A 110,426-nucleotide genomic window follows, 5' to 3' on the forward strand; every position below is an offset into this window, starting at 1 on the left:
GATGAAAAGCAAGTACTTGCAACAGAGATTACCCAGCAAAGCTATCATTTAGAATTGAAGGACAGATAAAGAGCCTCAGATAAAGAAGGACAGATAAAGAAAAAGCTAAAATAAGTTATCACCACCAAACAAGTATTACAAGGAATGTTAGAGGGACTTATTTAAGATGGAAAAAAGAGATAAAATTATGAATAATAAAATGGCAATAGGTACATATCTATCAATAATTACTTTCAATGTAAATGGATTAAGTGCTCCACTCAAAAGATATAGGAGGGCTGAATGGATAAGAAAACAAAACCATTACATATGCTGCCTACAAGAGAATCACTTCAGGTTGAAAGACACACACAGACAGAAAGTAAAGAGATAAAAAAAAAATACTCCATGAAAATGGAAACAAACAAAAACAAAAAAACCAAACAAATCTGGAGTAGCAATACTTATATCAGACAAAATAAACTTTAAAACAAAGGCTATAACGAGACAAAGAAGGACCCAATAACCCCACGCCAGGGTATTCATCTGAAGAAACCCATTGCTACTTTGAGGGGATGTGTGCACCCATATGTTCATTGCAGCGTTGTTTACAATGGCCAAGATGTGGAAGCAGCCTGGGTGTCCATCGATGGAAGCATGGATAAAGAGGAGGTGGTACATAGATACAATGGAATATTGCTCGGGTATGGAAGATTGGAATGGGTTCTTTCCATCTGTGGTGGCATGGATGGGCCTAGAGGGTACAGTGCTGAGTGGAGTGTCAGGCAGAGAAAGACAGATGCAATGTGATTTCGCTTATATGTGGATTCTAAATAACAAAATAAACAAAACAGAAATAAATTCACACATACAGAGAACATATTGATGGTTGCCAGATAGCAGGGAGTTGGGAGTGATTAAAAGGCGGGGGAAGGGATTAAAAAGTACTAATTGGTTGTTACACAGTAATCATGGGGATGTAGGGTATAGCATAAGGAATATAGTCAATAATATTGTAATAACTATGTATGGTGTCAGATGGGTACTAGATTTGTTGGGGTGATAGATGGGAGGGGGTTGGGGCAGGGTGAAAAAGAGAAGGGATTAAGAAGTACAAACTGGTAGTTTAAAAATAGTCATGGGGATGTAAAGTAAAGCATAGGGAATATAGTCAATGATATGGTAATAACTACGCATAGTGTCAGGTGGGTACTAGACTAGTCAGGGGGATCACTTCTTAAATTATATAAATGTCTAACTACTCTGCTGTACATCTGAAATTAATATAAAATAATATTGAATGTCAATTGTAATTGATAAATTTTGAAAAGGGGGAAAGGGGAAAGGGAATAAGAGGTCCAAATTTTTAAGTATAAAACAAATTAGTCATGGGAATGTAATGTACAGCATGGAGAGTACAGTCAATAATATTATGATGACAGCATAGTACCGTGTTAGATGGTTGCTGGACTTATCATAGTGATCACTTCTTTAGGTTTATAAATGTTGGATAACTATGGTTATCTAACCCCTGAAACTAATATAATATTGTATGTTAGCTGTATTTTTAATAAAAATCTTTTTTAAAAAAAGAATAAATTGTGTCTACATTTAAATTAACCAAAATGAGAGACAGTAGTAAATCTAAATTCCAAAGGTATTTTTAATGCCAGAAAAAAAATTTCGATAACAAACGCCGATGAAATAATTTCACTGAAAAATCCTATGTGAAATAGCTTCCTTTATTTATATTCAACAAGTATTTATTGAGCACCTTTTACCTAGCAGACACTAGGGTTTAACCTTCATGGAGCTTACAGTCTGCAGGGAAAGACTGTTGTTAGATAAGCAGATACATTAAAGCACAAGGTGTGTGAAGACAGGGAGACTAGAGGGCATCAAAGGGACACAACTGGGGGCCTAAAATGGTGTGTGTGTAGGGCGGGGGAGGGTTCCCTGAGGAAACAATGTTTGATCTGACATCCATCCTTGAGGAATAATATTGTCTTGTACAAATAATTAATAGCTTGTTTTTATTGACATAATTGTGGTTTCATGAATGTTACAGAACCCACTTGAACCTTTGCTCATTATACCGGGCTAGCCAAAAACATGTATACACGTGACTTGTATTCATCTTTTGTTATCTGTATATATTGAGTATTACAATTTTAATACATTTTTTTCCTTTCTTAAATGTGTATACTCTCTGTATATACCCACCCGGGGGTGATATCAAAATATCCCATCATCAGTAACACAGGACACACAGCAGTTAGAATAGAAGCTAACCACTGTTCTAGGGTAGCATCCTGGAAGCTGCCTAGTGTGCTGTTTATTAATTGCTAGATCTTGGGGAGGTCTGGGGGTCCTGTAGGAGGGACTACAGTGGAGGAGAATGACTCGGGACCACAGCCATTTACCAACTCTATAGCTCACTGGTAAATATTGATTGCATATCTGTCCTGTGTATACTGAGCTACTCTATTGAAATAATCTAGATTAGAATTCAAATTTGACAGCGAAAAAAATCCCTTATTGTTTCAGACAATCTTATTGCACACATCCAATAACTAAGAAAAACAAAATATTTTACATGAGAATGCGAAATTGCTAGTTTTACAAAGCATTGGTTTTAATGAGTGTTGAGAACTAGCACTTTTCTATATAGTGCTAAACATAAAGTGTGACAACATTACGCTTGCCTGATTTATTTTTCTTAAGGACAGAAATACAATAACACTATTTTTAAAATTTCAATAATTTCTAAATTAAGGCAGTTTAAGAATATACTGAATTTTTGGAATATGATTTCATGTGATAAGTAAAGTTCAAATACCTCTTTCAATGTAAGAAAAAGGAAGATATTTTACAATAAGGTTAAATGTATTATGAATTCACAAAGAATCAGCAATTGGCTAGTACAAAAGAATTATGTTATTGCTTAAAAGGCAAACATAAATTTATCTCCAGAAGAAAACAATTATATTAATGGAGCTTGGAGGTACTGTTGTATTGTCAAGTATAATAATCTTTTTAAATAAGGCCTTCATTTTAATCTGGTGAAATATGATGATGAGGCTGACTTCCTGGTATAAATTCAAGCTTCACAAAATCCAAACATGTAATACTTAGGAAATGCAAATCTAGTACTGTATTTACTATATACTGAACTCTTACAGCCAAGGCAGAAATGCTTACGTGAATAGCTGATCTGGACTGAACACTGTAAATTCATGAATTTGTTTTACCCTGATATAAATATTAATGGACTTTCAGTCAATTCTAGCGGAAGTTTGTTTAGTTCTCCCTGGCTCTCTTCATTTCAACATGTCAAATAGCTACAAATATTTATATGCTAACCTATTATAATTGCATCAAATACAATCACTCTAAGAAACAGGGAAAGGGAAAATTGTTTTTCTTTGACTTTCATCCCAAATTATGACACCAAGTTTGTGCTAAAAGGTGACCTCTGAATCTCTTATATCCTCATGTTTTTCACCTAAAAAAAAACAAAAACAGGTTTTTTTTCTTTATTATTTGATAAGAGCACTATTAAAGTTGTATTTTCAGATTCATTTATGAGCATTGCTCTGGTAACAGTTAATTAAGAGATGTTTGCCACAGATATTCGCATCTGAGCTCATTTATCAAGGGTCAAAAACTAGTTTAAAGCAAAGAGAACTCACACCGCACTTCCAAGTGACCTTGCCCTTTCTGAAACGCAGGAGGAAATGCCAAGTATTGGGATGAGCCAGGCCCAAGAGTTACTTCCAAGGCCTTGCAAGAGCTTTTTTGGCAACCTGAATATATTGATAGAGAAGTTGTTGGTTCCCATATTTTTTCAGTAAGCTTCCATTTGGCAGGCAGAGTTTAATTAAGTAAATTCTAAATTTAACCTGCGTGCTGCAACAACGATCCCAACTCTAACAGATTTGCAGGTCTGGTCTTGGTATATTTGTAGTTTTTCCCCCCACTTACTAACAGGGAGGCAAAAATCCTTTGGAAGTAGAATCTTATATTTGTTAGAGGCTATTGAGGCAGCATTGTGGAGGAACCAACAGGGGCTGTGGAATCTGATAGACGGACGTGTGGATTCCTGCCCCACCATCTACCAGTTGGATGATCTGAATAAACTAACCTCTCAGAGTTTCCTTACCTATATATGTAATCGGGAAAATTACAGTTCCTTGTAAGTTGTTGGGAGAATTAGGAATGATATATGTACACTGCTGGTGCATACTGCTGGGCATATAGTAATAGCTACAATAAATAGTAGCTCTTCATTTTGTTTGTGTTGCTTTTGTAGTAGTTTTGGTGATGGCGGTTGTTTTGCTGGTGCTTCACCAGCAGGATCTCCCCAAACACCAGTGCTGTGGTAACCTAGACCCTTTCTCATGGCCTACACCAGGAGTTCTCCACAGTGGATGATTCTGCCCCCGAGGGGACATTTGACACTCTCTGGAGACAAATCTGGTTGTCACAACTGAGGCAGGAGAAGGGAAGGGGCTCCCGATAGGAAGGACCAGGAATGCTGCTAAACATCCTACTATGTACAGAACAGCCCTCCCTCCCCCAACAAAGAATAATCCAGCCTGAAGTGGTAGTAACACTGAGTTTAAGAAACCCTGGTCAATACAATAAGCGTAATAAATTCTAGAGGCAAGGAAACCATAGCAACAGTCAGAAAAGGCATCATACATTTCAAACTCTCCATGAGGGAATGAAGGACAGTCTTAGAAATAAGCATAAAATAAGTAAATAACCATTGAACAGGCTGCCTAGTAGGTGGATGTGGGTGGGTGTGTTTGTGGTTTATTTTGAGTTTGTCTTGTCTTTTTTCTTAACAGTATACCCATTCTTGCTTCAGATATATTTAGTGTGATGAAGTCAGTGTTCTGTAGCACCAATCTGGAATAAATGATAACTTGCCATGTGCAAAGAGGGCTTTCAGTAACACCATAAATCTTCAATCCCATGAATTAAAAATCTTGATATGGGTGTGTACACACCTAAAACCTGATCAGACTGGACACTTAAAATCAGTACACTTCATACTTTAGTGTGTAAGAAGGTTTAAAATTAAAAGGTTTAACATACAAAAAGGTTTACTATATATACTTCACTGTATAAAATGTTTATTAAAAAATAAAAGAGAAAGCATCTGTGACATAATCCAAACAGGAACTGGATGAAAGGCTATACAAACTAACAATATCACTTTAGAGTTTTATGGGCCCTTTTGAAATAATGATGGACATTAAAAGCAACCAAACTGCTATTTCAAATTACACTTATTCAAGCTGGTCCTCCCACCTCAATGACTTTTATTAGTGTACAATGTGTTTTAAAATAAAAACCTCATTTGTATTTTAAAAAATCACTACTAATTTAGAATGTCTTGTTTCTTTTGAACCCAAGTTAGTGAGATCATCTAACTCTAATATATTTTGATTTCTCACTTGAAGAATGGTATTTTCAAAGCATTGCAAGAAACAAAAAGCCAACCCAGGGAATATCTGGGGTAGAAGTAGATAAAAAATGGAGAAAAGGAATAAAGCTTAGTGTAATCAGTATTCTATTCCCTCCCCAGATTTCTTGAACAAACATGTATGCATGTTTTCCTGCTCTCTCAAGATTTAAAAAGTATAAGAAAATACACCTAACTTATAATAAGGTAATAATTTGGTTTATTGCTATACTATTTAATTAATTTATTTAAAATAGGATATTTGAAAACCATTTGTAGGGGTAGATGTCTAATCTGATAAATAGAAATGATAGAGATCATTTGAACTATTGAGAACCTGCATTTTCTGCTTAATTTTTTTAAAAAGTGAAAAGGATGAGTACTACTGAAACACGTGTAACTATATCCCAGGAAAAAGACAAACTCTGGCCCTCAAGACACAGGCTTCTAACAAATGCCAACTGGCAATAAAGAAAAACTCACTTAATCTTTGAGATAATGTATGTTTTTTTAAAAAAAGATTTGACAACATCGGCAAGTTTGTGGTTAAGAAATCAAGTTGGAAGTCAGAAGAGTCAATGGTAAAGACACCTAAATTCTTTTTTGTGCTTAGTTTCAGAGGAAAAGAGGAGATTTAAGGCTGCATATGAAAAGCATGCTTAGCTCCAGTTCTTGATAGTCTAGTCTTTAAATTCAATGACAGAATTTGGTGTGTCTGAGTTCCCAGATACTAGAATCAGTGGTTTTTGTAAAACCATGGCATGGCCTCAGCAAAGGCTGAGAAGGAATGATTGAAATATGCAAAATATAAAGAACGTCATTGACAAGGGGAACAGGAAAACTGCGCAAGAGGTGAGTTCAAGTCGAATGAGAGGTCCTATTTTAAACAGTAGGCTACAAAAAACAAGAATCTCAACAACCCAGTAAAAATGGAAAATTTATGTAATTACTTTTCCATGTTGGTGAATTCATGGGTTATAGATACACAATAAATTTTAGGGAAAACTGAGGTAAGTGGAGGATGATCTTCCAAGGTAAAGTGAAGGAGGAGGACAAGCATCCCCACTCTGTCAGAGGCTAAGAAGCAAAGAGCCTGGGTCTGGGCACACAGAGGCTGACCCCTGTAGCACTCCTGTGTCCGTCCCCTCAACAAGTGTTAACTGTGCCCCTACCATGTGGCAGGCACCAGGCTACACGCACTACAAAGACAATAACAATCCCCACCTCAAGCACGTAACAGGCTAGTGGGAGGCTGGACAAGGAAACCCATAATTCGAATCATGGACATATTCCATTCTGCAAATATTTCCTTGAGTTCTTAATGAGGTCCTGCAACCTAGCTCCATCTTGTATTCACCCAGCTCAGAGTATAACAGCTACTTGCATTGAAAATGTCTTTCTTCAGGAACAGTTGAGGTTTAGATAAATCTTTGTAACTGTGAAAAAGTCTGAAATCCTTTAGTTCTAACTCTTTGAGGAGGCTGTACCAAAACCGCACAACACTGCTGTCGCTGCCACTGACCTCGAACCCGGGCCAGTGGAGATGGATCTCAAAGACGAGCTGTCCAATCTGTTCCAGGACATCTTCTAGAATAAGATTTTCCAAAACTTTCCATTCTGCGCTCTCCAGATCTGCTTTGAGAACATCAATCTGTAACACAATGATGAAAGGAGATGAGCAGATTCAATAAACATAGTTTAAAATGCCATCTTGATATCAAGAGTATCACTGTATAACTAACTACCTCCTAAGAAAGCAGGATTTTTCAAATTATTTTTTTTTTAATTTTTCAAATTTTAGATTGAGAGGTCTTTTTCAAATGGCCACTTAGGAATTTCTAACCTCACTCCACACCACATATTAATATACAAATAATAAAATGCCAGTCAGAAATCATAATGGACCCTCTTAGTTTCTGCCCAAGGGGAACAGATGCCCCAGGAGATGCTGGAGTGTGTGTATCATGGAGCTCTGCGCCCACAGCCTCTCCCAGCAACCTATACACTGCTCGGAGGAACCCAGCCATGTCCTGACAGAATGGTGGCCTGCAGGGAGAAACGGACAGAGGGCCACTGCCTGCAGGGACTGCCTCACAAAACTTACCTCCCTCCCGTCAGGACTGGAAGTCAGGGAAAGAGTTCTCAGGTATCTGAATATTAGACTTGTAAAAAAATTATTATTCCATGATTTCTTTAAAATGTATATACCAGTCCAGCATTCTAAAACAAAACAAAACCAAAAAAACCCAAAATACCATTTTTTGTTCATTTAATGAATACAAGTCAGATTCCAGGTGAGATGGAGTATAGGAAGAAGAGCAGTATGGGAGAGATTTTGCAGTAAAAGTTATGAGAATCAGCTCCTTTTTGCTGGCTTTGCACAAATCCATTAGAATAATAAAACCTCAAATTTTCCCAGAAAGCAATCAAAGCTAATTACTTACCGAGTGCTTATATGTACCTGGCACTTGCAATATCCATTTACTCCTCTCAACCATTCTCTTAGTTTCCCCAGGTAGAGTTTAGGAAACCAGACTCAGAGTAACTCACCCTCAGTCGCACAGTTGCAGAGGCAATGGTGACGTATGAACTGAGTCTGCCTACCTGGCCCATGCTCTTTACCATTACACGATGTTGACTCCCCATAAACCATGAAAGGAAAAAAACGGTAACTCAAGAGTCCCTGGCCTTTCGGTTTGGGAAATAAGATGCTATTGGAGAGTGAATAAGAGTGAGTGAGTAGCAGTATTCTTACCAGCATCACCATTATACATTTGCAGAGCACTTTCCGACTTAAAGAATTACTTTCTTCATGCATAATCTCAGTAAAACAGCCTTACCGGCAGACAAGGATTTATTAGGTAAAGGTGACCTTCTGCTGCCAAGAAATGGAGGGGACATGGAAGGGGATAATTAGACCACACAGAGGAAAGCTGACAGCACTCAGACACAAACCGGAATAATGAAGATGGAGAGAATCATTGCAATCACTGCAAAGGCTATTGTCCCAAGAAGTGACAGCACAACCCTCAACAGTTCTTCAGGAAGCTGCCAACTGAAGTCACCAATATCCTGCCCATGAAAATGACGTATCTTTGCCTGTTTAGAATGATGGACAAGGACCAAGACCAACCCTGCCCCAGCCTCTCTTCTCTCTCAGCGCAGGTCTGTCTGTAAGTTTCTCAGGTGCGGCTGAGACATGAAGTCCTCAGTGCAACAGTAACATTCCCTGTGTGATTTCAGAGTTGGGTGGAGGAGAATAAACATAGAATGTAGACATAATTTCTCCAAGCAAATGGTCTTTGCCTAGCATCCTGAGACCTTGCAGGAGATGCTTTCACTCTCTTGCCTTGGATAGTACTTCCTGGTCCACCAGGCCCAGAGTGATGATGGTAAAAACCCCAAGAATACCAAGAGGCCTTAGAAAAGGCTAGATGTCTATTGGTCCAACAGTTCCAAAATCAAAGAGAAAGAGTTTTTTTAAAAAAAATCTTTTCTGAAAGGAACTGAGCAAAGGCAGGTTCCACATGAACACACACAAGGCTAAAATAATTCTTGTGAATTGGACACAATAGAATTAATTCACTCTTTTTTTCATCTCTGCTGCCCTGGCACTTCCTAGGCTTTGTTTAATCTTTGAAGTTTTAAACAGAATATCTCTGAATTAGGGTAATTAAGCTACCAAAAGAAAAATTTAATCAAAACTACAAAATTTTCTAGTTGGTACAGAAAATATCCAAAACTCAAAATCAACATTTGTCGTGTCAATTCACATAGTCAAGAATTACTATGTTCCTTATAGATGTATTTTGCTTTCCCATCGTTTTCTGTGAATTTGCATATGTTGAAAACAATCAATAAATCAAAGTATCAAAGGGACAGGGTAATATAATCAGCCTAAAATTGACCTACAGACTATAATGGTGAAGTATGGAGGAATATACATATTTTTTTTAATAAGGTGTTAATCAGAAGTTATGAGCAACTGAAAAAATAACCAAATTATTAGGCTACATCATAACAAATATATGCTTTCTTTGGAAATCCAATTTTCAATTACAAAACGCTAACCCATTCTAAAGAGCAAAAAGTGAATTCAAAAAATGACAACACCCCCTCCGTCTTTTGACTCCAGTAACTGAAAATTCTCCACTCCAATCAGAATTCATAGGTTGATCTAACTCATGCAACCCAGGTGTGGCGTGGCACTGAGGGACACATGAGTTCTTCCCTGTCTTCTGGCCTGAGAGCACAAACAGCCAAAGTGCTGTGAATAAAACATGGTTTTCTCTTCCAGTGTGCCTTTTCTATTTCTTGCATTTCAGAATGTTCTATTTTTGCAAATGTAATTTCCACTGTTACTGCATAATGCACTCAATATTATTGTTATTATAAGGCACTAAACATCTCTGAATAAGGTATGCCAACTTTAAGGTTCTAATATCAGCTTTCAACAATTACAGTACTAAAAATCATGCAAATGGTCATATCAGAATAATCAAGTGCCAATCCTAATACAGTTAGGTTAAATCGGGTTTCTAGAAAAAAACTAAGTGTTAACTCTCGATAAACTCGGGAATAACTGAAGACGTATTCTTGGGTGGAAGGGTCTCAAAAAAGGTGGAAGCAACAACCTGTTTGGTGTAATTTCAGAGGGGTCCTCCTATCAAAAATTATCTTTTTCCTTGTGCCTGAAATATACAATAAGTCACCTTTCATAGAACATTTTGAGGAGAAGAGAATTTTAGCTGGATTAAGATATGAGGCCATCTAGTAGCTTCCTCATCACGGGGACAAGTTTATCCCTGTGTTCACTCACCAAGAACTGCCACGATGACAAGAAACGGGGGAAGTGGCCTCAACATTTATATTAGTTTGCTAGGACTGCTGTAACAAAGAACTACAAACTGTGTGACTTCAACAACAGAAATGTATTGTCTCACAGTTCTGGAGACCAGACAGCTGAAATCAGGTATCCAACAGTGTGGGTTTGTTCTGAGGGCTATAAGGGGCCACATGGGTCGTGCCTCTCTCCTAGCTCCTAGTGGTTTGCTGGCAATCTTTGGTGTTCCTTGGCTTCTGCGTGACTGTGATCTCTGTCTTCATCTTCACATTGTGTTATCGCTGTGTGCTACATTCAAATTTCCCCTTTATAAGAACACCGGCCATATTGGATTAGGGGCCCACCCTACACCTCATTGGCAATGATCCTATTTTCAATTAACGTCACATTCTGAGGTACTAAGAGTTAGGACTTCAACACATGAATTGTGGTGGGGGACACAATGCAACCCACACAGTGTCTGAAATAGCTATCACTATGGAGCATCTTGGGCAAGGCAGTATGTGTTCAGGAGCTAATTCCCCAAGCCAATGCCTAGGGAAAGTGTCCTGTGCCAGAGATCCAAGGGCCAGAACCATCTGAGGCAATTATGGACGTCGTCCTGCCAGTCCTTACATCAGCCAACACCGACAGCTCCAACCTCACTAAGTGTCAAACACAGGGCAGGTCAATAAGCCTTCAAGGCCAATTAAAACCACCCTCATGAAACCCCTGTGCTTCATTCCCTGGTTCCTTCTCAGCCACACTACCAGGCCCGGTGGGTGCAGGTTGTTTTGGCACCCTCCCATTCCCTGGCCACATCCTTCTCCCACCTTCTGAAACTCCTTCAGGCACTCCACATCCTCACGCTTGCAGCTCCCCCGCTCCCCAGCCTTTTCCCCTTCCAGGGGGCTCTCCAGCAGGATAGGGAGATTTCATTACATGCCGGCTGGCTCTTACGAGGGCAAAAAGGAAAGCTGCAACACCTTTCAAGGCCTAGGGCTGGGATTCACCAGCATCACTTCCACTGTATTCTGTTGGTTAAAGCAAATCACAATGCCAGCCCAGATTCAAGGGGAGGTGAAATCAATTCCAGCCCTTGAAGGGAGGAGTGGCATATACAGAACAGATGAGACAAATTGTTCATGGTCATGTTCGCCGATAATCGACCCCAGTGATTCAAAGTAATATTACTTTATATACGAATCCATGAATGAACTTCGGTATTACGGTAGCCATGAACCTTTACTAAACATAAGCAACACTCTAGAAAAAATGACTAATAAAGCCTTTATTCATCCAAATATTATTAATAAAGGGACATTAGTTAAAACATGGCATTTGCTGTTAGGTCTGGCTTTCCTTGGAAGTTGACAGAGAACCTAGGATATCCAATGGATTAAGGATGAGTAATAAAACAACATACTGAAAAGGACAAGTAAAGTAAATATGTATAAGTCTTAGATAGGGTATTAGCTTCCTAGGGCTGCTATAACAGATGCCATAGGCTTTAACCACAGAAATTCATTTTCTCACAGCTCTGGAGCCTGGAAGTCCAAGGTCAAGGTGTCAGCAGGTTGGTTTCTCCTGAGGTCTCTCTCCGTGGCCTTCCCCTATGTGTGAGCACTCCTGGTGTCTCTTCCTCTTCTTATAAGGACACCTCAGACTAGAGCCCCACTTTGATGGCTTCCATTAACCTTAATTACCTCCTGAAAGCCTTGTCACCAAATACAGTCACACTGGGGGTTAGTGCTTCAACCTATTAATTTGGGGGCACACAATTCCATCCATATCAGATCCAAAACAGGTATTTGCTATACTCTATTTAGAGGCAATCTCTCAAAAAATGTATCTCTTCACAGAGACTTTTAAAACACATCCCTATTGTGGTGACGGCAGCCTGGCTGCTGCAGAGCCAGTAGTTCCTCCTGGGTACTTAAAGGCTAACTTCAGTTCTGGGTGGTGAAAATGTGAGCCACCTAATTTAGTAAAGGTGAGTCGTAGACTGTGGCAGACTTTATTTTCCAAAGATGTTCTCACCATTCACTTCCCCTTCACATGCTTTTGTACAATGTGGCCTTGACCCTCCTCCCTTCCAGAGACGAGGTTGGTGCTCCCTCACCAGGGATGGCTTAATGGGGTACAGCCTACACAGTGACACCAGACGCCACACAGAGAAGAGCACTTGGTGAACACTCTGGTATACTTGGCCTAAATTCTTCATAAGTTTGGAACAAGGGCCCCTGCATTTGCATTATGCACTGGGCCCCACAAATTGCGTATCCTGTCTTGTTACCTTCCCCTTGAGTTTTGATGGGCTGGTGACTGCTGACTAATAGAGTATGTAGAAGTGACTCTATTTGACACCCAAGCCTGAGCTATAAAAGGTGATGCGGCTTCTATTTTGTTCATTGGTACAATCACCCTTGAAAACTTCAGCCATCATGCTGTGAGAAAGTCCAAACTAGCCTTTGCAGAGAGACCACATGAAAAGGCCCTAAATCAATATGGAGAGAGAGATGCCTGGCCAACCCCAGCTGCTCTAGCCGTCAGCTGACTACAACTGCGTGACAGAATCTACGCCAGGACTGCCCAGCAAAGCCCATTCCAAACATGGAACCCCAGAAACTGAGAGAGATAATAAAATGATCAATTGTTCTTATTTTAAGAAACTTAAGTTTTGGGGAATGACTCATTTTGTAGCAGTAGATAACTAGAACAGAGACCAAATACTGTTTATGCAAATCTTTTTAAAAGTTATTTGTAAAGCGTAAAACACTATATATTCCAAAGCTGTGATTTCTAAAAATTAATATATATTTAACCAAAATATTTTCTTATAAAAAAAACAATACATGATCATTATTTAAATGGAGGTAGGGAAAAGATAGAAGAGGAGAATAGAGATCAAATATATGGTGACTGAAGGAGATCTGATTTTGGGTGGTGAATACACAATGCTGTATACAGATGATATATTATAGAAATGTACACTTGAAACTACATGTTGTCTTTTTATAACATTTTATCTAAAAAGTTTTAATAAAAAATGCTTTATCTATTGATCTATATTAAATCTTTAAAAGAATATAGACTTTTTTACACCCAAGAAATGTGTATTAAAGCTTAAAACTTGCTCTTACCACCAATTATAAAGCTAATTGACCATTAATCAAAATCTCTGGCTAAGAGCCAAAGATACATAAGTAACACCAATAGAATGTCAATATTAACCACCCAGTTTATCAATCCACTAACACAGAACAAGGGCGTTCCAATTTAGGCCACAATTGGCTTGCCTCCGTATCAGTTGTCGGATTTTGGGGCCCAACTCATACACTTTATGACATTTACAGATACATCTCACATTTTGTAAAAGATAAATTCCTGAAAAAGAGTGTGGAAATTGAATTTTGTAATTGGGCTCATATTTTTGAAATTATTATTTATTTAACCACTCATCTAGTTATTTATGAACATTTTTAAAATTGGATTATCATCAATTTCCTACCACCTCAATAAATCAAGTTATGTTCATTTTCCATATTCATTACAGTTTGGGTCAATATTCAATCATAATTTTAAAATAATTGTATCAACACAACTTCTTCCTGCTTTTTGGTTTAGTTATGAAAAGGTATTTTGAATGATGAAAGTAAATTTAGGCTTTTATATATATCAAGTCTACTTAAAACAAGATACATATAGCTGCAACTAAGAAACTAAAAGCTGAACACATTAGAAAGAGGATCATGCTTTTGTAGAAAAATAGGAGAAGTTAATCTGTCTTAAATGAACAAGAGGATTAAAAGTCTCTTTAAGAGCCTTAGGCGTTAAACACACTAAATCAAGCTCAATTATCACTGTGGGTTGGCAGAAATGTAACATTACAAGATTTCTGCTACCACCAGGAAACGAGAGATAAGGCCTGTCCCGCACATTACGAGAAATATTAAGGGTCACTCTAAGCTAATGTAGAACAAATTCTGAACTAATAATAAAAGAAAATAAGTTTTATGTAGTAATCAGCTCACAGAAATTACCTCTGCAGGAAGCAACACTCAGATGAATTAAAAGAAAAACATTTACAAAGACTTTTTTCCCAGATCTCCAGTCTATTCTAAAGAATTCAACCTGAGGCCGCTGAGCAAGAATCTTCTGGAATGGGTGAGGTGAGGTAAAATGCAACCTCAGAAACCCAGGTCAGGGATAGGTAGTGGGTGCACTGGTGACAAGTCAAGAAGTCAGAAGTCAGCAGGGCTGTTGGTGACATGCAACAGCAAGGCACCCAGCAGAGCACAGGCAGGGCTGAGGAGGCTGCAAGGACAGGGGCAGGAGGGAGGGCAGGGGCAGGACCAAGGACAGCGCCAGACAGCGGCTTTATTTCTACCCCACTTCCTTGGGCCGCTGAAAACAACACGCCTGTCTCTGACCTTAGATCAGAACCCTGGGCCTTAAAGCTACATCACCTGCTTAATTTAGTCTTTTGGCCTAATCATATTTATGCAAACATTTTCAACTATTTCCAGAAAGAGATGGGACATAAAACATCGATCTGTATAAACTAGTCCTAAATGAACAGATGTACAAATAAATACCCAACAAAATGTTCTTCAGCCAGACATGTTCTTGAGGTTCAATAGGAGGCTTTAGACATGGGACTGAGTCAATCTCAGAGCATGATGAGATCAGCCATGTGATCGAGGCTACAGGAAACAGCACAAAGGCAAAAAAGCACGCACTAATTTTACGGGGACACAAAATACACTCATTGGGTTATTCAGTTATTTTTTTAATATATTGAAATATGAGTAAAACATTGACACTGTTCTGGGGGTGAAATTAATGAAAGGATCAGCAGTGAGTGAAGTCAAGTGTTAGAAGCCAGAAACGAGAGATGAGGAAACAATAAGAGGTCTCAGGGTGTGTGCTCAGGGCTCACTTTGATGTCCTGCATTTCTGGACCCTGTATTGACTTCTAAGGAAATACAGAGGGTGCCGGAAAAAATGTAAACACATTTTAACAAAGAAAAAAACTATTAATATTGTAATACGCAATATACGCCGATAACAAAAGATGAATACAAGTCACGTGTGACTTCTGCGATTACAAGAGGTGCTCAAAGTGGTTACCATCAGTGTCCAGACATTTCTGATTACGGTGAACTACTGCTTGAGAAATGTGGACCAAAGTGTCCACTTGTATACATTTTTTGGCATCCCCAGTATATAGCGTGGTTTCCACTCATTTGTTGACACATCTGATTCCCTTCCCTTACTTGAGCTGTAAGTTCCTTCAGGGCAGAACCTAATTCCTCTTTGGGTATCACGTTTCTATGAGAGTTCCTGATAGGCGGTCAGTGTAATATCCTATCAGATAACAAGTCCTGTCCGTTCTGCCTCTGTAATACCTTATACCTGGTCCCTCTTTTCTATCCCTCCACATTCAGCACCGTGATCATTTTGCTTAAGTAGCCACTAATTGAAAGAGAGGAGAAAGGAGTCATCAGTTGGAAGTTAGAAATGAGGGCAGCTCTGTCCATCATCCCACTCTGCACAAATGGTGTCAGAGTCTTGATTGTTAACGCTTTATGACCCTACACTTTAGCCAAATGCAATTCTTTGCTCTTCCTTAAAATGCCATGAAGTTTCCCGCCTCTGTTCCTTTATTCATGTCACTTCTGTGTGGGACACCAAAAATTTCTGCTGATCACCACCTGTCCCCTCCACCAACCTACAGAACACCAAAAGTGTCCTTCAAGTACACGCTGAATTTCATTTTCTTTAAGAAATTTGCATTGTTGGGCTAATTCAAAACTCCTTATCCTCAGAATCTAAAGAAGAGACCACTATCTAAGGAGCAATTTACCATAATGCTGACAAGACTTGGAAATATATACACAAACTGTTTTTCTCTTATGGAATTTTTCACTGGAGTTAACCTGCAAGACTCCCACCCCAAACATTTCCTAGTTAAATGATAGCAACACTGGAATAAGCATCAAGGTAACATCAAGATATAATTCTATATATGACATTGTTTTTTGTTTTGTTTTGCAGTGTCTAATTGTGGTGAAGAGTTCATATGTAAAAGCACAGGAATGTTTAGGAATATGGAGCTGAGCTGTGGTATCCTATATGATATCCACATGTGGCCATTTAAATGTTAATTAATTCACTAAAATCAAATCTAAAATTTTACATCCTCTGTCACATTTCAAGTGCTCAAGTGGCTACCATAATGGACAGTGCAGCTACAAGATATTTCCATCGTCACACAAAGCTCTGCTGGACAGTGCTGCTCAGAGTGTCACATGCAAATCAGCCGGACGGCTTGTGAACACACAGCTTCTCATTCAGCACATCTGGAGCGAGGCCTGAATATTTGCATTTCTACCAGGAGCCCCGCTGATGGTGATGCTGCTGGTCCCAGGACCACACTTTGAGACGCTCTGGACTTGGCTGATGACACTGGGTGAGCTTTTGATGGTGTGTGTGCACAGGAGTCTCGGGCTCAGCACTGGCAGGGGTCCCCCCTTCTCTTAAGCAAAAGATGCAGAAAAGTATCTAAACACTGGTAATCTTTGGGAAGGTGTATGGTGGTTTTCTAACACCAGCTGTTTTCTTAACGAGCGTACGGTTAGGTCAGAGTTTCCTAAACACATCACCAAGGTGTCAGTGAGGCTTGAACTCCCTGGAACTGTGCAGAAATGTGAGTTTCTGCCCATGAGCACTCTTCTAAGACCACTGTGGTCTCTGGGACCGTGGCTCTGGGGCCGAATGCCTCACCACACGGGGCTGGGGCAGGTTGTTTAGCCTTTCAGTGACTACTATTTTCACCAGTTCTCAGTGAGGTCCACAAATACCACCCACACATACAGATAAGATTACCTTGTTTACACTGATATTGAAATGTGCCTTCTCTGTACCACAGCAGCTATGTTTTGGGTGATGACTCAGGGGAACAGTTAAAATTTGGTACAAAAAAAATGGAGTATTTCAAACATAATAGCCAAGAACTGTCTCTTTACAGAACATGGGCAGGTGAAATGGAAAACAGAGTTTCTTCCACTGCATTTCCATCTGACAAGAGGCATGAGAGGTATGAGAGGCCTGAGAGGCCTGTGCCCTAGGCCGGACTGCAAGCTGTATGAAGGATAATAGGTTACTTATTTTGTGATGGCTGGAGCTGAGTGGCAATAATGGACCATGAGAAGAAGGATTATACCCTAGGGATAGGAGAGAGGAGAGCTACATGTAGCGTGGATCCCTGATGTCTATGGAGTCTATATACAAGACTTGTACCACCTATCTATTTCTAGGCTCCTTTTCTGGGAAAGAAAGAAAATTTTTCTATTGTTTAAGCCACTGCATATTTTTTTCACATGTAATTCAACCTTATTTTAAATACATTCAACATATTCTAGTAGTTTTAGCTACTTATAAAGAGTGGTGTCCTTATTGAAAAAGGGGGACTCCCTATTCAGAGTTGAAGCCTTCTGTGAAGAAGTGGTTAGTGCCAGTGCAACAGACCAGCAACGCATGCCTATTGGAAGTTAAAGTCCCTACTTATAAGTTTACGGTTCTTATTCAGCACTTTCTGAAATGGTAAGCACCTCTCTAATTCTAGGACTGCTACCCTCCCTCTAGATTCCCTACATATTTCCTTCTTGCAGCCTCCTCCTTTGTTCCAGACCATGGCAACTCTTCTCCTGCCAGAATCCTCATGACCATCACACTGTACTCTCCCTTCCTCTCTTAGCCCAGAAATTTACATTGCATTCACAAAATGCGGCTGCAAAATCACATTCATGTTAATGAAGCTGTTAGCTCTTTTCTTAGTCTATTCTATACATTTGAAATTCTAGTATGTACTTAAGCAGCCAGATACTGACATTTTTACCATGCAATGAATTCTACATTTCTGTATATTTTTACTGAAAGCACAGATGCTTTTTCTTGAAGCAAAGCAAAATTCAGTCAGGCCTCAAGTGGAACAAGAAAATAAAGATCTTTAGTCTCATAATGCTCCCATAATAACAATCACTTCAAACAACTTTTAGTTGAATGGGTCACGTCTTTCACCTGAAAAACAAACGGAATGTAATTGGGGCAGATCCTGGCTTTGTGGAGATTGAAGCTTATTTAATTCAAAGACCCTCTTTAAGAAGAATACAAAATTATAAAATACAAAATTAGGTAAAATCATTTCTGCTTATAATCAAGACATATGCACAAGTCTCAACCCAAGAGAAAAGGATTAACTGCAAGCAAACTATCAACAGATGTATGGCTAAAAGCCAAAAAAATAAGAAAAGATAAATAAAAAGCATTTAAAAAAAAATACCTGCAAGAAAAAAATATAGGCAGTACCGGTTTTCAATCTCTGGTTAAATTTACGTAGCAATTACGAGAAGAGAAAAAAACTTTATACACAAAAAGAGCAGTACTGACTACCACATATAGCTATCACCCACACATTACTCTAAGGAATGTGCTAGATATTCAGACATATATCTAAAAACCTCATCTTAGGGAATATATTCAGACAATAACTTGTAGAAATAACCATTCATTGGCTCTCAAAGGATATTGCTTAAAAACCCCTAACATTTGCTTTAGATGCTCCATCCTTCAGTACAAAATAGCTTTTTAAAAAATCTTGTATCTACCATGTTTCCCAAAAATAAGACCTAGCCGGACAATCATCTCTAATGCGCCTTTTGGAGCAAAAATTAATATAAGACCCCGTCTTATTTTACTATAAGACGGGGTATAATATAATATAATATAATATAATATAATATAATATAATACCGGGTCTTATATTAATTTTTGCTCCAAAAGATCCATTAGAGCTGATTGTCTGGCTAGGTCTTATTTTCAGGGAAACACAGTACTGGTAATAAAAAAACTAATAGCCAACTTTAATTAAGTACTTGCTGTGTGCCCAGCCAAGCAGCATGCTAAGCACTTGCAAGTGATGCCCCAATTCACGCCCCAACAAAGGGAATAAGTGTTCTATTATCCTGTTAGGAAAAACTGATGCCTAGGTAGGGCACACAGCTGTGAGAGGTGAAGCGAAAACCAAATCCAAGCAGTTTCCATAGAAACCTGAGCTTCAGAGAAGTCAACCAACCAACCCAGGTCACACAGCTATTAAGTGATAGAATCAAGATTCTAACTAGTTGTAACTTCAAAACAGGAGTTCCTAACACCATGTTCTTATACTCTGACAATGTTTAGGGATCCAAGCACAAAATATGACATTGTCGAAGGTTTCTAGTTCCTTTTGCAAAAATAACAGACAGGAGAAAAGTAAATACGGAGTATTTATTAATTTAATAAGTCTTTGTTGAGCTCCTAGTATGTGCATAGCTCACTTGCTGCCATTCTTGGGGGTGAAAGGCAGCCATCCAGTCTGCCTTCAGATAAGGCACACACATTTTATTTTAGCAGTTGTACCATGAGAACTCTTCTCTTTTACCATGAGAACTAGTGCCTTCTTCCCTTTGTTCCATGTACTTTTTTTAGAATAACATTGTTATTTATATTCGTTTCATAGCTTTCTTATGACCAAAGGCATCATTTGGGGACATTTTCTTCACCACTTCATGTGTTTCAAAGTTTCATACAAATGAAAAAGAATACATTAATAAGAAGAAAACTATCATTTGCACCTGTGGAGACTGGAATAGCAGCCCCAAGACCCCTTCCCCTGCCAAAGAGGGGTTTCCTCCCACTAATCCATCCCCTCCACACCAAAAATGAATTATGCATTCCTTTTCATTCCTAATTTCAGGATCAGGTCCAACTGGAAGGAACCAGGTCTGCAGCCAACACCATATCACTTGGTAACTTGTCAAAAAGAAAAAATTATTTGAGACCTAACATACCAAGAAACAAACATCTGACATCCCACCCCACACAGGCCTGCCTCTCCATGCCCTATTTGGGATGCTGTTTGTTTCTGTTTATAAAAATAAGACATGGAATTGTTAAAAATTGGGAAAGTACAAAAAAATATAGAGAGAAGAAAAAAAATCCAAAATCCCAGTCCCAAGAGAAAATAACTATTAACATTTTGGCTATATTTCCTGCAGTATTTTATCTACCTTAGAAAACAATTAAGATCAAACAGTATGTATAATTCTGAAATCTATTACTAGTGGATGTTTTTGTTAGTTTTTTTTTTTTTTCCTGCTTTAAACGTCCATCTGCTTAATATGCATATACAGCTCCTTTATTTTTCAGGCAAAGATCAGTTCAACATCTTGACTTGAGCATTCTAAAGACGGCTGCAAACAGCCCAGGTGTTTCTTAAGTGTAATTCAGTAGGTTGTCCTGACACCTTTTGATTGAGTGAAGATGCACCCACTCAATTTACCCTCATACAGCTACATGAAAAGATGAGAGCTGCACTTCCTGAAACATACGCATTGCCACTGTATTTTCATGCTAATATGAATTGAGTGAGAAGTTTGTACTTTTTTTTTTCATGTTTCACAACATGAGTTATACCTGGCAAATCTCTGAATTGCACAAGTAGAAAAAATGGCAAACCCAGAAGAAAGGAAAGGATACAGGACATATGGAGGAATCATTGAAATATTTATCAAGATAAAAAAGTGTAAGAGCCTCATTCGTTCGACAAAGAGGCGGTGAGAGAAGAGGATGTGAAGCAGGAGAGGAGACTCAGCTTGTCCTCTTTGGTGTGCAGCTTGTAGAGGACTTCTGATTGAGATTTCTCTTCTCCGACTACCCTAAAGCCTTTCTTACTACTCAGTCCAAAAAGAACAGTAGAATGGCTGCCCAACGTTAGAGAGAGAAGATATCTTTACTACTTTATGATACGACTTGACATGTAGGAGATTTGGCAGATGATTATCTTTTGAAAATCATCCAAATCCATGTACTTCTAACTGAATCAAAGAGATCAACACATATAATGGACATTTTCTGAAGCCTGTGTGTTGGCCCAGAACAGAGAGAGTAGAGGTAATCATGAAAGTTTTATGGGTTGTCAACCAGGGATTTCATCATCATGCTTGATTTCAGTGGTGGCTGCTTTTATGATTTTTAAATTGAGATTCCCAGCATTCTATATTTTCTTATTCATCTTTCTTCTTTAAAAGAATTGCTGATACCTGAGAGGCTTCAGCCATGAGGCAATGCAGTTTTATCAGAGCTGGAGGACTTTTCCAGATGGCATTTTTTTCAATAGAAATAATGGGTAGGATGCAGTTTCCCCAACATGCATACACCACTTATGGAGCTTGGTGGCCAGTCCTTTGTTAACCTGTCGCCATAAACACCTTCCCTAAAATGGGTGTTCTATATTTCAGGGTGTGGGTGGTTTCGGGCAGACATTTTTCAGGCACCAAGGATTGTTTTCAATCATGATAAATAGAATGAGAATCGTTATCTCACAGCATACGGGTTTCTTCCCTGGATAATATAATAACATTTGAACTTCCAGGAAAGTCAAATCTCTTAAAGACACGCTGCTAGCAAGTTTAAGTTCTATCAGTTACTAATGATCCTCATATTGGCATTTTCCATGAATGTGTAAACAGGGACAAATGTGTTGCCTTATTTCTCACGACGGGAAGAAAGGTAGCAGCATCTTGGTTCTGAAATGAGTTGCCAAATTAAGTTGAGTTCCTTAGTAATTGGATATTCAACTAATGAATTCATGCTCATGCTAAAAGCAGCTTCTTGATATTTTCAGTTAAGAGCATACGTTTCAAATTGTTTCTAAAAACTGAGTGTGGTGAACTAAACGATTTCAATTGTGAGCTTCTTGATTTATGTGCTGGAAACTGTCACCCAGACACACATTTGAACTTGAAAAAACAGTTTACAGGGAAGGATCAACAAAAGAGAGTCCATAGCCCATTTAATATATATATATTAAAGAGAGAGAGAGAGAGAGTCTATATTTTTTTTAAAGTCAATTCTCAGTTATCTGTGGTATAATTTCCAAACTCACATTCAAAAGCAAACATAAGTACTCAGCTCATAGCTAAATATCAAATATTTATTTTGAGTTATCTACAATTTGGATTAATTAGATCCCTGGAAGAAAGTAATAAATTGCTGATAGTGCAAAAACAGCTTTCATTGTTTGTAGAAAATGTGACATGTTTCTGTTTTCTTCATAGACAAAAACCTAGTTCAAATTTGTTTATAGCAGGCCCCAGAGGAACTTTAAAAGGTTTTGGTAATAAAAATTTCCTTTTAAAATGAATTATTAAATAGAGCTTTAAAATGTTTTCTGCTATAGGTTTAATTTTATTCCACTAGGATTTGACTTTTTTTCAAAAATAAATTTGTGTTGTTAAAAAGCTGATTGTGAAAATGCACCTGAGAAATGTCTACAACAAAAAGTAGAAGTCCCCATTTCTGCCCACTTTTTAAATTTTGGTAGAGCTTTATAGATATAACTATTGCTAAAATGCCAAGGCTGACTAACGTTACCTTCACCAACACTGGCTCTTATCAATCTTTTTAACGTTTGCTCGCCCAATAGTTTGTAATGAACTATGCCCACTCTCAAGAGATCTTATCCTTGAATTGCCCACCTTCCACAGTATTGCCAGAATTATCTACCTAATTTCAAACCTAATTAGTTAATCCCTTTTGTTTCAGCACCTCAGCTGGCTCCCTGCAGCTATGAAATGACATCCAAACTCCTTTACAGAGCTCACCAGGTTCCTCACAGCTTGGGCTCCACCTCCCTTTTCTGCCTCATATCCACAAATCTGTGCCAGCCACACTGAATTTTTTACCTTTTCTTTTGGAATTTGCGATTCTTTTTCTTACATCTACACCCTTGCATTCACTATTTCCTCTCCCTTCTATCTCTGATAAACTCCCATTCAACTTCCAAGAGCCAGATGAAATATCATCTCTGTACCAACTCCCTGACCACCACCCTGCCCCAAGAAAAACCTAGCTACTCCTCTTCTGTATCTCTTATGGGAGCACTTAATACATTGCTATGTAATTTTTATACAAATGTCGGTTTCCCCCTATAGACCGTGATGTCTTTGAGGGCAAGGATCCACATCATTGCTTCCTTATTTTTGGTTAAGTTCTTGTTTTATAGGAGGCCCTCAAAAAGGATTTACTGAATACCTAAAGAGTATTCAATAGCATACAGCAAAAGTAAACAGCTACAAAAACCCAGCCTCCCTGCTTCATCTATAGCATGGATTATGAAATACTTGAGAGTAGTTAGTGCATAACAAGCATTAACAACCTATGGCCGACCCGTCCAAGGAAAGCATGCCACGAGACTCTGTGGGTGGGCACCTCCACAGCCCAAATAGCAAAGATGATAAACTACACCTAAGTGTTTCTCCTTCCCACCTTCCTTCTGCTTTCCTCTCTCACCTTCTGTGACCGTACACCCACAGCATTCACTGTCAGATGCCCTCTGGCTGGCCAAGACTCCTTACTGTAGAACGTACACTGAGCCATACACAAAAACTGTCCCCTTTTCCACCTCAGCCAACTTCCACTCCCACAGCCAAGTATCATGAGACATCTGCTCAAGAAGCAAATAAGGTTATATGACTTAAGCAGGTGATGCTCAGGCAAGAATAACCTCACTCTTCCAGAGAAATTTGTACCTTTTTAAAAGATTAGCTAATTAACTCAAGTGAATCTAACCAGCAGGATATACCGAAGAGATATTTTTATTAGAAGGACTTCCAGTAGTCCCTGGAACTTTCTGGGTCAGTATACACCACCAGCCCCATGATGGAAGAGATGGTGTCAGCAACCAGATCCCGCATTTCTGCAATACCGCCCCCACCTGGCACATCTGCTGGAATTCCCCATTGTGCCTTCCTTAGGGGGGCAGTGCCCAGAATATCAGAATCACTCAGGGCCTAGGGGAAGGAAATCACTGAAAAAGAAAGAGAATCGGGGCAAGAAGAGCAAGGAGAAAAAGATTTGAGAGATGTGTCAATATTGGGGAAACCACCAAGGAGATACAATCCCTAAATAGATGGTACTGGGCACTCACACAAAAATCCTACTGAAAGAATCAGAAATGCACCCATCCTAGCATTTTTTTTTTTCTATTTAAAATGCTCTTCCCCTAAAGAAGCTGAGTGTCTTATATTAGCTTTAAAAAAATACAAAAGCTTGAGTGAGTCAGAAAACCCCACCTTTCTTCCTAAAATTGTGAAAGCCTACTGAATAGCTGAAAATGTCTCTGCTCTACCCTCGCTGCTCATGATATTAGTTTCTATCCCCAATTTGATCTTATTTCCAGGGCAGCCATTCCTCTTTTAGCCACACATGCTGAGATCAAAGGATGGAGAGGCTGTTACATACAAGACTAATATTACAGAGAGAAGAGTTGGAAAGGGCTCAAACTTCATTACATAAAAAAAAATAATAATAATTTCAAGGGATAAAAACCATTTTCAGAGGAAGCCAAAACCAAAAATAGTAGCAACTTTAAACTTCATTTCAGGAGCTTGAGGGATGTTATGCCCCTCCATGTGGTTGCCTAGGGAACAGGATTCCTTTATCCTTTGCTATCCAATAATTTTTTGGAAATTGCTACTCTATGTTATAACTATGATTGTTAAATTCTCTAAATGGGGGTCTTTTTGCCCCCCAAAAATGCAGTTTAAGTTATAGTTTTGGGATCTTTGTCAGGAAAATGTTATAGAAAATATCAGGAAAATTATAGAAAGCTAAAGCTCCTTTCATATCTTCTTGCTGTCCCAACACATTAACATTCTTCTACTTGAACAGATGTTCTTATCCATAATATTGTTCTTCATTTTGATTACTGAATGTGGAGTCTTCTTATAAATGAGTGAATTTGTCTTCATGAAACACACTTATCTTAGTATGTCAAAAAATATAAATAGGACTAGTCTAGTCTGAATTAAGCCCTGCAAAATTATTCTGACTTTCACCTAAGCATTAATAAAAGAATATCCTTGATAACGGAATGTATAAGCACAAAGATATTTGGCTTTCTGTACATGGTAAATTTTCTTCCACTTTTGCCTGTTACAAGCCCAACCTTGAGGGAGAAAAGTTAGGATAACCGTCATGAGGAGAATTATTGAAAGTGCCATCAATGATATTAGCACATGTTTGTTTTATATAAAAACAACACTGCTGGCCAAATCCCTATCCTTTATACTTCCTGTAATTCTATCCAGCCAAGGTAATTATTGCAGTGAATGCTGAGTCTTTCATTTCTGGTTCCCTTGTGTTGTTAAATGAATAAAGGGTATTCTGAGAGCTGACTCTCCAGTGGGTCGAATACTCCTTCTGTTTATGTTCCTTGCTAATGCTTTTGGCTTCTCTACACATTATCACTTTTTACAAGGAAGTTAGACGAGGCTAAACTTCATCTCTTCACTTTCTTCTGTGAAACAGCGTGTGTTAAAATCTAGATCAGGAAAAGAAACTGAGACCGATGGCTAACGAGGGGGCTAATATGTGATTTGCTGAGTTCAATTTTCTATGAAATTTTAAGATCCTGGCTATCCTGTGCCTGAGACCAGAGACTTTGTACACATAGCCTGTAATGAGAGCCACCCACTGAGTGACAAAATCTCAATTTACCAGAATTTAATCACAGGAGAAATATCCCTACTTGTCATAAAGCACTGTCTTGAGTACCGTGGGGCTTAAAAATATGCCAAAATAATTTTTCCGCAGATCAACTTTAAGGGAGTTGAATGATAAGAGATTCATGTAAGAAATCTTTTTTTTTTTTTAATGGAAACATTGCCAGGGCAAGTCTCCAAATAAGTTCACACCCAGTTCTGTCTTGTACAACTACTTATTGCACAATAAGAGTGAAGCTCTGAGTGACTTTACAGAACTGCCAAAGACCTCACTTTCCCACTCTCTTTATTGACTAGGGCCTGTTGATGACTGTTTTAGGCTCCTATGGAACCATGGATGGCGGTTTTGAAGTACTGACGTGGATTAATGGTGAACACAAAATTAATCAACACAATCTTATTAATTTTAGGTTTTAAATTAGTAATGTGCATTTGTTTTATTGGAGAATATTCAGTGCTGCTACAGAAATGAGAAATCAAATGAGATCGGTGAAACTTGTAAGAGGTGTTAAGTGTGGATAAGTGACTTATGAAACATTAGGCATAAATAAGTAGTACATGCATGTGCTGAACATAGAAAGGGATAGCAACACGGAGGAAACACTAAAATTGTCACTAGACATTAAGTATACATGAGGAATACGAGTCACTCGATATTTATGAGGTCTTAAATTGGCCACCCACTGGTTACACCCATTCTGGCCACACAGACACTCCGCCATATAAAACCCATAGCTGCTCATTGGCCAACTGGTGAGGTTACAATTCTGGCCAGACATACGTGTCCCTGTGTCTCTCCAACTGAGCCTCCTTGCTCCAAACCTCAACTCTTTTTCTCTTAACCACTCCATAAACAGGGAGGACAGGGGAGAAGTAGGGGGAGGAAGAAGTGGAAAGAGGGGAGAAGGGGATGGAGACTGACCAGACTCATGTACCATGGTCCTCCTACCTTGCTTATACCCAGTCCTAAGTACATAAACCTTCTCCATCTCTTTCCTGTTACTTCTCACTGTGTGTTTTAAATTGATTCAATAAACCATGTAAGTCAAGCATCTTCACTTGTGATCCATAACCCATGGGATAGCTTGCTTGATAGTATATATTTGGAGAGAGGCAACATTGCATCAAGGTAATTTCCTACGTGACAAAATTCATCAGTGTTTCTTAAGCCTTCATATGGTCTACTAATTGTCTGCCACCAACGACCAATAGAAGAAAAATAAATGAAAAGTGACAACCAATTATTAATGGGGAAACCTAAAGCAGTCAATCCTGCTTAGTCCTTACACGTGACCTATGTTTTGACTTTATATTACCTACACATGAATGGTCGTGTTTTCTCCTGGTGAACGTATCCCTGAGTCGAATCATTAAATTACAAATATTGATACTTCATGGCGTTCCACAAAGAGTATAGTGATCTATACAGAGGGCGATGATCCCAGGATGCTCAGTCAGCTGAAAAAAGTTCAGTACCATCATTTTAGAAAGATGCGCACTAACAGTGTGAAACTAACTCATTTCACTACACCTATATTTATTTTACATATTTCACATGGGCCAGGCACTATGCTGTGTGCTGCAGTGGAGAAAAGTTGAATATGATAAAGTCATCATCTCAGGAATTTCAGAGAGATATATAGGGTATTACAAAGGTACACGAGGGACTAACCAATTAGCTCAGTTGATTAGAGCGTGGTGCTGATAACACCAAGGTTGCCGGTTCAATCCCCTCATGGGCCACTGTGAGCTGTGCCCTCCTTAAGAAAAAGAAAACAAACAAACAAAAAAAACAAAAAACACTAAGTACTCAGGTAATTATGACACAAGAAACTAGCTACATTCCATAAAGACATGCACACAAACCTTTATGGAAGTTCAAAGAAGTAAGCAATCACATTCACTCAAAGAATCCCAGTAAAGTAAAATGATACAGACTCTCTTGACGGTGATTTAACAATGTGTATGAAAAAAATTTAAGACTGCACAGTTTATGGTAGTTAAAAATTATAGATCTAATATTTTGGGAGTGGTTAAATAAACTATGATACATCCATTCACTAGACTATATGCAGCTCTTAAAAATTACATTGCAGATAGGTATTTCATAAGATGTTATGGGAAAAGTAAGAAATACACATGGTAAAAAAAAAAAAAAAAAGACAATGAAATGTCTTTCTCCCATCCCAGAATCCCCCTCAGTACCTTTATCTGAAAATACCACCATTTTAAAGTACACACACAAACATATTTTGTATGTACACGTTTTTATTTTTATTCGAATAGTGGGTGTCATACTATATCCACTGTTGGCACTTTGTTTGGGGTCTGTAACCATTTGTCTTGGTGATCTTTCCCTATCAGCAAACTACAGATCTATCGCATCTTCTTTTATAGTCACAGAGTATGCAATTGTATGGGTTTGAAATATTTTTCACTTATTCAGTCCCCTATTAAAGGGAAATTAATATTGTTTCCTGAATTTTGCCATTAAAAACAATGCTGCAATATATATAGATGAAATGTTTAATAATATGTAAAAATGTTCAAGGTATTTTAAATTTTAAAAAGGGCAGATGAACAAACGTCTGGTTTTCAGTTCCACATGTAAGGAGCTTAGAAGTCGCTACTCCATCCTAATGACTAGTAAAAAGCTAAACAGACTGAAAAATCAACAACTTGTCTTGGATTCGTAAGAGAGGAGAGGACAGAGGGCAAACTGTTGGCCCCAAGACTGGAGAAACAGGAAGCAGAGGAAGGACACAGGGAGTCTTGTCTTCCTGGAGCAGACTCAGGAGTGGAAGCCAAGGCAGAAACTAGTGTTGAGGCAGGAAAACCTGAATTGTAATTGACAAATTGAGGGAGGCACAGTGTGGACAAGTCTGAGAGTTAAAAACTCCAGAGGGACCAGTCATAAGTCGTTCCCCACAATACTGTGAGATTTACCTCTAGGAATTCAAAACATTCCCATAGTAAATATCAGCAGAAATCCCCTCAGACTTCCAGCAGGGGGAATGGAAAAGGAACTATTTCGAGATATGTCAGAGTACTCTGTTTTTCCTAACAAGGCCTGCTCTGGGAGAAACTAGTTAACCAGGGCCTAACCTGCTGTGGTATTCTTAGAGCCTAATTGATCTGAGGGAAGGAAAGTAGCCAACTCCAGTCCACTCTAGCCATCCTGTTCCACCTAAGGGGAAAGAAAAAGACTGAAAAACTTTTGTGGAGTTCGCAGTCCAGAGGCACAGACTCACTAAACAACTGAGAACCAATCATAGGACTACAGAACACCTCCCCACCCCCACCACTTTACTAAAGGACTCTTTACAGCAGTTCCTTTTACGTGGTACTTCATGTCCAGCTATTAAGAAAAATCACAAGGCAAAACAAAAGGTAAAAAAACACCATTTGAAGAGACAGACCAAGCATCAGAAACAGAAATGGCAGGGAGGTTGGAATTATCAGGCTGGGAATTTAAAACAACTATGATTAATATGCTAAGGGCTCTAATGTATAAACAGCATCCAAGAACAGATGGGCAATTTAAGCAGAGAGATGGAAATCCTAAGAAAGAACCAAAAAGAAATGATAGAGATCAAAAACACTGAAACAGAAACAAAGACTGCCTTTGATGGGCTCAGTAGTAGCCTAGACACCTTAGGGGAAAGAATCTCTGAGCGTGAGGATACTTCAATAGACACTTCCAAAACTAAAAAACAAAGAGAACAAAGGCTGGCGGAGAAAAACAGAATCGAATATCCAAGAACTGTAGAACAACCACAAGAGGTATAACACACACATAACGGGAATACCAGGAGAAGGAAGAGAAAGGAACAGAAGAAATATTTGAAACAATCATGACTTAGAATTTTCCCCAAATTAACGTTAGACACCAAAACACAGATACAGGAAGTCAGAGAACACCACACAGTATAAATAATACATACATACATACATACATACATACATACATACATAACGTTACACCTAGGCATGTCGTTTTCAAATTATAGAAAAAAAATCCTGAAGAAGCCAGAGGAAAAACCACCTTCACTATAGAGAAAGAAACATAAAAACCGCATCCTACCTCTCTTTAGAAGCCATACAAGGAAGAAGAGAGTAGAGTGAAATATTTAAAGTGTTGAGAAATAATGACCACTGACTTGAATTCTACACCCTACAAAATTTTCCTTCAACAGTGAAGGAGAAATGAAACTTTTTCAGACAAATGAAAATTGAGGGAATTTGTTGCCAGTATACCTGCCTTACAAGAATGTTAAAAGAAGTTCCTTGGAGAGAACAAAAATAATATAGGTCAGAAACTTGGCTCTACATAAAATAAATAAGAGCATCGAAGAAGGAATAAGTGAAGGTAAAATAAAATCTCATTTTTCTTATTTTTAATTAATCTAACAGATAACAGTTTGTTCAAGATAATATCAACACTCTATTTGCTTACATACGCTTATGGATAGCACATATATTATATATAACCAAGTTAACATGGACTTGCAGTGACGATGATGGGTCAGTGTAGGTTCATCAATTGTAACAAATGCATCAATCTGGGAGGGCATGTGGGTAGTGGGGTGGGGTATGCAGGTGTGGGGGCAGGATGTTTATGGGAAATCTCTGTATCTTCCCTTCAATTTTGCTATGAACCTAAAACTGCTCCAAAATAATAAAGTCAATAATGAAAGAGCAGATTATAAAATAACATAAACATTATGATCTTATTTTAATTTAGTTAAAATATATTTACCATGGGGAGAAAAAGTCTGAAAGGAGAAACTATATTAATAGTAGTTATCTTAGTAGTAGAATTACAGGCGATTTTCATTTTCATCCTTTTACTTTCTGTGCTCTCTATTATCTAAATTTTCTAGAGTGAACATATCGCTTTTATATAACCAAAAAAATATTAAAATAAATTGTTTTAAGAACAGCTTTGTGGATGAGACAGTCGTATTTAAAATAGGACTTGAAAGATGGCTGAAATTTTGACTTGTTCAGATACAGAGAAAATAGCAAAAAAAGGTACTGTGGCTGAAGCTACATGGGGTGAAACAGTTTAGGCAAGCTGGAAGTAAAACTGTCTAGTTAGGTTAGAGCATAGAATATCTGTCAGAAAGTACTAGAAAAAAAAAGAGGTTAGAAAACTGAATTGAGACCTTGCACATCAGATGAGGTGTTTATACTTAACACAGTAGGTAACACAGAAGAGGAACATAAAGACAGAGGTAGGCAATGGCACCTCTTTCACTTTTGTCAGAAAATTTAGTTATCCAGAATATTCCTGAACACTTAGTTCAGCCAACAGTTGGTATTGTACTGGATATGTCTCAAAAAAGGAGTCAAAATTATCTGACAGACTATTTCAGAGAGAGAAAGAGAGACATCAACCTAGAGGAAATGCAATGTCGTAAGGCAAATGTGAAAAGTATTGAAGAATTATTGCTATATAAAATACCTTCAAAGATATCAGTGCTCACCACTCATATGATTTCACAATAATACACTCACTGTGGGTCTGTAAGCACTTATGCCCCAAAGATGATTGAATTATAAGATTTCACCAATGCCATGAAGCAGTTACACTATATGAAATGAACACTGATTTTATTTATGACTGTCACTGAAGAAAGACTGATTCCAAGGACATTGAAGAGGGGCTAGACATAGAGACCTTTTTGTCTTTAATCGCCACAGTCTTGCACAGAAAGTATTATCATCCCCATTTTCCAGAAAAATAAAATGTGGTTCAGAAGGCTTCATTCACCTGTGCTATTCACAGAGCTAACAGGAGATAAAGTTGGTTTCAGGGTCATTTTGGCTGAGAGCCGGGGACTCTTCCACTGGGCAACATGGCCCAATACTTGCCACCTGTCCCCAAAACAGCATTCTGAAAATGTCATCATCATTTTCCTGGGCCAATGCCATGATCAGAGCAACTGTGAGAAATCCTCAGGACTCATTTCAGACAGAAATGAGCCTCTCTCCAGCTTATCAGAACAATAATCCCATGGCAAACAGCAAAACCAAGAAAGTTTCTAAGGAAAGAGCTGTGCCAAATAGTTTTGTGTCCAGCCTCTTTATTTGCCTCAATTGCTAGCAAAATAAAAAATTGGACAGAATAATAACTATGTCTTTCATTGGCTTGGGGGATCAGATAAACAGATTCCTTTTTATAAAACCAGGACAAGAAGTTGAAGTCTCCAAATATAATGCTTACACATTTTAAATATCTGAAATTCCCTTTAAGAATCTCAAGAATGAAATTTCAATTTAAAACGTCTATAAATAGTATGGAATTGAACAAAATGTTATTGATTTGAGCCAAATGAGAAAATGAGCAAGAGGCCGTTTCGCTATCTTTATAGAGCAAAATTCTTTAGGGAATAAAGGCAGTGTTCTAAGAATAGAAAGAACGTTTTCTCCCCAAATACCCACCACTTCCCAACATCTCTACACTTTCATCTTACATCCGCAGGCAGCTTTCTTTTTTCTCCCCCAAAGAAAAGACATGGCTATATCTGGTGGAAATAGCTCGACATTTCTAAATATTAGATGATATGCAGAATTAGAAAAAGAAAATTACTGGAAAAATGTTTTCCATAATCTCACCAGAGATCAATAGAGGCAACCAAGGAACAAATAGTAATCTATTAACGAATGCTCTCACTGCTCTCAGGGCCATCCCTGGAGAATGAAGGGCAGCTGAATAGCAGGAAGGAAACAAAGGAAAGGGGTCTAATCGTCAAGGGCTGAATGGCTCACTCACCCCCACCATCCCCACCAAACACTTATGAGTCCTTACTATGGACTGGGCATCATGAATAAATGGTATAGTAGGTTGAATTTCTCTACTAAACTCTCCCATAGTACATGGTACTTCTTTGTAGCACTCATTACAGGATCACATTTCTGTCTTTTTTAGCGACATGTTAAATCTTAAGAGACTTGTTTATGGGAATGTAAAATGGTGCAGCCACTATGAAAAATTATATGGCAGTTTCTCAAAATAAAATAATAAAAATAGAATTATCATAAGATCCAGCAATTTCACGTCTGGATCTATCTCCAAAAGAACTAAAAGCAGGGTCTTGAAAAGATATTTGTGTACCCATACTAGCAGCAGCATTACTCACAATAGGCAAGAAGTGGAAGCAACCCAATTGTCCATTGACAGATGAATGAATAAACAAAATGTGGTCTATACATACAAGGGAGTATTATTCAGCCTTAAAAAAGAAGGAATCCTATCACATGCTACAACCTGGATGAAGCTTCAGGAAATAATACTGAGTGAAATAAGCCAGTCACAGAAAGATAAATACCGTATGGTTCCACTTATATGAGGAACCTACAATAGTCAAATTCACTGAAACAGAAAGAGAATGGAGGTTGCCAAGGGCTGAGGGAAGAGAGGAATAAGTGTTTAACGTGTACAGAGTTTCAGTTTTGCAAGATGGAACTATTCGAGAGATTAGATGCACAACAGTGTGAATACACTTAACATTACTGAACTGCACACTTAAAAAAGTTAAGATTTTATGTATATTTCACCACAATTAAATTTTTTTTAATTAAAAAGAGACTTGTTTATCCCTGTATCTTTATTATTTAAGCGCAGGTCCTTGCATATAGAAGATGCTTAATGAATATTTTTTAGATGGATTAATGGATAGAGGAATGGGTGGATGGATGGGTAGATCGGACAAACTGATGGGGATATGAACAAAAGTGCAACACATAAACCAATAATTACTATGCCCTGTGAACATAAAAATAAGCCTGTGAATATGAAGAAGTGAAGAGTTTTTGTTATGGTTGACTTTGACACAATATTTATTGTATAGAATTACTTTGTTTTATCCACAAACACCACAAAAATTTTCAATATAGATTTAGTTCTATCTATTGTCTAATAAGAATAATTCTTATTTTTTCTCTTATTTCTCTTCACGAGAGTATAATCTGTCTTCTGACCTAGATGATTTTATAAGAGAAAAATCCACTTTCTGTCACCTTTCCTCCTTCCAGCGCCCCTCTTAATTCAAAAGGGTAATGTGAAATAAAGCTTACACTCAACACTGCAGAAGATGAAAGCAGGTGATAAATTGCTTGCTCATAGATTATTAATCAGCTGTCCTCTGGGACGTAGTATTAGGAAGCTGTGTCATGTAATAAACAGCAGGCAAAAAGAATAATCTCCATTTTCTGACTCTTAAGTGCAGGCATGTTCTATAAAACTAAATTGACATCTGTTAGCAGGCTTGTCACATGGATGGTTTTTTCCTGCAAAATCTGGAATAAATTAAATCTTAAAATAAAACTTGGAACAGAGAGGCTGCTTTACATAATTCCCTCTAATGGTGTTCTGTGAACCCATCACACTGATTTTAAAGAGAAATTCTTACAAGAAATGTTTCATTATCATTTTAATTGCAAAACTGTTGAATGCTACTCCATGCTAGGAAATTTGTGTTTTTTAAAAGGTCCTTATGTGTTTAACTAGAAAGTGGCAAATGAAACCTTCCTTTCTTGATATTTTCATTGGCTGGAAAATAAATCAGACTTTACCTCCAAATGAAAATATGACCACCTTTTCCCCCAGCCCCTGGAGCCTGTTTCATGGGCGGTTTGTTATGCTTGGGCATCTCAGAGAACTGGCACAGCTGACTGAGCTCCCCAGGCAGAAATGGCCCAGCCCCGGGGTGACCTCACAGGATTCACTCAAGAATACACTCCCTCTCTCGGAGGATTCACTAATATGACAGCAAGTTCTGGGGGCCCTTACTGTCAAAAAGCATTCAGCATTTTTTGACACACATAAAGGAACTTGCAGAGCCGCGTGACCCTGAGAACCAAGCTGCACCGCACTGAATACGACATTCCCCTATCTGTCCACAGGCTCCTTTAGGAAAGGAAGTCACACAAAGGGAAAGTTACGGGCACCTCTGCTCCCTCAGAATTCACTTGGCTATTATTCCTAAAACTTTGTCAAAATGGCAAGAAAAACAAATGCCAGTTCCCTAGAGGCTAATTTCCTCCATATGTGAAATCTTCCTCTTTTGTGATAATATTGAGCCCCTTTGAAAATCTCAAAGAGGCAACTTTTGTGGTAATGCTTTCTTTTATATAAAAATCACAGTTCTGATCTCATGACAATTTCTTCATTTCTCTCACAGACATGAGTTTATTTGCCTGCCCAACCTTTTAAAATGGCCGTGGGGTAGGGGTCTGGGGGGTGGTATGCACCTTATAACATTGACCTGGTAAGGAGACAGGGAGGGAGGCTGAAGAAGTGCACTGCCAGACTCTGGACCACCTTCTTGTTTGAAGGGTTTTATGCACAGCAGGGGATTGGATATTTGCAAATGGAAGGCTGAGCCACTAAAGTCTTATCAACAGGAGGAGCCTCCTCAAAGGTGATCTTCACATCACCTGGGTTAGAATTGAGTGGGGTGAGTTACAAATGCAGGTTCCTGGGCTCCATGTCAGACCAGCTAAATCAGAATCTCTGAGGTTGGTCCTAGGTTTGACACTTGAATCAAGTTCCCTAGGTGATTGGATTCTTTGCTTGTGGCATGTTGCTGTTGTTTTTTGGTTTGTTTTCTGATGTTCCCAACTCTAACAGTGAAATCTGAGAGCCACTCGGTTGTGCAGGTGGGAGTGGATTTCCAGATTCCAGATTCGTTCACGTACAACCTTGCCAGTCATGGCTTCTGCACCAAGGAAAACAGAGGGGAGAACACATCAAAGAAAACACAAACCACCGCTAAATCCTAGTATACCTAGTTCCTTCTTCAAGTGGGCTTTATAATCTGTTGTACCTACATGCTAGCTAAAAAGTGAATGTTTTGAAAGTCATTAAGAAGAGCCCAGCCATTTTGCTTCACAGCAAATCTCACCATTAGAGGAGAGTAAAAATGGTACAAAGCCAAAACTCATTTCCTAAATGGTGAGAGCGGAAGTTCTCAACTTACTTTCTCAAGATGGCTTGTCCTTAGGGTCCATTGCAGATTGATGGAGACCAAAAGATGTGTCTGCATTTCAAATTGCAATTCAAGACCGTGAATGACTCATTACTCCTAAATTGCCACTGGCTTATTTCACAGAAACACAGAATCATCATGATTAAACAGCAATTCTACAAGATGAAGTTGCCTTCGAATACACAGAAAGATACTCACCTCTCTTTGAAATAAGGAACAAAAACAAATCTAAATAGAAGATTTCACTGGGACCTAAAAGAATCACCTGGACTTCTACCTTCACCACAGCATATACTGTTTCCATGGAATTTTCCACCCAAATGTTTTTCTGAAACATCAGTGACTGAGATCTCTGGATGCACCAGCTGCTGCTTATTAATTCTGAAGTAAGTTGTATAAAAGATAAAGTATTCAAACTTTGAAACCCTGCACATTTTATTTAGGAAGGTACTACGGAGAAAGTCATGCTGACAAGTATCATATATATTTCCTGAGCATTTCACTAGGTAGTTGGGATGACATTCCATACAATAAAGGGTCTCTGGCCTTGAGCCACACAAAGCTTAGCCAGGAACACATTATCTGAGAAGCAGGGGTCCAGCCTAAACCATTAATCATCTAGGACTCAGGTATGTCTGGGCCTTGAATTGGTGTGGCTGACAACCAGGGGACATTTTTTATAAAGAAGCTTCCCTCCTGAGAAAAAAAACTTGTCCCAGGAAAATAGCACATCTAGTACAAAAATCTGGTGCAATAAGTTGGCACAGGAATGGGAATGGAAAAATGATCTGGAGCACAGCATCTGTGGCTCATACCAGCCTTGGCAGGGACTCAGGCTGAGGGGGAAGGCCATCAGCAGAGTACAAAGTGACCTGGTGTGGGGCGTCTGGGGGAATTCCACCCGGGTTCAAGTCCCAGCGTTGCCAAGCGCTGTTAAATATCCTTTGCTCCTATGTTTCTCAGACTGGTACAGGTCTTGCTACTGGATGTACGGTCCCCCAACCAGCACCATCAGCACCACCTGGAAGTTGGCTAGAAATGCACAATTTTAGGCCCTACCCTGATCTCTTGAATCAACGTCTGCATTTTAATGAGATTCCCCAGGAGCTTCACAAACACATCAGATATGAGCAATCTTAGTATAGAATATGATTTGGGGCAATATAAATAAGCATTTCAAAGTCTTTCATTTGTTAGGTATTTTTAATATGTATTAGAAAGCATAACTAGGACAGTTGACTCATGAATCCACAGATATTATTTCCCCAGATACTTCTAAGTAGGAAAGGTACATCAATTTAAAGTTGACTTAAAGCAAAGTATGAAGGCAAGACATGCCCCCTGCCCATGCCAAACACAAAGAAAAAAGAGAGAATTATAAGAGAGAGAGGACAAAAAGGGCAAAGCAGGGTTCAAAAACAAGATGAACGTCTCTGTGGACAAGAACCTAGAGCGGTGAACAGGACTGAAGCCGGGGCACGCTGGTCTCCTGCCCTAAAGCAGGAGGCAGTGGTCCTGGGTCGGGGGGTGTGGGGCAGGGAGGTGTATGTCCTTCAGGGAACAGGAACTGAAAGGGCCCCATGAGAGATCAGCCAAGCCACATTCATTGATTAAAGCCAAGGACGGACTGGAGTGGAGTTCCCTGGGTCAGAAAGGAGCCTGAAATAACTGGCAGGTAACCACTGGCTGGGCTGGGGGCTTAAAACCAGCCACGGCCTAGGAAGATGAGAGGAGAGAGACACACCCTAGCAAATAGCAAATGAGCCAGACCCCAGATGGTTCAGTGACTGAATATTCCAGACCTCACAGGAAGGAGCAGGAGCCCCTGAATGCTTATGTAAGTAAGACAAGGCCCAGAAGGCTACTGTAAGGGCAGGGAAGGATGAACCAACAAGGAAAGATAGAAGCAAAACCGAACCAAAACCCCCTGCTGAAAAGGAGCCAGCAAACAAAAATTCCAAAATACACACAGAAAACAACTGATGAGAAACATCCAACCAAAGCAATAACTGGAACATTACTTCATTCTGAGATTAATTTAAAATAAGCATGTTTCAGATGCTCAAAGCAATCAATAAGAATAATATCTACTTTCACAAACATGCAAGCAGTAGCAATACATTTTGGAATAAGAATATGTAAAACTAAAAAGGAACAACAGATGGACAAGAAAAAATACCAATTCAAAATCTTGGAAATAAAAAATATGGTCATTGTAATGTTTTTAAATATTAACTCTAGACTGGACATAATTAAAAAGGAAATTAAAGAATCGGAAGCTAATACTGAGGAATTCACTCAAAAGTAGGACAGTGATTGACATTTTAAAATATGAAAAAGCAAGTAAGAGACAAGGAGGATAAAGTGAGTGGTTCCAAAATACATCTAAAATAAACTCCGGGAGTAGAGAATAAAGGAAATGGAAAAGAGCTATTGAAAATATTTTAATTTTTAAAATATTAACAAAGTACAAAATTCAAAAGACACAGCCATCCAGTTCTCCCTATAGTCAACTGGTATCACCATTTTCTTGTGGATACTTTCAGAGAGATTCTATACATATAAAAACAATTATGTGAATTGTAGAATGGTAGAAATCTAAACACATTCTTCTGCAATTCACTTTTATTGAGGTATAATTTATGTACAATAAACTTTATACATTTTGAGTATACAAGTTTATGACTTTTGACATATGTATACACTCATATAACCACCAACACCCCCAAAATTTCCCTTGTGACCACTTCAGTAAATCTTCTACACCATTCCCCCACCACATGCTTTAACCCCACTGATCTGATTTCTATCATTATAGAATAGTTTTGCCTCTTCACATAAGTAGAGAATCATATAACACGAGTTCTGACAATTAAGTTCCCAAACTCATCCTAGAAAAAGTGCTACATACCTCATTGCTGAATATCACTACTGTCACCTTCGAAGTACTCCCCTTGGGAAGCTATGTACTGACGCCAGCGCCTAGTCCACCCTTCAAAGCAATTTTGGAACTCTTTTTCTGGAATGGCCATCAGAGCTGTCATCATATTGCCCTTGATGTCCTGAATGTCATCAAAATGTCTTCCTTTCAATATTTCCTTTATCTTTGGGTAAAGAAAGAAGTCATTGGGGGCCAGATCAGGTGAGTAGGGAGGGTGTTCCAACACAGTTATTTGTGTACTGGCTAACAACTCCCTCACAGACAGTGCCATGTGAGCTGGTACATTGTCGTGATGCAAGAGCCATGAATTGTTGGCGAAAAGTTCAGGTCGTCTAACTTTTTCACGTGGCCTTTTCAGCATTTCCAAATACTAGTAAACTTGGTTAACTGTCCAGTTGGTACAAATTCATAATGAATAATCCCTCTGATATCAAAAAAGGTTAGCAACATCATTGCAACAAGTTTGCGAACTTAATTGTCAGACTTCTTATGTAGTCTTTTGTGTCTGGCTTCCTTCATTCAATATGAAGTCTGTGAGATTCCTTCATATATGTATCCTTTTTATTGCTGAGTGGTAGTCTAGCATGTATGTATGGAATGGTACATTGCATATGGTATATTCATACCATAACTTCTTTACCCATTAACCTGTTGTTGGACATTAGGGTAGTTTTCGTTTGGGGCTATTATGAATAAAGCCACTGTGAACATTTAAGTACAAGTCTTTATGTGGACATATGTTTTTAGATTTCTTCGGTAAATACTTAGGAGTAGGTTTGCTGTTTTACTCTTTGGTAAATGTACTTTTAACTTAATAAGAAGTTGCCAAACTCTTGTCCAAAGATATTGCCTTCTCACCAGAAATGTTTGAGAGTTCCGGTTACTCCACATACTCATTGCTTAGTATCATCAGTGCTTTCAATTTAACCATTTTGGCATTTGTGAAGTGGTATTGCATTGTGGCTTTAATTTTCATTTCCCTAATGATTAACAATATTGAGTATATTTGCATGTGTGCTTTGTCATCTGTATATCTTCTTTGGTGAAGTGTTTGTTCAAAATTTTTGCCCATTTTTTAATTGAATTGTCTGTCTCATTTTTGGTTGTAAGAGTTCTTTATACATTCTGGATACAAGTCCTTTGTCTGATACATTTGTGGTAAATATTTTCTCCCACTTTTTATGTTCTTAACAATGTCTTTTAATGAGCTGAAAGTTTTAATTTTGAAGTCCAATTTATCTTTTTATTTTTATGGTTTACAATTTTGTAACTAAGAACTCTTTGCCTAATTCAAGTTTCTGAAGATTTTCTCTGATGTTTTCTTCAAGTTCTATAATTTTGGATTTTATGTTTAGGTCTACGTTGCATTTTAAGTTAATTTTCGTGATGATGTGAGACAGAAGTCAAGATTCATTTTTTTCGATACATATATCCAGTTGCTCCAGCACCATTTGTTGAAAGACTATTATTTCTCCTTTTGAATTATTTTGGTAACTTTGTGAAATAAATCAATTAATCATATACATGTGTCTATTTCCAAATTCTCTTGGTGTTCCATTGAGCTGTATGTCTACATTTATATTAATACAACACTCTCCTGATGGCTATCACTTATTTTAAGTCTTGAAATCAAGTAGTATAAGTCTTCTTTGTTCTTCTTTTTCAAAATTATTTAGCAATTGCTTTATATTATAAGTTCCTTTCCTTAAAATATCTCTCCGAAATGGTTTCATATCATATATAAAGATTTGCTTTTTCCTTTTTAACATGGGACATTGTAAGTAATCCATGAAAAGATGTACAATAATGTATTTAAACACTTTTACAATGCTCGATATGTAGATTATTTCTTATCCTTTGCTATTACAAACAAGGAGGCAAAAAATAACCTCATTCACATATCAGTTCACATAGATGAGACTATGGCCATATGCCAAATTCATAGAAGTAGAATTGATGGATCAAAGGGTATTTGCATTTGCAATGTAATAGATATTGTCAATCTGCCTTGCATAAAGATTGTACCAATTTACATTCATGCCACTTTTTATCTTTGATAATCTGATGGGTGAAAATGTATCTAAGTGTAGTTTCATTTGCATTTCTCTTACTATGAGCAAGTTAGAATACTTTTTTATATGAGCCATCTGTATTTCTTTTTCTGTGAATTGTTTTTTTCACCTTTATACAATTTCCTATTAAATTGCTAATCTGTCCCGTACTGATTTGTTGAAGCCCTTTATATACCAGTGAAATTATATATATATATATATATATATATATATATATATATATATATATATATATATATATATATATCTTTTTAATTTATTGGGGTGACAATTGTTAGTAAAATTACAGATTTCAGGTGTGCAATTCTGTATCATATCATCTATAAATTACATTGTGTGTTCACCACCCAGAGTCAGTTCTCCTTCCATCACCATATATTTGATCCCCCTTACCCTCATCTCCCACCCCCCAACCCCCCTACCCTCTGGTAACCACTAAATTACGTTCCCCAGATTAATTTTCAAACCCCGTGGCCATCTTGTGGCTACTGATTGTTTTCTAATCCCCTCAACTTCCCCCTTACCCCCACCCCCCCCGCCCATCTAGCAACCCTCAGTTTTTCCTCTTTGTCTCCAAAACTGTTTCTGATTAGTTCATTCACTTATTCTTTTCTTTAGATTCCGCAAATAAGTGAGATCATATGGTACTTATCTTTCTCTGTCTGACTTATTTCACTTAACATAATGTTCTCTAGGTCCATCCATGTTGTTGCAAATGGTAAGATTTCTTTCTTCTTTATGGCTGCGTAGTACTCCATTGTATAAATGTACCACCGTTTCTTAATCCAGTCATCTACCGATTATACCAGTGAAATTAGCTCTCTGCTTATGAAATGAGTTGTAAATATTTTTCCAGTTTGTCATTTATCTTTTAATTTTGCTTTTGGTATATTTACTAGGCAGAAATTTTATATTTTATATGTAATCAAATTAATCATTCCTTCTTTTATGACTTCCTTACTCAAGGATTATTTAATTCCTCATAGTTTTTCTAATAGTTTCATAGCATGAGTCTTAAAAAACACTTATGATTTGATTGGTTTGGATTTTTTTTTGGTAGGAGGCATCAAAAATCAATCAAAATTAATTTTTTATTTTTACAAATGCCTACCCAGTTGTCTACATAACTTTTATTGAACTATCCATCTTTCCCACTGATTTGAGATGAAGCCTTTATCATATATCAAATATACACGTATTTGGATCTATTTCTGGATTTTTTATTCTGTCCATTAATCTGTTTGTCTATTAGCATAAATGTCCCATTTTCTTTCATTATTATAGATTTATAAGAAGTGTTACTATCTCATAGGTCTATCAATTTCCTTAATTACTCTTCTTTGCCAAAATTTGATTGGCTATTTTTGGTTGTTAATTTAATATGAACTCTATAATCAGCTTATCTAGTTCTACAAAAAACAAAAAACAAAAAACCTACTTCTCATTTTACTGGGATCATGTTAAATGAATAGAGTAACATAACAAAGATTAAATCATTATGATGATAAGTCCTTCTATCCAAGAACATGTTATGTTTTTTAATTTGTTCCAGTCTTCTTTTAAATTCTTGAATAGTTAACATTTTATTCTTGTAGATTTTGCATGCCTTAAGTTTATTTGTATCTCTTTTTGTTGCTTTTGTAAATGGTATCTTCTCTTTCTTTGTGTATTCTAACTGGTTATTCATAAAAGTACAGGTTTTAAATTTTTGTATACTAATTCAGACAATTCATGAAATTCTTTTATTGCTTGATAGTTTTCATTAGATTCTCTTGAGTTTTCCAGTATGCAATCATATTATCCGCCAATGAGTGCTCCAATAATAAAAAAAACCACATATGTCTATAATAAAGTTTTACCTCCTTCTTCCTAAATTTTACCTAAATGCTCTTTCTCTTTTCTAATTGTGTTAGCTATTATCTTAATAACTGTGTTAAATAACAATGGTAATTACACACTCTACGACTCCATTTATATAACATTCTTGAAATGACAAAATTATAGAAATGGAAAACAGATGAGCGATTACCAGGGGCTAGGGAAAGAGGTGGGGGAGGAAGGTAGAAATAGTTATAAAAAGACAACACGACCCTTATGCTGCTGGAAATGTTCTGTATCTAGATTGTATCATGTCAATACGCTGGTTGTGATGTCATACTGTTTGCTGTTGGGGGAAGCTGGGAAAGGGTACATGGAATCTCTGTCTTATTTCTTACAACTGCATGTGCATCTATAATTATCATAAAATATGTTTATTTATTTTAAAAAAGAGCTCTAATCCAATTTTTTAAAATAATAATGGCAGACATCCTTATTTTTCCTTGACTTTAATAAGGGTATTTCCATTGTTTTTACATTAATCATAATGCCAGCTCTTGGCTTGTCATATACCAAAGTAAGAAGCAATTAATCCAAAAATATCAGCAATCAGATACAAATGAATTAAACTTACATATATAGATAGAAATATTATGGAAGTACCCATGCATTCCTTTCCATTGAGTTTTTTTTTAATTTACAGAGACAATAATTGAATATAGATATACTAGATATAGATACATAGATATAAATATATAGACATAAATGATATAGGTATATAAAACAGAGACTGGACAAACATGGCAAATAATAACATCTGGGGAATCTCAGTCAGGAATATAAGAGAGTTCATTGTATTATTCTTATTCTTGTAACTTGCAACTTTTGTGTTTGAAATTTTTTCAAAAGAAAATGTAAAAAAAAAAAAAAGATAAGAATCCAGAAAATAACAATGTGAGAGCGCATGTTCAAAAGACAGTTAACTTGCTATGATCCTTATTGTATTTAGGAGGAATATAAAAATACTCATCATTTTACATGTTGTTTTAACATTTTATAGTTAATTATATACATTTAAAATTTAAGGGTAGCCATGAAGAATTAAAAAAAACAAGCTTCAGCAAGAAGAGAATAAAAAAGTGCAGAAAACCAAAAAAGCCCAGTCAAAAAGAGTAAAAATTCGCCCAAACATGCCAGTACTCATAATAATTATGAACATAGCCTGTTTAAAAACAGAGATTATCAGATTGGATTTAAAAACACAATACAGGCATATACTGAATACGTCACTCTTACACACATAAACTAAAACTATATTTTAAAATAAAAATAAAGGAATCTAGAATGGCATGTCATAAAAATGCTTATCCAAAAAAACAAAACAAGCTGGAATGACAGAACTAATAGCAGACAAAATAGAATTTTAGGCAAAGAAGATTTCTAGGAATAAAAACTGACATCACATAAACACATGGTGGAATTTTTTCCCTGAAAGAGCCTATCATTTTCCATTTCCAGCAGCAAAGCATGAGTATTATTCCCAAAAAGCATTCCAATGTAGGGCAGTATGAGTATCTTGTTTATATTTGCCAACTTGGTAAACAAAAAGAAAAAGAAACCTTTCTGTAGCTCAATTTCAAAGCCCACGTTTTCTCAAACACAGCAGGGACCACACAACAGAACTGATGTTTTCTGATCAATGGCGAGCTCTATGCCCAGCGAAGCAGAAACCACCTCTCCTATAAGTGTCCACACGGACACTCAGCCACTGGGGCAGCTAAGCAGTGAACAAAGTCCGGCTCCACCCAGGTCGTCCCTCCTCAATCTACATCTGCTCTGTATTAATTCTCAGCAGCTTATTTAATTTCTATACAGCACAGTATGTACTTTCTATACAATTGCAGCAACATTGTTCAGTGCCCGGGGGCAGCAAAGAATAACAGTTCTCTATGACCATGTCTGAAGGACCCATTGCCCTTCAGTTTCACACAAAGCTTTCATTAACAAGTCTTGATTGAAATTAGGTACAGTTAGCAATTTCCAGAGAAATCTCTAATATACTTTCCCTGAAAACAAAGAAAGAAAAGGTTTTCTATGAAATTTAGTGAAAATTTCCTGAAATTGTTAATAAATCAAATGACTAATTCATGCCAGGCACTCTGCTGGAGCCTTTAACACTGATCTAATTCTCAAAAACAATCCACTTAGGTAGTATCATTGTCCTAATTTCACTGACAATCAAACTGAGCAGAGTCATTTAAGACTTGCCCAATGCCAAAAACGAACAAGAGGACCTATGCCTCCAATCTAGATTAATGAGTTTAGAGCTTACAGAAGTAAGCTCTAAACAGTCAGAAGTAAGCTCTAAACAGTCCTGTGATGCAGATTACCAACAGCATGGTTAAGACTGAAAAGAACAATAATTTCTCATTAACCAGCCTGGATCATTTAGGATACTCTGTGTAATAAAGACCTTAGAGAAAAAGCACACATTATGATTAATATGAGCAGAAATTTCACATTCAATATTTCTAGTCATATTCTGGAAAAATTCTAATACGTAGTTACAGCAACAAGCACTTCAGCAAAAACAGTTAATCATTTCAAATAATACTGAATTCAGTTGATATTATTCTGTGACAGTCTGGGCTTCTGGTTCATGTGTTTTTGCTGATGGAGCTGCTTTCGCCTGATGCTTTAGAAAGGTTTTTTGATTTATAGTTTGAAGTAAAAATTCCAAAGAGTTTAAAAAACATTACAAAAGCCATATGCATCTCTTTCTGTCACCATCTCAGAATACTGTCTTCCATTTTGCCTATATTTTTGCCAGAGTGGCTGGAATCGAGGAATGATAAGGAGAAGAAAAATAACAGCTTACCATGGAAAACATCACCAAACTATGCGAGATGTTTTAAAGTCATGAAGTGAAAACAAAACAACTAAAACCCCTTTGGTTTCTATCGTCACTTTCAGAAAAAAATAAGTGAAGAAGGCAAGACAAAAAAGCCCTGCCATTTTTTCAGGGGTTTTTTTGTGTGTGTTTTTTCTTTTTTTTTTCTTTCTTTTTTTTTTTTTTTTTTTTTTTTTTGCTTTCCCTGCAGAGTCACGTCCCATTCACCAGTGTCTATGCACATGCAGAAAAATGAAAACAGACCTTGCTTGCTACAGGCCAGAAACGAGGTTTCCTTTTCCTGGCACCACACAGCTCCTAGAAGCATGCTCCTAACGGGAACAGTCACTCATCGATGGATTTAGTTGGGTTTTGTTTTAAAGCATTCACCAAAAATAATCTCTAAGAAAGAATAGCAGTCTCTTTTAAATTCTTCAACAAGGGATTTTTTTTTTTTTTAAAGTAGCAAAAACCTACCTGGCAGTTCTAAGCCAGATCACTTTCATTAATACTGGGGTTTTTTTCCTATTGCTTTACTGAGGTAAAAATACAAATAAAATCATCTTAACTATTTTTAAGTGATATTATTAATGTTTTTAATAAACATAAGTAGCCTTAGGAATATAAGACATTTTCTAAAACCTTTCTCCTTTCTAGGTATCAGTATAATAAATGTTTCTGCTGTCTCAGGAGCAGTTTTGTAAAAGCTTCATGCTTCATCTTCAGCATAAAGGTTTGCCTACTTCAGCGTCCATGAAGTGGAACAAGCACAGTGGAGGTACAAACCTGGTTGTCTGAAAACACATTTTCCACAGGCAACGTGGCCTAGATAAATTACATTCACAGATCATTTTTCAAAGTCTTATTTTATCCTCATATTTATCAAATCTTTTGCTAAAATATCATAAAAAAAAAAGTAAAATGGCTTTAGCTTTCACCTCTTTACTCAGTCTTTTCTTTGAAGAGTGAGGGTGATAGGGCCAGGATGTAAAAAGTATTAAGGAGGAGCAGCAAAATGTCTAAATGAACACAGAGAATCAGTACTTAGCTCTTTGAATAATCTTGAGTTGACATATTAGAGAATCAAGCCTGTAATTTTCAGCTGCAAAAAAAAAAAAAAACCAGGTCTATGAAGGCAAAAACAAAGTTATGGAAAATGCTCTCACTTCTTTGGGCTCTGTTCAGAGATTTTACCCCAACAACCCTATGTATTTTTCATTGAGGTCCCTAACTATTAAATGCTCGTTACTCTCAATGGCAAAGCAAACTACAAATCAATAATCACATGTTAAAAGAATAGCAAATTCTTTGAAGTTGTTATTGAAGAAGCTCCTGCTGTCCAATTAAAGGGACTTGGGTTGTTTTTGCTTTGTTTTCGGAGGAGAAGGAAGAAGAATGCAGAAGAAAAGCCCTCTTATTAAAGATCAAGGAGCAAACTCAAGTTGAAAATTGAGTTCCATGTATACTGATTTTTAGAAATACCCATTCTGGCATGTTCTAAATTACATGCCATCACTGGCTGGGAATAATAGGCCAGGATAGGCCAAATCCAAGAAGGACTGGCAATCAAACATAAGCCAACTACACTCAGGAGACTTTCTTTGGTATCTGCCTACAGCTCTATACTAAAAATTGTTTTTAAGGAACACAGTTCAAAGTTTCGGTCTCTTGTTTGCTACCCATTCACAATAAAGTATTTGTAGAGATCTGATACCCTTTGATATAATTATACCAGTTGCAACATACATAATGTCCACTCCATTTTACAAAGTACATTTTAATCAAAATTACATATATTAATATTTTCTGACTTTTAAGAGCCTGGAGATTCAAAATAGTTGTTACAACAGTGAAGAACATGATACAGAAGCAATCTGTTATCGAACATGAACCTGGCCCTGCTTACTTTTGGTATTTGAGGCTGACATAAGTAGTTTCCTTTGTCTGGAAATTTTAAATCAATTGCAAAATGGAAATGGTACTCTGGAGTCAATGCCAGAAGTAGTTTTCTTAGTGTCCTGGCCCAGTCTTAGCCAAAACCTTACTTAGCACCGCTCAACAGCGACTACAATTTTCAAATCCATTTAAATACCTCTATCCTTGCCAAAACTTTATGTCTACAGAGCTAACTCTATAACTAATGATGGGTGATCAGTAAGGTTAAAACTGGACCTTCAACTATCCAATCCTTGGTTTGCAATAAAAAAAAAAGTTCATAAGTTTGTTTACTTTATTTAATTATTAAATCAAATGAAAAAACTCTGACCTTGTGATGCCCAAATTCATTCAAAATGGTTCCCAGTTTTCTGGTGTTGCTATGTGGTTTTTGGGCAGCAACAGCTGGATGGGGGTCCCGCCAGTCAATGGACAACCGGTGATACCAAAGGCGCTGACTCTCCAGAATGTGAGCTGATTTAACACTAGGATCAAAACGATGGACTTCACATCCATTGTTGGCCATGCTAACCTCAAAATGGGTGTCATCACTTCCCAGCCTGTAAAGAAGGAGGATGGAAATCAGTAACAAAACATGGAATGAAGCAAAAAGTATTGGATTGACAAAATGACATTTCCAAAGCCAATTTTCTTAGTTATATCAAGCCTTCTCCTATTTTAACACATGGCTAACTATACACATTCAATAAATCTTCTTTCACAAAAAGAAAAAAAAATACTTTTTTCACATACAAAGCACAGATACATAAACAGACATACAGTATATTTACGGTATTAAAATTTCATAGGTAGGGTGATTAGGAAACAAATGGTCTCAAAAGGGTCCTTGGCTCTGTTGATTTTCTGATTCCTCATTCATGTACAGTATGAGCTCCTGCTGTGCTACTTAAACGATTAGATGACAATTTTTGGATCTGGAGCTCATTCGTTCCTCTTGAACTGCTCACAGCAACCAGAAGTCCCAGATTTTCTGTATAAAATATTGGCTCTTATTGCCTAACCGTGTGTCAACTATCAAATATTCTTCTGTCTTATGCTGAGAATTTATGTCTTGAAACCAAATGGTGCAAGCCCCCAACCCCCAGAGAACTTAAGAAGAGATGAAAACTATTTGCCTATGTATTATCCCTTCTCAAGTTTTCTCTTCTGCTTTCACTCCTACCTCTGAAATATAATCTTTCACATGAAGGATGAAATAACTGATTTTTCCCCCCACTTCACTTTAACTCCCTCCCTCATCCCCCACCCTCCCCACTATCTCCCAATCAACCCTCCACTACACACACAGGAAGCCTTGCAGGCCAGGCCCCATCTGAAGTTACGAATAATATCATCTAAATCCACAGCCCCTCCTTTTTCTCTTCCCTGGCCCTTTCTCCAAAACATAACCTTCCTTTTCAGTGCCTTTCCTATCTTAATTGGTCTATTCTACCGCATTTCAAAACTGAAAAGTATCTGATTTTAATTTTTAACTGAACTTTACACAGAATGCATTTTCCCAGAGAAATGTCTTTTACATTAACTGTGAAATAAAAAGCTTTGACTCCTAGTAAAAAAATTTCAGACATCAGAGAGAAAGTGCAGGTGATACCTGCTCTAGTACGCGGCGGTGGAAGGAAGGTAAGAAACAGATCAGAAGGCAGGGCAATCAGCCTTTGTCCTCTGATCCTTATGTCCTCAGATCCCTTCCTTCCTCTCACTCCAGGAAGGCTACCGCCCGTGGCAGCTGCATCCATCATCCTCGGTTAGGATGGAAATGACTGGGCACAGAGTGGCATGGTCTTGCTGCTGCCACAGGCCTGGGGTTTGGAGCATGTACTGCCTGGATGAAGGAGCCACATGATCCATCCCCACCTGCCTCCCCACCTTACTCACAACTACCCAACACTCCCAAATGCTAGGAACCAGGGCCCACATTTCCTGTTCTTGTGCCTCATTTCAGGAGCACCACTTCTGCCCTGGGTTTCTTTCTTCCGTCAGTATCAATTGAGATGCTGTCAGCCAGCTATTTACCTGCCCCCCAGAGAAGCAATTCACTTAGAAAAGGGGATGCTTGTCTGGACTCTCAGTGCTGGGTAACAGTGCAATCAACCATAATCCAAAGAATCCTTTTTTAGGGCATAAGAAATATTTTCTTCAGCTTCCAGTTTTCAATTAAGCATTTTCAGGTTTTCAATCAAATGTTGGCCCTCATCATCTATTCATTTCTTTTCCCAGTGCAATCCAACTGTTCTCATATGCTCTTTACAATGTTAATTTTGAATAGTGAACATTTAAATGAAAATAAGAAACTACCTTTTTGAATGTAATAATCTGAACTCTTGCAGCAGAACTATCTTATCTAATCGCTCTGAAGTATAAAAAAAGCAAAAGGGAATTTAAAAATTTTCTCCAAAAACAGCTTTCCCAATTTCACTTTACTCAGTTACATGCTTTAAATGAAATTATTCCAGGGCGTAAAATATTAAGCAAAATATGAATGCAGTTTGGAGCAAGAAAATAGGACCAAGCTGAGATCTCCAATTTGTATGTGGTACTATGCAATTATTTTATGACCTACTTTCATACATTTTTAATATGATATAAAATAAACTCTACTGTCACAACTTCCCATTCTTCCTACAATCTTACAGCATAGCTGGTGGGCTCCCAGAAAAAGAGCTCTGTTCTAATCAACTGGCTGAGCAATTTACTTCCTAATCCCCAAGCCTCCAAATTTAAATCACAGCACAACCAGCTTAGTCTCTTTACCTCAAGCAATCACTCATGTAGCAAATGTATACTGAACGCCTACTGCTTACCAAGCTCCACTGATATATGCGTATACCATCACTCTTCATAGAAGAATGTTTCCATTATCCTGAAACCCTTATTTGAACATTTTGTTGTTTAAAAAAAAAATCCAAGATGACTATAGCTAAGAATTCTTGTTTGGTAAAGTGTGACAAGCGACGGTTACCCTCTATGCATCAGCACCTTTGGGTAAGCCTCCAAAACACCCCATTTGTCTGCCCCTAACGCTAATCCAGGATTCTGGTTGGCAGGTGTCACTCACGGGTCTGAATGTAAATCATAGAGGTGATGAAACCTATGGGTGAGGGACAAGCATACGATACTTGCTGGGGTCCCCAGTACTCTTGTAAAGGACCTCTGGGATCTTGCCTGAGAACCTAACCACACAGCTGCTACAAATAGTCTATGGAACAGGATATTCCAAACAAAAATAACTCTCTCCTGCCTTTGAGACATATATCGTTTGTAAGTTCAGGACTGTTTAATGAGTATTGCTGTATTTGGTGAAATAATTTCATTACTTCATATTCACTCTTTTAAAAAAAGCTCTTTAAATCCATTTGTACATTTAGGTCATTTTCAGGCTGAATAACTGAATATCAGTATTTCCCACATTTTGACAAAATCTCACGGCTTTCGTAAGAGTTTCTGTGGGAACAGAGCCAGGAGTGCAGTTTCCAGGCTCTCAGCCTTACGTGGAAAGGTGCTCACTCAGGTAGTAAATGGCCATCAACTGTGATTGGATGGCCATCAGCTGTGGCTAGTTGGCTGTCAGCTGTAACCAGTGAGCCATTGGCCACTAATATAACTGCTGTGGCTACGCTAGCAGGAAATGGGGGCTAGCAAGAAGATGGTGGCTGAGCTAGCAAGCACGGATTGCAGAGAGGCGGATGCCGCCAGTGAGAATATAGTGGTATGACTGTCCTATCTTTGGCTCCGTGGGTGTTCCTTTTTGGCCTCACCATATCCTGCGTTCTTACATGGGGAGCGGGACCAGAGACTCCTCATGCCACCCTGCATGACAGTTTCCCTTTCTTTCATTCTTTAATGCAAAAGTATACACAGATTTGCCACTGGCATAAGACATAAAAATCCATTTGCCTTGGGTCACTCATCATAACTGTGTATAAAATTTCTAATATCCTCACTGTTCTTTCTTTTTTCTAGGTGCATCCTTAATGTTCTCCTCTCTATGATAAGGATGCTCTAATTCTAGCTGGAAATCACTGGCTTCACCAAGAGGACCATCATCATGTGGAAAATGGAGGTTGCCAACTTACCCGCAGAATGGAGAGAAAGTGGTTCTGGCTACTTAGAGAGATCTGCACACAAGTACCCACAGTTACATGACAGACAGATGAGTCTGAAATGTTGGCAGGAGGCAAAGTGTAGCACCAGTTATACACTGCACCCATTCATAACTTTGTGTTGCTGAAAAGGCCTTGGCCACCTACAGAACTGTTTTTATTTTCTTCTGCTGTAAAATGTACTTACCCTAAAGAGTAGAGACGGCACTGCTTGTTGCGGATTTGATGAGCTAAACCAAATCTGTCATCAAGACAAACCGACCAGGGCTTCTTGGTGGGGCTGGAGTCCGAAGCGAGGCTGTCTGTGCTCATGTGATCACATGCAATCTGTAAGGATTGGAAATCGATGTGAATAATTTAAAGTGTTGGATGATAAATGACAGGTGGGGACTTACTGCTTCCCCAACTCTGAAAACCAAAGCAGAAGAGTTATGACCTTCTCCACAGCTAACTACGTCCCTCCGCAGGGAAACACAAGCCTGCTATAAAATGTTCGGAGGCATTCCAAATACCGATTATGAGTAACCTCATGGATATGATAGGCAGGTTAGAAAGGAAGCTAAGAGCTGCTATAGCCATATACACAGAGTGCGTAGGGGAGAACAAGTCGGGAACAAAGATGGCAGGGAGGAGGGGACAGGAAAGGCTTTACAGAGGTGGGTTAGCCTTGGAGGATGAACAGAAGTTGACCAAGAGACTGAGACCAAGAAGGGTATTCCAGATGGGGAGAACTGTGCTCCCAAAAGAGGTCTGTTTACTCATAGGGTTCCCATTAGAAGTTGTGAGATATGATCACGGGCATAGATCTCTAAAGGATGCAAGATTATCGATTCCCTATCTCAGGCAGATAAAGTGGGGCCACCGTGGTCCAGATAGGTAGCATGTGTTCTCCAAGGTAAACAGCCAATCAGGGGTCAAGTGAAATTAATCCATAGGCCCGGCTAACAGGACTGTACTCCAATAAGCTGCCTCCTGGGGGAGAAGAGCAAGGGCTCCAGCCAGGAAGGAGGCTCTCCCTGAGCTAACCAAAGCACTTCTGTTAACTCATCTATCAAAATTAGATAAGAAAGCCAAAGGGAACATGTACCTAAATCAGGCAGAAGAAAGTCTCTAATTTCAAGTGCACATTAAATAAATATACTTTGTAAGGAATTTCTGACTTGTGTTTGAGGCTTACACAGTGTGCACAGCTGAGGATGTTGGAACCAAAGAAAACAAGACTGTGGCCGAGGGATTAACTTTACTGAGCAAGAGTCTTTCCCCCTAATCCCTCAAAACTCTCATAGGCATCATGATGCTCCACAAATCATGCAGCAGCTCTTGTCACATCACAGACAGCAGTCCACTCGAGATGCAAAGCATGTTTTGAGGTTCATTGTTTTAATTCATTTGGAAACATAACAGCAAACAATTTTCTTCTTAAGAAGAAATACTAAGCTTGCTGATTTTCTAAAATTTTAATCTGAAAGGAGTATGTATGTGGCACCCATTCAACTAAGACAGCGTCTCCCTTCCTCTTGCTGTAATCTTGTAATCTGGGGCTGGCCCAGCCAAATCACCCTGGCATCTCATCAGTGACTATGAGAGAGTCTTCTGCTAGGATGTGGACATTTTAGAGGGAAGTTTAAAAAGTGAAACCCTACATATTTATATTCTTTTCTGTCAACCCAGTAACTCAGCTGACAACCACTGTTTACAGGGGGAAAAATCATAATAATAAATGGGATTGAATCTTCTCCCAAGCAACTAGTACAGAATACATTAACTGGGTGTGTCAATATATTAATTTGTATAATGCATTCCTATTATTCTCCACAGACAAATGTAAATTATGCCTCTGCCTGCCCACCTCCTAGTCCCCACCCACCCACCCAAGGGAGAAGTTGCTAATCTAATTAGTCAGAGCTCAGTGTGTTCATTGGGCCTGTTTTTACTAGTGGGCAAGTTACTGTGCCTTAAACACCAGCACCTGCATTGGTGCTGGCTCCATACCCTGCCTCCTGAAGACAATTAGGCCAGGGCAGATCTGTGGGCCCCCAAAGCATGCCTCAAGCTCAAAGCAGAGCCATTTGCTCTAGCTTCCTGGGGTATTTTTATTAAAGGGGCATGTTAAAAATGCCCATGTGCTTCGTGTGTACCTCTCCCTAAGAACCACCATCATGACAGAAGAGGACAGGGACGTGTCATGCGGGGTGTCATGCACAGCCTCTGGTCCTGCTCCCCACATAAGAATACAGGATATGGTGAGGCCAAAAAGGAACTGTAGTGCAGGGGATCCTGCCGACTTCGCCAAGTGTCGTGCAGGGCACCCGGCAGGGTCTCTGGTCCCACTCCCCACATAAGAACGCAGGACATGGTGAGGCCAAAAAGGAACACCCACGGAGCCATAGGTAGGGGAGTCATACCACTATACTCTCACTGGAGGCTGGGTTGGAGACACAGGAACCAGGAGCAACACAATTTTCAACCCTCACTGTGCCGCTTGCAGACTCAGCCACCATCTTCTTGCTAGCTCCCCCTTTTTTTGCTAGCCTAGCCACGGCAGTTATATTAGTGGCCAATGGCTCACTGGTTACAGCTGACGGCCAACTAGCCACAGCTGATGGCCATTTGATCACAGTCGATGGCCATTTACTACCTGAGCCAGGACCTTTCTATGTGAGGCCGAGAGCCTGGAAACTGCTTTTTGGGGCTCTGTCCCCACAGGAACATGAACAGAGCCTTAGATGGGGGGTTCATACCACTATATTCTCGCCGGCGGCTGGGTTGGAGACACCAGAAACAGGATCTACACAATCTGCAACCTGCTGTCTACTTCTCTGCCAACCAACCAACCCCATTTGCTAACTGCAATCTGTGCTTGCTAGCTCAGCCACCATCTTCTTGCTAGCCCCCATTTTCTGCTAGCGTAGCCACGGCAGTTATATTAGTAGCCAATGGCTCACTGATTACAGCTGATGGCCATCCAATCACAGTTGATGGCCATTTACTACCCGAATGAGCACCTTTCCATGTGAGGGCGAGAGCCTGGAAACTGCACTCCTGGCTCTGTTCCCCCCAGATGTTCACAGGTTCTTATTCAGAATACCCTCCTAACACCATGGAAACCTAACTCTGGCCTCTCCCACGATATTTCTCAAGGTGTGGTCCACCTACATTCTCATGGACCTGGGAGGTACTTAAAAATGCAGATTCCCACTCCAGATCTGTAAAATCAGAATCTTGAGCTGACACTTGGGCACATGCATTTTGAAAAGCTCACCCACATCATTCTTATGCAGTGGTCCCGTGAGCTTCCTGTAAATCTCCACTGAGATGTTCAGCCTGGCCTCCCCTGTGCCTTAGCAAACGAAGGGAAGAGGCTACTTTGGGACAGAGCATTGAGTTGAAAACAGCAGCTCCTCCAACCCCAACCCTAATAAAGCCAGAGAGGCAGCACTGACAATTAGCCAGTGGCCTCCGAGAGTCAGGTAGGTATTAAGGGTCAAGATTCAGAGCTTTGTGAGGTTCAGTTGCTCCTCCTCTGCCAACACTGGGGAGTAGGGTATTATCCTATTAAAAACAATACTTTAAGCATTTCCTCTTCTTCCACAGACTTCATCTTGCACAGATATATCCCTATTGGAAAGGCATTCTTTCCATTTCATCTCTCTGCTAATATTCCCCCTTTCCTTTCCTAGTTCAAAAATAAAACACAGGTTTTCCATTTTAACCATTTATTAACTATCTTGTTGATAGACATTAATTTTTGAAAACAAAACTAAGAGTACTGAGTAAAATTCAGCTTCTAAAAATTAATTAAATATCGATTTTTCAAACTTTCTTGTTAAGATTTATGGCTAGTGCTTCAATAAACCCTTTTGCAAGCAAAATACGTGAGGGTAGTAACTCCTAGCTAAGCTTTAACTCCAGTAATTGTTTTTTCTGTCTCTCTCTTCTAATTCCCCTTGTAATTTTAGTCATATAAAAGCAAATTAGTCCTAGACAAAGGAAAATAGACTTCAAGAAAAAAGTGCTTTCTAAAATGTTTTTTAGTTATTTAACTTAAAGGGATCTAATTTATTTTTATTTCATTTTGTATCTCAGAAGTTTGAATCGCATTTCTGCCAACCCATACATAGAACCTGGCAAAAGGGAGCCCTTAAAATTTGGGGACTTTTGGGCAAGAATCACTTCAATGATCAACTGCATATTTCTATAATACCTCTATTTTGAAAGGTTAAATTTCAAGGAAGGAGTTGTGTTTGTTGCTTTTATCCCAGTTTGTGTGTGTGTACGTGTATAACATTAAATATGACAAATACTATTGTTATGAAGTTTTAAAGTTTGCATCTCCAAAGCCCAGGTTCTTATGTTATTCTCAAAAATAGACAGATGAATAGATGATTAGATAGATAGATTGATAGATTTTAAAACATATTTAAAATTTCTTTTTTAAAACAGCAACTGTTGCTTAGATTAATTTTGCACTGCAAGGCACGCTTCCTGGAGGCATATGGTTTGGGGGTTGCCATAAAAAGCTAGATCTGGAGACTTCCCTTAGAACAGAGCACTGTGTTTATGATTTAACCATTAGTTAGCAGCAGTGTATCATCAACCCCGGGACTCAGAGATGTAATCAGGGTCTTTCACAGTACAAAACAATACCTAATTAAATTGAGCTCGATTTGCTGCACACTCTACCCAAACCCCATATTGTTGGGTGTTTCATTAACAAGAAGGGCCCCAATCATGCCTTCAGGGTCACCACAGTGCACAAGTCCAGGGGCACCATCCCCATTGCAGCCAAAGGCCACACTGTCCCATGCTCTGTGCTTCTGTTCCTGAGCTCCCTTGGCCTGTGGGATCTTCCCCAACCATCTGTCCACCCTACTAGAGAACACACAACGCTTTTACACCCTAGCTATGTGCCCGTGTGAGTGGGTATTTCATGCACTGGTATCCCAACCAGTGTCCAGCGCAGTGCTAGCAACAAAACAGGTGCTGAACAGGCACTTGGTGAATCGAGGAAAGAATAAATCAATGATGAACAGAACAAAGGCTGGGCCTCGCTGTACAGGTTGGAAGACAGATTTGAGGGAAACGTATATTTTTTAATATATATAAAAATATATATTATATATATGTACATAAATAAACTTTAAAAAGCAGCATAAGAGGACAGGGGTGGATTTTGCTTTAGTACCTTCAGAGGTTTAATTTACTTTTCCTTGCTCATTATGACTCACTACTGCTAACTGAAAATTTTAGGTAATAGTGACTCTAATATTCTGCCAGTTTTGTAAATTTTCATTTTCAAAATGAGTTCTAAATGAAGCACAAGCCCCAAAAGCAGCCAAAAAAAGCTCTGCATTACATAGAGGCGGGGAGGCAGAACTGGTTAGTAAAAGATTCTGATTAAGAACAAGTTAGTGTTATCTCTGATAAGCTCCCACCTGCTGGCCTTCTAGTGACCCGGAAGTACATAAAAGCACAGGCCTTAACCTGGGCAAAATGACCCCTGATTGAAAAACCATTGTGAACTCTATCTCATTCTTTCTGGAGGACAAAAATCCTCTCAATGAGCTTCATCAACTCAATCTCTATTATTGTACTCATCAAGCTCAATAATCATTGTATGTCCATTTCTCTGCCTTCATAACTAGTTTATTAGCCTCCTGAGAGCAGACTATATCCCCAGGGGCTCAGCAGGTGCTCACACACAACAGGTACTCAAAAATACTTGGTTAATAACAATCCTATACTACTCTCAGCACAGTAAGAGGTCACAGAACTGGGAGGGACCTTGGAAATAATTTAATACTCTTTAAGATCAGAACAGTAAGACAGAGAAGCAAAATAAATATTGCCCAGGGTCACAACACCAGAGTACATCGTAGGATTCTATTCTTATTTCTTATTTATTCATTTTTATTTTTTTTTTTTTAAATAATTTTCCTCCTCTCAACCCATATAACTCATGGGAAAGATGCAAAAGGGGCTTGAAATGACACTTTCATGCCTCAGGAGCTTCTAAGTAAATACGTGTTTTAGAAGTTACAAAACACTAACCTGCAATACATATAAAATGGAATTTGGAAGCTGTCATTTGGTCAATTTATTTTGGAGGGTGGAGCACGTCGTTCTCAAATTCAACTCATAAATTGAACATCTCTCATTTTTCTCTGAGACCCTCAGGGGCTTCTTAAAGTCACAGCTAAGAGGTCCAGCATCTTATTCCTCACGTAAAACTAAACTATAACATTACAATTTCAGTATCTTAATTAAGTCTGTGGAAGTCCACCAAGTTAATTTGCAGCAGCGAAATAAGATAAAAATTACGTAAAGCACAGGGACCAATTTACCATCCCATTACTCATGATTAATTCAACAAGCTTTTACTTCCATGTCTAGGTGACAAATATTAAAATCCCTGATTGACTCCATCGCATGAGAAATGGGACTTTCTTTTACCTCTAAATTAGCCTACTAAAGATCTAGAAATATGTTCCCTCCCATGGATGAAAAAGGGGCTTTGCTGCCAGTAAGGTTTGGGAGAAGGAGAGGGATGCCAAGAGCAAGTGACCTGACGGGACATCGAAAGAACAAGGGTCCCTAATGCCACACCAGCTCCACAGTGCATTTTCCCGAGTGGGTGTCTGGTCCTCACAGGCAGTCTGAGTTGCTAATTTACTGGCACCTCTCATTTCAGGGCAAAGTTTCCCTCCGGCCTTGATTTTTTCTTATGTCTCTCTCTCTCCCAGGATCAGTCTACTTGATAATGGAACCTCCTGATTAATGTGTCAAGAGCCACAGACTCTCCTTAATGGATGGTCTCTCTGCCTCCTCGGGGCACTGACTCAGCCTGCGGAGCTGGGCAGGAGCTGCCACAATGTGTTAAGTCACTAGCACAGGTGAGTGCTCAGTCATGATTTCAAGTGCCCTAAAGAATAGAAAGCCTCTGGGTTCACGAGCTTCTCCTCAGACTGCCTGCAAAGTGTCCTCTTCTCTCTAGCCTAGTGCAGACCTGTCTGCCAAGCATCTGTGGCTGAAAAAGCAAAAAGGCCCATTCCTCCAGATACAAAATGGAGGTTGATGAGGGTTCTGTTTTGTGACACACTTGACTGCCTACTCACGGGCATGAATCTGTCGCTTCAAATGGTGTTCCAAAGCAATTTTCTAAAGTGGATCCTTAAAACACATAGGGATGAATCATTAAAACATCTCAGGATCACGATACTCCTGGAATGAAGAGGCTGCTGAAGCAAATGGAAGGCATCTTGTCTGCCTCTACGTGAGTGGATAAACTTAAGCAGCAACGCCTCAGAAACCATGTTTTTATCAAGTCCCTATCAGCAGTTGCTAAGAACCACCCCCTCATTGAAGAACCCTTCTCTAAAAGGGGCAATCAGCATCTTTTACATCATGTCCAAACCCACTTGCGCATGAAACACAACCTGGGTGGTGCTGATGTATCTCAGGAACCTCAAGGCTTCTTCATCCAGGGACTGCGTAGGGCCTGCCCAAGGCTGGAGGTCTATATGCCACCGGGGACCCTGTGCAAGAGAGAAAACATAGGTTGGTGTGTAAGGGATGAGGAGTTTGAGGATGGGGGTTGGAAAAGACATAAAGTATCAGACAGGTGGCAAGGCTGCTCTAGCTGCCTGCAAAACAAACACATTTGCACACAGGAGGCAGGGAGCTGGTTTGGAGCTGCTGTCATTAATGCCACATCAGTCACAGAGAGACAAACGAGGCCTGAGAAAGCCCAGCTACCAGGTTAAGCAGGAGATTGCAGAGGCCCCAGGGGGGGACATCTGACTTTTCTGATCAAAGGCAAACTCCACTTGACCTCATCCGGCTCTCTCAGCTGCAGGTTTGTATTACTCAGTGCTATTCCCCATTCAGAAGAAATACTCCCCTATTTACTGTGGTTTCCAAAGCTTCCTTCGTGCTTCAGAAATATGTGCCTCCCTAAGAGCCACTGTGTTTCCCTGAAAATAAGACCTCATCAGAAAATAAGCCCTAGCATGATTTTTCAGGATGATAGCCCCTGAACATAACTCCTAATGCATCTTTTGGAGCAAAAATTAATATAAGACCCAGTCTTATTTTCGGGGAAACATGGTAGTTTTGTTGTTTCAGCACCGTAATGCCTAAAATCCTTGGGGCACATGGGCACCTTGCCCAGCACAGAGACAGGTGGGACAGCAAGGCGGCCCAGTGGCACCACCCAGTGGTCCAGATCTCCCGGCTTCTGGGACTTTGCACTTGTAGTCAAGGACCCTGTCACCACCAGGGCTGGCAAGGGTGGCCTTTTAGCACTGTGAGGCAGCCCCTATCTTTCAGCAGAGGGCGTGAGAAGCTTCCATGAACACAGTAGCTAGAAACGAACCCTAAAGCCCCTTTGTAGTAAGGCTGGAGGGGTGGATGAAGGGTTAGGAGAAGGCAGTGGTCTGGAAGAAACAAAAATGGGGACCTTTCCAGTCAAAAGGAAGCAGTAGTCATGAAGTTCTTGCTAGAACTCAAAGTTCCCTACCGATGGTTCTTACCACCTGGAATCTTCCTGGAGGCTGAATGTAATTCTAAGGGGAGAATACAGCTCACGGCCTAGGGTGGGAAAGGGCTCAGCTGCTGGCAGGGTACATGTCCAATGTCAGGAAAGGCTTTGGGTATTGTGGCACAGGGATTTCTGCAGGATGCTTGGGATTGTTCCCTAAACTCCCTTGTATGGCGAGGAAGGGAACAGAGGAGTGTTCTGGGGACAAAATAAATGGACCATTCATGTGTATACACTGTTCTTCAGGTAGGTATTGTTACAATCTGAATGATTGTATCCAATCAAATTCATGTCTTGAAGCCCTAATCCCCAATGTGATATTCAATGTGATATTAGGAGGTGGGACCTCTGGGAGGTGCTTAGGTCATGAGAGTGGAGCCCTCATGAATGGGATTAATCCTCTTATAAAAGAGACCCCACAAAGCTCCTTAGCCCCTTCCACCAAGTGAGGACACAGCCAAAAGTAAGCCATCCACAACCCAGCTTAGGGCCCTCACCAGAACCCTACCATCCTGGCACCCTCATCTTGAATTTCCAGCCTCCAGAACTGTGAGCAATAAATGTCTGTTGTTTATAGCCATCCAGTCTGTGGTATTTTGTTATGGCAGCCCAAACAGCGCTATGGCAGGAAGTGTCACCCAAAAAAGAAACATCTAAACAATCTAGCCCTGAGATGCTTTAGTACAAGGGTGGTTTATTGCTCTTAGATGGAGTGGCCTAGATAACTTGGGGTGAAACTGAAAGCAAGGAGGAGTGGGGTGCGGGGGGAGGCAAGCAAGTTAGTTCGTGTAAAGCCAGGTGTGTGGGCTTGGGGAAAAAGAATATACTCCCAAGTAAGGATCTGAGATCAACCCAAACACTTTGTAAGTGACAGAGTTGTCCCCTGGTAGGCATTATTAACTCATGGCACAGAGTCCCGCGGTATTAGTGTCTAGACAGCTCTGTTCATTGTCATGTCTGAGTGCCCTGCAGTCCCTCCATATTAAAGGACCCTCACTGATTTTCCACAGGCTGCGTCTTTCTCAGCAATCCTTCCGGCGGGCCCAGTTTCATGAGTGTGCAACTAGTCCAGTCTTAGAAGGGCCTGTGATTGTCTTCATGCTCTGCTGACACGGTCTTGAAATTCTTCATACATTTTGAACAAGGTGCCTCCCATTTTCATTTTGCACTGGGCCCTGCAAACTATGTAGTCAGTCTGCCCCGAGGGGTACCTTTTCTGGGAAAACAGCCTTTTCTTATAGCTGTTCTTGTTCTATGAAGGTTGAACAATGAAAGAGAGTCAGAGGACATTAGCTTATATATCTTTCCAGTTAATCTCTTCCACCCCCCTATTTCTTTTTACTTCTCTGAGTTAGACGTTGATTATCATTTGGCCAAACAATATTTATGGAGCACCAGTCACTCTGTGCCAGGCACTGGCCAACACAGATATGGATAAAACCTGGGCTCTCCCAAGAGGAACTCACAGCCTGATGGGGGAGATGAAAACGTACAAAATAACTTTGTTAGGGAAATGCTGAAACATTAGGGAGAGCCTTTTTTTTTTTCCAGGAAACTATTTAATTATGAAATCATAAATGATAAGCACATCTTAATACAAACGCCTCCTAGTTTTGCTTAGTCACATTATTTTTGCATCAAATGACAAAGAGTGCTTTCTTAGATTGCCACTGCTGTCAGCACAGCAATGCAATGCTTCATGCAATGCAGTCTAGGCCTGGTGCTCATAGCTTCCCATGTCATTGTTGTGGGACTCCTCACAAGGGCCCCAGCCTCTGGCCCAGCCAGGAGCCTCTTGACGAAAAGGATAAAAGTTCTCCTGTTATGGTTTTCCTCTAAATCACAGGTCAGTAAACTTTTGCTGTGATGGGTCAAATAGCAAATGTTTCAGGCTTTGCAGGCCATACAGTTTCTGTTGCAACTCCTCATCTCTGGTTGTAACTCAAAAGCAGCCACAGACAGTAAGTAAACAAGTGGTCATGGCTGTGCGCGTATTCCAGAAAACTCCATTTACAAAAACAGGCGGCTGGCTGAACTTGGCCTGAGAGGCTATAGTTGGCTGACCCTTGCTCTATTTGATTCTAAATTGAAGGTGGACTAGCCTAGAAGAGAGTGTTTACTCAAAATAATGCAAAATAACAGATTATGATATCTACATTATAACCAACTTTGTCATCTGGGTGACTTGGGCAATACCAGTCAGGGTTCCGGAAGAATATGGTGGGCTCCTTCCCAGTGGCTAATCTGAGAAGAATTGAACAGACTATTTACAAAGGTGCGGGCAGGGTTTAAGGAAACCACTAAGGAACAATGCAATGCCTGTGGCTGGTAGCACCAAAGAGCCCTTATCAACTGTCAGCTTGAAGGAGCAAGTAGAGGGAGAAATTTTTGGAACCCAGAGAGAAAAACTGCATGCAGAAGGCCTTTACTAGAGGAACATAACCAATCCTATCCCATCCAGTCCTATTTCATATCCACTCTAACTGTCAACCCCAACAGGAAGGCAGAGAAGAGGGAGGTGTGATTGGCCTACACTGGACAGTCTCCTGGGGTACAGAGCAGAAGCAGGGTGGGGAGTGATTCTCTTGGGGCAAATGGAAGTTCTCCTGCACGGCATCCTCTGGAGAATCAATGTGCTGAAACGATAGGATTGTCTCAAGGACCACAAACAGTATATCCTTCTTGCAATCTGGTATTTCTCATTTCCAACTGAGTGTTGACCATGACGCTGCACTGGAACAGTGAAAAATGTGAAATGAGGGTTCTCAGGCGGCGATATAATGGAAACATACAGCAAAGAGATGGCCTCCGAAGTGTTCTGGCTTACTGCTTTGGTTGAGCTGTTTAAAAAACATTTCACATACAGCAGTGCTCTTTCTTATTGGAATCAGTGTGACAGTAATTTGTGATCATTTCCCCCAAGGAAACCACTAGCTTTTATCATCTCTTTCAATTATCATTTGTCTTAATTCTGTAGTGCATACATCAATATTTGTCCTTCCCAAAATTCCACAAACAGAATTCTCTGAGCCCCCTAAAACACCAATGGCTGGTGTTTAATTGAACAAGGCAAAACAAAACAAAACAAAACAAAACAAAAACAAAAACCCTTTTCCTTTAAAAAAAAAAAATTTATCATGATTTTATCCCAAACAATTTCCTTAACTCCCGGGTATACTATCATCCATGTGCTCCAAATATTAAGTGGCCAGAATGATGCTAACCCTCACTCCTGGGGGGGTGGAAACACAGATTCCTAGTCCTATCTGTGCCCTCACTTCTTCTCCAGGCAGTAAAGGAGCAGCTTAAGCAGAAGGTGGTTGTCATTTGGGGCTGGTTTGTCTGTCCCAGCAGGCTTGAGCTCAAATGTCAAAGGGAGTATACACAATGAGACAATGAGTTGCCACAGAGAAGGGGCATGATCCTAAGCCCCTGCAGGAATGGGGACTTTGGGAGGTGTGGGGGGGGAGGCTCCACTCCTTTGCAATCTGTGGTCTGCCCACTAAACCACCAGGCCACTCATACAAAGCATCCCCTCCCCCAGCACAGCCCAGCATCTCAGGGAAGGCAGAGCCCTGATTTCTGAGGAAAGGAAGTAGCCCCGCTTTTGTTCCTGATGGCTTTATCTGGTACTTTCTCACGGAAATGGACATTGAAAAGTGAGCTGGCTTCTTCTAATGAGGAACAAATGTTTTGATTACACAGAAAAAATTTCCAAAAATTAAAATTAAGAACAGCAAGATTCTATACACAACAAATTCATGTTGTTCAAGGGTTATTTTACAGACATCTAGGTGAAAAGTGATTACTGATACAGTACAAGCCAGTGTACAAAGATAATGGATTTGGCTCAAAAAGAATGCAACAAGCATAGCCATGAGGCTTTTGGATATTTTTATAATTTATGATTTCAGCATTAAATGTGTTTCTTGAAAAAAGAAAACGGTTCTTTCAAGCCAAAGACACTGAATTCCAAGATTTTACTCTTAAAAGATAATGCAAAAAATAAAGCACTCTCTTAAAATACTCTTTTGCCTATCAGCCTATACCTATGTACATAATAGAAATTTATTAATTCAAGACCATAAACCCCAAACAAAACTGGTTGCATTAAAAAAAAAAATTATAGAGAAGAGCAGACCCACCCATGACCTAGAAAAGAGCCAGTCATCGATACTGCCTTATGTGAGAGCTTGCTTTGTCTTGAAATTTGGAGTAATAACTTCCTTCTTCACAGTTTCTCCCACACCCTCGAATGACCTCGTGAAACCCACGCAGAAATTGTCAAACTAAAAACAGTACTGCCATCAGGTGTACAAGCAAATTTTGTATAAGTATTTTTTTTTGCATTTTTTTGGCATATAAAACAAATATTAAATAAGCTAAAAGGAGGCTTCTAATCGTCCATTCCTCTGCATTTCAATGCTACAGTTCTTTAGGGATGGAATTGTGTGATACATGATTTAAATGATCAGTTTTCTTTACTGTGATGGATAATTGGTAGAGTGTTTGGGATATTTTTATGAAGTTTCAATAGTCCCAAACGCACATTCCCACAGCTAGTAAGGTCCTGAAAGGTGTGAGGACCAACAATTTCTGTTGGGAGAAATGGCCAATAATCGATTCTGCATTATGGTTGTGGCCCCTGGAAAAAGGTTGTGAGTTTTTGACTCAGACTAAACAACACACTGAGTATGTGTTGATGTGTTGATGTTGGTAAGGCGAAGCTTTCTGGGAGAAATAAACCCCACACAAGCAAAATATATTTATTTAGCAATTTTGTGCTAATTAAGAGCATCTGTTAGTGGGCTGGAAACAGTGATTGAAGGGAATTGTTTATTCCTTTTTAGAAAAGAAGGGGATTGTGCAAGTTGTTGGGAGAAGAGGAGGCACGAAATGGTGCCTGAACAGAACAGGAATCTGGCTACCGCTGAGAGTTTGTGATCATTAACCACTACCTTTCCGGAATGCTCTTAGATCATCGTGGTTTTTAGGCCTTCCCTAGAGTGTGACCCAGGCGCTGAGAGTCTCTGGAGTGGGAGCTCACACGCCTTCCCTTCGGCATTCTCATGTAGTTGGCCTTTTCCTCAGAGTCAGCCTGCTTCAAAAAGACCAGGGATCGGTTACACACTTTGGTGATGACTAACATTCGGGTACCCCATGCATCAATTTTATTTGAAAGAATCTCAGTTTCAGTTCTGGGTAAGACGGGTAAGCACATCCCTACCACCACCACCACCACCCCTTGTCTTCCACTGAACACAGCAATAAAACCTAGACGGAGGGAATGCATACAGCAGTTATTTGCGGAATCTGAAAAGTAAATACTAGCAGGCAGATTGAGGGAAATGACTAGAATTCAAAGTACCAATGAAGTGGCAATGAGGTCACCATTGTTTTTTTTTTCTGGTATCCTCCCTCCTGCCCCCCCACACAAGGCAGACTGAGTAGGCACTCGCACTGACTGAGAGCTCCAGGAAAAGCCCTCTTGTAGGCTCAAGGAGGGAAGTGGTCCCCTAATGCTGAGAGAGTGGGGGAAACTCCCCCATTCTCCCACCCACCCCCACTCCCTTTCTTTTTCCTTTTCTCAATTCTTGCATTCCAACTCCCACTGAGGTCATGGAAGCCGCAGCAGGGGTCACGGGCACCTAAAACTCTGAGGAAAGGGAAGCTTCCTCTCCAATCTGAGGCTATGGCCCCAAGAGGGCAGGGTGAACCCCGTGAGTATTTGCTGTCTTCTCCTGAAGGTTGGCCTTGGACTTGGGCACAGTCACGGGGAAGTATGCAGCAAAGCATGAGCAAACTAAAGCCTAATCTTTCTGGCCAAATGCAGGGAACTAGATAATACTGGGAAATCGTGGAGAAGGAAAACAACCCCATTAAGTGGTTTATGAAGTCCTGGGCTCACCCCATTGATCTGATCCTTGTTATCAAAGACTTTGAGAACCAAGCTGACAGACAGACCTCTGCCCTGTCCCAGACCAACCACTGGGTGGCTTGGATGTGGGACAAATCTGAAAAACACTGCAAAATCTTTTAAAACATAACTGATATTGAAATCACAATCCACAGAAGCTGGCTAGAACTTGAGGCCTGAACCCAACCAGGTCAATTTCCTGTTAAAACAAATATATCAACATTATCTATAGTATTTAAACACAACTCAGAATCTCATAATATTCAAAATGTCCAGGATATAATCCAGAACTACTTGGCATATGAAGAATTGGGAAAATTCCAATTAGTGTAGGGAGAATACAATCAACAAATGCCAATGCAGGTATGATACAGATGTTGGAATTATTTGACAAGAACTTAAAAGCAACTAATTTGAAAAGTACTCCAAGAAGTAAGGGCATATACTCTTGAAACCAAGGGAAAGAGAGAAAGCCTCAGCAAAGACACAGGAGATACAAAAGGCCAAATGAAAATTTTAGAACTGAAAAAAATACAATAACCAAAATAAAAATCTCAGTGGATGGACTCAATAGCAGAATATGGATATGACATAAGAAGTCAGTGAACTTGATGAGAGATCAATAGAAAGTATACAATCTGAACAACAGAGAGAGAAAAAAAAATTATTTAAAAAACCAAAAAGAGCCTCAGGGACCTGAGGGACAACATCAAGAAGTCTAACTAACATTCAGTCATTGGAATCCCAGAGGAGGAAGGGAAAGAATTCAGTACAGAAAAAAAAAATATGTAAAGAAATCATGGCTGAAACATTCCCAAATTTGACAATAGATATAAACCTGAAGTTTCAAGAAACTCAGCAAACCCCAAACAAATATTCAAAGAAATCCACCTGTCCATATCATAGTCCAACTGCTGAAAACTAAAGACAACAACAACAAAAATGCTGAGTCTCTATTAATCTTTGAGACAGACATGACAGTGAACCAGGGTCAAAATGAACAGGTCGGAGAGGACAGAGCCTCCCATCACATAGGAGGCTCCTTACGCCGACGTTCCCTCCCTGGTAAGACCCAGTCCCACATCCTCAAGTCCATCTGGTAAATGTCGCTGGCAGCAGACAGCGCCTGCATACCGAAACCCAAATCCAGAGCAGCATTTTGACTCCTTTCCCCATCAATCTGCCGCCTCTTCATCATTAAAGTGTAGGCTGGAAGGCAAGGGACCAGAAATCAAACCAACTCTGCCAAGAAAAAATGCACTATAAGTCAAGCAGTCACTGATAACTTTTGGGAAGGAATAAAAAAGAAAAAAACACAAAGGACAAGGAGGAATAAACGCTCAGCTCTAGATTTATCTCTACGTTATCCCGGTTAAGTTGGAAAGAAATGCCCAAAACAAATTTGAGCTGGGTTTTGTTTTAAACTGATATCTTTAAATTCAGCATGTTATTTTCTGTGTGTGTCAAAATAGTGCAAGAGAATAAAACATAGTGTATTTTAGGTTTTTATCATACACAGTAGAAAGAGAATCCAAGTTCCTGGAGTAGAGCCAGTGAAATGCAGAGGTTTGCACTTGTTTTCACGATGTGGAAGCCATACAGCGTCTGTATACATAGTATGGGCTCAAATGTCAAATCCGGGATCTCACTGGGGTAACACATCACCCAGGATAAGGAGGGAGGAGTTTTATTCATCTTACGAAAGTAAGATTATGTAAGACTGTTTGCCTAAGACAGCAAGTAGGAATTTAGAAACAGCATTCATCACATTTTTAAGGTCTCTCTCTCTCTCTCTGTCTCTGTCTCTCTCTCTCTCTCACACACACACACACACACACACACACACACACACACACACACCCTCCACATGTACGCACCTTACTCATATAAAGTACCCAGATTACCTGCAACTCAGGATCCTTAACATCAACCCAACCAGCGTCCACCTGCCATGAGTTCATGGACTTCACTTACTTCAGTCAGAAAACTCCAGCCAGTTAACAGCCCCTCAAACATTTCCCAGTTCCCAAAACATTAGCCTCTCAGGATGGAAGGTCTGCAGCACTCCTAGAAACCCATTTCAAGGATCCTTGGATCCTGATAGCTGCTAAAGCCACAGGAGTCTTGGAGTTAGCAGAGGGCAGGGAGAACAGACAAACCACCAGGAAGGAGGGAGAGGAATGGAGATAGGCAAGAGGGGCGATGCGAGGAAAGAGGGTTGCTACCCCAGTATCTGCACAGCAATCCACATGCTCCCACCAGTTCAGCTGGGCCTCGGGGTTGTCCGTACAGGTACCCAGGGCCGCGGGGTTGTCCGTACAGGTACCCAGGGCCTCGGGGTTGTCCGTACAGGTACCCAGGGCCTCGGGGTTGTCCGTACAGGTACCCAGGTCCTTGGGGTTGTCCGTACAGGTACCCAGGGCCTGGGGGTTGTCCGTAGAGGTACCCAGGGCCTCGGGGTTGTCCGTACAGGTACCCAGGGCCTCGGGGTTGTCCGTACAGGTACCCAGGGCCTCGGGGTTGTCCGTACAGGTACCCAGGGCCTCGGGGTTGTCCGTACAGGTACCCAGGGCCTCGGGGTTGTCCGTACAGGTACCCGGGGCCTCGGGGTTGTCCGTACAGGTACCCAGGGCCTCGGGGTTGTCCGTACAGGTACCCAGGGCCTCGGGGTTGTCCGTACAGGTACCCAGGGCCTCGGGGTTGTCCGTACAGGTACCCAGGGCCTCTCTGGTGGCTCCCAGTCCACATTAGTCTCCACAGCACAAGGCTCTCCAAGGGCTCCCTCACTGTGATCCAGTCACATCCATGCAGAGCCCGTTCATGGGGCTCTGAGCCTTAGAGTCTCTGAGAGCTTCCGTGGAGCAGAACGTGTGTCCATGGTAAAGCTCAGTGCTGCGGGGCAGCTTTACAGGGAAATACTTCAGTTCCAGCAACGCTTGCACACAAGTATGTATGCGTGCGTGTGTGTGTGTGTGTGTGTGTGTTAGTCTTAAGTCTGCGTTCATTCATTATTAACTAACTTTTGTCATTTTCATATTGTTCATGTTTCAGACCATCCGTATTGCTACTCTCGGGCCCTGTGATTGTGAGAGTATTTGGTAGTTTGACTGAATCCTACTGACAATTAGAGATAAGACTGGTTCTGGCACATTCCTCGCCTACTTCTGTATTTATAGAACACTTTTCTGTCTGAATGCACTGTAAGTTATAGTACCTGACAAGTAGAAGCAGCCAGTAAGTGTTTCTTTTTCATCTGTGGGAAGCTGCCAGCAGGGTGAAACAAGGCAGAGAGCGCTGGCTGGACAAAGCTGAAACCAAAAGCACTTAAAGCCTCAAACCTAAATGGAAGGAAAGATCTACAGTCTTTATCACTAAGTGGTCCCTTTCAGGAACATGAAGAATTGTTGAAGGAAGCAGACCTTTTTGGAGGACAATTATTATTGGGTTTGCTGCCGTGTAACTCTTTTGACTCAAGAGTTTTTTGGTCAATGAGAGTGAGAGTCTCCAAGATTAGAAGTGAAGCTGCCCACGTGGCAGCTGACATTGGCCCTGTCCCTTTTCCCCATTTTCGACAGGAAATAACAAGAGTAAAGGGGATACATTGTGCAAATAAACACAGCAGATCTAAGCTGATGAAAATTTTGACCATATTTCTTAATTGTATGAGAAAGCAGGACTAACATTCCTTGCCCTAAAGAAAAACAAACTTCCTTCCATGTGGAACAACTTAAAAAAACAAACAGGTTATAGAATCCAAAAGACAAACTACTTCTAGCTTTAAATTTTACTTGTTTGGTACTTGTAGAGAATCACTGTATTCAAGGAGACTTTAAGGATAATCTAGACAGACTCCTTTATAATGAAAGAAAATGAAGCTCAGAGAGCTGAAATGACACACCAAAGTCACACAGGTAGGAGGAGGCAGGGACGTGACTCAGACCCTGCGCTGCAGGCTGCTAGTCCCACACTTGCTCTGTGACCCCAGGCTGCCTCCACCCCAGAGCTCAGAGTTTTATCCTCCCCATACTTAGTGCTCCTGTGAATATAGACATTACATGCCCAAGAGCAACTTCAGAAGGGATTCCCAGGTAAAAACCACAACTGCTGTCTTGCATTGACACACTCATCCATGCAATAGGTAACAAACACGTTTATGAAAGTCTTTATATATAAGAGGTGGAATACACTGAAAAGTTCACGAGTAGCTCTGAAAATGTCATGGATGATGACTCCTCAGTGAGTCAAAGAAGGAGGATTAGAATGTGTCAAGAGAAGGGATTCAGGCCTATCTGATAAATGGCAATGGTATATCTCAGTTGAGGCGGAGTCAGCCCGAGTCCCATGACAGCAAGAAGCTGAGAACTTGCTTCTCACCCACACCCACCCAGACTGGACATGTAGCATAAGCAAGAAATAAAGTCTGTTATTTTAATCCACTGAAACTTTGAGGATGTTTGTAACTGCCACCTAGTTTTTCCTGACTGATCCGGGCACCTAAAAGGCACTGAGTAAAAGATGGTTCTCATCATTATGAACACATCCCCACAGAACCTTCGCCACGCCACGCCATCAGAGAGCGAATGGCAGGCTAGAACAAATCATTGGTCTTATGGAGATTCTCAGAGAGGAAAAGAAAAGAGCTGTAACCAAAGACAATTCATTGCCAAGACAAAAGAAGAGAAGTTAGGAAGTGCTCAGATAAAGACCATAAGGACATTCTGATTACAAAACAAACCCTACTCTCAGGTCTGCTTCCTCAGCGAGTCCTGCCCCTAACATACCCGGCCAGGCCTTTTTCCTCCTATGCAGAATTTTCTCCCTTATTCACTAGTCAGTTAAAGAGTCCAGTTTTAGTTCCATGTACTTCTCCCAAATTTCCTAATCACTCGAGCCTCTACTGTGCACAAAATAAACTATGCAAAGCAATAATTGAAAGCAATAATTGCTGAAGCAATTATTGCTTGTACTTCTCATTTTATAGTTAATCAAATGTTTGGAAAAATCTGTTTCAAATGTGTCAATAATGGTTCTTTAACCAGACTGTCAGCCTTGTGAGGACACCATATGCTTTACTTCTTCTAAAGTCCCCACAGAAATGACTCCAAGAGACATTTTTACATTGATTTAAATGCCAAGGAGGAAAGACCATGATATAATTCTTGGGAATGAGGACAATTTTGTTACTACCCTGAAAAGTAGAGAAATTCACTAGCTGGGTTTTATGGCAATACCCTAATCTAGGGAAATATAAGTACTCTTTACTTAGGTAAACATAAATATTATAAATCCTAAATGTCTTTGACCCAGCTTTGTTCAACTTAATATAAAACCAGAGACGACAAGTAGTTTAGTAGGAGCCCTGAGAGAAATTGTAAGAAAGCACTATTGAGACTTTCACACAGTTCATTAAAAATTAACATTTGATAGATTAAAAAGTTAATAAATATTTACACACTAGTTATAAAATTGAAGCTAAATTTGTTCAACTTCTACACCTTGAAATCGTAAAGTTAGGCTTTACTCAAATCCATTTGTTAAGAAGAGCACAGACCTTTTCTATAGTAATACTGAGAGTTTGTTTTCATAATTCCAAAGACTGCTAGCATATAACTTTGAAACTATAAATATTTGTTACCATAAACTTTATTTATTAAATGCAGAAAAATTAATTGTTCAAGTAAAGGTGAAAACTATGTTTGCCAAGGGAAGTTGATCCCACAAAGCCTTGGAGAGACAGATCTTCTGGCCATAACTGCTCTGATCTAGTTCTAGACATCCAATCCGTACAACACGGCGCAGATTCTCTTAAAGGTAAGTAATGCAGTCCTCGTTGTAGAACTTTACTTTACAAATAAAATTAAGTAACTCCAACGTACTTTCAAACATGGTACACGATTTTTATTTTCTTCAATATCTATTACAGTGGAAGTACTCTTAACCTGTCTCTATAAAACCGAATTGTCAGATTAACTGACCCTCAGCATTTTCTCTACCTGTGCACTCCTGCTGCTACAAGACTAGTAGTATTTCCACCAGGAGTTATTTGGTTTGTTCCCAAACCAGTTTATATCAGTTGTACAAGTTATAGGCATTATGTAATTTAATTAAAATTTGGGTAAACCAGTGAAATCTGTGCACAGAAAGTAAACAGGTTCTCTTTTCTATAAAAGCCACGTCAGTTAAAAGCTAGGTGCTATTTTTAAATACTGTTGTGTTAGGTATCCATGAAGTAACTGTAAAGAGAATAACAAAATCGCTAAAATCTAGAGGTGTTCTGCACTCGTGTTGCTTCACAAGTGTCACATTCTTGCTCTACTTTGAAGGAACGAAATCTGGAAATGTTGGGTGATACAGTTCAGACGGGTTTTTGCTAGAAAGACCAGAACTCCAGCCAGGGGCCATACTCACAACAAAAGATTGGGAAATAAATGTACAGGTATATGTTTTAAGTTAAAATAGACTGTGTGTATACTTTTTGTGACTCGCGACTTTAACCACCTTTATATAATTGACCAGTTACTGTAAATCGGTGACTTTGAATATGATGCTTCTACTCAACTTGCTAATTACGTGGTTATAGAGATTCCACAAGTTTATAGATAGAGACAGTGCAGCGTTATTAATCAGCTTATATGATAGACTAATGACAGTGCATCGCTGGAGAAATATAAACATAAAGCAGGGCCGTGGCCAAAGTGGAAGACTGGAAGAGATGACCCATAACTTCCTTTATGTGTATTTTCTCAAGAAGCTATGAATCTTTCCACCTTTAAAGTTATTTTATTATTTATTTTTTTTAGCATTAAGCATTTTTATAGCATAGAAGAAGAACATCTTTACAAGTGAAATAACATAAAAACCAATAGCGGGAAGGAACCATTGGCTTCTATTCTGACAACAAAACACAGCTCTTCTTGAAGGTGTAGCGTAAGGAGCCCAAGGAGAGCAGAATTGGCCATCAGCAGAATTGTACACCTCAGCACCGGGCCAGGCCAGGGGTGGCCCCAACTCTACAGGCCATTGCCAGGACTTTGGTTTCCACCGCCTGAAGGCTCAGCCCCGCCAGGCTAACAGTGAGGTGATTCGAGAAGAGAAAAGCCCATGATACTGCGGCAGCCCTCCCTGAAAGGTGAACACTGGTGTTGGAAGCATCCACCCCAAATGTAGGAATAGACCATCCCAATCATAACTGGTATGTCTTAACCCCACACTCGTGCCTCCCTGGGAGAGGGAGTGGTCCTTCACAGGACGCCTGAGATAGGTAAGGCTGAGGCATCTGCACTCTGCAAATTCCTCTGAGTGATTCTGATCCACTCTTGGATTAAGAACACACAATGAGATTTATAGATGATGTAATACAGAATTGTACACCTGAAATCTATGTAATTTTACTAACAATTGTCACCCCAATAAATTTAAAAAAAAAAATTGGGGGCTTCATGAGGTCCATGAACTTCCTGAAGTCAACTGCAAATGAATGCATATGCAAACATGTTCAGGATTCTGGAACGCTGGAGTCCTTGGTCTCCCTCAAATTGTTTTCATCAAATTTGTGTGACACGAAAAATGTGAAGAATCACTGTTCTGAAATCAATTCAAGTTTTCATTGCCCTGGTTGTCGACACAGCTGAGAGGAAATTTGAGAAGAAGCTGGACATAAGCAATCCTCGTACAGAGCCTTCCTGTTGTATTTCTCTTTCTCACTCTAATTTTTTTTCCTCCTAAACTCCAATCTGTTCCTATTTCTTCACTTCTATTTTTAAATTGAACAATTTTGGTTCCCAAATAACTACAATCTAAGAACTCCTTGGATAAAAGGCACTGAAAATTAAATTTCCAATTTCTCTTACTGCAGTTCTCCCATTCCTGTATGGTTTTGTTCTTAAAACATTAAAAAAAAAAAAAAAAAACCTTAAGAGCACTTTTGATCTGGTTTTCCTATTAAGTTAACGACTTGACCAAATGTAGATGCCTTTATTTTAAATATCATCATCCTGGCTTGCCTATATTTTTAAAACAACACATTTTGCACAGATACTTTTTTTTTTTTCTGTTCCTTGTCTCAACACATCACCATCATAACGAAGGATACAATGTTGAATGTGTTAAAGAGGCTCCAATCTGTGCTGGTGGTTTGGTTTCATAAATACCAACAGCCTTGTCCAGGGGTAAGGCCCAGGCAATCCGATTTTCCAAAACAAGTCTCTGTATCCAGGGTACCCAAATAAATTCAAGCACTTCAGTTTCCAAACTGATGTAGCTGTCTGCTCCTGATCAAGGCTAATGTCCTCTAAGTGCACATTAGTTAAATAAGCCATTTTTTTTACTATTCCTGTACAAAATGAATATTCACTGTTCAAAAGAACGTTCCCTATCATAATTATACAATCAGTTCAAATTTGTGCTTAAGCAGCGTAAGTCATGTTTGAAATTCCAACCTGACAAAATAGCTAAACTGAAGGTTTAAAATATTATTAGTTGACTTGGAAAATGTCTAAGATGCATTCATATCAAACCTAAAATTTAGAGTAATCAACACATTTTGCTGAGATCCAGATTTCAGAATGGAGGCAGCCAGAGTCTAGAGTAGAAACAACACTAAATCTGACCTCAGGTGACCCGGGTTATAAACTCTATTTACTTTGAACCAGTTATTTCACAGATTCCCTTTGGATGGAATGGAAAAAACACCAGTCTCACTCATAAGGCTATTACGAGAACCACTCGGAATAACAACAGAGCAAGCCTTTGTAAGCGGGAAAGAGTTGTATAAAAGCAAGTTATTGGTATAACTACTGTTTGTTTTAACACAAATGCCCTCCAAAATATACAGGATGCTCCCTGCACACGTCCTTACAAATGAGGTGACAAGGTCATGTGAGTGAGAATGAAGGCAAGAAAGAAGCACCAAGGCAGCTGAAGTCCTAAGCAGAAGAACTCACTTATATAAAAGCTGCAATCGGATGACAAGTGCTTGGCCACATCTTTGGACACACCCCTGGTGTTCTGGGCCCGTGCATTTTGCAAAAAGCTGATGCACTAGGAGGCCAGGAAGCTCACGCGATGGCAGCCTAAGGTTCTCATTTATCTGGCAAACGCCAAGCTCCTGGGTTCCTAATGGATGGCTGCCTCTGTCAGACTCTGCAATGCATCTGCCAGGCCTGAAAAGCTGTGGGAGAGGGAGCACCATGTAGTTCACCAGGTGAACCATTCCTGAGGGGCCAAGCCAGGTGCTTCAGAGAGAAGCAAACACGGGGACTCCGCATTTCTGCCGAACACGCCCACGCCCATCAGTGAGCACCATCGGCTGGGGGCCCAGGGCTCTCTCACCGTTAATTTGTCTTGATCTGAACAGAGCGAAGCATGTATTTTCACGACTGCCATTCATTCCATGGACTTCTGAGAATGTTTTTAAGCAAGATATAATTCACATACCATAAAATTTACCATTTCAAACCACTGAGTGGCTTTTAATATATACACAGATTGTGCAACTTTCACAGCCGTCTGATTCCAGAATATTTTCATCATCTCAAAAAAAAAAGAAATCATTCCCTTTGGCAGTCATTCCGCATCCCTGCCCTCCCATCAGCCCTTGGCAACCACTCATCCACTTCCTGTCTCTATAGATTTGCCTATTCTGAATACTTCATTGAAAGAAAGTGATGCAATATGTGGGCTTTACGACTGTCTTCTTTCATGTAGCATAACTTCAAGATTCACCCATGTTATAGCATGTACAGGACTTCATTCCTTTTTATGGCTGAGTAATATTTCATCATATGGTTATACCATACTTTGTGTATCCATTCATCAGTTGATAGACATTCAGGTTGCTTCTAATTTCTAGCTATTATAAATAATGTTGCGGTAACTACTTGTGTACAAGTTTTATGTGAACATATATGTTCAATTCTCTTAAGTATATACCTACAAGTACAATTGCTGGGTCATTCCCGGGCACTCTTGAACCTAAGGTTCATGTTAGCACCTTCTGTGGGAATTCAATTCTGTGGCAAACGGAAGGAAATACAGTTCACCAGAAACCCCAAAAGTCAAAGGAGGAGACATGTATGAAGGAAAAAAAAAGGTTCTGCATGAAGCAATATTTTGGTGCTCCCAAAATGCCACTAACCATCTCTTTGCCCTGTACTGTACCACAGCAATAGCCATAGCTGGAATGAGGCGACTAGCACGAACCTAACAGGGCACACGCTTCCTAATAATAAGAACAATCGACACGTAATGAGTGCTTCTTACATCCTGTGCTGAGCACAGCATGTGAATGGTCTAACGACCAAGAGGATGGGGGAAACGTGATTTTTGAAAACAAACTCTGATTGTAGCTAATTGCACCTTCCTACCAGAGTGAGATAATTCATCTCTAGGCCAGGCCTGGAAGGAGAGAAGAAAACAGAGGATGCTAAATTGCCTGAGTAAGAAAATGACAGGTTATGTGGAATTTATTTGCTGGAAGCTCAAGAGAGTAGCGTGGGCCGTGGAGGTTTGAAGGCTTGAACGGGGAAGAAAGGGACAGGCGTGTAGATAAGGGAAGGCAAGCTCAACGGGGCGAGAGTCTAAGGAAAAACACAGCCAGAAGAAATTCTCAATGGCCAAGAACACTTCCAATAATCCATTTTCAGTTGATTTCTGTTTTGAACTGTGTTACTCTTGCCCTCTGTTACCTTGAAATCTTCAGGAAGGCCTGTGTTGGCATCACACTGGGGAATGAAAGAAGTGGGGTGTGCAAAGCAGTAGCCAGAGGTTAAGACGCTGAACTAGGAGCAGGAACTCAGAGACTGACCAGAAATACCAGCCTTCCAAATTATCAGAATATTGAGGGGGTAGAAAGGTACTAGATCTCTCAAAGCACATGGCTCAAGCCATTTTAATTTAAGCATTAAGGGAAAGAGACCCCAGAAGCTGGAAAAGATGAGGTCATCTGACTGTCATATATAATCTGTCCAACAACCCTACATTTGTGTTAGAAAAGGTGAGTAAGCAGCAGTAGGAAACAAACACCAACATGTAAAGCACGTTAATGTTCCCTATGTGGCAGTGGGCTCATCACAAAGACCTTGAAAGCTTCATAATGACATTCCCATGAATGGTTAAAAAGTACCAAAACATTTTCTCCGTGTCCCCATTGGAAATCTAGGACCATTCTTCCTCAGACTGCAGATGGAAAACTGTAGCATGAGAATCACATGGACTTGATTGGTCCACTGCAGGGCAGTGGTCACCCCACCGTAACAGTCACAGTTAGGGGACCCTGAGGCCACGCCAGAGCAGGGGTTAGCTCTTTCTGTAAAAGCCAGACAATAAACATTTTTGACTTTGTAAGCCAAGAGGCAAAATCAAAGATTTTAAGTAGGTATTTTTATAAGAGAGAAGACAAGTTTAGTGATGAAATTCAAAATACATTAATAATTGCACACAATTTTTTGTAATATAGACCTAGTAATGAAAAGAATGGAATTTTTTTTTAATAGCATTTTGCTTCCTTCGGGTTCAAGGTAGTGATTCCTAATATCAAATCAACTGCAAATGTTCATCTGTAAAAACCATTCTCAGATCATGGGCCACACAAAAACAGGTACAGGCCAGATGTGGCTTGAGATTTCTGTGGTGTAGCCCTGTTATCTGAAGCAAAGAAAACATTGGGTGCTCTGTTCCAACAGTCTGTAGTGTAATAATATCCTGATTCAGAAATTAGAGACCTGGAGAGGACTTTGGAATAGCTGTCAAAAGATTCAGCTGTACCTCAAACACATCGGTCTAGTATCCCATTGATTGAAATACCATTCTTTCAGCCAATATTTAATAAGCACCTACTATATGCTGGTCCTATGATAGCCACTGGGGAAATAGTGGTGAGCAGGACAGATGAACTCCCTACTTTCATAGGGGATGAGACTGCAAATAAGAATCAAAGAAATAAAAAAAGTCAGAGTGGGAATGACATACAGAAAACAAGAGAAGATATTAGAGTAACTAGGAGAGGGAGCTACTTTGGATGAAGTAGTTTAGTAAGGAGTTCTTTCTTCTCAACATTCTTATTAATCCTTGTTTTAGCAGACATTTTGTATTTTTTCTAATATGATGGGGTGGGGGGTGAAATAGAATCCCACTGTGCTTTGATTTGCTTCCTCTGCTTATTTGTAGGATTTATCATCTGTGAACTCATGCTCTCTCTTTCAGTAGACAGATGAGATAGATAGATAGATGGATGGATGGATGGATGGATGGATGGATGGATGGATGGATGATAGATAGATAGATAGATAGATAGATAGATAGATAGATAGATAGATAGATGATAGATGACAGACAGAAGATAGAAAAAAAGAAAGGAAGGAAGGAAGGGAGGGAGGGAGGGAGAAAGGGAAAAGACAGTACTTCAGGTTTCCTCTTCTGTTAATTCCTGGTTAATTCCCTGTTTGATTTTCTGTTCAATTGTCTTTTTCTTACTGTTTTGTTGGTGTTCTTTTAAATTTTTTGATATTAATCCTTTATTGGTGATATGCATTGCAAATATCCTCTCCCAGCCTATGACTTGTACTTTACTTTTTGTGGTGTCTTTTGTTTACAAGAAGATTTTAACTTTTAGCTGGCAAATAATTGTTAGAATTAGTTGTTAGCTGCCAGTCTTGGTGGGCAAATTGAAAAAATCGAACAAGACAAACAAATGAAGAAACAAAAACTCATAGACACAGACAATAGTTTAGTGGTTACCAGAGGGTAAGTGGGGAGGGGGGTGGTAGAAGAGGGTAAAGGGGGATCAAATATATGGTGACGGAGAGAGAACTGACTCTGGGTGGTGAACACACAATGTGATGTATGGATGATGTATTACAAAATTGTACACCTGAAATCTATGTAACTTTACTAATAGTCGTCACCCCAATAAACTTTAATTAAAAAAGAAAAGATCATGGATTTTGAGTTTAAACCTTCATTCCGTTCCTTACAGCTATGTCTTGTCCAAATGCATTAACGTCTCTGAGCCCTGACTTCCTTGTCTGCAAAATGAAGATAATTTCCTACCTCACAGATTTGTTGGGAGAATTAAATAAAAGAATATATGCAACTCCCCTAGCACAGTGCCCCCCTCCCACCTCATTCTTAACTTTCAGTCTTCTTGAAAGCCCTATATTCCCCATAATTCCAGGTGCAGGGTCAGTACTTACATTTTGTGTATTGTGTTGCTTAAATTGAGCTCATCTTTAAAATGCATATAAAGTACCAAGTATAATAATATGCACTGAATTGACTAAAATGGGGAAGACAGGACCAGAAAAAGTTTCACAACTAGCTCCTTAGCCCACAATTACTCCACTGGCCTCCTCTAAACTAAAGAAGTAACAGAATTGTAGACTGTTAATGGGAGATTTGTAAATATTCTTTTGAATGAAAGATATACAGAGAACCCTAAAGACTCCACTAAGAAGCTATTAGAGCTGATAGATGAATTTAGTAAAGTAGCAGGATACAAAATTAATATTCAGAAATCAGTTGCATTTGTATATACCAATAATAAAACATCAGAAGGAGAAATTAAAAAAACAATCCCATTTACAATCGTTCCAAAGACTATAAAATACCTGGGAATAAATTTAACCAAAGAAGTAAAAGATCTGTACTCAGAAAATTATAAGACACTGAAGAAAGGAATGAAGGAAGATATAAATAGATGGAAACACATATCATGTTCATGGATAGGAAGAATTAATATAGTTAAAATGTCCATACTGCCTAAGGCAATATACATATTCAACGCAATTCCTATCAAACTACCAACGTCGTTTTTCACAGAAATAGAACATATAATCCTAAAATTTATATGGGACCATAAAAGACCCCTAATAGCAAAGGCAATCTTGAGAAATAAGAACAAAGTGGGAGGTATAACAATACCTGACTTCAAATTATACTACAAGGCTACAGTAATCAAAACAGCATGGTACTGGCATAAAAACAGACACATAGATCAATGGAACAGAATAGAGAGTCCAGAAATAAATCCACGCCTATATGGCCATTTAATCTACGACAATGGAAGGAAGAATGTACGATGGAGTAAAGACAATCTATTCAATAAATGGTGCTGGGAAACCTGGACAGACACATGCAAAAAAATGAAGCTGGACCACCTCCTTACACCATATACAAAAATAAATTCAAAATGGCTTAAAGACTTAAATGTAAGATCTGAAACCATAAAATACCTAGAAGAAAATATAGGAAGAAACTTCTCAGACATTACCCGGAGTAAGATTTTTACTGATATATACCCTCGCTCGAGGGAAGTAAGAGAAAAAATAAACATGTGGGATTATATCAAACTAAAAAGTTTTTTCACAGCAAAGGAAACCATCAATAAAACAAAAAGGGATCCTACTGAATGGGAAAAGATATTTGCCAATGATATATCTGATAAGGGATTAATATCACAAATCTATGAAAAACTCACTCAACTCAACTCCAAAAAAACAAACGACCCAATTAAAAAATGGGCAGAGGACTTAAAGAGACATTTTTCTAAAAAGGACATACAGATGGCAAACAGACATATGAAGAAATGCTCAACCTCACTAACCATCAGAGAAATGCAAATAAAAACCACAATGAGATACCACCTCACCCCAGTCAAAATGGCTATCATCAATAAATCAACAAACAACAAGTGCTGGCGCGGATGTGGAGAAAAGGGAACGCTTGTGCACTGTTGCTGGGATTGCAGATTGGTGCAGCCACTATGGAAAACAGTATGGAGGTATCTCAAAAATCTGAAAATGGAACTACCCTATGATCCAGTAATCCCACTCCTAGGTATCTATCCGGAGAAATCCAAAACTCCAATTCAAAAATCTTTATGCACTCCTATGTTTATTGCAGCACTATACACAATAGCCAAGACATGGAAACAACCAAAATGCCCATCGGTAGATGACTGGATTAAGAAGCTGTAGTACATTTATACAATGGAGTATTACACAGCCATAAAGAAGAAAGAAATCTTACCATTTGCAACAACATGGATGGACATAGAGAACATTATGTTAAGTGAAGTAAGTCAGACAGAGAAAGATAAGTACCATATGATCTCACTTATTTGAGGAATCTAAAGAAAAGAATAAGTGAATGAACTAACCAGAAACAGTGTTGGAGACAAAGAGGAAAAACTGAGGATTGCTAGATGGGCGGGGGGGGGGCGGGTGAAGGGATTGAAGGGCAGTCGGTGATCACAGGATGGCCACGGGGTTTGAAAATTAATCTGGGGAACGTAATTTAGCGGTTACCAGAGGGTAAAGGGGTTGGGGGTGGGAGATGAGGGTAAGGGGGATCAAATATACGGTGATGGAAAGAGAACTGACTCTGGGTGGTGAACACACAATGTAATTTATAGATGATGAGATATAGAATCGCACACCTGAAATCTATGTAATTTTAATAACAATTGTCACCCCAATAAATTTAAATTAAAAAAAAAAGATATATTTCATAAGCTTAGAAACACATTTATACACTTAACCCTGACACAGACCAAAATTATTTAATAGCCTGCTGTAAAAGATCTTTGTAATTAGTTTTGAGGGGAAAAAAATCACAAACCAACGTGAACAGGTAAGCCTCAACCATTTTATAACAAATGAGTTATATAGGGAGTAAATGTATAATAAAAACGCTAACAAAAATTTACTAGTTACTGCTACCTTTCATTTAAGATTTTAGAAATATATATTCCAGTTCCTCTGATGGTGGAGCATATTAGAAATTTCAAGATAATAAGAGAAATATTAAAAATTCCAATCAATATTCGGTTTTATACCCCCCAGACACACGTCTCTACGTTTTGATGCCCAGGAGCCTGTGTACCAGCCAGCAACACAGGGTTGAACAAAGATGATCTCCATTTACTAAATTATTCTCACGGGCCAGGTATTTTCACCTACATGTTCTCATTTAATCTTCCCAACAGCCCTGTGAGCTAAGTGCCACTACTTTTTTATAAAGGAGGAAACTAAAGTTCAGAGAGGGTATGCCACTCACTGGTCCACATCCAGTAAGTAAGGAAGCAAAATTTAAACTTCTGACCTCAAGTGTAAAAATATGAGCCCATTTTATAACTGAGGCTGCATCAAAATGATATATTTTCATGACATTTGCAAATCCATGTAAACAGGTCTCCAAGGATCTCATATGGTACTTTCCCTGGCTTCTCTCATATTCTACCCCCAAACCTGCTGAATGAATAGGCCTCCTTCCAAATATGATCTAATCACTCTGTACTCAATGAGCACGGATTTTACTAATTAGACTTTTTAAGTGATTTGTTGTGCTTCACTCAAAGTAGATGAAAAATAAGCTAAACATACTTGCTGTCATATTGTACACAATAGCAAACACTATACAACACAAATGTTGTCTCTGATTTGTGGCCACATTCAGAAAACACATCTGGAAGTCTTTCAACTTGCTCCAACTGAAAATGAGTAAGTGGTCACCGTGAAAATGGACTTAAACATGAAGTTTGATTCATCTCACCAGAGGCTTTCAACTCATTTACAGTCATGGCTTTATTTATTCAAATAACTTTTCTCCTGGAGAAGAAAAAAGACCATCATCCCATCACTGCTCTGTGCAAAGAATCTAACATAAACAATGTCAACGAGAGAGAATCATTGCATTTAACAAGCTCCAGGTCATACCACAGCACTGTTTATAAGATATAAATCGAGTCTTGTTTTATTTCACCGTTCTGCTCAAGTCATATGTCTGCTTCATTTTAGATCTAGGCCTCTGCAAAGAGCTTCCTACGCTTTATTTAATACTGTCGAATAGGCACATTCAGCGAGGCATTCAGAATGGCAGGCATGAAACATGACCTAGATGATGGCCATTTAGGTCTGGATGATGAAAGGATACTGCAGTGTCCGTAAGTACCGCTCACCAAGCACTCCCAGCTCTCAGACTTCTGAGCACATGGCAGACCTCTGTCCTACACGGGGTAGGGCCCAGCAACAGCTCTCACCATTGGATTGTGAACAGGAGTGCTGTGTGTGGCTTCCAGCCAGAGCATTTGGTAACACCATGCTTCATCCCTCAGAGCACTCACCCTCTGCCAAGGTGACAAGCATATTCCAGATGGTGGCTGCACTACCAGCCTGGAGTCCAGAGAGAGGAGGACGACAGCACAGAGCAGCACCCCACCCCCAACAACAAGCAATGGATACATAGCATGAGCAAGAAATACACCTTTGTGACGATGAGCCCTGAGATTTGAGTGTTGTTTTTGATCACAACATAAACTGGCTCCTCCTGCCCTATACCCCAGACAAATGGTGCCATGAAAAGGGGCTTGGTGTCTCTAGTGATAAGTTAGCAGATTTGTGTAATTTAGTATCTGGTGCTAAATGTTATTATCTTGTCAGGGAAATGGCCCTTGGCCCATAGTTCACCCGGTTCCCAATCATCATGTTCCAAAATCTGAATTACATAGACCAAGCAAAATTGAGGAGGGAAAGTTACAGTGGTAACCTTCCAAACTGTCAGTTCTAACTTATTGATCTGTCCAAGTTCTTAGTTGTGAACAACAGAAACCACTCTGGCTAGTTAAGCAGAAAAATAATGGATTAAAGATTGATTTGTTTACAAAACCCAGTGCGCCAGTGTAGACGGCACTCCCCGACCGCTGGGCACAGACACCAAGCTCATTTCACCACCGGGACAACTCAGTGCCTCCTCTTAGGACCTCGGCCACCGCGCCAAGGCACACCATCCGCGCGGCACTTGCATTTCTAAGGAACAACCTGAACGCTCATATAGGTTTTTCTGAAGAGTGAGGCCTAGGTTCCATTGAATGCACTTTAGATGCAAGAACAAAGTTGGAAAATTAGTTTCTGGCTTTTCTTAGGAAGGTGGAAAATTCCTCAAACATACGAAGGAAATGCAAAGGTGTGATCAAAAAGTGTGATAAACCCCCACTCCATCTGTGGTAATGGGCACTCCAGATAACGAAGGTCGTCCATGCTCATGTCTATCCTTAACCAAGTTCCCAGGGCCTTCCTCATTGCTATAGTTCTTCCTTCAGTTCTACCCGAGGACCCTTCCAGAGAATCCCTGTTTTCACTAGTTTCAGTTGGGTTCTTTCATTTGCAACCCAGTGAGTTCTGATACAGAAGTAACCAGAGGTTAAAGAATCCCAAACCAGCCAACTGCAAACAGGACTGTAAATATTCAGATGCTCTGAAGAATTTTTCAGATCTTTTTGGGCAAAGTAACTCTCTGCATTGACAGGGGAAAACATCAAAACACGTAAGATTCTAACTTTGGTTTGAGAACTCTAGTTGGGATCTTGGGCAGCATTCTGATGATATTTACTTTCTCTCCAAAAAGTATTCACAAATAACTTCTCCTACGCAAAATAAGAAAGAAAGAAAATATACATAAAACCTGTGTGCATATACCCAACTGAATAAAAACATCAGAAGTATGCACAAGGTGCCAACTTATTGCCAAATGCTACTTAGCATTGTGAACAGGTTGTGCTGTGTGTGGCTTCCGGCCAGGGCATTTGGTAATGCCATGCAGATTATCTATAAGAATACATCTGGGTAAAGAAATAGTTAACCGATCAATACACACACGCACTCAGAGGCATAGAGGCTGGGCTGCAGGGTTATTAAAAACAAAACAAAAAACTACACTCTCTTTCTAGGTGCTCAGGTCCAAGATAACTCATCTTTCTTTACTAGGAATGATTTAAAAGGACCCTCTGCTTCTATGCATATGGTATTTATGTGTCATGCTGCCACTGAGCGTAGCAGCATTGACCTTGCTTGTCACTTTTTAGGAAAAACAATTGTTAATTTTGACATCTGGTTCAGGGGTTCCAACTTCAAATGCCTTCAGAGATCAAACACGTAATGTAAATGGAGCGAGTGCTGAGCTGGGCTCCCCTGGACACCATACGCCCCTTCTGAAGATATTTATGTTCAAATACTTAAAACACTGTGTGGCTCAAACAAAATTCTTCATAGACCAAGTTTACCTCTTGTGCCATCAACTAACAACCAAGCTTGCTATTAGTTTAAATTACATATGGCCCTCGACCGGAAGGATCACAAAAACTCAATTTTGTTTCTATTATTTAAGCAAGATAAAAATGCTTCTTGGACAGCAAATTTTCCCATCCTATTTTAGCAGAAAATTCCCTAGGCTGTTTATGAGACCAGTGTGAGGTATCTAGAGAACTCAAGGGCTTCTTTTTAAAAAGCTGAGAAAATTGATATGGATGGAACCATTTAAAATGGAGTTGGAGCCGCCATCCCAGAGGAAAGGCCTTGCACGTCTTGCTCCTTGAAACTCTGGAATGTTTGACTTGGGCAAAATAACCTTTCCACTGGATCAAGCCTACATTGTCTCACAAACAACTGTTTGTAAAGCTAACAGGAACTGATAATGATGGACACTCTTTAGAATCAGTAACCAGCTAAAGAGTAACTTAGCTTGCTAATACCAATAGCAATTCCTTCCTTCTGTAATTATTTCCTTTCCTCTTCTCATAAAAACCCCTTGCCTTCACCCCATAATCAGAACACTGTTTGAGTTTCTGCCTGAATCGGTTTCCCAAATAGCTATTTATTTGATCTCAAATAAGCAATTGTTGCCTCTCACTTTGGATTTTATTTTTAAGCTAACAAAGCTTATCAAAGCTGGTAGATTCCTGCCTTAGTGTGTGCCTCGTGGTAAATGAAGCAAGTTCCTGTTACTTTTTATGAATCACAGAATAAAGAGCCAAACTCCTTATAAGTACAAGGACTCCAAAGGTATCGTCGCACAGATGGAAAAACTCAAATGCCTACCACCCTTGACAGTCTCCAGTCTAACTACACGGCTCTGATTCTCTTCACAGACTACAAAGGAAATCCAATTCAAGAAAACTGATAAGGTTTTCTTTTCCTGGGAGAAAAATGGACTGGACAAATTGCACTCAAAAACCTAAAAGCTTCACCACCAATTGTTGAAAAACAATGGAGCCTCCATTAGCTGTTCCTCGGCCCACAGAAGGCTCTCTGAGGAACTGCAGGCTTTGGACGGAGTGCAGAGGCTTGTTCCCCATCTAAGGCACATCAAAGTTTTAATCAAAACCTGCCTTTCTCTGTGAAACTAAGCAACTGCTATTTCACACCCACACATTGCTGGAGAGCATTCAATTACCCTCCACGACTTTGTTTAAAATGAAAATGCTTTGCCTCCTGAGGACAGTGTCAGAGGATTGATTAATGTTGTCCCCTGAAGGACAGAAGTGCACGTACATGGCAAAACCCTAAGTACTATAAACTACTGCTGGGCTCTATTTTGTAAGCAATTCAAACCTCCCTTCAAGTATTTTGCAAAGAATGAGGACTTTTAAGGCAGTTGGATAGATGCGTATCAAGGGGCGTACTATTCCATTTTTCCTCTTTCTTCCTGATGATAATCACAGAATTAGAAAACTAAGAGGAAGATGAGAAGTGATGAAGAAAGACCAAATTTTGCCATATGGTTTTACAGGAGAAGAAGAAACAGCTTTTATTTTTTTCTTTCTAACACACTGTTCCAAAGGATCTGTGACTAACAAACCAAGCCAGCACGTTGCTGGGTTCTGTGGCTCTGTGACTCAGAAGTCACTTTTCTATCCAACATATTAAATGTCAAGGAAAATATCTCCGATAAGAGAGAAGAAATTTCCTCAGGAAGCTGGGCTCCTGCATGAGTGAGTGCCTCTCCTGTGCAAATGAGTCATATACTATTTTGCTGCTGTCTTTTAGGTGGATTGCCAACCTGTAAGAGAAACACCTACCCAAGACTGCATAAAGGAGAATGAACCATGGAGACTGTACCTTCGTCCACTGTAAATGCCCCCCGAAAGAACTCGACACATGTAATCATAGTAAATGTCTGTTTAAGAAACAGAAAAACAAAGTAACATACACAGAAAACAGGGAGAAGAGAAAGGGAAGAAAAGAATTACAGTGATATTTTGATGCACGTGCAGTATGCAAAATTAGAAGACTGAGCACTCTGACAGAATGCCTACAGCCTCTGTAATACACAAAAATGTATGGGTTCCAGGCTAGTCTTCATAAAAGGGGGTAGTATTTACCCATCATGTATCATTTGCCCTCATTTCAGAATGCTCTAAGATTAGAACCCCTACTGTGAAAGAGGATATGATATTTAGAGCTAGTTCTCATATGGTGAAAGAAGGGATGAGGAAAGAGGAAAGAATTATGGGGACTAAATTTCACTTCTCTTTTTGTAACAGATTATTTTCTTTAAGAGAAGCATAAGCTATGATTAAAGTGGCAATATAATTGCTGAATTTTTGTGCCTCTAACACCTGCAAAGGAAGTATGTTGACAGGAAACACTCAGCAACCCAATTATTTCTTGCAGGTTTTCATCCATCCAAAAAGCCATCCTCAAAATAGAATGGAACTTTTGCTCCTACACCAATCTGGTAGGTACCTATAGCAAGGTAACGAAGAACCTAAATAACATTGTCTATCATTATTCTCAACAAACAAAAGTTAAATAAAATAAGATCCAAGGAGTTTAACACATAACTTCCAAACTTGAATTATATAAATTATTTAATGGTTCATCCAGTTTATATTTCAGCACATCTTGATAGGAGGCTAAAAAGGAACAAGATTTGTCCCCCCCAGGGAGATAAGGGATATTGAGCTCAGTCCCCAGAAGTGGGAGAACAGATCAGATAACTGGTCTTTCCAGTTTTGAGGAACATTTTGATTCAACAGAAAAAAATTCAAGATTCCCACTATCTAGGAATTTGGTCAAGTTAGAATATATACCCTGAAAATAAGTAAATAAATAACTAAATAGCTAGGGAGAAGGAAATCTGGGGAAAACTTTTCCTTAGGAAGCTAAAACTTAAACAATATTTTTAAAAATAGCAGTAAACTCACTTCTTTCTTATATATTTTTAACCAAAGACATTTAGTTACACATAATAGGTTGAAATAGTTAGATTCTTCTATTTTTCACATACTGATGTCTGAGGAATAAGCATTGACTAGGGGTCACTTTGGAAAACACAATCCTTTCCATTGAGAACAACCCTGGAGACAAAATGTTCAATTTGAAATGGATTACGAGGTCGCAATATGTGTAAAGCCACTCACAGTCCAAAATGCATTTCTGTTGTCATCACAAATTGGGGGAAGATCAGCATGGAAGTAGGATTGATATGAGAAGGTTTCCAGACAATATCTTTGACCTGAATGTTCAAGGATGGAAAGAGCATGAATCAAAGGAGGATGGAGCCTTGCAGGTGAAAAAATCAGCATAAGCCAAAGCAATGGAAACAGTTGAAAACAAATTACATTCAAGGAATGGCTGAGGCTAAAGACTTAGGACAGATTAGTGAAAATTAAAGCTACCGTTACCGAGTGCTTACAGTACACCAGACTCTATGCAAATATCTCCTTTTGTTTTTTCTAATTTAATTTTAATAAAACAGAGCCCCTGGGCTCAGACCCAGACCTCTCGTCTCTACTGGGCACCCTCACTCCCTAGTAGCTCATGGCTTTAGTGCCACTGTACACTGATGACTCCCACCTCTTCACCTTCAACCCGGACATTTCCTGCAATTCCAGGCTCAGACGTCCAACTGCCTGTTTTGACAAGTTCGCCTGGATGTCTAAAGGATATCTTGAACCCTACATGTTTAAAACCAAATTTCTGATTTCCATCCATTCCCCCCAAAACAAAAAACTGAAAAACAACAAGGTATTCTGCCCTCATCTACCTTCAGAATATATTCAGAATCCACTTCTCACAACTCCACCCCCACCGCTGGCTCTGAGCTACTGCCATCTCCAGCCTGATGCACTGCAACCTCCCAAAGGTGGTCGATGTGAACTTACCCTCCAGTGACCCTCTGAGTCTGTGCATTCCAAACTTTTCCATATGCGGGACAGGCTCTAGTGACAGACACTGTTTTCTGACATGGCGACTAAGTGATTTTTGGACAGGTGACAACAGAAACAATGGAGGCTGAGAGCCCCGGTGAAAGGAAAAGTGCAGGATGAGGCTGAGGGTATCAAGGATGGGACATTTGAGGACATCCAAGGGGACAAGAAAATCTGAACTCTTAAGAAATATCAAGTCTTAGGTCAAATGTCCCCTCTCGTTAGCCCTTCTTGACTCCCGGGGCAGCGCTCAAGACCTTAATGATCGTACTGGTCACATGACTGGAGGCCTGTGCTGAGGGCCTCCCCCATTAGACTCTGAACTCAGTTTGTGCCCCCAGCACTTGATGCAGCATCTGGGATCTGGTAAGCCCTTGGCAAAGTGTGTTGGATGCATAGCAATGCATCGTGGAATGTGCATTAGGAGCACGGAGAAGGAAGTGTCTGCGTTCTTCTGGATGAGAACAAATTAAGACTTTACATAGGAAGTGAGGTTCTGGAGATAGAAAAAAAGTATTTGAGTTTATCGAGGTAGATAACACTGATGCCTAGACGGGGACAGCAGTGGTGTGAAGAGGAGGTGGGGAAAGGAAAGCAGTAGAAGAAATAATTGGGGGAGGGAGAGGAATATGGAAAAGTACGTTACCACTAGGAAGCGAAAGAATGCAGCAGAGTCAAAGGAAGCATACTTCTCTCTCCCCAAGAGGAGGGGTGGTGGGGAAGGAGGGGGAGGGATGTTAAAAAAAAAAAAAAAAAAAAAGAGGAAAAGCCAGGCAACAAAGAAGTTGCCCAGAGGATGTGGTTGGGGTTGGTGTGTAAGGACCAGGCAAGTTCATACCTGTAGTTCTTAATCTTTTCACTCCCAAGTACCAAGTAAATTACTGAGCTCCAAAAGGATGGTTGGAGGCCAGAGGCTTCACAACAAGAGGTTAAAACTGGACTACTTAGAGATGTGAGCCAAGAAATTAACGAGGTAGGAAGAGCAATACTGTCAAGTGTAAGACAAACCCAGGTGATTACTTCAGTCTTCCAGGTTTCAATTAACTCCCCATTAAGTGGCGCCAGGTACCCTGCTTCTGCGGTGGAACTCAAGGGAAATCCGGCTGGACAGTGGACCTTCATCACCGCGATGAGGGTGGCGGCAAAGCCATTCACAGTGGATACCTACCCAGCTTTGTCCAGGCCTCGAGGATAAAAACTGAGAAAAGCACAGACTATAAATAAAACCACAACTTCTTTCTTTTTCTTTCCATGCCCATCACCCATACTCTCTCCTCACTAAAATGTAATCCCGGTGAGAACAGGGAGCTTGGCACACAGTGGACCCTCAGCAAGTAGTGGTTGAAAATTGAATGAACTCTGCTCAGTCCCACTTCATTACGTCTGGGCATTGAAGGATGCCACCAGTGGAGTCGCCTAAAAGAGCGCAGAATTAAGACTTTTTGGAAGGTTCTAGCGGGGCAGCTGGCTAAACGGGGAGCGGAGGGCTCCGCAGCGTGGCAAGGGTGGGAGATTCGGATCCACGTCCCACGACTGCACCCTTTGCAACTGACCTTCTGGCGGGGACGCCCGCGCGGGGCACAGCAGCCCGGCTCCGGCGTCCCGCTCCCGCCTCCCCCGGGCGGAGCTCGGCGCCCGCTGCGCACGTAGGTCACCTGCCTCCTGCTGGCGCCGCGCTGCGGGCCGGGCGCCGGCGGCAGGTGCGGTGCGGGAGGCCCGGGGGCTGGGCCCGGCGGGGCGCTGCGGGCTGGGGGCGGAGGCCCAGCGCGCCGCAGCTCCGCGCAGAGCCGCAGGCCGAGCAGCAGCGCAGCGCCAAGCAGACACCGGCCCAGGGTGCTGCAGCCCCTTCCGGGCGGCCTCTCCCTCGCCATGGCCGGGGCCGACCCGGGGGGCTGCGTTCAGCCGCCCGCGCGCGGCGCCCGGCCGGCAGCAAGGATGTGGCCCCGCGTTCTCGAGCTGCCAACTATGGGAACTCCCCCGCGGGCCGGGGCGCGGGCTCGGACCCGCCTCCCTTCCTCCGGTCCAAGGAAACCTCGGCGTAACCTTATCCTGCCTAGCCGAGAGCGCCCGGCCGCTGGAAGGGGCGAGGGGCGGCGGGCCAGGCGGGGTCCGGGGAGTGCACGCGGCTTGGCCGGCCGAGAACCCGACTCCAGCCTCACCTCGGGGGTCCCTGAGGAGGCTCCCTTCACCCCGGCCTCCAGAGCCTGGCGGAGCTGAAAGGTACATGGCCAGAAAAAGCACATTCCTAACGGGAGGGATCTTGGGCCGTAACTTCATTTTCTAGTCTTAGTATTGTTGGAAAAACACAGGAGGATAGGTGAACTGCCAGTTTTCGCTACAGGAAACGAGTTCTGATGGTCAAGCAGTTTGTGCCATTAAGCACCATATAAAAATACATCGCGGTTATGCTCACATTTAAAACTTCTCTCCCTCAAGAACGGAGGGGTTGGGGGAGGAGAGAAAAGCGCTTGCTCAATGCAGAATGATCAAATTAGAGTTATTCCATTTCTAAATTCTGCCTGAAGCCAATCCGTGCTTCTCTCCTTGTTATGAAATGTGTGGGGGTGAAGCAGGAGAGGGGGAAAGCTAGCTAAGACATCTGACAGCAGGGAGAGGGAACAGAAGTTACCATGGCATGATGTAAATCAAATTAATTTGGCTCCACACATACCCCTCCCTGCTGTCTTGCAGAGATACAGAGGGACAAATTTATCTTTCGGCAAAATGCTCCCCAGCTGGTATTTTCATCACCACCTTGACCTTAATTAATCAGGCTGAACGCTCACAGCCTTAAGTTCCAATGTTGGCCGTTCCATTTTCAATTGTTAGTAAAATTCTTTCCCACAACCCGTTTGCGGTTTGGGTTTGAGGTTTAGGTTTGGATTTGGGTTTGTTTTCTTTAGCTGTGGCCACACTTTTTTCATGCTTTACGCTTGCATTTTTCATATTTCAATGTGAGACTGTCCTTGCTGACCTATCCTCTCCTCTTACCAGCCTACAGAATGGACATCAGAGACCAAATATGGAACCCCTCCCCCACACCCTATTTGAAAATCGGGAATTTTCCATAGGGAGCCTTCCCCTCTAAAATCCCCCTGGCTTAAGAAAGACCCAATTTATTCTTTGTCACTGTGCAAAGCACTTAGGCTATTTCTCTACGTGTAACAAGACTTCTCAACCCAATTTAGCCTGTTCCCTGGACACACCAGGTCCTCAGGCTCCTGAGTGTTTCATTTTTATTTTTTTGTTTTGTTTTTTTCTTAGATGCAGCCCTCCAGCTATGGCAGATGGGCTCTGTTTTAAAGAATCTAAGCAAATACATTTTTTCTGACACAAACTCTAAGAGAAAACCTCACATCCTGTGTCTATTTAAACAACATGAGCTGCAGTATCAGACATGAACTATGTGTTGAATCAAGACTCTGCCTCTCAGCAGCTGTGAGATTTCGGACAAAGTACTTAAGCTCTCTCTGCTTCAGTTTTCTTATGTGTAAATAGACCTATATATCTGGTACAATTACAAAGATTGCATAAAATATTATATGGTTAGTACCTCAGTAATACGTGTTCCACAGAAAGTACTCAATTAATAGTAATTGTATTTATATTCCATTAAAGTAAAGGAAATCCTAGATGTTATCATGCAAAACAAAATTTAAGCATTGATTCCAAGGTAGATAAACAAAAGAAGGTATAAGGAGATTTGTAAATATCATATAGTCTTCTATGGAATTAAGAGTACTGACAATGCAAGAAACAACCATTAAGACTCAAGACCCTACAAGGACACTCTGTTAAGTTGTATAATTGTGTAATGCTATTTAAGGCACAATTTGTATTAAGCTTGATAAACCTGGATCACTGATGTCTGATGTAGACTTGGGTATCAGTTATATTTTCTATGCAGCCAACAGAGTGACACGGACTAAAGAAGTAATCTTTTGAAGATTATGATTCCACTAACTTATGGCCCCTGCTCATCTGTTGAGTTACTCTCCAGAGCGGAAACAGGAGGAGTGTCTTATTAAAATGAGGATATTTAATAAGACTCTGGACTGGGGATCTAGGGAGGAGACACAGAGAACAGTGTAGCTCTTGAAGAGAATGGGCAAGATGACCTCATATTTTCCCTTATCTCATGTCTGTGGTTCTCTAGTAATGTTTCCATTATGGGGGGGAATCTAAATAAGTACAATATTTAAGTGCCCTTTTTCTTTGTCTTTTGCAACTGTCTCTATGTGTTTACTACTAATAAAAAGGAACTGTTTATATGTATGTAGCATCATTAATTTTCTAGGAAGAAATCTCCCATTTTTAACATCCACACAATATTTCCTTGTGTCATGGATGATAATGAATAGTAAAATGGATCAACTGGTAGGCTGGAGAGGCAACTCTGACTACTGTGGTAGCTGACAAGCAATCTTTCATTCACGACCTTTGCTTTTCTCAGAGTTGAACTTGTCTTGGTCGTTTCTGGATATATTTCAAAAATGCAGATAATCATTAACCACTGAGTCATACATTGGTTAATTAACGTGCAGGTCAGTACACCACAAAAGCAACTTTTCATCAGATCACAAATTACCTACTCCTTGAGGTTTCAGCTAGCAAAATGAGTGAAACAGAACATTTTCAGTGCTAATCTCCTGGAAACCATGTATTTCAATTTGCACACATGCTATATTACAGTAGTTCTCAAGCAGAGGTAATTTTGCCTGTCAGGGGACATTTGGCAAATTTCTGGAGACATTTTTGATAGTTACAATAGGAGGTAGTGTGGGGAGGATGCTACTGGCATCTAATGGGTAGAAAACAGGGATGCTTCAAAACATCCTCCAATGCAAAAGATAGCTTTCCACAAAGAATTCTCCAGCCCAAAATGTCAATAGAGCTGAAGATGAGAAACCCTGCCGTCACCATAGATTTTAATGTGGCAACTTTTAATTACAGACTGTCCAGAGAGAAAACAGGCTGACAGTCAAGAATCCTCAGCTCTATGAGGTAGCTATTTCTGTTTCACAATGTGAAGTACCTCGCTTGAATTGACGTAATCAAATTTAGAAAGGAATAGAACTAGAATGTCTGGCATCAGCATTTTCCTCCACCGCCCACCTCCATCTTGTTTTCTCCATGTCATACATGTTCATTGTGGAAAATATACATGAGCATAAAAAGATATCAACAGTCATTCATAAAGCACAATTCAGAAATAGCTACTTCCTCAGACTTTTTCTGTGCATATATACTGTTTATAAAAATGAGATCATATACATATATACATATATATTTCTTTATAATCTGCATTTGTAACATATTATATAATTTATGTATTAAATAATACGATATCTGGAATTTGCTTAAAAACAACCCAGTAGGGGTAGTGGGAGATAACTGCGGGTATGAATAAAGAAAGAATGGCTGAGTTTATAATTATTACAGCTTGGTGACTAGATTCACAGCTCTCTACTATTGAGTATATTTGAAAATTTTAAACTACAACATTATTATTGTTTTATTGAGGTATCATTGATTTATAACATAAATTTCAGGAGTGTAACTCGACATCAGTGTATGCTGCATCATGCTTACCACCAAAAGTCTAGTTTCCATCTGTTACAATACAATTGACCTTCTTTACCAATTTTGCCCTCCCTCCATCCACCCCGCTCACCTCTATGTGAAATCTTATGGTATTTGTATTTTTCTGACTGACTTATTTCACTTAGCATAATACCCTCTAGATCCATCCATGTTGTTGCAAATAGCAAGATTTCATCTTTTTTATGGTTGAGTAGTATTCCACTGTACATATATATATATATATATATATATATATATATATATATACCATATCTTCTTTATCCGTTCATTAATGGACACTTAGGTTGTTTCCATATCTTGGCTACTGTAACTAATACTGCAATGAACATGTGGGTATATATATCTTTTCAAATTAGTGTTTTCATAGTCTTTGAATAAAAACCCAGAAGTAGAATTACTGGACCATGTGGTAGTTCTGTTCTTAATTTTTTGAGGAATCTCCATACTGTTTTCCATAGAGGCTGTACCAATTTACATTCCCACCAACAGTGTACAAGGGTTCTCTTTTCTCTGCATCCTCTCCAACACTTGTTATTTCTTGTGTTTTTGATGATAGCCTTTCTAACAGGTGTGAGGTGATATATCATTATGGTTTTGATTTGCGTTTCCCTGATAATTAGTGATGTTGAACATCTTTTCATGTGCCCGGTACAAAATTATTTTTAATGTATGACTTAACCAGTCTTCCACTGTTGAACAATTAGACCATTTTAGAGTTTTCATTTTATAAACAATGCTCTCTATGATAGGCATCTCTGTAATTAAACCTGATGTATTCAGATGTAGACTGTGAGAGAAAGAAAGAAGTCAAAGATAATTCCAAGGTTTTTCTTAAGTAACCGGAAGAATGAAGCTGTCATTAACTGAGAAGGGAAAATCAAGAGTTGGGGTGGAAAATCAAGAGTTTGATTTTGGTGGCCATTCTTAGTTTGGGAAGCCATCCCAGTGGAGATGTCAAGTAAGCAGTTGAATTTAAAAGACTGGAATTCAGGGGGGCAGTGAAGCCTGGAAGAATAAATTTGGATCATCAGCATATTGATGTTAAGTGAGGGAGGGAAAAAATATTTGAAGACTTAGCTCTGGGTCCACCAATTTAAACTCAGGAAGATGCAGAGGATCCAACAAAGAGTGCTGAGATAGATAGATAGTAAAGTAAGAAAATGTGGTGTCCTAGACCAGGTGAAGAAAGTATCTCTAGAAGGACAAGACTGAGAGGTCTAATAAAATGTGGACTGAAAACTGCCCTTGAGATTTGGTAACACAATTTCTTGTTTATCATCTGTCACTTCCATCTAGAACATAAATTCTATGAGATCAAGGACTTTTCTTTGAGGATTGCTGTAATTCCAGTTCCTAGGACAGTATCTGGCATGTAGTATGTACTCAATAAATAATTGTTGAATTAAAGAGTGAAGAATGAATCAAATCTGTGTGCATTTGTAATTATTTCATCGCATTAAATTTCTAAAAGTAGAATTGCTAAGTTAAAGCAAAATTGTTGGTCTTTCAATGTGAAGCACTGTTATTAATTTTTCAGTCCACCAAAAATCTATATTGATTCCATTTAAAGCCCATCAAGTATTCCTTTATTAGTAGTGGGAAACCTCAAAGGATAGCTTGAGCCAGCCTCTGACAGACAGATGAATTAGGCAGTTTATTTTTCGTTCCCTCCTACTTCTTCTATCACTACACTTGAACCCACATTTGAACTCACCTCAAATGTCCATCCCAAGCCACATCCCATATGGGATTTATGTTCACTTAACTGTCAATTAGTTCTCCTCTCCACCCTAAAGATGTAGCTGAATATTACGGTACTAGCTCAACTTACGTCTCCATCAGAAGTATCCATGTTAAAGGAAGAACTCACCAAGATTAAAGCTTTCAAGAACTAGAAGAACAAAGTTGTATTAGAATGACAGACACCGGAACTGCTATTTGCGGCTGGGAGCCCTGCCTAAAATCACACCACTGCCTAGTCCACAACCTAATAAAGCTGCCTCTGGGCTGGTCTTATGGAAAATGCCTGGGCAATGGCTTAATGTCCTGGCTTGCTTGGGAAAGAGAGCTTGAGCCTTTTCTGCCTCTTTTGAATCCCCTAACACCGTGTTCTCCCATTCTTGGTGTTTATCTCCCTCTAGCATTTGAGGACTTGCTTTATCCTTCCTCTATGCAGGCTGTTTCTCAAACAAAGGGTGGGGTCTTACCTCTGACCCCCTGCAATGCCTTGCATGGGATGGGCCCCAATCATGCCTCTGGAACTATTGACAAACAACAGACATCCCACCCAACTGGGCTAAAATCAGACCTGAGATAGCACATTTCTTCCAGCATATCCTATTGTTCATCCATCCTAACCAAGAATCACACTGAGACCCATAGGAGATGGCTCACATGTAATATCTCCCACCTGGTACCTTCTTTCCCCTCACGGAACCGGGACGAATCAGAGAAGGCTTCACATAAGCCACTGGGAAAAAAGAACTAAGGTGGAAAATGTGGGTATGGAGACAGCAGTACAAAGGCAAGGTGAAAACCATGGTGGCCAATTCCTCTTAGGTAAATCCTAAACCTGGACAGGAATTCATAAAGGACACATCACACACACACACACACACACACACACACACACACACACACACACACACACTCTTTCCTGGATTCTGAAAACACATCTGAGGCATTGTTAGGTATATTTATGTACAGACATTAACTCCCATGGTGAGAAATTTCTGGATTTTATGACAATCAAGCAGTTTAGGTTAAGAATGATCAAAACATTATCCATCTCATAAAACCACCTCTGGAGTACTTCCCCTCGCTCACCCTCAGCTCATCTTACCATTATGACACATTGCCAGAAATAATCTCCCAGCTACAGATCACTTTGAAGTCAAAAACATTCCTCGTTGAAATTTTCCCAAAGTCAAGGGCTTAAAAACCCTTTTAAGGTCAGAAAAGATCACCGGGGAACTGACAGGATAAAGTGAAGCACAGCGTGCCCGAAGGCCAAAATCTCAGGGTGCTGTCATTTCAGCTTAGCTTGTGAATATATTAAAAATCCTGAGGTCAAAAGCCATTTTACTTTCTCATCACATCACTGCTCTAGCCCTAGGGAAAGCGGAAGAGCTACATTATTTTCAGATCATAATGCAAACTCAAACTTTAGTGTGTGTGAGAATCAACCTGGGCCGTTGTGTAAACGTAGGTTCAGAAGTCCCACCTCCAGAGATTAAGTCAGAGGTTTGTCCCCAAAATCCTTATTTTAATAAATTTCAGGTGATCCACGATCCAACTTTTTTAAGTCTTGGCACAGAGGTTCCCCAGCCACAGTGACGGTTGGGGGTAGGGGAATGGAATGTAGGAAGCAGTTATCACAAGGTATCCATGTATCCGTGGATGCAAATGTTTTCCCTCAATCCTCTAAATACAGTTACTAACAAAGTTTTAGCCATTAACAAGAGGTTCTCATATTCAAAAGTTCAGAACCCCCCTTGGCACCCATTCTCTTCTTCCCCCATGACACCTGACCAGACAGTGAAGGGAATACGAAGAAGAGAGCTCCCTTCCTTCCTTCCTTCTTTCTCCCTTCTCCTCCCTTCCTTTTTTCCTTCCTTCCTCCCTCGCTCCCTGCCTCCCTCCCTTCTTCTTTCTTTCCTTCTTCACTCTCTCCTTTCCGTCCTTTTTTCCTTCCTCATTTACTCTGGGAACTTCCCAGAGCTCTGGAATGAAAGGGGAAGGAATGAGGTTACACACAGACATATTATATGGCCAGAGCTGTTCCTTGTTTACTGTAAGTCAAGCATTAGCACCTGGAACTCTATTAACACCGTTGCTGGGACACAATGCCCTTGAGCTCACTAAAGGACCCCCGAGAGTTAAGGAAACATGGACTCAGGAAGACAGATTAAGGAAACAAAGCCAAAAGATAAGGTACAGCGGAAGACTTGAGTCTAAGCTTGGCTCCTCTTAAACTACTCACTAGCAGTATAGCTTTGCTCAAGTTCCCTTACCTCTCTGCGCCTCAGTTTCCTCATCTGTAAAATAGAGATAATAATAGTGACTGTCTCATAGGGTTGTTGTGATGATTAAATGATTTAACGTTTTTTAAGAACTTAGTGTGGTTCTTAGTGTAGTTCTTTCTGGCCCATAGTAAGTGCTGTCATGGGTAACGTGTTATTGTTGTTTCCTGTAAGAAAGGACATTTGTTTTAGTTTTGTACTACTTTTATATTCCTCTTACCTTCAGGTTGAATTGCTTGTTTGGGGCTTGGGCTTGGGCTTACTGGGTCTTCACTGGACTGATGTAAGACAGGAAATGTGTTTGGCGTTACTACCCTTCGGTGTTACTGCCAAGCCCACGGTATTTTTCCTTCAGAATCAATCACATGCCACGGTGCATCTTGTTAAGGTTTCCGTTATTTGGGGGCAATCGATCCAACTAACCAGCAGGTCTTTTCCTTCTCCCTTTGACCTGCAGTACGTATTCTCAACCATGTCTTTCTTCCCTATAGTTCTGATTCCTATAGTTTTGGGGTGGGAGGCATATAACCACACCACCTTCCTCTTCTTTACCTTTCTCATCCTGTTTGCTGGGCTCACTTTGACACTTTCTCTTTACAGCAGGCCCTTCACACTGTGCCAGCTCCATGACTTCTGGTTCCTTTTCACTCGCCCCTTAGAATAGCCACAGCCCTGATCACTTGACTATGAATTTGCACCGTAGGTGTTAGATACAAACCCCATGGCAGAGCACACACTGCCCCCAACACCTCCTTCAGGAATGTTCCGAGTACAGAAGACTGATGAGACTTCCCAGAGAGCAGCACCCTCCCAGAGCGGGGCAAAGGCCTGGAGCTACTGCTATTCTCCTTCCCCCCGCCCCCAACCTTCCTCTGACTTAGAGGGTTGCTCAAAGAGGGAGACAAGTGCTGTCTTGAAAGAATGTTTCTGTTGCTAGGAGAAAAAGCAGGAGAAATAGTTCCCTGTCACAAAGGACGGCCAGGAGAAAAGCTGCTCTAGGCTGGATGACAGAGAAGAGTGGAGACAGATGCGTTTTGGTGTCTTGCTAATATTGTGGGTGTTTAGCTGCCATTAGCTGCTTCCACCACAAAGTATGAGATCACTGGAATAGGTTTTTAATAGCCACAGTTCTTTTTTTAATGTCTTTGTGGCTTTTTAATTCAGCCTTTAATGTGGGGAAATTGTATGTAAAAAATCAGGAAACAAATTTCCATTATTGCCATAACTTAGGCCCATCAGGTATCATAACACTTAACGGCCTCTGCAGTGGTTGTTGACCAGCCCAGGTCCCACAGCAGATGCAAGGATGGGGACATGAATGATGGATTATTTATTTTTGCCTCCCTGCGGTAACTAGTTTCTGGCAGGGCATGGAGCTCAGTAAGATGTGTGCAGCCAAGGATTTCAAGAACCATGAGATGCTGGACTTGGTATAGATGGATCCAACCTTCAGGCACCCTACATTCCAGTCAGGCATCCCCATCGGCTGTACCCCAGACACCCTCTGTGCTTTCCTGCCTCCTGGACCTTTGCTCATGCTATTCCCCTGACTGAAAGAACACTATCTCCTGTCCTCCAGATGAGAAGGTCCTAGGCAGGTTTGAAAAGAGCAGGGTGAGCAGTGTGGATTTTATTTAATGGGCAACGGGGAGTCATTGATCGTTTCTGAGCAGAAAACACTGCTATAAATTCCAGGTTCTGTCTGATTAAGACCTTTACAGACCTGAAGAATGCAGATTATGGCACTCCCAAACCCCCGCCTTATGTACTTCAAAGTAAAAACAGTACCAGATGGTAAAACACAAAAATCAGCTATGTTGACATTGAAAAAGCTTGATTCTACGTCTTCTGAATGTAAAATTCTGAATGCAAAAAGCATACCCTTTTCCAGGCCTTTCTCGACTTCTCCTTACCATCCAAGACTGAACTGGATCTCTTCCTTTACTGTAGAACATTCTCCCAGAAATTTGTGGAATTTTATAGGTTTGAACACAGAGATCTAACAAAATAAGGCGGTCATTGCCCATCTATGCATTTTTCTTCACACAAAATTAGAAAATGGTATACCTTAATTGTTTCAGAATAAATACTTTCAGAGAATGCACTGAGAATAGCCTCATAGCACTGCTATGATATATCCAAAGTGTCATGAAACCTTTAAAAGCTACACCGATGAAATTTTAAGGGAATCTTGATTTTGTATAGTATATTAGATTAGAGCCTTCCTAAGTTTGGTGGACAATAATGAAAACAGTTTGCAAGCTACACAATCGTATTCCAGCATTCAATTTCAGCATAAGAGGAAAATGGTGAAATTGGGCACTATGTACAACCAATCAAATCCTTCTTTTGGACTAAATCTGGTTTAAAAGGAAAAGGGTACCGATTTCAAAAGGATCCTTTAGCCCAAAGCTTTTGTAAACAATGAAATTAAATGTGTAAAGGAGATACCTTAAAGTTTCATGGATAAGAAGTGAAAATCAAAACTAAATCTGTCACAATCAGGGTGCTTTAAAACAGAGAACCACGCTTTAACACAAAGCTTTTGATCTTGTTGACCACCACGCTTTAATAAAATGCAACTACTTCCATGTAGCCTGTTTCCAATCCCATGTTAAACAAAGGGGAGAAGTTCCATTATTTTTCAGGCTTTAACCTCCCAGGATAAATTGGCTGTTCATCTATTATTTATCTGCCATTGTTAGAAATTAAGTCTTTGTTACTGACAGAGGTGAAACTTAGTTGGGCAGATCAATAGAATTATGTCTCTCCTCAGACAATAGAAGGTAGGAAGATAATGATGAGCAACGTCTTTTTCTAAAAAATAAAATAAAAAATTCTCTCATTGGCAGTGCATGCTCCAGAAAAGGCTTTTTGAGTTGCTGAACAAAAGGCAGCTTCTAAGGTTCAACAGCTTCTGCAGCAGAGAAAATTTCTTCAACTCTGAAACCTCTCTAAGTGCGAAGGTAAAAAGCATATTCTCTGCACAGCCCCTCTCTGATCCATAGGAGCGCCTTTATAATTAACACCCTGTGAATCATTATAGGTCAGTGCTAAGCCCTGCGTTACTACACTGAAGGCCATCGATAGCTGTAAGACCAAGTGAGAAAGAAGAAAGCACACAGTAAACAAAATGCTCCAGCAATAGGAATAACAGCTTTGCTCTCAGAAGATAGATTGTTCCGACTGGCTTCACACTTTCGTCCCACAGGGATTTTTTGGAAACTACTTGACATGAAATGTTATGATCTGTTAAAAAAAAAAAAAAAGTGTAAGAATATTTCTTCTTATTTACCTCACATGGATATTGGAAAGATTAAAATTAGATAGTTGTGAAAGTGTTTCTAATTCTCCTAGGAAAGACTGGAGAAATGCTTTGTGGATAAACTTGTTCTTTGGAACTTTAAAATAGTCACAATGATCCCATCTCATAGCCTTGTCCCATTAAAAGCCCAGGATTCTGCTGACCAAGCAGTCAGTTCCATCATCTCTAGATAGCTCTTTAAAATCATTTCACTTCAAGCCCAAAAGTATTTCATAAATGAATGACAAAAAGAAAAAAGAACTGCACCCCGCTCCAAACCCTTCCTGGATTAGTCAGAAGAGAAACTCCAGCAGTCCTGCCTTTCTATGAGTGGAAATATTCCCATAACCGCCTCCTTTTCTATTCTCAGAACACATTTTCTTTTGTCTCTTTCCAAATACAAGAAGCAGCAGATGCATTGCTACTGTTTACACATCTCTACACGTTAGCACGTTCTATTCTTGCACTGAAGTCCTAACAAGTAAAAGCATAGCCCACTCTCAGCAAAACATATCATAATACCTCTATGCTCTGCCCACCAAACCCTCAACAACAAACACTTTGAACTCCAGCAGAGACACGAAACATGTGGATTTCCCACAGAGTTCCATTTCTTACTACACTGCTCTGCCCACGCCTACCCGACCTTGTCAAAATCAACTTTGAACTGAGACCTGCAACACATTCACCATAAGTTGTAGGTCACCAGTATCTGCTTAAGAAGCTATGCCTTCCTAAATATTTTTATTATATATGCCTCTCCTTCAGACTCTGATATACTTTCTCTCCTTACCTTTCATATATATTCTCCCCCACAACCTATCCCCAGTGAGCAGAGGGGAAATTCAATCACTGTTAAAATCATTTTATATATATATATATATATATATATATATATATATATATATATATATGTATATGTATATATGTAAGTAATCACTATATATATGTGTAATCACTATATATATATGTAATCACTATATATATATATATGTAATAAAAGATGGTCCAATAGAGGTGTAATGCACATAGGAACACTTTGGAGGAGAGGAAAAAAAGGCCTTAAATTAATAAAATTCTAAGAGTGGAATTTCAGGTGAACTGAGGGTAACAAACTCAGGGAACAGAGGGCATCCCCTGAAGTCACTCAACTTGTGTGCTACCTAGTCTATCTACAGGCTAACCTAAGTGTGACTACAGGACTGCATGGTACCAAGCACTGAAAACTGAGTGGTGGAGGTGGTGGTGATGGCTTCTCAGGCACGTGGCATGGTTGAAAAGCAGCATTCAGTTGCAGACAGCAGGTGCTGCACCTGAGTTAATGGACGCAGAACAGTACTTATTTCCAAGTATTCAGTGGCTTCCTAAATCATGGAGAAGTAGAGGAATAGGTGCTGACTGAGAACACCTCCCAACTCCCTCTACCATTGTTGGGAAAGCAGCTGCCATGGCTATGGGATGCTGAAGAATCAGGAAGTGGCTGATTTTCCATCTGCTCCAGCAGGAATGGATGTTTCTGGCCCTGCCTCTTTCCACACTCAGTTCCAAATCCAAGTTTCATGCAAATGCATCAGTCCAAAGAAACCTAAATCACATATGGAACCCTAGCTGTCAGAGAGTCTAGGAAATGCAGTTTTTATCTTTTAAGACTCTACAGTACAGAAAGATGCATTATAAGGAAGAATAAGTGTTGAGCAACTCACAGAATCCACTACATTGTAGTTCTAATGTGTGAAGTTCTGATAAAACTGAAGACCAATCTTGAAACAGCAGAACATGTTTATTTTAACTATTTTGTGTGCAACATTTTTTCAAGTGCTTTGCACTTTTCCCAGCCTCTGTTAAAAAAAGAAAAGAAAAAAAGACTAAATGCAATTTATTTTTTCTCAATGACCCAAAGTCATAACGATAAACATTAATTACTGTGCTACAAATAGCAGCACAAGCACAGTATATATGCATCATATTCTACCTCCTTCCACTACTCATTCTGTATTCCCCTTGCCTTCAGCAAGCACCTCAGCTGGTTCCGGTCCGTACCTGGTGAGGAAACCAAAATCTTCATTCCTGAAGGGTCTGGGTCATTTGTATTCTTGCCTGGATTGGGTTGTTGTAGTTTTCCATGGACCTTAATCACAGGGCATTATACCGTGTTTCCCCAAAAATAAGACCTAGCCGGACCATCAGCTCTAAAGGATCCTTTGGAGCAAAAATTAATATAAGACCTGGTCTTATTTTACTATAATATAAGACCCGGTCTTATCTAACATAATATAATATAAGACCAGGTCTTATATTAAATTTTGCTCCAAAAGATGCATTAGAGCTGATGGTCCAGCTAGGTCTAATTTTCGGGGAAACACGGTAACAGTAAGAGACATCCGAAGAGATCTCCTGTATTTCAGACATACTCTTTCTTACCTCCTGTCGTGGAGTAGTAGTCCAATTTCCTTTTGGTAGTCAGGATCAATCACCCCAGCCGACACCCGAACCCTTCATTCCCTGTTGATTCAGAGGCATGAGAAGCCCGAAGTGGCCAGGTGACAGTCTTTACTTCCAGTTCAAAGGATGCATTGTTGTGTCTCCTAATGGAGGCATTCCTCCTTCTGGAACTAAGACCTCTAAGCCAGCAAAGCATAAGATTGTTGGAACAGGACTCAAAATTTTGCTAATGGGTCATGAGGTGCAAATGTGAGTGGTGCCACTTCCATTTCCACCCCTTGCTTCCTGGACCCATGAATCCTGACTTTTGGAGAAACAGGGCCATATCATGGATGCTGACTCAGAGCATAGAGAGACTTCTGGAGAACCTTGTCCCAGCTCTGCAAGGTATTACCTGGCAGCATAACTGAGTCTTCAAAAGGCTACTCCACCATCCTATCCAACCAACTGCTTCAGGAGGGTGGACAACATGGTAAAAACAGTGAACCCTGTGAGCATGGGCCCATTGCCATACTTCTTTTGTTGTGAAGTGAGTTCCTTGATCAGAAGCCATGCTGTACGGAATACGATGACAGTGTATAAAGCATTCTGTAAGTCCACAAATGGTAGTTTTGGCAGAAGCATTACGTGCAGGAAAGGTAAATCCATATCCAGAATAAGTGTCTATTCCAGTAAGACCAAACTGTGCCTCTTCCATCATAAAAGTGGTTCAATGTAATCATCCTGCCACCAGTGGGCTGGCTGATCACCCCAGGCAGTGGTGCCATATCAGGGACTCAGGATTGGGCTCTCAGCAGTGTCCAAGCAAGGTCAGCCTTGGTGAGTGGAAGTCCATGTTGCTGAACCCATACAAAACCTCTATCCTTGCCACCGTGGCCACTTTGTTCATGAGCCCATTAGGCGATGACAGGGGTGGCCAGGGAAGGAGGCTGACTGGTATCCACAGAACACATCATCCTATCCACTAGATTATTAGAATCCTCCACTGCTGAAGTCACCCCGTGGTGAACATTCACATGGGACAAAAATATCTTCACATTTTTTTTGTCCATTTAGAGAGTTCTATCCATATTCCTCTTCCCAAGATTTCTTTGTCACCAATTTCCCAGTCATGTTCCTTCCAAGTCCCTGGCCACCCAGCCAAACCATTAGCCATAGCCCATGAACCAGTACTTAGTCGCACATCTAGCCATTCTCCTTCTAAGGCAAGAGAACAACTGGGAACGTTGCTTGAAGTTCTGCCCGCTGGCAGGATTTCCCTTCACCACTGTCCTGCAGGGATGTCCCAGGAAGGGGCTGTAGGACCGCACCTGTTCACTTTTGGGTGGTGCCTACATATCATGCAAAACCATCTGCAAAGTAGGCCCACGTCTCCTCTTCCACTGATCATAGGGAGCATCCCATGAGGCCGTAGGAGCAGGCCACGGGAGAGAAAAAGCTGTGTAGTGGGAGTTGGAACCATAGATATTTGGGCCATGTCATGGAACCTACTTGTACCTTCCGAACCTGCTTGGACCCGATCACCTATATTCCACTTCCCGCTGATGTTGGAGTGCTGCTGTGCAGGCGCCACTTGGTGGCTTGGTGGCTCAGATGACACTCAGTTCTTGTTGAGCAGCTCAGGTTGCATGGTAAGTTGGCCCATGATTAAGCCTTCAGTCTTTACTAAGGCCCAGTAGTAGGCCAAGCACTGTTTTTCATAAGATGCCAGATGCCAGAGGATGCCAGGGCCTTATTCCAAAATCCTAAGGGCCTGCGCTATGATTCACCAGTAGGGGCCTGCCAGAGGCTGCAGATAGCACCCATCTCTTACTGCCACTTCAAGTACCAATGGATCCCCTGGATCATGTGGCCCAAGTGGCAGAGCAGCTTGCACAGCAGCCTGGACCTGTTGCGGAACCTTCTCTTGCTCAGGAATCCACTCAAAACCAGCAGCTTTTTGAATCACTCAGTAAATGGGCCCGAGTAACACACCCAAATGAGGAATAGGTTGCTTCCAAAACCCAAAGAGATCCACCAGGTATTGTGCCTCTGTTTTGGTCATAAGAGGAGCCAGATGCAACACTTATCCTTCCCCTAGCACGGATATCTCAACATGCTGTGCACTACTGGATGCCTAGAAATTTCACTTTCTAAGCATCCTAGAAATTTCACTTTCAAAGATAGAAGCCCTCTGGATCGTTGCCGGATTTATGCCACCCTCTGACATGCAAATGTTTTACCAATAAATCTAGAGTTCTTGCTATTTCTTGATCACCAGGTCTAATCAATATAGTGTGATCAATGTAGTGGAACAGTGTGATACTTTCTGAAAGGGAAATGCAATCAAGATCCCTGCAAACTAAATTATGATGTAAAGCTGGGGAGTTTAAATACCCCTGAGACAGGACAGTAAGGGTAAGGCCGGCGGTATAATTTATGGGCCTAGGAGCCAATGGTGTCGATTCCTCAGACCCTGATCCAGTTCCACTTATGAGGTCTGACTAGACACTCAATTCTACATTCCTCAGAAACCTCACTTTTTTAAAAACTATTTTTGTAAAAATTAATTTAAAAAACTTTTTTTTAAAAATAAAAATTATTACATGAAGGAAAGAAAGGTGATGGAAGCTGGAGAATTTCCAACCTACCCCCAAAAAAAGTTATTTTCCCTATAGTAATTTCAATAATAAGGATACTTTTTTATAGCTATAATCTAAACATCACAACAAATTCAACATTTAGTGACTTCTAGCTTTGACTGTAAAATCTTGTTCTTTCTTTTTCTATCACCAACAGGGGACATTTTATATATCCTTATATCCTTATCTCCTTTATCATTATCACCCATTGTTAGGATAAACAAAGTCAAAGCTACCCAAATAAAGCTATCGTGTTGCTCAGGCAACAATTTTTTCTTAAATCAGAGCTAGCTCTTGAACATATTATTAGTTCCCGGTCAAGACCTCGTTGTAACCAATGGTGTCCTTAGTAACACAGATTACAGTCTTTAATTAATAGAACTGAGTTATGGCCAATTTATGTGGCAAAAACATGTGATAGGAGTAAGGTTTATATTTAATTTCCTTCCCCTGAATTCCACTGGAAAATATTTTATCATAATTTTCCTTTCTTCTTGAGTCCATTTAAGTATATTCTCTCCTTTCAACCAAAAACCTTTAAGTCAGCTTACAAAAAAACAAGTGGACCCCTGTGATGGGAAAACAGATTTCAGCTATTCACAGAACAAGGGTCAGCAAACTGCTTTGGGTCAGGACACTGCACTGGTCAGACAGCCCTCTGGTAAGCTTGGCGCCTCATCTCAGCGCGGCCCTTCCCACACTGACCCGTGTGCTGCTGCTGTTCACCTCGCCCAACGACAGTCCTTTCCATATGTCTGGTCTCCCATGGTTTGCCTTACTTTCCCACCCACCCAAATGTAAGTTAACTTTCTTGAACAAAGTTTGACTATCTGGACCAGAGGTTTTCAACCCTGGCTGTGCATGGGAATCACCTGGAGAGCTAAAACAAAACAAAACAAAAATTTGATAACTGGATCCATCCCCAGACCATCTGTTAGAATCTCTTGGGTGGGGAGAGCAGGCATCAATATTTTTAAAAAGCTCCCTCTACTCTTACCTTGGTAATTTTAATGTGCATCCAAGATTGAGACACATTGATCTAGATTTTGTACATTAGAATCACCTGCGGAGCTTTTACAAAGATACAAATTCCAGGCCTAATAAATCAGAATCTCAGGGGGTGGTGAGACTGGGATTCTCTGCTTTTCTCTGCCTCCTCTCTCTTGCCTGGCTTCCTCTGTATAAATCTGAACAACGTAGACCAGTAGCCCAAGTCTTCATGTGTCCAGAGCCTGCCATCACCTGGAGACAGTCTTAGAATCCCTTAGGACAAATTCTTAAGAATCCGACTGGCTTACCCAATTTAGAATTTGATACATTTAGCAGAGCCTGCTAAAACTTTGACCTTTATATTGTCACTCTTGGGGAGTGGGCGAGAATTCCCCCACTCTACCCTTTTTTAGTTCTGGTTGAACTAGTCATAAAATAATAAAATTGACACGAGACTAGATTAACAGGAGAAAAAAACTTGAATACGTGCACACGGGAGAACCACAATATCATGCTCAGATCATAAAACAAGGTTCAAAAAAAGAGATTGAACTTGGTACCTTTTTATACTTTTCAGACAAAGAAACAATACATTTGTGAGAAATTGACAGCACAAAGAAAGTTAGTGCTCCTTAGAAAGGAATCTAAACAGGTTTGGGTACTCCTTGGTGAGGAATCTAAACAAAGTCTGGGCTTGGGTAGTAAATTAGTAAAGGCATTACAAGGTTTGTTTATATAGGCTTTTTCGACTCTGGATTTTATAACTCTTGTGATAAGGTTGTCCCTCAGTCCTTTAGGAGCGGGGAGGGGACCTGTCATGGAGATGTATTTCCTGCTTTAAGGGGGACAAAGGAAAGTCAGAGAGCTCTTCCTGCTTTTGCTGCTTCTCAGGTGATTTTAGTTCAAAACAATCAATATGCCATTATGGAATATCTTGGGGCAGCCTGTCCTGGGCCCCCACATCACCAAGCCAAAGGACTACATTCCCAGCTGCTCTGGAGTGTCAGTGTAAGCCTGAATCTAAATCCTACGCAATGAGATATAAGCATACGTGCTGTGTGAGTCTTCTGGGAAGTTTCCTTCGGGATGGATGTAATGATGTGATGGCTGGAGCTCTGACTGCCACCTTGGAGCCAGGAGCACCAGAGCCACCACCTCTGAGAGAGCAGAATGTGAGCAGAAAGAGCCTGGGTCACTGATGAAGTCCCCACATCATCCCTGGACTACCTACACCCAGGTTTCTTTTATGTGAGAGAAATACAGGCCCATTTTTTTTAAGCAACTATTTGGGGGTTATTTCTATTACTTGCAACTCAACCTAAACCTAACTGATAGTTTTGTCTGATCCAATAAGCTGTGACAGACAAACAGGACACAAGGAATACTGACCAGATAGTGAACCTCCTGGTCTGAACAGAGTTCCCAGGAAACGACACCTAGGCAGAGTCGGCAAACCATTTGAAGTATTCAGCACACTTGCTGAGTCCCACTGCCAGACCACTTGGGTTTGTATGGAGGAGAACTACCAGGATGCATGGAAATTTGGGGGTGGGCTGGTATTACAGAACATGCACCAGTGTAAAAATCACAACTCATGGGAAACAGGCTCTGGGGGTGGAATAGCAGATAACGTGGCTGCAGACCAGGTGGGCAGGTGCCCTGAGCAGATGGAAGTCAATTGCTCTGCTAATAATTGAAGAAACATTGGTTATGTTTTTCCAGGGATCTGGTTAACTCATTTCCTTTGGTGTTTGAGGGCTGTGATTTTTAGGCAGCAAAGTCACTTAGGATAATAAAGCCCCCACGCATGTGGCAAACTGCTAAGATTTTTCAAGAAGTAAAGCACCACGTGAACATCTCTGCCGGTTTCTCCTGAGTGAATGATACCCAGAGGAAACAGGTTTTGAATGTGTCTACATCGTTCACACCCCCAAGAAGAAAAATGAGAGAAATCAAGAAAAAAATACGATGCTATGAAGAAAAAATGAAGTGCTACATTCATTTCAAATAGATGACATGTTTTAAAAGTCCTGAAACAGGTTTCCCAGAACTACAACTCCCAAAGGACACAGGTCCCACCATCATTTCTCTCCTTTTCTCTAAAAGCTTTTAATGGGTTGAGAAAAATTGGTTCAAGTATCAATTGGTTTGAATACATCTATTCAATAAAAGGAAGAATATATATTATTTTAAAAAACAGCCTAGCTTCTATCCAATCGTGTCCTCCTGGGCTATGGCCTTTTCTGCTTAACTTCTTTTGTTTTCTTTCTAAGCGAATAAATCTTGAAAGTATGTACATAACCTCTGTCTGCTGAAGAAGGAACAGGCCTGCGACACCGTACCCTCAAA

At 40.1% G+C, this 110,426-nt stretch overlaps 1 protein-coding gene across 4 annotated transcripts; it reads right to left on the reverse strand.

The window, feature by feature from the left end:
- Nucleotides 1-1,793: 1,793 nt before the first annotated feature.
- On the reverse strand, nucleotides 1,794-103,748 carry METTL24 (methyltransferase like 24). 4 transcript variants are annotated; one of them, XM_033097210.1, is made up of 6 exons: nucleotides 90,648-91,104; nucleotides 59,094-59,192; nucleotides 51,845-51,984; nucleotides 47,868-48,096; nucleotides 6,975-7,103; nucleotides 1,794-3,484 (listed from the first exon to the last, which is right to left on the reverse strand). In XM_033097210.1, the coding sequence occupies exons 1-6, from the start codon at nucleotides 90,963-90,965 to the stop codon at nucleotides 3,464-3,466; spliced, it is 936 nt and encodes a 311-aa protein (XP_032953101.1). In that variant the 5' UTR covers nucleotides 90,966-91,104; the 3' UTR covers nucleotides 1,794-3,463. The 4 variants fall into 4 exon arrangements, with proteins under 4 accessions (XP_032953101.1, XP_032953117.1, XP_032953109.1 ...); XM_033097226.1 differs by lacking the exons at nucleotides 1,794-3,484; nucleotides 90,648-91,104 and adding an exon at nucleotides 103,728-103,748 and having other exon boundaries at nucleotides 3,521-7,103; XM_033097218.1 differs by lacking the exons at nucleotides 1,794-3,484; nucleotides 90,648-91,104 and adding an exon at nucleotides 91,254-91,324 and having other exon boundaries at nucleotides 3,521-7,103.
- Between the last annotated feature and the right edge of the window lie 6,678 nt (nucleotides 103,749-110,426).

The sequence above is a fragment of the Rhinolophus ferrumequinum genome, chromosome 3 (assembly GCF_004115265.2).
Source record: "Rhinolophus ferrumequinum isolate MPI-CBG mRhiFer1 chromosome 3, mRhiFer1_v1.p, whole genome shotgun sequence".
NCBI lineage: Eukaryota > Metazoa > Chordata > Mammalia > Chiroptera > Rhinolophidae > Rhinolophus > Rhinolophus ferrumequinum.

Coding starts and splice junctions, on each gene's coding strand:
- METTL24 (XM_033097202.1), bottom strand. CDS start 90,965: ATGGCGAGGGAGAGGCCGCCCGGAAGGGGCTGCAGCACCCTGGGCCGG. Junction 59,193..90,647: donor GCGGGCGTCCCCGCCAGAAG/GTCAGTTGCAAA, acceptor TCTCTTGCACAG/GGTCCCCGGTGGCATATAGA. Junction 7,104..47,867: donor ATGAATTTGGGCATCACAAG/GTCAGAGTTTTT, acceptor ATTGTGTTACAG/ATTGATGTTCTCAAAGCAGA.